The sequence below is a fragment of the Photinus pyralis genome, unplaced genomic scaffold (assembly GCF_008802855.1).
Source record: "Photinus pyralis isolate 1611_PpyrPB1 unplaced genomic scaffold, Ppyr1.3 Ppyr1.4_LG5, whole genome shotgun sequence".
Taxonomy (NCBI): Eukaryota; Metazoa; Arthropoda; class Insecta; order Coleoptera; family Lampyridae; genus Photinus; species Photinus pyralis.
The window spans coordinates 14,388,989-14,524,893 of NW_022170596.1; the positions used below are offsets into that span (position 1 = coordinate 14,388,989).

Consider the following 135,905-nt stretch of genomic DNA (forward strand, 5'->3'; position numbering starts at 1 on the left):
CATGGGGGCCGCCATGATGTGCACTCACAGGGCGCGAAATTCAAATCAACCAATAAACAAGCGTTAACCCAACATTAACCTCTAAATTACTGTGACACATGTCATTTTCCAAGACTGCAATAGTCTCAAAACTTGAGCACTAGGAAAATTCCCCTAGAAAATAACTAAAACGTGCACATCATGGCGGCGCCCATGCTAGGGCCATTTCTACCTCTATGCAACTATTTGATCAGCAATCCATCTTAATTTATAAGTTCGTGGTACCATCATACCATTGAAACCTGTTGTAAAAATACTTAAATAGACTGGAAGTCGTTCTGCAAACTCTCAATAAGAACTTCTCTTAGGATATAAAATAAATTATTTAAATCTTGTGAGATGCACAAGGAAACCAATATATGTCAATGCAAGAAAAATCTATCTCCCTCTCTCTTTCTGGTTACATTGCTAGTGCAAAACCTTCTTCATCGATTTCTTTGTACAAATGGCAAAACATCTTGACTCGATGGGTTAGAGGAAGATCTTAAAGGTGTTCGAGTTCTAGCCAGGGTTGCCAGATGCCGGGCATTCATCCGGAGTCTCAGGTTTTACATCGCGCTCTCCGGCCCCCGGCGGGCGCGACTATAATTCCGGCAGAACAATAAATTTCAATTTAGGTAATACTTTTCAAATAGGTCAAACGATTCCTTTTTAAGCACCTAATAACACCTTCATTTTTAAATATGACAAAATCACAAATAAGATATCTATGATTTTGTATTAAAAAACAAAAAACTACTAACACTTGCAAGGAAATCAGAAAAATTGTTTAACTTTCTTGTTTTGAGTATTTGTGTGTAACCAGCGATGTTGATGTTTTACAGGAAAAAACAAACAAATTAACGTTACTTCTCTATTTTTGTCTCAGGAACCAGCTAGAAGGACAAAATTTGCTTTATACATCTTTTTGGGTATGCCCTTTATGATTTTTTATAAACATTTGAATGGGTGGCGAAGCAAAAAAATTCCGATCTGGACGAAATTTTGTACTTGAGGAATTTTTAAACATTAAATAACGCCCCCATAATTAGTTTTCTAAATGCGTATCATAAATGTATTTTTAGAGCATTTATCTGTTTAAATGTACTGCACATTGAGTCTAAAAATAAACCAAAATAAGTAGTTAGAATAGCACATTTCAAAATGATTCCCCGAAAAAATAAATAAAAAGGAAATTCAATTTTGGGAACCATCGATTTATTGGAAAACAAAATTTTTTTACACAGCTTAAATGGAACACCCTGTATGAAGGTACCTTAAAGGGTACCGCTCACTAGAGCGAAGCGCAGCGGAACGGATTTATTTTAAAACATAGTTTTAAATGAGAGTGCGCACACTTGCCGGAAGAGCAGCGATCGGCAGCGTAACGAAGCGGCCTTTTTCTGTTTCTTCGCATAAAGCGGAAATTATAAAAACATCTTCCTCATCAGAGGGCACAATTTAGGCGTAGTCACGGATGCGCTCTTTTCACATCCGAGAATCAGGGAATGTTAATTTATTAAACCGAGTATTAAACTAAAATCATTTTTGCAGTATTTTCTTAAATTTATTTTAAAAAAATGATCCGCCGGTGCAGGCGAGATAACTCTTAAATTTAAAAACAGCATTTGATTGAGTGGCAAAAAATGTTTTGTGCGGCCAATAGGAATAGCAGGAACAACCGATTTCCGCATTGTGTGTTGCCTATCATCATAGGAACTTTCCTATGTATAATTCTCAATCTGAGGTATAAATTAGCTATCAATTAGATTTGAATTTAACCGAATGAACACACATCGTGGACCCCTTATGGGAACAAATACAAGCTACTAATCTAATGGGACAAACTTACATTTATACCATATACTATTCATATTCAATTGGTAATAAGAATACCTACAAGAGGACGAACAGAATAGGAGAAAAACAGAGCTAGCAGTATAGAAAGATGCATAATCTATCAAAAAACTAAATCCTATAATAAATATTCTCTGCTACACAGGATGATTAGACAAGTCAAGAGTAACTCGTCCTTCTTTATGCCATTCTCATTTCTCATTTTGTACATGTGGTCTGAAAGTACTTTTCAGAATAGTAAGCAAAGATATAAATAATACCATTACCGTTACTTGCTAAATGTAACTTCTAAGCTAGCCTATACATACACAAACCTGTCAGACTGGCCACAAACATTAAAATTTACCTCCGTTGGGACTCCTAACGCCCGAAGACCTTAACCTTCTGCCCAACTGTCGTCTGTATTTGGTTGGATCGACTGTCTGCTTTTTACGTTTCATTGAACGAGCAATACCTAAAAGTCCCAGACTAACTGCCACCGAGACCACAACAACCTGCAAAGCATAAAATGAGTGGAACGGCATCGACACAATTTACAACGATTCAACCTTCTGTGTTGTCGAAAAGCTGATTCTTTCAGCTAGTACTAGTTTAAGTTGTTTGATGTGATCTACAGCAGATCCTAGATGCACTAAAAGGGACATTTTAAAAGTTCTTCTTAAAAATAAGTTTTTTTTGAGGTTACAAATTGATATTTTCGTATTCTACTATTGACACACTTTATAAATTAACGATTAAACATCACAAGGTATCACAATAAGACCGGCACTGGGAATATTCAACTTACTTCATTAGAATTAGCTTACAATCAATTTTAAAGTTTTAGGAAAGGTTATAAATAAATCAAATATCGCGCGCGAAACACGATAACGCTGTTAAACCGACTGAGTAATCGCCGCTTACTGACTGATTGCCAAATTCCACCACGTCGTTCCAGTCGGTGTTTAAATTCATCCTCCGAAGGTTGGTATGCATGATTGTCAAAGAGTACATCGAACTGTCATATTATTGTGTACATCAAGTTTAAATTTCAAAATTCCAGTGTTTTCTAAAAATGAGTTTAGACGCGTGTAATAAAAATGTTTGTACCATAGAAGATTTACCTGAAGAAGTATTAGAATTCATTTTAAGTTTAATTCCTCCATATAAAGATCTTCACGATTGTCTACAAGTCTCAAAACGATGGCGAAGATGCGTTCTAAGTAAGAATTCCGCTTAATCAGATTCTATAATTAGTACAGGAGAGTTTTTTCTTTGTTTGAGAGGGTTTTTTCTTATTTCAGATGTCGCAAAAACCAGACAAAGAAACTTCGATAGAGCGATCTCTGAGTATGCCATAGCATGGCAGTCAGTAACCCCAGTTGCTATGGCCCCAACGATCACCAAAAGATATTCACACGCAGCAGTAATTCACGATAATTCCATGTACGTGTTCGGCGGTTGCACATGTTCGATGACAACCTTTAACGACCTATGGCGATTAGATTTGTCAAAGCGACAGTGGGTTAGGCCACTTACTATGGGTACATATCCGTCACCGAAAGCGTGTTGCAGTATGGTGTGCTATAAAGATTCGTTAGGTGAGCGGTTTCTCGTCTGATTTTCAACCATAATTATTATTGTTCGCAGTTTTATTCGGCGGATGGACGCACCCGGCATCATATCCGTTACATCAGACCTGGCATCTATTCAATGAACTGCACATATACGATATAACTGCTAATCAGTGGAATTATATCGTCACGGAGAATACGCCACCACCGACTGCAGGGCATTCTGTTTCGGTTCATGGTAAATGGATGGTCATATTTGGGGGATTACAAAGAGCAAGTAATGTTGTTCATTCAACAAAGTCTAATGATATTTGGAAGCTGAATCTTGAGACATGGACTTGGTATAAGCAAGAGACTACAGATGGTAACTATTATGTCGATATTATTTTCTATAAAATTATCAAAGTAAGGGAAAACAATGCAACATAGGGGATGTGGTTCTCAACAATGATAACTCGGATGACTTTTTGATTCATTTTGAAACATAAGGTGAATCAATGTTTACGCGGAGTTCTATTATGACTCCAAATATTGAAAATAATTGATCTGCGCTATTATAAGGCATGTTGTGAAAGCTACTTTTTCAAAAGTGTCGGAAAAACTTAATTACCTATACCTACTTCACAAATTATTTGATGTAGGAATGTGGTTTCTTAATATTAAATTTTCTCCACATGTTACATAGATTTAGAATAAATTAATAAAAACTAAGGCATGTCATAAACTGTGAGTCAATTTTCGACAGAATCGGAAGCTTAACTTTCAGACAATCTACGCAGTTCATCATTCAATAACCTCTACATTAATTTCCAGATAGATTTATAAATTCCCTGAGAGATATGACAACTCTTTCAAGTACCCAGATAAATATGTGTATTTACTGTTAAATCTGCAAATTAGGTAGTAAAATAATAACTTATATGGCCCTTCCACACTTCTGTAAAAAACAACTACCAAATTAGTGTTTCTTCAAAACATTCTTTATATTTCAATTTTTAAAATGGCACCAAAAAACTGCTACATACTTTCTTCAGATTATTTTGCTTGTGTCAGAAGCGTTGACTGACAATCCTAAAAAGACTTGCAATATCACAACTCAAAGCATACCACTTTTTAGCAGTTAGATGTCGCAATTCAAGTTCTAAGATTCCGAAACCTGTGTAAACAAAGAGCAGGTAATGCAGTCTCGCGCGTTGCGGCCGTATATTTGTTTAGAGGTTTCGTTTTTTTAGTTAGTGTTCTTTGTTTTTACCTAGTCCAATTAAAATGAACACGGCAAGCCATGTCGTAGAATCCTGCCGTTACCTTTAAGGTGATGTCTTTAAAATTAAAATGTGCATAACTTTTACATGCGACGACCAATTACTCTCAGATTCTACATGCATGCCTTTAGTGGGGCCAAGTAAAACTTTTGAACATATGGGGGAAAGGGGGTGAACAATTGTTCTAGTCTTCATGGATTCATGAAAGGTCTCATTGAACTGTGATTGGTATCTACAAATCATAATTTTCATGCAAGACTCATTTTGTGGACAGTGGGTTATTTGGGGGGGGGGGGGGTATGGATTGATTCTCTCTTTCTTACCCCTTATCAAAATAAGGGGTTTGGGGGGACGGTTTGATCCTTCATGGAATTAATTTTTACTAACCATAATCCACCTCCTCGACCCCTTATCATGATCAGTTATAATTCCTTTTATCTCAAGAGCGGTATGTCGGAGAAGGGTACTCACAAAGGGCGATTGGGACGCCTGGAAGAAATATATCTATTGCTAATGTCAAAAATTTAAGAGCTAAGATCTTGAAAACGGTTTGTGGTTGAATCGTCTAGAAGACGAGACACATCTACTGGAAAATGTTATTGTGGATATCTCGAAAATTTCGGAGCAAGGTATCTACAAAAGGGAAGTGCCATACTTCGGAGAATTGTTTCTTCTTGCATTATATAGCGTAGATTTTGAATGTATGCCAGGCGGCCTTTAAATGTTTATGTGTAAAGAACCCCCTTACCATTAATCGTCTACCAAGAAGGTAAACATCACTAAACATAGCATGCTGCTACCTTATAACCCAAGTATTCACTAAGCTATTTTGATGCAGAATTTATACATGTTTCCTCGCTTGTTTCAAGATTGCCTGGATAATGCAGTTACTAATAATGGAGAACAACATGGAATAATGATATGAGAATTTCTGCTACCAGAACTTGGTGGAGAAAACTTCTGGTTCCATCAGGATGGTTCTAACTGCCTCACTAATTTCTTCCAGACGTCCCAATCGCCCTTTGTGAGTACCATCTTCCAACAGTATATTCTTGAGATATAAGGAATTATTTAGCTATATCCGATCACGATAAGGAGTCTAGGAGGAGACTATAGTTGGTAAAAATTAATTCCTTTCGTTAAGACCTTTCATTAGAGGACAATGAAGGATAAAACCAGCCCCCTCCCCCACACAATCCCCTCTTTTGAGGAGGCAGAAAGTAGGGCGGTAGAAAACAGTTCCTTTTGTTGAGACCTTTAATTGGAATCAAGATTGGAATACCATGAAACATAAAATTAATTTCTACCCTCTCCCTCCTCCTCCCGTCCACCTACTGATCTCGGAAAGGAGTGGCGCTGGAAAGTTATAGTTTGTACAAACCAATACATTTCGGTGAGACCTTTCCTTAGAATAGCATGAAGGGTAAAACATGTGGTCACCCCTGGTCCGCCCCCCACTTTCAAAAATTTTATTTGGGACCACTAAAGGCACCACTGAGACCAGTTGGTTGTTGCATGTAAAAGTTATGCACGTTTTACATTCAACAACAGCATCTCAAGTAATAATTCATGGGGGGCCCCTCCTTCAGACAGCGAAATTTGATGACCGTCTGGCACACGTCCAAGCTATAGGCTACATATCACAAAAAATTCCAGGACTCTAGAATCATCCCCTAAAAGTAGTTTAAAACCTCAGATGTGGGTCTGGACAAACGGGCACACGGACGGACGGGCGGACAAAACGCAAACAATAGCACCTTTTTTTTCATTCTTAAAAAGTGCGCTAAAAACGAAAGTACTTACAAAAACACTTTGAATGATAACAGTCAAAGATTATTGTCAACAAATTTTAATAACAAAAAATTTGAGTAAACACGTGCACATTAAAATATTTTTAGTTGTAGCGAGGTAGACATAAATTATCAGTTGTTTAGTCCAGTGTTTCTCAACCTTTTTTTACTGGTGGCCTACTTGTAAATGTTATTTATCTTTGTGGCCCCCCTCCGCGTTAGACCCGGGGATATGGACCCCGCCCCCCCGTCATACTCCGAGAAAATTTTGAAATTTTAGTTGCTTTGTACTCATTTACCTCTTTCTCAGACTGCACAAAAATCTATAGAATGTAGACCATTAAATGTGGCAGTTCAATATTGTAACACTTGAAAATTTAGATAAAAAATAATTTGAGTTATTTTTTAGTTATCAAGAAACCATTTTCAAGGTCATTTTGTTTTGACGCTGATTTAAACAAAAATGCAACTTTGAAAGTAGTAGAAAAACTAATCTCTACAGAAAAATAATCCGGTAGGCGATAGAGGGGTGTTAGTCGTGTTAGAAAAAAATAACAAACATTTTCCGGTATTGTTTCTATCAATTGCATTGGGCGTTTGCCATTTATAAACAATTAAAGTTGTGATTAGGATTTATTGCTTTCTAGGAAAGGTACACTGAGATAGCACAAGCAAGGATAATAATAATAATAATAATACGATTTATTGCCCAACAGAATAAAATTCCAATGGGCTCATCCCGCCTTCATTTTTTATTTCTGATCCACAAAGTACCTACATTAAAAATAAAAAGACCCGTGTGTCCTCAATTTTTATTTGCGAGTAAAATAACCCCAAAATAAATTATTGAAAAGCTGTGTTTTTAGTCCGAATTTGAAACGCTTCAGACTAAATACGTCACAAACCTACAACCAATCACGTAGAAGTGAGCTGGCAACCTTACGCGAGGGTCTGACGTTTGTCACATTTGACGTTTTGAGAGGGATGTTTAACTGCATCTAGCACGAAAGTGACAAGTGCCTGTGACAGATGACGCAAGTTATAAATGCCATTCTCCTGCAATATTGCCAAGTCGTTATGTCATCTGAATGGTTCTAGGAGCTGATTGGTCGGGCTTATTACGTCACAGAGCCCGCCACAATCATATCGTTTTGAATAAACCTTTAAAACCGCACATGTTCATTATTTTTTTGCTAATCAGCCTCTATTTTTAAATAAACTTTTACTGTCCAAAAAAATGTTTTATGGTTTCAGGTACACGCTTATTAAATTAGAACTGCGGAATTCAACTACACTGTAAACCCCCATTCAGAGCTGTCACTTTTAATAAGATTTAAATCTTTTTTATGATTTAAATACTTTTTTCGATTTAAATCATTTGATCTTAAATCTTTTTACGGAAAATGATTTTTGATTTAAGATTTAAATCTTCATGAAAACTATCTTTGATTTTGAACTTAAAAAATGATTTAAATCTTTTAAAAAGATTTAAATACTTTCGAAAAGATTTAAATCGTTTCCGAGTGATTTAAATCTTTTAGAGACGATTTAATTAATACATACTAACAAATTCTCTTGATTTATTTCAACCTGACTAAGCTAATTAACCCGGGTTTTATTTCGGTAGACGTTTATATGTATTTATTACAAAATCGAGTATACCTACTGAGATTGACGATGTCTTGGTTTTTTAAAAGTTCTTTCGCAAAAAAATAGGTACATATTTTAATTTAATAAATAATAACAATAAAATACGGTAGAAATGGTAAGTATATTGATGAATGGGTTTCGAGCAAGATCATCAGACCAATCAGTTTTATTGAATTTAAATCCTTTACAAACCTTTTGTCACAAAACGATTAAATCATCGGAAAAGATTTAAATCATTACATCATTACATTATTTAAATCTTTATACGTGATTTAAATTAACAAAATTAGATTTAAACCTTTTTGAATGAATTAAATACATTGAAAGTATCTTAAATACTTTCTAAAAAGATTTAAATCACAAAAAATATTTAAATCTCAAAATGATTTATTATCTAAATACTTTCTTATTGACAAAAGTATCTTTGATTTAAATCATTTGTTAAAATGAAATGCATCTTTGATCTTTGATTTAAATCGTTTTTTAAACGATTTGTGACAGCTCTGCCCCCATTATAGGACAATTATTAATAATCTAAGAAAGCACAAGGTTATTGTGGTATAATTTTTGTACTGGCCATTTTTGGGAAATTATTTCATTTTAATATTTCAGTAAGATATTGTAGAAGTGAATTTTCGTGACCCACTGAAAAGTTTCCGTGGCCTACCAATATTCTGTCTTTCGTTTGTGGCCCCCGAGAAATACGTCATGGCCCCCGTTGAGAAACACTGGACTTTAGTCAACACAAGTCTACATCAGCGTCGTGTAAGGTGGACGTACATAATGTTGCAAGATCAATCGGCTGTTGACCTATCTTTACAGTTCTAAACACGACCAAGATAAATGTTGCAGGCGCTTAAATGCCGACTGTGCAGTAAGGGGAGTGTGCCAGGTACAGGACTTACATTTTAACACAGACATTGCAAGCCTTATTAGGATTATCAGTCAACAGTCAGGACCTCGGTCAGGACTATTGAAAAAATAAGCGCATATAAGGAAAATACGTTAATCAGAGCTAAATGCTTTTTGTGCATAATGAAGAAAATCAATACAAAAAGAAAACATGCAAAAATTCATTCTAAAAGATATGATTACTTTGTTTAGGTCCATATCTTTCGTATGTTTTGATTAAAATATACTTCCGAATGTCGAAACAAAAAATCTAAAAATACAAAAATATTTAGTTTAAAATGCATTTTTCAATTTCATCAAGAACATTTGCAGCGTTAGGCTAAAACATTACAAAAATACAAATGATAAAAAAACGGTTTAAAACGTCTTTGGATCATTTAGTTTTTTGATGAAAATCGGTCCAACGAGGTTCCACTAAGGATTTTTTTTGTAATTTATTTAAAAGGTGCTGATGAGGGTTTGTTCTTGTCTCTAATATCTTCATATACAAAAAAAAAACATAAAAAGTCGATCTAAAAGATAAAAAAAACTAAACTTAAATTGAAACTTTTTTGATGAAGGATGAGCGATTGCTTATTGGAAAATAATGAAATGATTCAAGACTCAAACAGTTTTCATTATTTCTAACGGCGATCGATTTCAACAATAAGTCATCCTCAGGCCGAACTGGAAACTTTACATTAAAAAAGTGTATAGGGAATTATAAATTGTTACCGTTAAATTATAAATTGTACATAAATGTTATAGAAGAGTTGCGGAGACAGAACATGTTAATATTTTTGTGTGTGTGTTTATAATGCTAAAATATTAACATGTTTGGTCTCCACAACTCTTCTATAACATTTATGTACAATTTATAATTTAATGGTAACTACATATTTATAATTCCCTATACACTTTTTTAATGTAAATTGAAATATTCTATCTAAATAAATTGCCTTACGTCATATTTTTAAAATTTTTTGTTTTTTGAAAGTTGTGAGCCTACAAAAAAGTAAAAAATTGGAGTCAAAAAGGGCACATCTGTCTAAGTAAAATAATACAAAAATTATTTGTTGTTGGGGAAAGAGTGTCTTAAATTCAAAAGAAACAAAAATCTGGGTTGAAAAAGTATTTCTTGTAAAAGTTTCTTGAAAAAAGAGAAGAAATTCAGCTTTATACTAAAAAATGCGTACGCCTTTTTAAAAATTTTTTTTTAACGCAGAACATAAAAAGCCAGTTCAGCGCTATGGACAATCGCAAACAATGTTAGATGATGAACATTTACTAATTATGGGCGGAACTGGCGGTACAGCTATATATTATTCGGATGTATGGGTGTTGAAAATGACAGGCGATTTATGGACTTGGTTGCCAGTTGAAGTACGAAATTCCGGTGATGCGCCCCCCAATTTATGGTGCATCCCAGTTTGTAAAGTATGGCATTTTCATAACTTTCAATGGCGTTTGACCGCCCCTTTGTTGTATTTAGGTAGGTGATAAGATCATAGTACTAAGTCGAAGTCGGCAAAATTACACACCACACATGGTTTATTATTCGAAAGTAGTCTGGATGCGAGGGGAGAACGAGCCAGAAAAAAGATTAGAGCGTAAAGCTAAACAAGTAGATAAGGATGAAAATGTAAATGGTAAACGAGGGACATTTCCGGTTCGGCGTGTTGTATCAGATGAAGAACCGCAACCGGGTCCGAGCCACGCTAGCAGCCAAAGTAATAAACCACCGTCGCCTAATGTAAGTTTTTGGTGTTTTTGTGCGGGTGTAACACTTTTTAACTTTGCAGGTAGTAAGTAATCCTCCTAGTCCTGGAATTAGTTTATCAGCATTTAATACCAACGAAAATAGTACATCAAAAGTAGACCATCGACGCGAAAGGCGACTGGAAAATTTACGTCGACTTGAAGAAAAACTTAAAAAGCAAATGATAGAGATTAATCAATCGTGGAGTACCCCATCGCCTAAGAAACAGAAACGTAACGTTTTAGGGATGTACGTGCTAGATATCTCACATGCGTTAGACGAAAAGCCATACGTAACCTGGTTGCCACTGAAGAACAATGGCGCTTTGTGTCAGGGACCGGAAGAGACAGTGCTGTATTCTTTAGTCGCTGGAAAATCGGAATTAATTATGTTTGGCGGTATTCAAAAAGATGTTAGTTCCTTAGCATGTTCCACTAATAATTTAAGTAATCAAGTAACGAATTCGGTGCACTTTATTACTGCGCCAAAGTATGTAATTTGAAAGAGTTTTGGTAGTAGACCGAGTTTCCTATTTGCAGTTGTGTTTGCAGAATGTTAAATCGAAATAAATAAGTGCAAATGTTTGCAATTTTATAGAACCTTTAACACTTTTTTTTTTGTTTGCTATCTTCATGTTAGAAGATCCAAAGTGCTAATTCAGTTTTGCCATTTATTGTTTCCCTTTTCTTTTGATGTAATTAATGTACCTCACTTTGAGTATAAATATAATGAACAGAAGTTTTCATATTTACTTCCAGAACAGGACAGTATGAGCTCATGTGGCAGGTACAGCTCAGTTTTTAAAAGTTTGGTGATTTGGTGCTGAATTTAGATGCACTTAAAAATGGAAGTAAGTATTGACAAAGGGTAAGGTGTTGAGCTACTACAGGATGATCTTTGTTTTTATACATGTGTTATTAAAAATAGACAAGAATCCTCAAAACCCCAAAATTCCTAACCTGTGTGTTTCTTTAATTTTTTTCCACAACTAGCACATAAGCAATTCCAGTTCCAATTATTTAGATGAGAACACAATCAATGGTCTTGATTATTTCCTAATTCCTATGTAAAATACACATTTAATTAATTGTTGTATTTTATGTAATCCTTACACTGTTCATTTAAGCAAGGTTGTGCAAATGAAATTGAAATAATCCTAATATTTCCATGGGTTTTTTTAAATCAAAAAGACAAGAGTATTTATTTTATAATTGTAATTATCAGGTTTTATAACTCATATCTTTCAAAGACAAGTAACTAGATCAAACACTATACACTGAAGACATAATTGAACTTTCTGCTTAAATATAAACAGTTGAAATCAAACTGCAACTGTACTTACATTACAGCATGGTTTCACTTGAGCGTCTTAAAAAATACACAATTTCTAAAACTTAGTGCTATAAATTTCGTTCGAACAATTCCAATGCTTGTTTGTACAATTCTGGATCATGCCTTCTTGGTGCCTCCACGAATGTATCGTTGATAGGTAAATCGCACAAATGTCTGCGAATAGCCAGATCTCGTCTAGCCGATAGGGCACGCCTAAACGGACCAGCACTAGCAAACAAACTTTTGCGCATTGCTTTCTTTTCCCTAATAGCTACTTGAATGGCAGCAACAGGATGCGGTACCAGTGGTTCTGGGCTTTGTGTTTCACACACCTCGCGTGCATCATCTGCCTTGTCTTCTTCTTTCATACCCTTTTCCTCAATTTCTTCCTTTAACTTTTCTTCTGCGTGTTTTTTAAAAATCTCCTTTACCAGCGCTTCTCCTGCCATTTCCACTGATATGCCGATGTTAACTAATATATTGTGACTTTCCCAACGGCGTTTTGCAGAACTAACGGGTTTGGGGCGTGGCCTAGATTCGGCCACTAAACTTGCCCAATCGACACCCAGGGCATCTCCCAATCCTTTAACTCTATTTTCTTCTTCCAGCTCATCTTCTGATATTTCCTCGAAGTCCAAATCCATATTTTCATCCTCAATAGACTCTTCCTTTGGTACTCTTGCCGGACTTTTACTTGGTGAGGGTGATTTCTGTGGTGCACTGGTCACGGATGGCTCAACTACCTCCTGTGCCTCTTTCTCGCTTGGTTTTGGAGCGCTATCGGTGGAGAGAGTTTCCTCAACTTGTGGTTCAGGTTGATCCTACAAAAAATAATCAATACTCTTCAACACTAGCTCATACATTACCTCTTCTCTATTCAAAATTTCATCAGCATCATCACTAATTTCACTAAGATTGTCTTCGAGAGGAGTTTCGGAGAGACATACTTTCTTTGGTTCGCTAGGACTGTCAACGCTCTGTTCCGGCGGTCTTTTACCCAAAATCGTATCACTTTTAGTCTCAGGTTCTGGTTGTGAAAATTCTGTCGATTCGGATTTTGGTAATTCTCGCTTATGAGCCTCACTTGCTGCATCTTCTACAACTGAATAAATCTGTTTACATTATCGAAACGCGAAACGCTACACCTACCACCTTCTTGATGAGACGTTGTGCTTTGCGGCCTTGATCGATCTCTCCATTCAGACCATCTTCGTCTATCATCAGCTGTCCAACTGTCCATGGAACGATTATAATGGCGCCATTCTTCTTCCAACTGCGACTGATCGTGATCTCGACTATCCCATCCGCCCCGACCATCCCATTCCACAGGTCTGCGCCCCCGATCCCACTCATGATCTGGATAATCCATTGCGTCCCACTCCCTTCCCTTAAGAGAGCGAGGTCTGGAATCCTCGCGCCCGTATGTTTGATCAAGCTCGCGCACGCGCTCCATTTCTCTTTCATCACGAGCATCCCACATTTCACGATGCACTCTTCTGTCATCCGGATAATCTCTAGTATCTAACGGCATGCGGTCATCACGCGCGCTTTCGTTAAAACGATCTTCCATTTCCAAATAACGTCGATCCTCAAGCCTTCTGTCATATGAACCATCATAATTTTTGTCGTCGTGTCTTCTGTCTTCACGTAATCGTGGTGGAATTGCTCCATATTCACGATCTCGATCACGATCATCATTCCTATCTCTATCGTAATTCCTATCCCCACGATCATAGTTATGATCATAGCTCCGGTCTAGTCTCCCACCATCCCTCTCCAAATGATCGTGCCTGTCAACAGATTTTCGAACACCACTTCTACTGCGGTCCGGAGTTCTATCCCTTCTTATATCTCTCGACCTATCCCGACTATTTAACCTCTTATTATCGGGCGAACGTCCCCGCCGGTTAGGGGGCAGTCTATCCGCTGGTAGCGGTAATAAACGTTCAACCCTATCACCGCTCGGCTTGTCCAAACCACGGTCGTCGCGATGACCACGGCCCCTACGATCCTCTTCCTTCTTCGCCAATTCTTTTAAGCGCTCCCGTTCCCTTTGCCTCTCTTGGCAGCGCGCTAGCGCCTCCTCTCTGTCTTTTTCTCTTGCAGCTTCTCGTTCTTCTCTAGCAATTCTTCTCTCTCGCTCCCTATCACGCTCGGCAGCGTCGCGTGATTCGCGTTTATCTTTTCTATGTTTATCGCTCGCTCTATCTCGCTCTCTAGACCTATCACGATCGTCTCTTTTATCAGAACGACGATCATCTTTTGGTGCTGTGGGAGAACTCTTTCTACTATTATCTCGCCGGCTACCTGCACTCCCACTACCTGAAATACATAAACAGTCATTTCTTAGATATAAACCAGCTTAACATTTTCAAGTCAATTAATAAGGTAGAACGTATTATCAGCACATATGTGAAATTTAACAGTTCCTCAAGATGGAGCTCCTTTCCTTAATATAGCATTTCACGGCAATACTGTAGCACAGTGTGTCCTAATTCAGTTGACACTGTGGTGTATCTCAGCTCTTCTTAAAAATAGATTTGCGACTTTCGCGACCCTTTGCCACTTTTTTGTGAGACTTTTAATACCACAAAGAAAATGAGATACAGAGTGAAAACGAAAACTTTGACTTTTTGGGATGTTATATCTTACTACCCATGTAAAATAGAAAAAGGGTAGACACTGCCTATTTTAGATATTTTTACGTGGAATCAAAGGCGTAGTAAAAAAAATTGGACCACCATTTCTGAGGTTTGACCCAAAGTTAGTATTTTTTAAATACAACACCCTGTATATTTTAAAGTCAATTGTTTGCATTTTTTTTTCCTGATTATGTTAATATGTATTGCAACCTATATTTTTAGCGCATTTTCCAACGAAGTTGGGTGCGCTATTGCAGCCACTTTCTCTGTCCGTCCGTCTGTACGAGGCCTTAACTACTCCTACAGTTTTCAAGATATTAAGTTCGTTCTTTTTGCATTCGGTAGCGTATAGCTCTAGCACCTGAACCAAGGAAAAACTTGACAATTAAACTGCGCAATGTGAACTTTCTTATTTATTAATATATTTTGCTGAAATTTTAACCACAGATATTTCTGGTGAAGGCACATATCCCATATAGTAAAAATCAAATGTGCGCATGCGCAGATTGCGCAATGGCAAGTTTCTTATTTATGGAGATATTTCGTTGAAATTTTCACCATGTATGCCTCTAATAAAGAAAATCACAGCGGAAAATGCGCTGAAGTTACTCGCCTTAGGGCGAAACCTTTTTTACTTGTTTTTTTATATAATTATTATTATTATATTAAATCATATTTTTAAAATGTTGAAATGACATGTTTCTACCGTCAGCCATTTTTATAGATTGGCGTCAGCCTTCTTAATTACCATGGATACAATAAACAAAACAAAATCTCCATGACTAAAACTTAATTTATAGGTTGTGATACATGAAGATACATAAATTTAATCAGGAAAACGAATGCAAACCAATTGACGTTTTCATGACTATTTAAAAAAAATATAGGTTGTGAATTTGTGATATATATCAATGTAATCAGGAAAAAGAATAAAAAATAATTGCCGTTAAGATATACAGGGTGTTGCATTTAAAAATACCAACATTGTTCAAATCTCTGCAGAGTTTCACAAAAAGTGGCACAGGGTCGCGAAACCCGCAACCTCGACAGCAATTCTCAAACTATAAAAGCAGTTGAGATACACCACAGTTTGAAACAAAATAGGACACACAGTACATCACATAAAGAAGTGGTTTACCCGAGGGGCGGATAACTGTTAAAAATACTGTACACCGATTTAAAATCATTCAAATTTAAGGTGATTTAAAATGATTGTAAGGGATTAAAAAGATTTATATGGATTTTTAAAGATTTATTGAGATTTAAAGTGATTTTTAAAGATTTATTGGGATTTAAAAAGATATATTTAGATTTAAAAAGGGATTTTTTGGGGTAGTTATTTGTGTGCAAAACTGTAAATGATCCTTAATGACCTTAATATGTATAAAATTGGAGAATATTGTAAAAACCTTAATTTCTTTATAATTTGATATTGATAAGACATTATTGATGTTCGAATTCCTAAATCAACCCAATAACCCCGACGATCCTTGATATTACGTTATATCGGTTTGTTAGTTACCTGATCTGTCAAAGTTTGTATTGACTTAGGTACCATAGTTATTTGAGACATGAGGTATAGAAAATCGGTGTTCACGAGTGGCATTTACTTCTTCTGTATCAGCATAGCTATCTAATTTTTTGGGCATAATCCTATACATAATATGTTACTCTTAATCTAAGTAAACTTTGATTTTTTTAGCACTTTACATAACTTGTCAATATTCAGTAGAGCTGTTCTCTTCAGTTCAAAAGGACTATTGTCACAAATTTCCACTGGTCCGTAAAAATATATTTTTTTGCTACTCTCTAGACGTCCTCCTGTTTCTTATCTGCTCCTTCTAAACCACTGAACCGATTTTGGCGATATAGGGCTCATTTGAAAGGGCTTGGTCCAAGGATTCCGTGCATATTATGCGCAGTGTCAAAAATTTGGTTTAACGCATGTGCAATGCTAACTTTTTTATTTATGAAGATATTTAAATGAAACTTTATATAATTATGTAAACACTAAATATAAGTAAAACTAACGACGTTTTCAAAATGTTGTTTTACGCGTGCTTTCTTATTAATGGAGAGATTTAAATGAAAAAATTTTATACATAGGCATTTGGAATAAAGACAAATCTAACACCAGTTTTAAAATTTGGTTTTGAGCATGCGCAATGGCAACTTTCTTATTTATGAAAGCAGTTAAAATTTCGAGGTGAGAATCAAAGGGGACAGAGATTGGGGAGTAATTATGGGGTCCAGGACACTTTGCCGAATGCCCACAACGCATTGAAGGCGCCTGGCAAGGTGTTAGCCCCGCTTCTCCTCAGCCATGTCTGCATTTCTGTGTTTGGTATTATTGGAGCAGTGGTGGACAAGTTTTCAGCGTGCCTCAAATACTTACCCAAAAATGTCTACCAGCTCTCCTACTATAAGTTAAGATGGGGATAGGGTTGCCATCCGTCCGGGTTTCCTCGGATTTGTCCTAGTTTAGGGGGCGCCCGGGGAGCGTCCGGGCGGGGTTTCATTGGTAATCCGGGTTTTAAGCTACTGAGGCATCTATATGAGTTTCTGTCAAAATGTAAGCCAATAAAACTTTTAAGCGCCAATCAGCTTTGGTTACAATTTTTTAAAACACCGAATCCTCATTTATACTTGGAGTTATTGAAAATTGCCTAGTGCTTTTTTTGCATTCCTGTTCATAATGACCCCGCTGGACCTAGCCCCCCCCAAGTAAATCTCAACTACTATAATTAATAATTCAGTAGATCTTCGGGCTGGTACCTAATCACCAAGGTTAGTATATTACAGGTTGCCTCGTAACTGCAATAATGGAGATCAAGTCGTCTGCTCGTGACGTCATTGGTAGCCACACAAATTTCGTTATCTTGTCATTACCGCTTATGTGACATACGCGTAAGGTTATAAATATTGAACCTCCTGTAATACCTGTGCATTCAGAACCTAGAAATATTATTAAAAGGGTCGTGGAATTCTTTGACAAACAGAAAGCTGCCAGTATGTGGGCATTTCCTTTGGAAAAGGTTAGAGCTAGCTGCTGCTGTGACGGCAAATCAATAAAACTCATAACTAAATTAGGTAATGTTAATTTCAATTTCAATTATTGATGGAACGTAGCAACATCGTTGATTGGCGGTCACGATATTTACGGAGAATGAAAGAAAATGATGCTTTAGGGAAAAATAAGACACCGGTCAAATTTTTTGACGGAACCTACATCTTATTTAGTGCTTGCGGGTCGGCAGAAGATGAACGTGTTTAAAACTGACCGAAGCAGGAGGATCATATGGTCTCGTTGATACCGCCTATCTCATCTACAAATCGAAGACTTAAGTGTAGAGACGATATAAACTGTGACTATGCAATTGATTGTTAGATGAAGCTGTTTATCTTTCACGGTAAACACTGGTACATCAGACGAAGATTGACTGTATTATATAACGATTTATAATTACTAAATTTTAAAATATAAAATGAATATTTGTGTTTCACTGGTTAAACGATTCAAACCTCATCAAAGAACTGTAAACAATAGCTACGCATCAAATTTTCCAGCTGTATGGCTGCATGCATTTATTATTTCGTTTAAATCGTGGGATACCAGTGACGTATTCGCGCCTCGATTGCTATTGGTCGATAGTTATGAGGCAACCTGTAATATACCAACCTTGCCTAATCACGGCATTTTATTTTTCTGCCGCGCTGTGTATAATTTTTTTTAAACGCATTATTTATTAAACTGTTCCAAGGAGGCTTATATTTTTAGAATACGTAGTGGCTTTTTAATTATATTTTTTTGTAGGCGATATCGGCGCTAGTTCCAAGTTTATGGTCATTTGAACAGTTTTTTTGTAAATAAAATTCTAGATTTTTTACCGTAATTCGATTTTTTGTCCGTAAGGATGCATTTTTTGTTTCAGAAAATGAATGGCTGTCTTTTGTTTATGCGAAAATGATACCACACTTGCCCTAGTAGTTATAATTTAGCAGTTATGACGACCAATAGCGCGCGCGGCGTAAGAAAAGTTTACCCCCTCCCCCTCCCTCACAGCAGCGTGTCTCCAGCTGCCTCCCGGGCGATTTCCATTCGGGTCCACCTAAGTAGAAAGTGTACCTGTGTACCAAATCTGGTGCTTTAATGACAAAAATATTGGTGTTGGCGTATAACGACCCCACTATGCATAAAAATTAATTTGAAATAAGTAAACGATAACAGAGGGGGGGGCTACGTCCAAGTGGAACTGGCCGCCCCATCGATTATATCTATTTGCTCTTTTAGGAGTGGCGCTCAAAAATCGAAATTACTTGTAAATTAAAGCTCTTAAATAGCTCGTAATTGCAGTACAAATTTAATTTGAAAAAAGTAATTCTGATCAGTGGGGGGGCTGAATCCAAGTAGACTCGGCCACCCCATAAGAAATGTTCGATTCCTAGTGATTAAAGTGAGGTCTAAAATTTTAAGCTTGCGATATGAAAAGCTCCTAAATAGCTCATAAATGGATACCATTCTTAAATTGATTCACAATGGTGGAGGGGCTAGGTCCAGCGGGGTCTCATAATGCCAACGTTGAAAGAAAATGTTCACTAGTGACATAACAGTGGACCAAAGAAAGGAATTTATTGAATATTGAAACATTCTAGTCAGTGATAAAAATAAAGTACAATTTCAAAGACTATTTCTTTAGACAATATTTTTTTATCAAATTCAGTTGATATGTCCGGGTTTATAATCCCTCAATCCGGGGTTTTCACGCTTCCTGTCCTAGTTGGCTGAGTTTTGAGATGGCAATCCTAGATGGGGAGCAACTATCTACAAAAAACCTTTTTCCCATGTTAATTCCCTATGTTCGGTTTGGGAATATTCAACCGGTATAGTGTTTCATTTAAAATATGCAAGTTGGCATTAGCATCTATAGGTAGTCAAATTTTCAAAATATTCGTAGGTCTCCTTTAAGATATAGTTAAATAGCATGCATTCGTCTTGGGACATCCTGTGTACTGTGTCACATATGTGAATACATAATTACCTAGGTATACAAATGATGAAAAAAATAGGCAATTGCTAGAGCCACTGTCAAACTTTTTCATAATAGATTACCCGAGGAATTACCCAAGAGATCTATCAAGCATAATTGATACACCTATACTACTAATCTGTTTGAGCATGACCAACATCCTATCAACTGTACTTAATTTAGCACCGAAAAAATGTTGCTCAGTACAGCTTACCTCGTGACCTACTGGGTGATAATTTTCTATCTCGAGAATGGCTGGAATCAGGAGACTCCCTCCGTTTGGTATCTTTGGACACCTTGGCGTCTCGCCGCGGCGATTTAACATCACGCTTCCTGACCTCCTTGGGGCGATCCTTCTCTCTCTCACGTTCCTTAACTTTTTCTCGTTCCTTTTCCCTTTCACGTTCCCTCTCCTTCTCACGTTCACGCTCCTTTTCCTTTTCACGCTCTTTCTCCTTTTCCTTCTCACGCTCCTTCTCCTTTTCTCTCTCCCGATCCTTTGTGACCTTGTCTTTCTCTTTTTCCTTCTCCTTTTCTTTAACCACTTTGGGTGACGGCGTGCGATGTTTCTCCTTATTATCACTTGTTCTGCTAGAAGGTCGTGGAGATTTAGATGTCGATGACTCTTTCGTTACTGGTACAAACGTTTTAATTTTCGGCGGAGGAGTCTGTGATTTTTTCACCGCACGTTCGGGTGAAGGTGAAGGTGCAACTACCTTAACGGCAACTTTAGCAGCTGCTTTTTTAGTTTTTTCCAAGCGAGATGATTTCAAACTGTGCTGTTTTGTTTTGGATTTTCGTTTACGTACATCCTCTCTGTCGGAAGAGGATGAGCTGTCCCTTTGTTTGCCCTTTGCCTTCTTTTTCTTCCGCCGTGTTGTTTCAACAGACGAAGAACTAGAAGAGCTCGATTCCTCACTACTTGAACTAGAGTCACTGGAACTACTCGAACTCTCCGTAGATGGGCTACTTTCCAGTTTCAGCTTTTTCTCCTTTTTGCGAGCTTTATTCTCCATTTTCATTTGTAACTCAAGCTCACGTTGCAATTCTTCTCTTCTTTTCTCTAAATCAGCAGCATCCGCATCTTCCAATTCTGTTGGATCCCACTGATTCCAGTGTTCTTCTGGACTTTGTGTAGATTTTCCAGCAGAATGTCGTTTATGTACCCCTTCCTTAGAATGCCTTTTCTTAGTCTCATTTTCTTTTTTAGCTAACCTTTGTTTCGAAGGACTTATCAGTGTGTGTGTCGAAGAGTATTTACAACCTTTTCCGTAAGGACATGTTCCATGTTGGGCCCAGTGATGACAAAATTCTTTATGGGCGGAACCTGCTTTCGTACCCAATCTTTCGAATACACTTGGCCGAGTTTTAGGCAACGTTTTAATTTTGGGATTTATATTTACAGTTATTTTGCGTTTCGCTTGCTTAGACATTTTAAGGTTATACCTTTAGCCGTACATGTTGGAGCGTTAGCAGTTCTCTTTTTTGCAACAGATACCGAAAATCACTTTATTTTAATATCTTTAAAGTAATTACCGCAAAGTACACAGAAATTCACACGATCTACAGTCCAAATTACTTCGGATCGGCACAAAATTTACTAAAACAAAACAAACACAGAACAATTTAGTGATTTTTAAATCTATCATTGATACCAATACCAAATCACCAACTTGTTGTATTGTTATCAACAGGAGACGTCAAAAGTACTGGTAAGATTTGGGAACGTCAGTGGCATCAATATATGTACAATGGTGGCATAGACAAGAATTTTATACGGTCCTCTTTTTTTATTTTATAAATTTTTTTCTTGCCAATTACTACTATTACGACTCGGCTTGCGCAAATTAACATGAAACTCGTAATATACTGTGTTCAATAAACACACGTGAAAATTCACCCCAGACCAAATTTAATGTTTATCAAACAACAAAGACGGACATACGCAAATGGTACTTATTGCTCCGAAGGCTTCTTTCACTGTACGCGTTTATAGTTTTCCCGTTTTCTGTTGGTGAAGGTATAAGAGGCAGTCCTAGTTCCGTAGTGCACTTTATGATGGGCGACCCAAACTGGTCATTAAATTTTCTACTAATTAATGGTCTACCTACGACGAAACTTGTCTGATAGCAAAAACGAATACAGATGAAACGCAAACACCTCTTTAAAAGTTTGTCCCGATGACATCAATTCTAAAACATAATTCTATTAAAAACGCGAATGAAAAAGGAAAAACTTAGTATGATTTCTCAATCTCCAAATATAAATTCCCTATTATCAAAGCTGAATGACCTATCCTTCTTCGATTCGCTTAGGCTTAGTACTAAATCACTTATCGATTATTAATTGTTCTCGTAACGAACAAAAATGTATCGCACTCCACAATGTTATACAATAATACGCTAATCTCAACCTCAATCTCAACAAGTAAGTAAGTTAAGTTAATAATTAAGATTTAACAAAGAATATAACACCTGCGGTATTAATTCAATTTAAATGTGTTATTTAAATTAAATAAAGTGTGATGTAGGTACTTACACAAGTTGACAGCTCCCGCGCTAACAAACACGGAAAAAGACGAACTCGGAACACCAGCGTAGTAATACAAACCTCACACTCGGATTTCTTACGTTGTAAAAGACCAAGTCAAGACTCACTCGTACCCAAACGTTTAGCCGGAAATGACAGTACAGACCGAGCGACAGATGGAGATTTTGTTTGATTCGGATTCCTGGTACTTCAAAACGTGTATTTCTGTCAAAAAGTGAGGGGGGGTGTGTGATTTTTTTACCCCAATGCGATACCTCCTTAATCCTTCCCTAATGTGCGGGTGGTAAAAACAGTTATGATCGAAGAATTTTTATTCTTCTGTACAATAATCGAACAAACATACTGACTCACCCTATAGGCGTCGTTGTTGCTTAAATTTTTAGGTTAGATATTTTTAACCGCACTTTTAGAAATAATATTTGTGTGTTTTGGAAAGGATTTTATTTATTATTAGTTATGGAACTGAGAATTAATTAATAGGAAATATCATGACGGCTCGGAAATTAATAGAATCCCTGGAAATTGTGTTTGTACGTGTTTATTTTTGAAAAACTACTACGAAAGCTATAAAACATTATTTTTTCAGACCGATGATGACCTTCCCTATGAAGAGGAAATTCTGCGTAATCCTTATTCAGTAAAACATTGGCTGCGCTATATCGACTACAAGAAGAATGCTCCGAAACATGGTGTTAACATCGTATATGAGCGTGCGCTTAAGGAACTGCCAGGCTCGTACAAACTGTGGTATAATTATCTGAAAACACGTAGACAGCAAGCAAGAGGTCGTTGTATTAATGATTCCCTTTATGAGGAGGTAAATAACGCTTTTGAACGGTCGTTAATTTTCATGCACAAGATGCCAAGAATTTGGATGGATTACTGTACATTTTTAACCAACCAATGTAAAATTACACGAACGAGAACTGTGTTTGATAGAGCTTTACGTGCACTTCCCATTACGCAACATCACCGAATATGGCCGCTTTATCTTACCTTCATTAAAAAGCATGACATATCCGAAACCGCAATGCGAGTATTTCGTCGGTATTTAAAACTTTGTCCAGAGAATGCGGAAGAATTTGTAGAGTATTTAATTGATGTGAAACGGTTAGATGATGCTGCGATGGTGCTGGCGAAAATTGTTAACGACGAAAACTTTGCCTCTTTGCATGGGAAATCGAATCATCAACTGTGGAATGAGCTGTGCGATCTTATTTCAAAAAATCCTGGTGAGGTGCATTCCTTGAATGTTGACGCAATTATTCGTGGTGGTTTACATCGATACACCGATCAGTTGGGTCATTTATGGAATTGTTTGGCCGATTATTATGTACGCAGTGGCTTGTTTGATCGAGCTAGAGATATTTATGAGGAAGCAATTCAGACTGTGACCACAGTTCGGGATTTTACCCAAGTTTTTGATTCCTACGCCCAGTTCGAGGAACTTAGTCTAAGTAAGCGCATGGAAGAGGTGTCTAAATTAGCAAATCCGTCTGAGGATGACGATATTGATTTAGAATTGCGTTTGGCTCGATTCGAAAATTTAATGGAGAGAAGGCTGTTGCTGTTGAATTCTGTTTTGCTGCGACAGAACCCTCACAATGTGAAAGAATGGCACAAGAGAGTCATGTTGTATGAGGGGAAACCGCATGAAATTATCAATACTTATACCGAAGCAGTTCAGACAGTTGACCCAAAGCTGGCGGTTGGCAAATTGAATACGTTATGGGTCGAATTTGCGAAGTTTTATGAGTCCAATGGTCAAGTGGAAGATGGAAGATTAATTTTTAAGAAAGCCACCGAAGTTCCCTATGTTAGAGTAGATGATTTGGCAACGGTCTGGTGTAATTGGGCCGAAATGGAGCTGCGCAATGAAAATTATGAAGCAGCCCTAAAGTTGATGCATACGGCTACTGTGTTGCCATCTAGAAAAGTTTCGTATCACGATGATAATGAGACTGTTCAAGCACGACTGTACAAGTCCCTAAAGCTGTGGTCGATGTATGCCGACCTGGAGGAGAGTTTTGGCACATTCAAATCGTGTAAAGCAGTCTATGATCGGATTATTGATTTAAAAATCGCCACACCACAAATTATAATTAATTACGGTCTATTCTTAGAAGAACACAATTACTATGAGGAAGCCTTTCGGGCGTACGAGAAAGGAATTTCACTTTTTAAATGGCCGAATGTCTACGATATTTGGAACACCTACTTAACTAAATTCTTGAACCGTTATGGCGGTACAAAGCTGGAACGAGCGCGAGATTTATTTGAGCAGTGTTTGGAAAACTGCCCGGCGAAGTATGCGAAACCCCTATATTTGTTATATTCGAAACTTGAAGAAGAGCACGGAATGGCACGGCACGCAATGGCCGTGTACGAGAGAGCAACCACTGCTGTACCACCTGAAGAGATGTTCGACATATTCAACATTTACATAAAGAAAGCTGCGGAGATTTACGGTATTCCGAAAACACGACAAATTTATGAAAATGCCATAGAAGTACTGCCAGAAGATCGCACTCGTGAGATGTGTCTGAGGTTTGCCGAAATGGAAACGAAGCTTGGGGAAATTGATCGCGCCAGAGCTATATACGCCCATTGCAGTCAAATTTGCGATCCGCGGGTGACGGTAGAATTTTGGCAGACTTGGAAAGAGTTCGAGGTTAGACATGGCAATGAAGATACGATGAGGGAAATGTTGCGAATTAAACGTAGCGTGCAAGCTATGTATAATACGCAGGTTAACATGATGTCGGCACAAATGTTGAGCTCGGCAGGCTCAATGTCGGGAACGATAGCGGATTTGGCACCTGGTGCTAAAGACGATATGAGAATGCTGGAGGCCAAAGCTGCAGAAATGGTGGGAACGTCAGGCTCTAAAGGAGGCAATATTATGTTCGTTCGTGGAGAGACACAGGGAGATAAGCAAACTGGCGATAAAGTGGTCAATCCTGATGAGATTAATATTGACGAAGATGAGGAGGAAGGTGAAGAGGTGGAAATGGAGATCCCCATTGAGAAACAGAATATACCGTCTGAAATCTTCGGAAGTCTGAAAAGAAAAGTAGGGGATGATGATGATTAATTGTATAGTTGATAGAAATAAAGTATTTTAACAATATTTACATGTCTTTTGGTGACTGGATTTGGAGTAGGGGGCAAATGAAAATTGAATTCAATACTCACCATTGAAAAATTGTTAGTGAATTCAAGTCACAATTAAAATATAATTGAAATAGTTTAATCTGTCTGTGACTAAAGAGATTTAATTCAACTTTTTTAGAGATTCAAATACAATTTACAGCGTGTGCAATAAATTCAAGTAAAAATTAAGCAAAAATCAGCGTAAATTTTGCAGCTCTTTTGTCTACCAGCTACTCACTACTGCGTGGTTGAGAAGGAGTGTTGCTCCCAGTGGTTACTGGATTCCAAAAAAGAGTAAACCCTACGTTTTACTGGTAGAGTAAACCATGTACTTGTGTATATTTCTATGGTCCAAGTCCACTATACTCTGTCGCCGTCAGCGACATATAGAAATGGACTACACGTGTTTACTATACAGGTGAGCGAGAGGGGAAAACTAAGGGACAAGCGCTCTCTCTATCGCGTTTCTTCTGTTGGTCACATACAATCTACATTTGCTGTGGCAGTGCGATCAACACAAGCGCGATAGCGAGAGCGCTTGCCTCTTAGTTTTCCCCTCTCACTCAGCTGCAGTATCCACGCTTAGCGTTTGAACGCCCCTTAGATTATGAAAGTTTTCCAAGGGTACGACCAGATCAGCATGGCTTGTAAAACGAACTTTTGAATCGGCATTAGTTTGCATGCGCAAAACAAATTTTTTGATTCGGCACTACTTTTACTTTTATTTGAGGTGCCTTGCCTACATACAAAATTTCATGCAAATCGGTACGCAACTAACGGAGATGTAAAAAAATCGGATTGCGCACGCGCAAAACAAATTTTTTGATCGGTATCAGTTTTCCTTTTATTCGAGGTGTCTACATACAAAATTTCATTTAAATATCTTAACAAATAAAAAAAAAAGCCTGCGCATGCGCAAAACAAATTTTTTGATTCGGCTCTAGTTTTACTTTTATTTGATTTTAATATCGTAACAAATAAAAAAAATTGGGATTGCGCAGATATAAAAGTTGTAATGCGCATGCGCAATATTTTTTTGCATCTGCATAGTTGCCTGAAGTTTAAGAAATATTTACTAACACAGAAAATCAGACATTCATATGTTCTTTGTAACAAGAGTGATAAGAGAAACCCTTTTTGGAGGTTTGGGCGTAGCCAAAAAACAATAGCGACCTTTCATATATCCCCAAGAACATGTGTATCAATTTGCAAAGCGATCGGACAAAGTACTACACAAAGTTATCGTGCACATGTATAGACAGACGGACGGACAGACAGTAATATAAAATTATAAACAAATTACAAACTCGGAAAAATGTACATAACAAAATATTAGCCCATTATAAACAATCCTAAAAGGAAAAATAGTCACCGAGATACAAATTCAAATGAAACAAACCAACTCTGTGCTTATTTCGTAAATAATTTCCTAGATGTACTTAAAAATTGAATTAATTAATTTCTTATTGTTTAGACCGAAATAGACACAATGCGGTTAACGTCACTTTCAAGAGAGGCTCACAACGCAATGGTTCAAAACAAAAAGATGGAAGAAAGAGATAGGGATTAGCGGCCCCAACTGGCGCACTTCTGAACCCCAGGGTACTACTGCTTTAAACATGAGGTTTGTTGCATTCTCAAAAACCGGGAAGGAATGGGGAAAAGGGTGTAGCAGTACCTACACTCTCAGACAGTTAAGCAGCACTTAATCTGATGCGAGTCCACCTGCAACCTAATGAGGGATTTCAGGGCATTCGGATAATATAGGCCTCTACACATATAAGCATGTAAAACAAACGGGGTAGTAGATGGGATCAAAATCAGCACTTTTTTTCAAATAAACAAGAATTTTGAAAAATTTTTTGCAAAATCGAAATGCGCCTACTCCAAAACCTATTCAAAGACGTGCCACCAGTCTTTGTGTAAGAAGAATTGCATTTTTGAGAGTGGCTCCCAAACGAATCACGTTGGTACCCTCTGTTTATTCACTGTTAATTATAACAAATGCGAATGATAAATATGAAAAATTTAATAGTTGTATAATTGATAGGAATAAAATATTGCATAACTTTAACAATATTTACATTATGTATGGGTTAATTCAACAAATAACTGATATCAGCTCCCACATCAATTTCCCGAGGATCTTCTCCCCTAAAATAAACTTCATATTATCTACATAAAATCGATGCGGTAACTTACGGTATAAAGAGGCGAGATTTGCTTATTCCTTTTAGCGTCATCGTTTCATTTTCAATTAATAGCATGCTACCCTCGCGAAGTCCTACAACAACACCAGCCTCTGGAAGTTCTTGATATTGCAAAATTCGTTCCTCTCGCGTTTCTCCTTTATGAACCGAGTTGGGATCGGCATCCAGGTAATGGGGGTTGATGTTAAAGGGGACCAATTTTAAAGCATCCAAGCTGGGTGGATAAACGATTGGCATATCGTTAGTTGTATGGATCCCTCTAGTGGCCACATTGGTACCTAAATAATAAGTAATGACACTTCTAATCGCAGCCTTTAATCTTACCTGCACTGCTTCCTAAGTATATTAACCCCTCATGCAAGACCCTTTTACGAATAAGCTCAATTAAGTCATAGTCGTAGAGAGTCTTTAATAATCGAAATGTATTGCCACCACCAACATAAATGGCCTCTGCTTCTCGAATTAACGCCTTCGGATCACCACTGTGGATCCCAGTTACTTTATAGCCCCATTTTGAAAGCACCCCGTCTACTTTGGCTAAATATGAGTCGTGGTCCTTTAAAGCATATGGAATAAACAATAGATTTGTAATGTTATTGCTGTAAGTAAATTTCTTTACTCTCATCTAATTAAAGTGGTTCAGCACTTACGCTCGAAGCAGTTTATTAATATCATCTTTGGCATATTCTAGGAATTCATAGCCATGTACTCGGGATGTTGATAACAATAAAATTCGTCTTGATAACATGGCACTCAATGGACATAATTATACTACAGCAACTTAGGTTTGAATATGTATACCTAGTATAGCTAAATTATCTTATCAGTTTTGCAAATGTGTAATAATTACCTATTTAGATTTACAAGTAGAACGTTTGTAGCCTGTAGGTTATGTTTATTATTTACAGCTCAGTGGCTACCACAGAGTTGTATTTGCTTATATCACAGCCGTCTATAATTACAAGCCATGCTGAGAAGTTTGGCAACGTTGTTCGAAAGTCAATCGGTGGGCCGATATGTTTTAATGGCGTCTTGTTGCTCTTGAAAAATGGCATTTTCCTCTCTCCTGTGTTTCGCCTTGGCGGTTTTAATATAGAAGAAAGATACTTAGGCAGCTTACAATTGTGCATATATATTATTTATTTACAAAATTGGATAATAACATTTTTATTTGACTTTAAAATTCGGAACGCTGTAAATTGGTAACTGCATCATAATGTGTTTTCCATCGAGATCTCCGAAATTGGCGAACTTCTGTCGCAAGAGGTCGAGGTGAAGCACACGCTTGAGCACTTAATTTCGGTAAAAGGACAGTAAATCGCTGTGCATCAGCGAGATTTTATCAACGACCAGGTGTGATTCGGAATGGCAGACTTTAAGCCAGCCGCTACTCCAGCGGATCTAGGTACGAAGCTTTTAAAGAGGGGAGCCCCGTAGACTTCAAATTCCCGTACCATGAACTCTTGGGAATAAGTTGAAAGGTTCCTTCAGAAAATCGATTTGACATGTCCGTGCTAGAATACCTGAAATACAAACTAATTGTATTTTTTCACGATAAACACTTACCGTACTTACGCACCACGTAGTGTGTAGGTCATATTTGAGCTTGTACAGGTTCTTTGAACAAATACACAAATACAAGTGCTTGAAAAGGGTCCAGCAAGGAGTAGCCTGCTTTAGAGGTTATGACAACAAATCGATGTATTTCGTTTAGCAACTTACCTGAATAATAATTTCTGTTCATTCCATACGGAGTAACACAAATTGTCGCAATCTCCACTCTGTTAAAACAGGTACATAGGAATATTACACCCAAAACACGTATAAAATACACCTGAAATCTGCCAAGTTGAATTAGGAAATCGGCCTACCATGCAGTGTTGCCATAATTCTCAGCAAGGCTTGTAATTATAGACGGTTGTGCTTATATACAACTATGTGGTGGCTACGGTCATATTTTCTCTAACATGAACCAGGGGCGTAGCGTGCATTTGTAACAAATAAATTTTTTTATCATATCCTTGTTTATTCATAGATAAATTAACAATGATTATGCTTATAAAATTTCGATATAAACTACACTGTTTATTTAAAGATATTAATAGCGGTATTCAAATAGCAACTTAAAATTTTTATTAAGTTATTGGAAAGACATTTTTCTATGTACAACCTGCAAAAATTGTGCCTGGTTTCATTAAAAAATAACTAGGAAAAAAATTCCAAAGTTAATAAATTAAAAAATCTACTCAACGAGTGGCTAGGACTTGTCGTAAAATCGCAAATTTACTGTCATATTTTTGTTACGAAACGATCTATTTTAGCGTATAGAATAGAGCAAGTGGTTGCCGAACGATAATCGCTGCGTAACGACATCGTTACGCGTTGTAGAATACGCACCTTGTAATTTAATAACGGGATAAAGTAGAGATTTTACAACCGAACTATAGGGGCAACCGGATTGCATCCTGCCATGTTGAAAAGAGTAAAAATTTTCTTTATGTACGCGCCTGATTGGTGTCAGTGTCAGTTCTCCGAAACGAATCAATAGAATTTAAAAAGCAAAACAGATTAGTAATCACGATTAAATTGGCTTTCAAATAAAGTGCCATTTACCATAGGATTCCATTTAAAATTTTAGGGGTTAAGCTCCCTACGTAGAGGGGTGTAGATTTGGGTTCGTGATTTGTATTCCAAAAGTGGTCCCCCTCGAATACAAAATTGACGTGTTCGAGGATTTTTCGAAATTTCTAAATTTAATACCCTAAAAGCCCTCTGTATACTTCTCGTTGGGCCACTCGGTATTATTATTAAGTTAAAAGTAGTAATCTATCCAAAACCGATTTTTGTCTAAAAGACACTCTCGTGACAATTGAATAATTAATTATATTATATTATATTTAAAATGTAATATAGAAATCCATAGTAATTCTTTATTAAAAAAATCTAAAAATATAATGTGACCCTTCATTCAAAACAAATTCCTTTTATTAGAAAATAATGTCATAGTCTAAACAGCCCATTTCTCAAGTAGGTATATTCGTCAGGCGCTAAAAATGACCTCCCTGTATACCCATGCAAACATAACGGCTAGAAAAATTTGCGGAACATTTTTAAGCGACCTTTAACCATGAGGTAATAGATTTACATACTCGTAATGACGTAATATCAATGAGACTTACAGCAACTGCGGGCGTAATAACCAATATTTCTTCATTTTGCGTGGAAGCAGCGGCTACAAAACGGTTTTCCGGTTTTTCCAATATTAATTTAATTATAATTTAATTTGAATAGCGATTTGCCGAATGCCGACTAATAAGTTTTGCCGACTATGGCACGCGTTAGGGGGGGGGGGCCCCCCCCCCCTCCCATACCCCCCATCAATCTGGCCCTGGTCATCGTTAACATATAGGTACAATACAAGTACTTATGTAACCTATCATCTTACATGCGGGAGTATAGCAAGCACAAGAGAGTCTTCACCCTGCTCTGGAGGAATCCTAATCGTCGGAAGTGGGTACCCACAAAGAGAATGTCGTCGGTCCCGACAAAATCTTAATGACTGTTGAGTCAAAACTTCAAACTCGAATTGCGGGTGATCGGGACATCGGAAGTAGGTGTTGACAAAGGGAATGTAGTTCCCCTCGACAAGATGTTACTAATGGTGGAGTCAAAATTTCAAACGCGTTTTATCCTTCATGGTACCCTAGTGTCTAGTTCATAAGAGGCTCTCAACGAAAGGAATTAATTTCTACCAACCATAGCCCTCCTTCTCGACCTCTTATCGTGATCGGGTATATTCCCTTATAGGTACCTCAAGAGTGAATTGTCGGAAGAAGGTACTCACAAAGGGCGATTGAGACGTCTGCAAGAAATATATCCATTGGTGATGTCAAAACAAATTAACAAAACCTATTTCGGTTTAAAAAAATGCGCTTTATCCGCACAAGAGTTGTGCATAATTTATTATTGTTAAGGGTAGATATAGGTTTGGCGGGAATGCGTTTCATAATTAATTGAGAACCAAAAGTAACCGCAAGTAGCCACAACCGCGATCATGGTTCAATGTTTTTAATTTGCGGTACGTATATACCTACGTAAATGTAAAACAATATGTATGAAGAATCCCACACGATTTTCAGAAGGTTTCGATAAAATCTTATCTATAAATGGAAATTGATGGTTGAAATTTTCATCGTTTATATCGAAATATAAAAACAACCGTCTTGAAAAGTTCATCAAAATTCATCAATAAACTAGGTATTTAGGTAGACTGGGTGTTCATGTATTCATGGCGGCCAGTATCTCTGTTGGTATACAGAGCGACGAGTGCATACCTCTTACCTATTGTTTGATTTCTATAACTACAAGTGAATGGTTCCGTAGATTTCAGAGAGCACCTCTGTACTTTTTTGTGACACAAAGTTTGCTCTTGTAAGAAGGTAAACAACATTTTTTTGTTCTGAAAGCAACAATATATTTCAATTCCTTTTTTGAAATCGACGTACACGACTAAGGCAAACATATAATGAGCATAATAACAGCGCAACATTGGATTAAATCTTCAGTCACTTATTCCCAATCCTTCATATTACTGTGTATCCAATCCAAATAATAACTAACATTGGTGTGTACGATCGGTCTCTGTCGATCAGTAACATTCGTAGGCAAAGAAACTATTCCTTCAGCATACCATATATTGTTATGAAAAGTGACGACTGGTGCTCCACAGTCGACGACTGTACTGGCGAATGCCGGCGGCGTATCATCCTTGTCAATGGAGCAAAAGTTGAGTTCGTTTAACGTTATTGTGTGACCATGACTTTTATACCATTCCCTGCACATATCCAGTGGTTTTAGAATTACAGTTGTAGTTCTCTTGAACTTTTCCCTTTCAGTTTTTGGGTCAAAGTTAAATGCGGAGGTGTACATTGAATTCATTGCGGGCCAATTGGATGTAGCCTCTGGTAGGCAAATGGGTTGAATGTAATCTGAAATAAAATTCTCTGTGAGACAATTTACAAAGAGAAGCTGGTCATTACGGCGCACCGCACGGGTCCTCTGGTACCAGGCTAGGTGCAAGGTGGAATTTTAATTGAAGTTTTTAGAAATGAATAAATTTGCAGTGCAGTTTTTGACTTAATTCCATAGCCAGCTCGCTTGTTTCATGTCAACAAAATGGACTCAAAATATTACCTATATTGTTCACCAAGGACGAGAAGTGAGTTTTCGATGATAAGTCGGAAGTTTTATAAGCAGAGAGGTAAACTTTCTCTGCCCCTTTTCCGCTTCTCTGCTGCTAGCCACGAAACAATACTTTTTGCATTTACATTTGATATGTTCACAGTTGACGTACGTATAAAAAAAAGATTACTTCTCTGCTTCTTTTTCGCTTTTCTGCTTCTTTTTGTACAGGGTGAGTTTTTTTAATTTTCTTATGGGAATGTTAATGTTACGCCAAAGCAACAATATTCAAACTAATTAATATGACAGCCAGATGTTTATTTGTTGTAAAAAGTTATTTTGGATGCATAAAATTAGGCGCCCTACAGAAGAGACTTTACCTTTTAAAAATAGACGTAGGGAAACACAATACACAGAAATCCCTATGTCTACTTCTTAATAAATACCACTGTATAGTGTATATACAACCACAAACAAACTAATATAACAACTTTAGTGTTCACCATGGACGAATGAGATGCACTGGCACGTAGAAATTTTCGCAAAACTTTCGGCTTGTCAGCAACTCACTTCTCGTCTTTGGTAAAGAATATACTATGTTTCTACCAATGCACAAACTCATTAGACACTAGAAATTATGAAACATTTGATTTTTATCAATAGCAGTTGTAAAACAGTTTAAAATGGTGCAAACAAAGCCTATATATTTCTCTCACCTGTGTACACGACACTCTCATTTAAGCGAATCAACCCCACATTGTTGAAGGTTCCGTTAAACAATGGATGAGGAATCGTTTCTTCGACTGACAAAAATTTCATCTGTATGCATTCTTTAGTCGCGTAATTTGTTTGATTACAAGAATTGCTCTTCAGGTTGAGATCCCCCAGTAGAATACTACGGATGGCGTATAGAAAATATGTCGGTCATATGAAGACTTACCTACCTAAATAGATCTAAGCTTCCGTTGTACGATATGCAACTTGCCGAAGTTAACACGTAACGTTCATTCAAAAGAGCACCGCTACAAAGCGGCCTCCCAAAAGCAAATAAACCGACCATCCATGGGAACTCGTAAGTAGGATCCTGAATTCCGCAGGTCTTCGTATTGTCATAAAAAGATTTGCTTTCCTTCTGAAGATTAGCGATGGCCATTTGATCACAGCAAATTCGCACGTCTTCGTCAATTTCGCAAATTAATTTTTCAACATTTCTAAGCGCCAAATTCGTTACCGGGTTTGTGACGTACCTTTGAAGAGCGGGGCATAACGACAAGGTTACGCAATTCGTTTTGTCTGGAGCAAAAGTCTCAAGCATTGTTGTATTATAATATAACTTACCGCAACCTAATGCGTTACCAATCAGTAAGATGAAACTAATCCAGGCGGAGTTCATTGTAGGAATGGTCTAGCTTATTTTAGAACTTGTTGTTTACGTACATCTAAACCGGTTACTTGGATGTGGTATTAGTTGAGAACTTAACACATGATTTATTTAAATGTTTATGTATAAAATGAATCATTAATACTTACAGGAACTAACGCTAATAGTTGGAAGTGCCGTGACCGTGGAAGTTACAGAAAGTAAAACCAATAAACCATAATATAGTATATTGAAAGATATAAGATATAACTTCAAGTGAGGATTTCATTATTTATCACTTCGATATCGATGTTAAGACTGAAACTAAAGCCAATTCAACTTTATATAGTAAACAAAAAGCTTCTACAAAATTTACATCATAGGCATAATTATGATACCTATTCTATAGGAAGAATGATTCACATCAGCTTTTATTCCTTATTGTCAGTGAGTAATTCTTTATGGACTTGATCGCGCCCTGATAACGTTGTAGAATCTAGAATGTTCCCCACACTGACTCCTCGATTCGCAACACAGACGATGGCTGTATCGAGATACAGTTCTGGGTGGCTCTTGGCGTTAAATGATGTAACACCATGAATCTGTAGGTAGTTGTTCTAAGTGCTGCAGCGCATTCCAAAATTTACTTAACTAGGCTTACTAAAGGGTCTTTCAATATGAGTGATAGTTTTTCAAATAGAGATTTCTCGGTTTCTAATCCATATTTTTTAAATTTCTAGGTGTTACTATATTTAGTATAGTGTGCAGTTTCATGATGCAGCGTCTGACTCCCCTCGATCGGTTGGAAGTAATAAAAAAATATTACCAAAGTGGTAGCTCAGTTGTGGCTACTCAAAATTTATTCACTCGAGAATTGGGTCGCTGTCATCGGTACCTACTCTGCGCAGGTTATACGCCGCACTGTGAAAATGTTTGAAAGTGAGTTAACTTTACAAGACAATAAGCCACCAAAAAAACAACGAAACGTGCGAAGTGATGAGAACATTGCAGCTGCAGCGGCCAGTGTTGTCGATGAGCCAATTCATTCGTAATGAAAGACCCTTTACAAGACCAGTCCCTAGACTAGTCCTTTGATACGAGATAATACAGAAATCCTGCGCGAAAAACGCTTTAATAACCTCGGGACAAAGGTAGATTTCTCTTCAAAAAACCAAACCGGAATCTGAACCCTACCCATAAATTCTGCGAAAGTGAATTGTCGTGGTTTTACACACACAAGTGACCCCAGAAGCAACTATGGCAGATCATAGAATAATTTAATTTAATTAATTAACGGCAAGAGAATCGCTCAAAAAGGTTATCACAACCCCAAGGTTTCTGATATTCCCCTTCATAAACATCTCCTTGGAGCATCCTCTTGGAGACGTCTCTCGAGCCCTGCCGATTTACAGGACGAACGAAATCTTCTCTCCAACTCCATTGTGAGGTTCATTTAAACTGGTATGTCCTCTGAGCCCTACTGACACCCTATAATCATCCTTTGGTGATGTAGGGACTAGGGTATTCGAAAAGCAAAAAACTTAGTTGGGCAAGCAGTTCAATAGGAAGAGCAAAGCTACAGTCAACTGGAAGGGGTAAATCTAAGGTTATATAAGGATGTCAGAGAGAGGCATGGAAAAGCTTTTGTCAATCCACCTACTCATCATTCCGCCTGAATAAAACTCTAACAAAGGATTCATATTACAATACAACTAGCCTCAGAAGAGAGGATGGGCCTATACGGACAACCTCTCGGAGACAGCTGAGGTACTGAGAGCCGCTCACATTCCCGGAGCCACCACTACGCCATACCCCAACCGACCGGGGGCAACGTCCTTCATTCCCAGGAAGAATGACTGGGCGGTTGCTTTGCCAGTCAAATGGTGAACATGGCAAGGGTAACCTGTGCGGTAAAATCGCTCTCGGCATACACATCACACACATAATAGTAGCTTTCCTGCAATGGAGACTGGGGGGTTATTGTGAGAATATAATACGGACTGTATCGCTTTCAGATTCAGATACATACATAAACAATGGAGGAAGATAAAAATTGTTTTCGTCCTCAAACCTGGCAAAGGTGATTACTCCACACCTAAGACATACGTCCAATCAGTCGGGGATTTTTTCTCCTTAAAACACTTGAAAGATTGTGCGATAGATGCAACTCTAGGACAGTTTCCGCTGCACCCTATCCAACACGCATACCCCCCACCAGCAAGATCGCTGGACTACCAGTACAAACAGTCTATACTGGGAGCATTCATAGACAAAGAAGGGGATTTTGACAAAACAACCTTCGAAACAATAGAAACGCCATCATGGTGTGGTGGAAGTCGTACGAGGCTGGACAGTGCAGCTGCTGAAACTGCAAATTTGAGGCTACTCTATGCAGTTGCAATCAACACTCAGAGTAACATAAGAATGGTGAAGGGAACAGTCCTTGTCCATCCACCCGACAAAAACTGAACTAGTTGTCTTCACAAAAAAAGAACTGTAGGGGTTCTTCGAGCTCCTATGCTATTTCAAAATCTACTCCAATTTTCAGTCAGTGAAATATCTCGGTATCACACTGACATGAATTGGAGCAAACATATTCAACTTAAAGCTGTGACTGTGATGTGATGACCATTCCCGAAGGCTGTTCTGGGGCTGTACACCGCCGTGATTTGACTCATGTTCAGTTATGAAGCATCAGTTGCCTGGTGGTTTAGAATCAGGCTCTCTACAACCATAGTACTTGTTAATCATGTGGAAAGACTAGCGTGCTTTGCTATCGACATCCGGTAGAACCGGAAGTGAAAAAATCATGATAATATTTTTTTTCGATAGACCATAAAAAAACTATGACAGCAATACAAAAACGATCTCGAGGATCGTTAATCCTGCCCCACATTAGAACATCTGAAGACGTTTTAGGGGGTAAGTGGTTATGGACCACTTGATTTATCACGGCAGTAACTGGAAGGAATTCCAGGGAAGTAGTGTGGCAACACTACTCTCCAAAGCCGCCTACTATTACCCCAGGGTCCCCCAGGTACTCATTTTTAACGAAGGTGAGTCGACCTCGAGAAGGAAAAACGCCAATTTGTTGACGTCCCCGGGACTCGAACTTCGTCACTTTCGTGTTCGTAAGGTAGTGTCTATACCACTAACACACCTCCTCATTTCCTGTTTCTGAACTGGGTAAATCTGATTTAAGTCATTGGAAAACTTAGAAAAGCTAACCTGACACTGAACGTAATAAAATGTCACTTGGTATAGAAGAAGAAAGTGACTGACCTTCCTTAGCCACGTGATGTCTAATGAAGGGGCGAGCACTGACCCTGAGAAACTGCAGGCAGTGATGAGTTCGCCAGTCCCTCGTAAGTAATTTATTTATTTATTGAAATAAACAGGCCTGAAGAGTTTCCAAGACTCTTCACATACTATCGCATATTTGTAAAAGGGCATGCCCACTTAGTTGCGAGGCCAGGAACGAGTTATTGGCTACTTCAGCAAAGTCCTTTCCAAATATAAGAAGAACTGCTGCGTTACATGGGGAGAAATACTGCCGATTCCTGATAAGGAGTGACCATGCTTCGCTGAAGTGGATTCTTCAGTTCACGAATCACGAAGGTCAAGTGGCTCGGTGGCTGGAGCAGCCCCAAGAGTATTATTTTCAGATCGAACATCGTAAAAAATGGCTACACAGCAACGCCGACGCGTTTTTAAGAGGACCTTGTCATTGAAAAAAAAGCCGAAACTAGGGAGCAGTCAACAACCATCGACTGCGGAAGAACTGTTTTAGAAAACAAGTGGCCGCTGGGATGCTGATGAATTGCGGAAAGATGAACTACCTGATGAGGAAATCGCAAGGGTTGTTCAGGATGGGGCAAGATTGCAGTCAGGAATCCGGTAACCAAAACCTACACAATTCCGTGACAAATTCTGTTATAATCATTTTGTGAGAAGGTAAGTAAACAACATTTTTTTGTTCTGAAAGCAATAATATATCAAGCATAAAGTTCAGCGTCATAGTTAGCAATGGACATTTAATTGTGAATATACCTACCACGTAACTCTTACAGACGTTTAATTTTTAATTTTATTCAGAATTTGAAATAAATTGACAGGTTCGTGTGACGAGTGTATTGAGGTTCGTTCCCGATAAACACTTCAAATTTGACGCTGAATTTATTTCAGTTCTTTTTTTGATTCAACGCGAAATTGGATTACATCTTCAGCCATCCTGTGCCACTTATTCCTAATCTTTCATATTACTATGTATCCAATCCAAATAATAGCTAACATTGGTGTGCACTATCGGCCGTTGTCGATCAGCAACATCCACAGCCAAAGAAACTATTCCTTCAGCATACCACTGATTGTTATGAAAAGTGACGACTGGTGCCCCATGGTCGACGAATGTATTGACGAATGCCAGCGGCGTCTCATCCTTGTCAATGGAGCAGAAGTTGAGTTCATTTAACGTTATTGTGTGCCCAAGACGTTTATACCATTCTTTGCACGTGTCGAGGGATTTTAGGATTATTGTTGTATTTCTCTTGAATTTCTCCCTTTCGGTTTTTGGGTCAAAGTGAATTATAAATCCGGAGGTGTACATTGAATTAACTGCGGTCCAATTGGATGTAGCGTTTGGTAGGCAAATGGGTTGGATGTACTCTGAAAGAAAATTCTCTGTGAGACCAATCTACAATAAAAGGCGTACGGTTTTACCGGATCAAAAAATATCAGACAATGCACAGCGGAATGTGCGTTAGTTAAAAAGGAGTACATACATTCGTGGGGCTTGAATTGAAGTTTTTAGAAATGAATAAAGTTATAGTGTGATTTGTGACTTCCATATCCAGCTTTGTTTCGTGTCAAGAAACTGGAGCCAAAAAATCTTTTTCTCTACCAATGTACAAACTCAGTAGAATGTATGAATCATTTGATCTTCATCAATAATTGTGGCAAAACAAAGCGACTAAATGAGTTAGGAAAAAGTTTAAAATTCGACCCCTATGTTTCTCACCTGTGAACACGACACTCTCATTTAAGCGAATCAACCCCACATTGTTGAAGGTTCCGTTAAACAGTGGATGAGGAATCGCCTCTTCGATTGATAATGATTTCACCTGTAAGCATTCTTCAGACGCGCTGTTTGTTTGATTACAAGAATTGTTCTTAAGGTTTAAATCCCCCAGCAGAATACTACGAATGGTGTATAGGAAATAAGTGGGTCATATGAAGACTTACGTAAATAGATTTAGGCTTTCCTTCTGCGATATGCAACTTGCCGAGGTTAACACATAACGTTCATTCAAAAGAGCACCGCTACACAGCGACCACCCATAAGCCACAAAACCGACCATCCACGGGAACTCGTAGATAGGATCCTGACTTCCGCAGGTCTTCGTATTCTTGTAAAAAGGTTTGCTTTCCTTCTCCAGATTAGCGATGGCCATTTGATCACAGCAGACTCGAACTTCTTCGTCAACTCCGCAAATTAATCTTTCAACACTGCTAAGGGTATAATTCGTTATCGGATTTGTGACGTATCTTTGAAGAGGAGGGCATAACGACAACGTTACGCAGTTCCTTTGGTCTGGATGAAAAGTCTCAAAAATTATTGTCAATGTATTATAATGTAACTTACCGCAAGCTAATGCGTTAGTAATCAGTAGGATGAAACTAATCCAGTCGGAGTTCATTGTAGGAATGGGCTGGCTCATTTTGAAACTTGTTCTTTACGCACTGTCTGAACCGGTTACTTGGATGAGGTTTTGTTGAGAACTTAATGCGTGATTTATTTAAATGTTTATTTACATTTACAGAAACTAATACTAGTTGGAACTTGGAAGTACTGGAAGTAGGTACTGTGGTTGTTGAAGTTACAAAAAGTAAAACCAATAAATACGCCAGTAAATGAATGTGGAATACGGCGATACTGTGTAATTTTCCTCGTCTCCACTGAACCGCATGAAAATTTGAATTTAGGTACTTACCCTCCACTTCAAAGTTGAACTTGAGCCAAGGGTTGCTTTTTATTTTTTAGGGGAAAAAACTACCCCTATTACAAAAATTGTATAATTGTAAATTAAAGCGGGTAATTGATTCAAATCATCTTTTAAAGGAGTGAATAAATATCAATTAACATTAAACAACATAACTTAAGATTTTATCACAGTTTAACCCCTAAATCTTACCTTTAAAATAGTTATAATTAAAACAATGTCATAGAATACTTTGACTCCACTGATTTGCATGGAAATTTGGATTTAGGTTATTCTTACCGTCCACTTCAAAATTGGACTTGTGCCGTTGGTTGCTGTTTATTTTTTAGGGATGGAAACTACCCCTATTAATCATATAATTGTAAATTCAAGCAATTTGGGATTATTTAATTATACAGTAACATTAAATTTAGTTTTCTTTGCTATTTTTATTTTTTACCACATAATTTCTACCCTTATAAAAATCAACCCTTGCGAAGAAATTCGAATAGTTGTAGTAATTTTTTTTTCATTGATACTATATATACAGTTTTTTTTTTAAATTAAAATGTCTGTGCCTTAATAGCACATGTGTATCTTACAATGCTCCAGTAACTATTGTACACGCGTTTGGATGTATTAAATACGTGATTGGTTTTTTACACATAAATCGGTTAATTTTTAAGCTACGAAGTGCTTTAAAAAACCATTTTGTAGGTTTTTTTAAAAGCTATAAGAATATTCAAATTCATTTTTTTAAACCCTTATATTTGAAAGGGTTGTAGTTGAAAGAGCTCGAATGAGTCACTAATGACGAGTGTATGCAAACTTTGAACAGCCATATCTTAACCAATTTTTGTTTTACAGAAAAACAAAAAAAAGAAAAATGCCCAGAAAAGCAAAAGCTACATTTTTTTATTCTTGTAAATTTTTCGTATCACTAATACTTTTGTAGTTATTTTGAAAAAAAAGCAATTTTTCAAAATTTCAATATTTTTTTCAAAACTACATTTCTTCAAAAATAAGCACTTTGCACCGGTCAAACTTACAGATCATATAAACAATACATAAAAAAGTAAACTGTAAAGCGGTAACGCTTAATTACAATTGGGGTGCTAATTATTAGGGGGTGATTTCCTCGATTTTTTTTAACCAAAGAAAAGGGACCAACTTTATTGTGAGCGTAACTCACTTAGTTTTGATGCTAGGAACTTTTCTTAAAAACGACAGAAAGGTTTTTTCAAACACTTTAAAAAAGTATTCATAAGTTTTCCCCGAAAAGTGCTTCATTTTTTGGTTATTTCACGTTGAAGTACTCGATTTGGAATTTGACGAATGAGAACCTACTTTTCATGAGCTACAACTTTGCTTCTACAGGGTCTATAGAGTTCATATTAGACCATTTTGTTTGTTTTTTATAAGGTATATTTTTGCTAAGAATACTGTTTTCGATATAATACTTACTTTTAGAGTTATTTGCGAAAACCGTTTGAAAACTTGGTTTTTTTGTTGAAAAATGAACATCTTCACTCGCAAATAACTCGAATACTAGACTTAGTGAAAAAACTTTATAGAACAAAACTTGCTTAGAATTACTCAATTTATTTTGAACGTATCTTTTTTTCCCCCCGAGAAGGGGTGGAAGTAAAAGCAACCCTGGGCTCAAGTTCACCTTTGAAGTAGAGGGTAAGAGGAACCTAAATCCAAATTTTCAAGCAAATCCGTCTAGGCGCGAAAAATTACACGCCAAAACGGTCATTTACTGGCCTAAAATCACAACATCATATTATAAAAACGAACGCGTCTCACCAGTAAAATTGAATTATCATCAGCGAATAGGTAACTGTTTTTTCTTTTGTAATATTAGTAACGATAAACTAAATTTAAATTGGATCGCAAATAGATTGATTTATAATAGTTCAATTTATTACTTACTTGCAGTCACATTTATAACACTTTAACCACGAGTGCGGATTTCATTATTTATCACATCTACATCGATTTTAAAACTGAAACTAAACACAAATTTTGACCTTGGAGTTTTCCCAAAGTTAACTAAGTTAAAGCCGTGCGGCACAATTTCATAGACGGTCAAATTGAGCGTTAAGCATTTTATTTTTAATAACTTGTGTTTTCTTTTGTGCAAGACAAGTTTGGTTCTTTATTCGCAATAAATAAACGATAATGCAATCAGCTTCTTTGTTTTATTAATGTGGTGTTTGAGCTCTTCGCATCTCCTCCTTGTGCGCTTACAATAATTGACACTAATTGTATTGAACGAGGTTCAGTGATATTGTCATTGTCGCGTTCGCCGTTGAATGTTGATGAAAGCGCGAAACCATGTCAAATAATTAGAAGTGTGGTTGATACAAATCAATTCATTTTTATTGAGACCTTTCATTACAATACCATGAACGACCCCCCCCCCCCCCCCCCCCGTTCACAAAATGTGATGACCGTCTGAAAAAACATTCCAGGACTCTAGGACGATCCTAACCTGGGTTAAGATGGGGAGTTCTATCTTCAAGGGTAATATTTTGATGAGGCCGAAAACCTATAGTTGTAAACCCATATTGTGCTGAAACTTAGAAAGTAATCAAAACAATTTAAAAGATAGAAGGAATTCAATTTATTAACATATGTAGACGTTTTTCACTATTTATGGAATATATAGTCCCGAGCATCGCCCCGAGCTACGTTTTAGAACTTGCAAGCATTTTCGAGTTTAACTTTACAGGCTGATAAAAACTTTCAGTCTCTTAAAGCAATTTTTGTAGTTTCATAGAATAGTTTCTAAGTGTTAGCAAAACATTTGAATTACGTTTTAGAACTTGGGGTTTTCCCAAGTCGAGGCCACGATCTTGAGAAAACCCGAGGCAACGATCTTGGAGAAACTCGAGGTCAAAGTCTAAAACAACGACGTTGAGGAAACTCCGAGGTCAAAATCCAAGGCTACGACCTTGAGCGTCACCGGAGAAGTAACTGCGATCGAACCTAATGTCATGGGTTAGTATTCGGTTACCTTACTGATCTTATGGAGAAACCCAGGGTTTCCTAAAGCCCTTAAAAATTACTAGACTCTTCAAAGTTTTTTAAGCCTCTAGGGTTTCTGAGACCAGTAAGGGTTCTAAAATCGCTAAAGTTTCGAAAGTGTTCTCTTTAATTGATAATCCTCCTGAAGTTGCTTTAGCTGTCTAAATTTGCTATTGGACTTAATTATACAGGGCCCTGCAACAGTGCATCGCTCTCTCTTGGCTCATACCTGGTAAAAAATATCAAAAAACCTTTTGTGCAAATGTCAACTATAGATCATAGATAGAGCTCATCTACAGAAATTATTTTGGAATGTACAGGGTGTCCAATTTTTACGGTGGCGATACACAGCGGATTTTTAAAAAATAGAACACCCTGTATCTTTTTAGCTGATTCGATGTCATTTTTTAACCTCTGCATAGAAACCTATTCACTATCTGGTTAATTGTCAATGTTTCCAAATTATTAATTTTTTTTCCGAATAATTCTCTATAAGCCACCTCCACTTTGACAAGTCGTAAATAGGTAAATAGTAAAATTTCCATACTTCAAACTGTCATAACTTCAAATGGAACTACCACTATTTTATTTCTTTATTCGATAGTCTTTGTTCAATTCTTATTAGGGGTGTCCTGTGCCAAAACCCCGTATTTTTTAGGTTATTCATATTTTTCACAAAAATAGTTACATATTAATTAATTATACATGTTTATAAACAGGAGTATAGGCTGTGATAATAAAAAAACCATCCATCTTAACGACTGTAATAGCCAATGAAACAACATTTTAACTGTTTCTGAGGTCTCGAGGAACATACATAGGTACATACACCAGCAGACAAACAGAACTATCGCTAAAAGCTAATTTCATTCACCTAATATACAGAGCGATTTCTAAAAACGGGTGGATTGTTCCATAGATTTTACACAGCCTCTATGCAGCTTTAAGTGACAAGTTCTGTTCTTTTTATTTATTTATTTATTTATTATCCCTCTTTTGTTCTGGGCCCTCAACAGGCTTTTTTTGTAAGAAAGCAAATAACATATTTTTGTTCTGAAAGCAACACTAGGTATATTTCAGTTCACGTTTGGATTCAACACATTTGATTAAGGCAAAAATAATATAGCATAATAATTGCAACATTGGATTAAATCTTCAGCCATCCTGCGTGTCACTTATTCCTAATCCTTCATATTACTATGTATCCAATCCACATAATAGGTGAGATTGGTGTGCACTATCGGCCTCTGTCGTTCCTCCTCAGCCAAAGAAACTATTCCTTCAGCATACCACTGATTGTTATGAAAAGTGACGACTGGTGCTCCACGGTCGAGGATTGTATTGGCGAATTCCGGCGGCGTGTCATCCTTGTCAATGGAGCAAAAGTTGAGTTCATTTAAGGTTATTGTGCGCCCATGACTTTTATACCATTCCTTGCACGTGTCCAGTGATTTTAGTATTATCGTTGTATTTCTCTTCCACTTCTCCCTTTCAGTTTTTGGGTCAAAGTGAACTGCAAATCCGGAGGTGTACATTGAATTGAGTGCGGGCCGAATGGATGTAGCGTTTGGTAGACAAATGGGTTGAATGTACTCTGAAAGAGAATTTTCTTTGAGATCTACAAAGAAATAATACCTTTTATTAGCTTAAAATACTAAACCATGCAAAGCAGAATTTGAGAACTACTTATTAAGAAATGAATAAAGCTACGCTTTTTGACTTAATTCCATAGCCAGGTTTGCTTCATGTCAAGAAACTGAAGCCAAAAGTATCTTTTTTTAGTAATGTACAAACTCGGTAGAAATGATCAAAAATTTAATTTTTAACAGTAGATAGTAGAAAACAAAGTAACTGAATGAGTTAGGAAAAAGTTAAAAATAGATTGCTATGTTTCTCACCTGTGTACAAGACACTTTCATTTAAGCGAATCAACCCCACATTGTTGAAGGTTCCGTTAAACAGTGGATGAGGAATCGCCTCCTCGATTGATAATGATTTCACCTGTAAGCATTCTTCAGGTGCGCCATATGTTTCATTACAAGAATTGTTCTTAAGGTTGATATCCCCCAGCAGAATACTACGGATGGCGTTTAGAAACATAGGTGGGGCATATGAAGACTTACTCAAATATATATTCCGTTGCGTTGTGTGATATGCAACTTGCCGAAGTTAGCACGTAACGTTCATTCAAAAGAGCACCGCTACAAATAGACGCTCCAAAACCCATAAAACTGACCAACCACGGGAACTCGTAGGTAGGATCCTGACTTCCGCAGGTTTTTGCATTCTTATAAAAAGGTTTGCTTTCCGTTTCAAAATTAGCGATAGCCATTTGATCACAGCAAACTCGAACGTCTTCGTCAACTTCGCAAATTAATCTCTCGACATTTCTAACCGTATAATTCGTTGTCGGGTTTGTTACGTACCTTTGAAGCGCAGGACATAACGACAACGTTACGCATTTCGTTTCGTCTGGATCAAAGTTTTAAAAACTGTCAATGTATTATAATGTAACTTACCGCAAGCTAATGCGTTACTAATCAGTAGGATGAAACTAATCCAGTCGGAGTTCATTGTAAGAATGGGCTAGGTACCTCATTTTGAAACTTGTTCTTTACGGTACTTTTAACATCTAAACCGGTTACTTGGATGAGGTTTTGTTGCGAATTTAGTTAAATAAATGTTTATGTACCTAAGTACATAAAATTAACTAACACAAAAAGTTAAAGTAAAAAGTTATCATTAGCGAATAACTATTTTACCTTTTCTAACACTAAATTTACGGTTTGCAAATAGATTGATGGTATAATAGTTCAATTGATTACTTACTTGCAGTTACATTTATAACACTTAAATTAAATCACGAGTGCGGATTTGATTATTTATCACTTCGACATCGATGTTAAAACCGAAACCAAACTTATATAGTAAATAAAAAGCTTCTCGAAAATTCTCCAACGCCGGTGTATCATTTTTTATAGGAAGAATGAGTTACATCAGCTTCAGTTTTAACCTCCGGTGATTTGATGGCCCTTTGATATCGCTCTCGCCCACACGGCCCTTCCTAATTTCAGGAATAGCCAGCGTGGCCTCTAGAATTTGGGGGTGAAACAACCAAACCGGATCTCCGAGTTGATAACTACCAGTTTGGGCCTTTACGTCATACTGCCCTTTCTTTCTATCGCTTGTTAACTGTATATTATCGCGAACTTTCTCGTAGATGGCTCCTAATTTTTTACGTAGGTTTTCCACGTACTTGTTCCCCACAGTTTTGCTTGGTATAAATTGGTATCAAATACATAGTTTTGGTCAGGATCCCAAATGAAGAGTTAAAAAAATGTGAAAATTAACTACAAATGCTGTGGCGGAAACAATTTTATTATGTCATTTTCTTAAAGTGGCGGCATTTGGGAATGGAAGCTTATGGAACATAAATTTAATTATAGCTTTATTTATTTACAATTAATTAATAATAGTAGTAAAAGCCTGATTATTCCCTCCCCATTTTTCCTAGCGCCACAGTGCTGCGGTGTGATTGGCTGCGCCATTTTATGGCGGCAAGTTTGAATTTTTGAATTTCCGGACATTGTCCATTTTGTACCGGTAAGTTTGAATTTGTGAAGGAGATTTAAATTTTTAAATCTGCAGAAGTCTGCCATTTTGTAGCGGTAAGCGGAGAGTTTGATTTTTTACGGTGATTGGCTGTGTCATTTTAAATATACAGGGTGTAATGATAGTTACACGCATGCTACCGACGCTTACTTTTTTGGTAGATGATTAATGGGGAGGAAGCTTTTTACACATAAACATTTAAAGATCGCCTCGCATACCTTCAAAATCCTCCGACACTCTATTCTGCGGATATTTGCACTGAAAGCGTTGACATCACCAATAGATATATCTCGTCCTGACGTTCCACTTGCCTTTTATGAGCACTTTTTTTCCGACACTTCATTGTCAAGGTATTTGCTTCGACTTCCCCAATAGATATGTGTCGTCCAGTCGATTCATTTTGCCTTTGAGAGTACTTTCCTCCGACAAACCGTTTTCGAAGTATTCGGTAAAGTTTTGACATCAGATGTCCCAATCGCCCTTTGTGAGTAACCTCTTCCGACAATCTGTTCTGGAGATAAGGGAATATCACGATAAGGAGTCGAGGAGGAGAACTGGTAGAAATTAATTCCTTTCGGTGAGACCTTTCAGTAGAGTACTATGAAGCATAAAATCAGTTCCACTCCCCCCTCCAGTCCCCTCTTTTGATAAGGGGTCAGAAAGAAGGGCGGTAGTAGGTAGAAAACGGTTACTCCCCTCCTTTTAATTCTTAAAAAAATGGTTAAAAATATATACTTTTCGAAATATTAATCGACTTGTTTATTTGCAAAACTATTTTAGGTTGAGGTATTTAGGGAGTAACGCATAGTGGTCTATCGTTTTCAATACGTAAAAGACAATAATATGAAAGAAAAAACTACAGTCATTAGTTTAATACTGTGCGTAGGTGTATTTTTACAATGTCCATTAACTTAGCAGAGCAAGGTCAGCAGAACACAATTAAACATATTGCAGAATTAGGTGCTAATTAAGTGCCCTATTCCCGAATTAAATGCTCCTTATTTTAAATTATTACATATGTTCTGCCACGGGTTCATATGAACTCAGCAGAGCACCACCTCAAAAAAACAAGAAAATGAAAAGTGAACTAACTATAATTAGGTGCTAATTAGGTGCTAAGTAAGTGGCCTATCCCCGAATTAAATAGTCCCTTTTTTTAAATTATTACATGTTCTGCCAGGTTCATATGGACCCAGCAGAGCACTACACTAAAAACCCAAGAAAATGAAAAGTGAACTAACTATAATTAGGTGCTAATTAAGTGCCTTATTCCCGAATTAAATGCTCTTTTTTTTAAATTATGACATGTTCTGCCAGGTTCATATGAACTCAGCAGAGCACTACCTTAAAAACCCAAGAAAATGAAAAGTGAACTAACTATAATTAGGTGCTAATTAAGTGTGCTATTCCCGAATTAAATGCTCCTTTTTTTTAATTATGAACCTGGCAAAACATGTAATAATTTAAAAAAAGGAGTATTTAATTCGGGGATAGGGTACTTAATTAGCACCTAATTATAGTTAGTTCACTCTTCATTTTCTTGGTTTTTTGAGGTAGTGCTCTGTTGAGTTCATATGCACCTGGCAAACCATGTAAAGATTTTAAAAAGAAAGGAGCACTTAATTCGGGAATAGGGCACTTAATTAGCACCTAATTATAGTTAGTTCACTTTTCATTTTCTTGGGTTTTTAAGGTAGTGCTCTGCTGAGTTCATATGAACCTGGCAGAACATGTCATAATTTAAAAAAAAGAGCACTTAATTCGGGAATAGGGCACTTAATTAGCACCTAATTATGCAATATGTTTGATTGTGTTCTGCTGACCTTGCTCTGCTAAGTTCATGGACATCAGAAATAAGTTCTTTAATTACAAATTGCTTGACCTACATTCAATGTCGACTGTGATAGTTAGTGATGGAACGATAAAGACACTATAAGATAACAGTTCAAATAAATGAAACGCGAAATAGTTATTGGTACGGCAATCGAACCTGAGATTTTGCTTAGGCAACAGGCATTATTTGGATCAGCGGGGTCGCAAATAGGGAGTAAAAGCTGGTTGCCAAAAAGTAATATGAAATGCTCCACAAACTTCGATTTTTGGAAATATTGCCTACACTAAGAAAAGCTGTGATCACTCAGCAAATGTTATATCTTTTTCAAAGTGATGCCACTTTCAAAATATAAAGCACAAAATATAAAGAACAAAGGTCCGTTTTTAAAAAGTAATGTAGTAATTCTAATTTGAGAAATTGTATTTAAAAATTAATATGGCTATTTCAATATTTTGTTGTTAACCTACGGTGACCACACGAGGGGAGGCGGCACAGCCGCCGATGACGGTGGTATATGTGTCAGCGTCGTGCCGAGTAGAGATGCACCACCTTCTGTAGTCTTTACAATCCCACGGATTTTTACAACCATACCGTTTATTGGCGAAAACTTCGATCAGACTTTGTTGTCTTTTGTCTTAGTTTTGAACATTTCGGCGATGTACGACACCAAAAGTTAAACAATTTAAAACTGCCAAACAATTAGTGCGAGATAGGAAAATACAGCGATCATAGTTTTATTGTACTGGTAGGTATTTTCGTGCAGACCGTTCACATTACCTATACATAGTTTCTACTTTCTGTGGCTAAATGTTGGGCGAATTATCCTATCCATATACCTTGCAATTTGGTATCCTAAATTTTATATATTTGGCGCTCGTTAGACGCTCGATCATTTTCAAGATAACTCGAAGTAGGTACGTAAGTTCCAGAAGTAAAGTGAAAACATGTAAATTAACCTGACGTTTTTATTGGTGTTTTTTCGGGCGCTAAATAAAACTATTAATGGGAAAAGTGGCAATTTGTCAAGACGACTGAAGTTACATATTAATTAAACGTAAGAAGTACCAATTAAGATCTGCTTATTGAGTGATTGCGTTATGAAATTGGCAGCCTATGATAAAATGCGACCTTAAGAAATTCGCGCCAAACCAAACGTTTTAATTAGATTAATCCCTAATTGCTTCGGTAGTCGAACGTTACGGTTTCAGTGATTTAGCAGACATGGACGAACTTAATTATTTAATAACCGAGCATCTGAAATGCAGCAAAATTTACGAAGAGAACGCGCCTTGGGTAATCAAAAATTCGAACATTGGCGGTCGAGGTTTATTTGCCAATCGCGATATTGAAATAGGTGAGGTAATATATCGGGATAATGCAATTATATTAGGCCCTCGATCGAGTATGCTGTGTCCCATGGTGTGCGTAAGTTGTTATTCCCAAGAGAATTTGTATCCGTGCTCGAGAAACTGTGGACTACCAATTTGTTCGGAAAAATGCGAAAACTCCGACGTGCACTTTCAAGAATGTCAGCTCTTGGTCGGTTGGAAGAGGGAGTGCCTTTACCAGGAAATAAATTCATCCTTGATGAAGTGTTTAACACCGATACGCTCCCTTCTATTAGCCGACAATAAAAAATTACTCTTAAACCTTCTTAAATCCCACCATGGCGCTCAACACGGTTACGAGGTAGATATCTTAAAAGGGAAGCTGGGATTAAACTTCAAGGAGGAGGAAGAAAATCTTATGAGATTAACTTGTACGGTATTAGACGCAAATTCGTTTGAAGTTACCGTCGGAAATGAAGAAGGTCGAAGTGGCTTAAGGGGTTTATATCCCCTAAGTAGTTTAATGAATCATTCGTGCTCGCCGAACACCATGCATAATTTTGATAAGCACCGAAATATGATCGTTAAGGCTGCCGTATTTATCGAAAAGGGTCAGGAATTATTCCATTCCTACACGCGGCTTATTTGGGGCACTCCGGTAAGACGCACTCACTTGGAGAGAACAAAACATTTTTTCTGTACGTGCTCGAGATGTAACGACCCGACAGAATTTGGAACGAATATAAGTGGAATTGTTTGCCAAAAGTGTGGCGACGTCGCATTGCCGTTGTATGATAGTGAAAGTCATGTCGAATGGAAATGTGCGACTTGTAAATTTGTATTATCAAACGATAAAGTTTGCCTTCTTTTTCGCGTGCTGGGAAGCAGAGTGAGCCAGTTTGACGAGTGCGATGACGTCGAAGAAATTTTGAAGTTTTTAAAGCGCCAGATTCGAAATTATCTCCCTCCCAGCAATCAAATTTCGATTGAACTAAAATACAGATTAGTATGGATATTGGGACATAATCCAAAATACCTATGGAACGGTAAGTAAACGTTAATAAAAATAACATTTTTAAATACTTGGCATGTTACTCATAAATTTCAACGATCTTTCGACGCTCACGCAGGTGTTAATATTAATAGGTTGCCCTATATCTATATATACCCAAGTGTAGGAACAATATTGATGAAATTGAGTATTTTGTCACATTTCACGACATAAATAGAATAATTTGTTGTACGTTCACCTATTCAGTTATTTAAAACTACCTTACTATTGTTTACAAGTTGAAATAAAAAATACTTTCTAAGTGTTGTAAAAAAAGGTAACAGTGATAGGTCTATTAAGTAAACTTATTTATGAATTTATGTGTGGGTAGTTTCGAACTCATTTGATAGGACTTCAACCAAGTGTCTCTATTTTCAGCAGTTTGCAAAAGATTGATAAAAGCCTCATATAAGTTGAAGACCATTATACCAAATTTGGCCGCAAATTATTAAACGTGTTTTGGCGACGACAATGGATTAACATCAAGAAAACTGTTAGAAAGTATAGCAACAGTGATAGCGAATTAACGCCCATTAAAAAAATACACGAACTTCAACCTTAAAAAGATGACGAAACTGGTCATCACATTTTGGACACCCTATATGCAATAAATCAGTTGCCAATTTGCATTTCGAAAGTATCCTTTTTGTAATTCTATTTAACCTAGAACCGCATTGTTGAAAATAAGGCTATATCTTTCAAAATTAAAAAGAAATATATGAATAATATGATGGTATAGGGGAAACCTGATGAATTTTTGAAAAAATGAATTATTGTATCTAAAAGAAAATATTATCCTGATCGTTTCAATTCCGGTTTTACTGGATGTTGACAGTAACATTCGTATTTTAAATAGAGCTCCCTGTATTGCATTTTCAAAATATGCATAAAAATTTACGTCGTTTGCATTTGCCAGCAGAAAAGGTTTTCAAGTTATTAAAAATTCGTATGTAAAAGTTATGCACGTTTGACTTTCAAAAACAGCATCTCAGGAAATAATTCGTGGGGGGGGGGGCCCTTTTAGATAGCGAAGTTTGATGGCCGTCTGTCACACCTTCAAGGTATAGGCTACCTACTGCAAAAAATTCCAGGACTCTAGGATCATTCCCCTAGAAGTAGTTCGAAACGGCAGAAGTGTGTCCGGACGGACGGTCGGAAAAACCGCAAAAAATAGCACATTTTTTTTATTTTTTAAAAAATCCACTAAAAAGATGTAGTAAGGCAGAACAAAACCCCGTTATAATTACAATTTCACCTACCTTGAAAATTAATCGGCGCGGTAGATAAAGATTTACTAAATATTAACATGCACACTTTAATTAATTTCACGGTTTCTGGTCATCATAAAAATCTAGGACTACTATTGAAATTTGTTTTTAATTAGCGCGCTTCTAATTTAATCGGACGAGGTTCGCTGTAACACATCTGAGTAGCTACCGACTGAGATTTCCAAATTGGGTAGTCCAGTAAAGCCCATTGTTAATTGGAATTTTTGGGTCCAGCTAGAAATTTGCTTATCTATCGTAAACTGCACGGCATGTACCGGCTGTTTATTAAAGCTGGTTGAAATCATATACGAAAACGGTTGCTTGGTTACAAGGCTGATAAAGGGCTATAAGTGTCTGTAGGTACCTATGCGAATCTGGATCTTTTTTACAGATTTATTTATAGTCTTCTAGGCAACAAGGGTTCTCAGACCTATTCCCGAGTCTAGAATGCACTCAAAAGCGCATAGAAATGTAGGACCTACAATTACCAGATCAAACGCCTAGGAAAGAGTTTTCGGTAGGAGCATAGAAACCTCTAAAAAGGGCTTCAAGTGCTCTGGAAAGAATTACCATATCTCTGGTAATGTTTTAAAACATTTGTCATTCTCTTCAATCCACTTCGCAAATTCATTAGATTTTTCCTTTAGGTTTGTAATGTCTTCTAAGCACTCTATCAAAGTTAGCAGGAACCTATAAGATGGTCTGAAAATAGGTTCAAATACTTCTGGTAGTGCTATAAAGCTCTGGAAAGCTACTTGGCAAGTCCTGAAGAGCGTTTCGATTGCTGTATGCGGACTTTTCAGGTTAACATTAGAGCTTTAGAGGGCAAATAATTTTTAAAACATGAATCGAAAGGTGCCAAAAGCAAAAATCATTAAAACAAAGATATCAGAACAAATCCTAATATAACACACTTTCTTGATCTAGTAAGTGCCGTTTTAGTAGTACTCTTTTGAAACTTTTATAACTAATTGTTTCAAAGGTAGTGTACGTCTTACCTTTGAATTGAATTGTTTAACGGATGTTACAATTTTACTTCTTCTCCATCTTTCTGTTTGTGGTTACTCTTGCTAGGTATATTTCAATTAAATTGGGTGTGGTTCCTCTCATAAAATTTTATATCAATATGCTTCGAATGCTCGTCGGCCTCTTTTAGCCTCTCAAGATGTATTATTTGCGACATGTGCAACTAACTACATGCGAAAGTAGATGACACACCTAAAATTTCGTGGAATTCTCTCCATGTTCGTTATCCGCCCAAGAATTGCAGTGGAATTTTTTGTTCGAATTTTCAAAAACTAATTTCAGATTCGTGATTTTCATATTCAAAAACCATCCAGTACCAAATTTCGTCGAAATCAGACTTTTCCCGCATCCCCATTTAGATGTGCGCCCTCTCGTGGTGAATTTTGCAAAAAGCATTTTCAAAATTGGAAGGGGCATACCCCAAAACCTTCAAAGACGTGCCACCCGTCAATGTAACTCGTATGGTTGCTGAGAAAAAAATTAAAGAAGAAATGAACATTTCACCACTTCTTTGAGGGTGAAACGAAACACGTTGGTCCCTCGGTTTATTTGGAAAAAAGTGCTTGTTTTGATCCCCTCCCCTCTACCATCAAATTTGTTTTTACATACTTGTATGTAACACCCTGTATAAAATTTATATCGTTGGCGTAAAATGGTTACGACCGAGGCCTACGATACTTAAGTAATATTAAATACAAAAAAAGATTCCTTGATAAGCTGTACAAAAAAGTTTCATCCGTTTGTTGTCGGATTCAAACTTGGATTCAAAATAAAGGCGCCAGACCAGAGGTAAATATAGTCGTAAATTCGGCAGTTTTATTAAAATTTGACATATTTGACCACCCCTACCAACCTAAAGCCACGGGATCTGGTTGGCAGACATGACTTTTTCTCTTAGACCATATAGTACATGGACTGCTATTAGCCCTATGCTTTCAATACAAAATGGGTGGTCACGGATAGAGGGCACTGTAGTCGTGGGTATGTGAATCTCAGGGTAAACTAAAGTCGTATGAACACCACTCGGATCGCATAGAGTAGCTTTTATGGTAACCGCGTAGTACGGGAAGCTTTAAATACTCTTGATTATCTTCTATACGTCCACAAATAAGAGTAGGTTTGCTTTTCTTGCCATATCTAGGCCATAAATTAATTGACGTTTGTTAATTTATAGGTTGACAGCCTCAAATCGTGTCTCATCGGACAATTTCGGACAGACTCGTTTACCCTGATACGCACATACCCAGGCAATGTCCTTGACCATATTTTAGTTACAATTAGCAGTCCATGTATTATATGGTCTAAGCTTTTTCTACTTCACTATTTATCAGCCTACTTTACACAAAAAATCAGTCATGTAGCGATAGGTCACTTTTTTCCGTAGCCAGCTTTCCGTCTAAGGTGTGCTTCATTTACATCGGTAATTTTTGAGCTATGAAACGTGCAATTTAGATCAATAAGTATTCCTCATGTTACCGCTTCAATGTTAGAAACAAAGGACTATTCTTTTTTTAATTGGATATCCGATTGCAAAGGGTGTGTCCATATGTCAGACAAGAACGACCAGAAGAATATGACCCCAAGTAGTGGTAGTTTAAAAATAATTCATCGTCAACTACTTTGGAATAAAGTCTCGGCATGCGCTGGGGTCCAGCAGAACGAGCGACGTTCGAGGTCCCGAAGATAGTGAGGGCTTACACTTGCGGATGGTACGGAAAAATAATAATCGTCGGGTATCGACTTGACGAATAAAGAGTATTTAATCACTGCTTTCATTCTTTAAGGCCCGCCAAAAACATTTAAAACAAGCTGAAAATAGTTGACTCATTGAATACAATAACAACATGAAAACAGTGCAGCGTTTATTTGGGTACAAAAATAAATGTTAAGGAAAGTGCGTTGACGCTTTGTTTTTGCTTTAATGCTTTAAACTAAATATTTATTTTGAAGAACGCATCTTGACATTAATAGATTTACCTAAGAAGTTTTAAATATAGGTATAGGCAGTTACGTACCGACCAGTCTAATCTACGAATCTAAAAAATTTGTAATGACCTTCAGTACGCCTGCTTGAATGTTGTCATTGAAATCTGTATAAAAAGCGCCATCAGTTTGGGACAGATGTTAATTACAGTGAATCAATCATGAATATACTGGAGACAGATGTGCGAAGTGATTCTTCGTCGTGGACAATTAAGTATTCAGAAACCCGAGGCCGTGGACTTTTTGCAAACCGTGATATTAAAGGGGGTGAAATTATTTTCGTAGACTCTCCATTACTTATCGGTCCACGAACGGGAACTGATCGCGTGTTCTGTGTTAATTGCTTTAGCACCAAAAATGTAAGTGCATGCTCCAAAAAGTGCGGTCTTCCGGTTTGCTCTCGAAAGTGCGAAAAAGCCCATCGGAAGGAGTGTGAGTTCATAGCGAGTCGAAGTAAAAAACAATTAACTCAAATAAACTTTGATATTTTCCGTTGTTTAACTCCTCTTCGCGGTCTTTTGCTAAACAATGAACGCTTGTTGGAGTTATTTAAATCGCATGAAGGGTTGCACCACGGATTTGAAGTTGAAATATTGAAGAGGTATTTGCGCTTCAATGAAGGTGAAGAATTGTTGTTGCGCTCGCTCTGCTCGGTCCTGGACACGAACACCTTTGAGGTCATCGCCGGGGTGAAAAGCGACGAGCTAAGCGTGAGAGGATTGTATCCTTTAAGCAGTATGTTAAATCATAGTTGTACGCCTAATATATCCCATTACTTTGATTCCCACCAAAAAATGACCGTTAAAGCATCCATGCCTATTAAAAAAGGGGATGAAATTTGTCATTCTTACACGAAAACATTTTGGGGAACGTGCGTGAGGCAACCCTATTTGCGACAAACCAAGCACTTTTCATGCGTTTGCTTTCGTTGCCAAGATCCTACGGAATGTGGGAGTAATTTATGTGCAATTAACTGTACGAGGTGCACTGGGGTAGTTTTACCGTCATACGATACAAATGCCAACGTGATATGGAGATGTCTCAAGTGCAACTTTGCTATGCCACCCAAGCTGGCTGGTGTCCTTTTGGCGATTTTAGGAAGTCGTTTGACCAGTCTACTGTCGGCAAATCCGATTGAGATCTTTAATTTTTTGAAGCATCAACTTCCAAAATACGCCCCGATGTCAAATCAAGTTGCTGTTCAACTAAAATTGAGATTAGTGTGGTTATTGGGATACCAAACAAATTATTTGTGGAACGGTGAGTATTTTGTTTTCCTCAATCCGAAGAATCTTAAAAAAAATATTTGAAGTGCTTGGAATAGGATACCGTGTTTACGTTATGAGATCCAACGACTATTATTTGTTCAATGCGCCTGTTAACAATAGCTCTTGTGGGTAGTTGTTTTTCTGCACATATGCGTATTTATCTGCATTTTCACATGCAAAGCGGAAAATAACCGAAATTTTAGTTGGGCTTCTGATGCCAAGTAATGGAAAATTACTTGTTTGCAACAGAAAAAGATCATCATATTTTTAAAGCAACATTACGGAGATATGCCCGCTGAAATAGAAATAGGTACACTTTAGTAAAGGCACCTGAAATGGATAACATGAAAAACATTTCATTGGCTCTCAAATCAAATTCAGTAAACTAACTGAACATATTTTATTCCGTTGCCATCAAACAGCAAAGTAATCTAAATATAGACGACTAAACAATCTTGAGATGTGAACGAGACGCGTTTTTGGATAAATAGTAACTATGTATTCGCAAAATTCTCTCCAGTGAAAGATTGAAGACTCGAATTACCTGGTCTTCAATTTAATTGTACCTACCCTTGCTGTTTTCGGAATATCCGGATCTGCAAATAATGTACCTGGAGGGATTACGACTAACCTCGCGAGAGATCAAAACGGGTTGTGTGCCTTCTGCACTATTAATGTACCCCACTCTCAGGAAACCTTAGCAGATGGCGAAAAATTAATTTGCAAAACTGTTTTATGAAATCATGTGTCGACAGCAAGCATATTTGATTGTGAACATAGGAAAAATTTAATTAACAAATTCGAAGGAAGAAAAAACTCCAATAATCGGGAGTGTCTTAACCACCAAATTAACATACGTCGAAGAGTGGTAAAAATGTAAAGATTTTGAACAATTTTGGAATCGGAATATTACGAAGAACATAAATAATTGTTCAAATTTGCAGAAACTTAAGAACGTGATCAGTTTGTAACAAATAGCTTCAGAAATTTCATACGTGTACCGCTTCATAAGGAAAGAGAACAGAACTTATATTCGAGAAGATACATCGCGTTAAGATAAAAAAACAAGTGTTCAAGTAGATAAGGGTCCAAACGTCACAGTGTTGCCACAATCTCACAAACCTCAAAAGTTGCGTTCCGTTTTGTGCGCACGTGATGCCGAATTTGTATTGGTTAAGAGGACACGCTTTACGCAAAAGCTGCGGTCAGAAAAGGGGGTCGTTTCGTTTTGGGACTCGACAAGACATTTAAGTAAAAATCTGGTGGGAGAGCAAGATTTCTACTAGATTCAATGCCGGTCGAGTGCTACATTTTTCTGTTGCGTATTGTGTTCTTAGCCGAATCTTAGGTGCAATTGTACGAATCGTGAGCGCGGAGATTTGTAGATCGCGTAAAACGAAATTCGACGCCAAGTTGTAAAGGCGCGAGTATTGTGAATTGTGCGCCATTTTATAGATCGTGTCAGATTTCATTGTTAATTAAAAGTTCCAACCGAAAGAGTATAAACGCAGTGTGTGGGAGAATCGTTGGCCTTGCAACCGAAGACCGTGCCGCCATTTTGACCAGTTTATTGACGTGGGTACCTTTTAAATTTGTTACGAGTTGCCATTGTAAATAACTTAATAATACGTAGCTTCTTATGCGGAAAGAGAACGTCAGGGCGTGACGGAGGCGATCGGCTGGCAGATTTATCTTTTAACTGTAAATATATTGTGTGAAGAGTTACCGCATTAATACGCGAGCAAACATTTTCCGTTTCTGTGCATTTCTGGACTGTACTGCTCCTATTCAAATAAATTGTTGCCATGAAAGCGTTGGAGTCCAAGATGCAAAAAATTGCGTTGCGTTATTTTTCAAGTGGCTGTTTTATTTTTTTTTTATTTTTTATTTTTGCCTTTATTTTTGAGTGGGCGGGGTTTCAGCCAAGGCTGCTCTACCAACCCAACCCACTATACATTTACAAATATCCATGCCCGAACCCGGATTCGAACCAGGGACCCTAGCACCACAGTCCAGCTTCAACTGAACTGCGCCACACGGGCCGGCAATTGACAGAGCAATTTAATTAATCAAAGTTTGTGCATCTAATTTGTTTATAATAGGTGCTAATAACATTGTAAATAAACCGGTACAACCAAACCAAAGCATCAAGTTTTAATACTAATTCATTTCATTCATTTAATAATTCATTACTGAGCTAGCGGTGGTATTTTTTTATTTCATTACAAAAAATTTTACTGTGACTAGCATAGACCCCACTTGTATTTTCATCAAAAAATGGGAGGGGGCGGGTCATTTTTTACCCTAGTACGGAACCTTTCTTACTAAAGCGCGCGGTTAAAACTAATTATTACAGTAAAACTTTTACCAGTGCCGTAGAGATTAAAATTTATTTTCTATAGTTACAATCTGAAGAGTTTGAATAATATGAAAAAACCGAAGGGTTTGAAGAATCTTTTATCTTTTATATTATGACCTTGAATTATTCTTCATTTTAATGTCATTTCCTTGTCCGTCGCTAAGGGTGAATGAATATAGGAACATGTATAGAAGCTACCTGTTTAGGTTTTGGTTTGGGGGGTTTAATTCACGTTCACGTTCTGGTTCGCGTTCACGTTTGGATTCACGTTCACGTTTGGGCTCGCGTTCACGTTTGTGTTTGCGTTGACGTTTGGGTTGGCGCTCACTATCGAGTTCGCGTTCGCGTTTGGGTCCTGAAATGTGCCCTGTACTGGGTTCAGTAAATAACCTCTTAATAATTAATTCATTAAGCTCGTTTAACCTTGAAAATGAAACATGACACCACAAAGGTCACTGAACTTTAATGACCTTGTAAATATAATACATGACGTGATTAACCTTTGGTAACATTCAAAGTGAAATACGATAACACAACAAGTGGCCATTGTTCCTCCATGACCTTGAAAGCGAATGCCCTTGAGCTCCACCTATATCTACTTTTCAAGGTCACAGTCACGCGGTAGGCGGCGAGCAACTTTGAACTGGTCCAGGTTCGATATTGTATATCTGCTAACGTTTTGATAAATCAATATGAATTTGGTGTAGTAGTTTGCGCAGAACTAAGTTTTTGCCTTTCGGAAGTTCTAAGTTTTCGAGACAATTAGAATCCGTGGTTAGGACTAATAACAAGTTACGTAGGGAAACGCAATTCTTCCTGCCAGTAGATAATAAGAACCACAGCGAAAAGATTTAATCACGCCCCCATCTACAACGAAATCCTGACGAACGGCACTGCACTACAGTCCTACTTAGATCCCCACTTCATTAAACTAGGGAAATATAGGAAGTATGTATTATCTTCTCGGGGGGGGGGGGGGGGGGGTATGATCCGAAAATCACCAACTCCAGGAAACATTATTTAAGAGGTACTGTCGAATTTTTTGTTGTGGTTAAAAATAAAAAATTGTTTTTGTTTGACAAAATTGAGTAATAAGAAAAAAAATTTAAAATGTAATAATGACTTTAGGCCTTTAGGCTTTAGCCTTAGGGTATTTTGTGAAAATCTAAAGCCAGTTTCAAAATTTGTTTTTGCGCACGCGCAGTTCCAACTTTTTTATTTATGGAAGCATTTAAACGAAATTTGATACATAGCCACTTGGAACAAAGGAAAATCTAAGGTTAGTATCACAATTTAGGTTTGCGCATGCGCATTGCCAACTTTCTTATTTATGAAAGCATTGAAATGAAATGTAGGTGAAGTGGATTTTGAATTTAAATTTGTTTTTTACTTCGGCGTCGAAATTAAGACAGTCGTGTATCGCAATATGATTTGCTTCTATAATAAAGCCGCGTGCTCCCGAGTGGTTGCAAACATTCTAGAACAAAATATGTCATATTTCTCGGAAAGATTACGTCATTCTTTATCGCCGATGACTCATATTGTATGGCGCCTGGATGTCTATCGAGATTTCTGGAATATTCCGTCTCGAATGACGATTGTAGCGGAGACACAGTCCCAGGCAACTAGGTATTGTTCTATAACGCGAACTTTCCTGCAATGCAGAACGTTTCTTGATCCTAATCACGCTGATGGTCGGAGACAACTTTTAACGGATACTTCTCCATTGTCCTATTCATGCGTTCTACCCTAGGTTCTACCATTCCGTCTGTGGGTGTAAAGCCGTGCTTCTGGTTTTTGCGAATGACCAATAGTTGACACAGGTTTTGGAATAGCGCCCACTCAAAGTTTCTTCCCTGTTCAGAGTATAGTTCCAGGGGTACTTCAAATGTACTAAAAAGTTATTTTACCAGAACAAATTTCGCAACAGGAAGTTCAGATCATTTAAGATAGGTAAAGGGCTTGCATTCTAGTAGACTTTCCCCAATATAGGCTGCCTCAGTTGAAGGAGTGTGGGAAGTTTCCAAGCGCGTTTTTCAACCACTCCAGGGAATGGTTATTTTCGCACGAAATCCTCAAGATTTCAGTACCTCCATTCCTTTGATATGGGTGCCGAGGTGTCGCCAACAGGTGCTGCTCAAGGACTTTAGCCAGTGGATCTTTGGTATTAATGATCGCTATTTTACGTTGCCTTTTGGCACCATTCTTATAGCTATGTTAGGCGCGTGACCGCCCTCCGTTTTTTGAGGATGGTCAGTCGTCGAGTTTTACGACCTAGGCATCTTCTTATCTACAGTTAGGTGCTTGCCTGCCTGCCCTGGTTTTCCTTTAGATGGCGGTAGCCGCACAAGATGTGGTAGGGTCAAAGGGTCAAGTGTAATTTTGATCTAGTTGGGCTATCCTGGCTATGCTTCTCGGCATCTGAAACGCGCTTATCCTTCGCTGTTGGTTTAGAAACCCGCAATTGATTTGCAGGTGTAGGTGTAACGAGTCTTCTGTGTGTTTTTTTTAATTTTGTCGCTACCGGTGTTAGGAAAAAGTAAACATAGTAAATCTCAATAATTATAATAATATAACTAGGGTGAGGGTGAAAGCGGCAGGCGTGATTTGGTATCGAACGGCCTACTTTAATAATTAAAAAAAGTTAAAAAATGAATATTATCTGCATGTTAGATTTGTGATATGCTCCAAATGGGCTCACTAGTTTAATAACATAGTCCCGGACAGTAGTAAAGAAGTTGAAACATCACCTACTTTGCTTCATTTGAGATGAATTTGAATTTTTTGGGTTTTTGGCATAAAAACGAATCTTTGACGTTGATACGGGTAACTCACCAAAACCGCTAATAAATGTAAATATTTTAAAATAAAATATACTTTTAATCGTTACACTAAATGTCACCAAAAAATTTACGGCTTGCAATTTCGCGCTATTTTCGAATTGCGAAACCTAAAAACGTCCTCGGTTCGGACCGATGATTAATGAGTGCTTCATTTTTCAGACCTCTCCGACGATTTGCTGAAGGAAAAAGAAGAGATATGCCGCGAACTACTGAAGTTACTTGAAATGTTGAGAGCGGGGCAAAGCAAAATGCGTGGGCTAATTTTATACGAATTGTACCGCTGCATGCAGGAATGGAAAAGGCGTTACCGTCTCGCGGTAAGGATTTTTGCTCATTTAAATTCGAGGCGAGTTCATTTAATTAACTCTCCTTCACTTGTCAAATTTATATTAGAACTCTCGAGAGATATCAATCAAATGTTTCCCGTCTAGCGAGTTGCGGAATATTGAATTGAAAACGTGTCTATTCGTAACAGTATTATATAATGCTGGAAATGCCGTTCTCCCGTTTTCCGTTTTCCGCTAACATATCTCTGTATTTTCACTCAACATTCTCATGTCCTTGGTATTGGCGTTGAATAACTAATAATTTTCACTTTCAGGATGACCACAGAGCACTGTTGGAAGAAGCAAAGGAAATTTTGAAAGATGACGTTAACGCTCCCAAGGAAATACAAAATGGTATGGAGATTAATAGTAATATGGAAAATGGGTTTTAATCCTCAGTTTACCGTTACTTGATCTAATTTTCAATCGTATACCGAATTTAATATCAAATTAAATCGAAGTACATAATTGATATTAAAATTCTATGGTGCCTATTGTAATTAGAAAGTTTAATTTTTAGTTACTGCATGGATACATAGACACGTTCATGACGAATATACCAAACAATTTATAAATAATATAGTATGATTTTCAAAGGTGACAGAGAAATTAATGTTATAATTAATTTTTGAATTTGGAAGAGAGAAGGTGTTTACCGGAGGTGTTCTACATTTAATTTTTTAAGGTACGTTTGGTTTGATGCAAAAATCTCGATGAAAGCAATTCAGTTTTTCATACATTTTTTTAATATGGCTTTAGTGTGTATTTTAAATAAATTGTAGATACATACATAGTACCTAAGTTAAAATTACATACATTTTTCTTATATAAGGCATCAGTAGCCTAAACTAATAAATCATTGGCCCACTTTCTAGGTATTTTTTAAAATCTCTCGAGTTTAATGTAAAAAGACCTATAATATTATTTTGTTATGGCTTTAGTTATGACCAGTGTGTAGGCCATATGCTCCATGTCTGACATGTTTTCTTCAAACTTATGATTGAGTGACTGGTGTAACCGAATTGGTAGATCTTGCTATGGTTACAATACCCCTATTAATGTAACAGTTGTTTTTAAGGTTTCAAGGTTAATTTCTACCTTAGATTAGTAGTACAGTGCTATTTGTATTGTATTGTTTTTTTCTATGTCTACTTTTAATGACAAAGTCTCTTCTGAAGGATGCCTAATTTTATGCAACCAAAATAACTTCTTAAAACAAATAAAGATCTGGCTGTCACATTAATTAATTAACTTGAATATTGTTGCTTTGGCTTCCGTATTTTTATTTTCGTTGGTGTGCCATGTATTCCTATTCAACTGAAGAAAAAGTTGATATTGTCAAGAGCCGGTAACAGTTTAAGGAGCGTAAGAGATTTGACATCCCCAGCATATCAGTGGCCTGTTATTTCCGTAGAACATAAAAGGGTTTTCAGCAGTAGATAATACAAGTAGTTTTTACGAGTGTTTAAATCTGTGTTCAAATGCTGTGTTTAATTTGTGGTGAACGTAGTAGTACAGCAACTGCAATTCCATTCCATGGGTAAGTTACAAAATATGTACCTACTTCGTAATTTAATATGAAGTGACACCTTTTTTGCCCTACCTATGGTTTTCAACCGTTTACATTCCGCTGCTATTGCGCATGTGCGGTGTTCTACCTACGGTGTAAATAAACTATCTGTCTGTGTGACTGGTATCGAGCAGACGTTCCTTATTGTAACTAAATGGGTGGAATATATATGATCTAAGATTTCTACCAATTCGCCGCTTTTGGTTAAAACATGGCAATCTAGAAATCTTCTTTTAAATCTAAATAAATCATTCAATTATCTCAAATTTGATTCTTTTGTTTTAATTTAAAATAACAATATGACGGTACAACACCATCTCAGTTGAAACTTGCGGAAAATGATGCCCTCAAGGTAAGTAGGTAAAAGTTTCAGAGGTCCTACCAAAGAGGATATCTAAACTCCTTTGAAATAGCAATTTATCGATTACGATTGATTATTCGATTTCCTAATCTTCCGTAGTTTTAGCGTTGAATTTGCCCACCAAGGCCATGTAATTTTCAAGGTCACTTTTAACAAAGGGATTTTATAGCACCAATGATGAGTCACCTGTTCTACAGCTACATTGTTACATGTTTGCATCCCAACCAGTTGTTTACTTGGAACTTGTTTTTGCCTGTTTTTTTATCATGTTTTGTGTAGGTATGTGATTTTTCTAGGTTTCTTGTTTGTTGTATAAGCAAATTGAAGTGTGTTTAGTCTTGGTCTTAACATCGATGAAATGATACATCATGAAATTCGCCATCCTGTTATAAACTTATAACTGTATCTGCAAGTAAATGATAAATATTGAAATGCTATAAAGCAATCTCTTCAAGAAAATTTATAAATTTAGTTTATTATTAATAGTCTTAGTTACTGTGAATATTAATAATTAATTTTATACATATAAACCACTATTAAATTTACGTTACAATGAGTAACTGTTCCACACGTTCTTAAAATTGTTATGTTTTTGACACCTACATTGCAGGATTAGCACCATGGATATTAATCATGAACTTTGATGGATACTTGTACACCTAATCGGTGAGACGTTTGAATGTCCGCATACAAAAGAGAAACAAGTATAAATTGTGCACAACTCTTGTGCAGATAAAGCGCATTTTTTTAACCGAAGTAGCTTTTGTTTTGACATCACCAATGGATATATTTATTGCAGACGTCTCAATCGCCCTTTGTGAGTACCCTCTTCCGACAATCCGTTCTTGAGGTATAAGGGAATATACCCGATCACGATAAGAGGTCGAGGAGGAAGGCTATGGTTGGTAGAAATTCATTCCTTTCGTTGAGATCTTTCATTAGAGTACCATGAAGGAAAAAACTAGTTCCACCCCCTCACCCTCCACCCCGTACTTTGATAAAAGGACGGAAAGAAGGGCAGTAGTTGGTAGAAAACGATTCCTTTCGTTGAGACCTTTAATTAGAATACAATGACAGATAAAATTAATTTTTAACCCCCTCTTTTAGGCCCCGTCACTCACTGATCTCGAAAAAGAGTTATAGTTTGTACAAACCAATTTATTTCAATACCTTTCATTAGAATACCATGAAGGGTAGAACATGTGCCCCCCCCCCCCCCCCCCCCCCCCCCCCCCCACAGTTTCCTAAAGCTTACCTTAGCACCACCACGGACGGACGGACGGACAAAATGCAAACAATAGCACATTTTTTTCATTCTTAAAAAATACGCTAAAAACCAATGTTATACCGTATATTTGCTTTTCCTCAGATCGCAAATCGGATTGACTGGGACTAATAATACATGTGTCAGAGAGGATTACATGGTATTAATAATGTACAACATTATTAGTAACAAATTTAATGAAAATATTTGCATTTAAAGATTTTGTACAATTTTGGCTAGAAAACTAGAGCGCTCAATCATAGAGTACCAAATATTTTCCCATCAGGATTAAAAGGCCGTATAAAAACCTACGCACACATATCACTTTTGCATTGTAAATAAAGCTACCTTATAAATGAAGACAATTTCACTAAAATAAGACACAGCTCCTTGGTCAAGTGGTTTTCTGCACTGCAGAAATTAAGAGTTTTTGTAATATATCAAAAGATATATCGATATATCATATATACAAATGTCTAAATTGAAAACTAGCTACACATTTCCATTTCTGGCCTCGACTATGTTAGTTCTTCTCGCCTGCCATCTTTGTAGTGGGGGAATGGCAAACAAAATAAGTCCACTGATGGCAATTGTAACGCCCGATACGTAAAAACCGGGGTCGTACGATGCAAGGGAGTCGTATAGTTCACCTGTAATTATAAAATTAGTTAATTAAATTGATAGTTATAGAAAACATGGCACGTGTAAGTAAATACGGAAAGTTTCCACCGGGTTACCTAAATATTGTTGTAGGGAAGAACTCACATAAGCGCTTATAATGAAACCTTTTCGCGCATAAAACTTTATCTTCAATTTAAATAGTGTTCAGCAATTGACAAAGTCAATTTGCATCACAACTGAGAAGTACTAATGGGATAAAAAATTAGGTCCCATCTTCAGTAAGCCTTGTGTTTCAACAACGTATTAAGACTGACCTGCTATTGGAGGACCAATCAAAGATGCAATCCCTTGGAACAGCAGTAACAGCCCGAATGCATTCGTCAGCTTTTCTAAGCCTAGAAGATCAACCAATATTACTGAAGTAAGGCCTACGTATGCGCCGATAGTGAAACCAAAAATGGTACCATAAAAGGCCAGTGAGTAAAAGTCAACGCAGAAGGCACTTAACGCGGTAGCTGAAATGAAAGCGATTATTCCAGGTTACCCGAGAGAGCCAATGGTTAATCGTACCTACACCGCAGATGGTAAGGCACATGTTGTATACGAAGAGTCTATTAATTTTCGGATTGTCGGAGACGTAACCTAAGACTATTCTCCCTATCGTGTTTGCGATTCCAATAATTGACAATAGTATGCTGGCATTATCCGAGGATATGCCGAGGGATTTCGCTTTTGAAACAATGTACACGTAAGGAATGTTGAATCCGATACTAGTGCAGAAGTTACTAACTGTAAAGAGTATAAAAATAGGATCCTTGAGCAGTGAGAGATTTAACATTTCATAAAGCGTCTCTTTGGTCTCCTCGGAGCATGGAATAAATCCGCAAACGGTCGTCTTTGTTTCTTCCGTCTCAGAATGCTTGTGTCTACTGTGAATTGATGGTTTTCTGATCATCTTTTCAACTTCCGATGCCTCTTTTACATCGAGTTTCGATTTAAAGATGGCAAGGTTTTGAATGCTGTACTGATAAAAGGCGTCCTGCCTGAAAACAGGACGGGAGCGTTTTAGATTTTGACTTCCATAGCGATGGCGTAACGGTTCATAATGCGACGAGTTTAATGCCGGTTGACTTCTGCTAAAGTTGTAACTCATCTTTCCATTTTTCTGAGGGTCTAATAATAACGTCATACTTTTGGGACGTTTCATATCGCTTTTACTGCTATTGCCTCCGTTAGCATACACGTCTATACGATCATGTGAAACACTCAAATCTGTTTTGGGAGAGGTATGCGTGTTACCAACTTCACCCTTGGGAGGTTTAACATCATATTCCAATGGTCGAAATAAAGCACCGAATATTATACATTCTAGCACGAGTGCCGAAACAATTAACATGGCACCGCGCCAGCCGTACTCTCTCAAAAGTAGATTGATCAGTGGGGCAAAGATGAACGTTCCCAATCCCGAGCCGCATACTGCAATGCCTGTCGCGAGCGATCTTTTTTTTTCAAAGTAGGTCGTGACACTCACAATGGCCGGGAGGTAAATTAAACCGAAACCCAATCCGGTTCCTATACCAATAGTGAAGTACAGCGTTGTCACGTTCTGGGCAAACGAACTTATTATCATGCAAACGCTGCCTAGAATCGCACCTGCAATTGTTACCGCCCGACAACCCCATCGGTTAACGAAGGCACTTGATATCGGACCTGAAACAAGAAAATTGTATAATCAAAAGACGGAAATGTAACCCCAACTTGGTGAAATATGGTAGAATTAAACAACACAGTAGGTACCTATATTTGACATACTACACAACTGCGTTCTGCGTAACCTTTAGGTAATTTTGTTTCGATGTAAACACACATTTTAAACTTTGTACCACGAAAACGACATAAATATTTGTAAATCCTCACTTCCTCTTTGATTTGTCCTTTCATAATTAGAACACACCAATTCTAATCAAAATTCCAAGGTTATTGTCTTCGTTACTCAGTTTCTGGTCGCTCGAAATATAGAGATTCAAATAGCCTAATTCTTTGTTCCTTAGCTACAGCTACCATTCGAGAGTGAATGTGTAAGTAAATATGGAAAACTTCCAAATGGTCACCTAAATATTGCTGTGGGGAAGACCGGTACGTTCTTATCCTAATGTAAAGCCAATATTAACATCCAGTGCGTATTTGCGATATGATACTCGTCACTTTCCAACGGAGTTCGAATTCGATGCTATTCCCTCATAACAAATTATAATGTAGGGTCATCACTAAGTCTAACGTTCTAACAATTGTACTCGATGTGCATTTATCACGACGATTAGTAGTACATTTAACAGTATGCGCCAAATTACGCGAATTCGCCCAATTATATATACATACCATACCAATTAAGCCCAAATTTACAAGAAAATTTCATGTTTTATATATGTAATTCGAAAGTGAAATAAACATTATTAATATAAGCGGGCCTTTTCAGTCCTGGTTTGTATAATGAAAGTGTTCCTCCATATTACTCAGCCTTAGAAAACGTCAAACGCGAATGAAATGGACATCAAGTAGGAAAGTAGGAAATAAGGGGTTGTTGAATAGCAGAGGCATTGAGGGGGGCCACTCCCGAATTCTGGGCGAGGCGATCAAGCGTCTGCCTATCCTAGAGGGGAGATCGGACTCACTCACTCCTCAATTCATATTAGGGAAAAACTATCACATCTTCTTTGATGAGAATATGGCATCCCAACCAGATATATTCATCTTCACGGATGGATCTATGACAATGGAAGGTACAGGCACTGGTATTTACTCCAAAGAACTGAACTTCCATATCACCCAACCACTAGGTAAACTTCCTACTGTATTCCAGTCAGAGTTGGTAGGATTAACGCTTAGTGCAAGAACAGTTCTTATGCATAACATAAAGAACAAAACTATCAGAATCTCAAGTGACAGCAGGGCTGCCTTGCAGTCACTTGGTCACTGTAAAATTACCTCTAGGATGGTTTCCGAATGTCACCACGTACTAGAGCAAGTAGCAAGCAGCAACACCCTTGAGCTCGTATGGGTCAAAGGGCATGCTGGAACGGAAGGTAATGAGAAAGCCGATAAATTAGCCCGACTGGCCTCAAAACAGGCGTTTTATGGTCCAGAGCCGGCTCTTCCACTTACAGTTAAAACTGTAAACAACCTAATAACTCAAGACGCCCAAACCCAGCACAGGGCTAGGTGGAACTTGATGTTAGATTGTCGCCATGCGAGAGAAGCCTTCAGAGGACCATCTCGTAGCTTGGCGCGTTTTTGTACAGGGCTATCAAGGAAGAACCTGAGGTTACTCGTGGGCATACTTTCTGGGCACTGTAAACTAAAGAAGCACATGCACTGCATGGGTTTGGTGGAATCACCATCTTGTAGAGGATGTTACACAGACGACGAGACGGCATACCACATACTCTGTGAATGTCCCGCTCTAGTCCAACTGAGACCAGAGAGATCCATGTTGGGGGAATCCTGGCCGGACATGGCTACGATTAGAGCCGCCTCCCCTTCCAGCGTCCTAAGGTTCATCTCACGTGTGGGATGGCTTGAGGGATGCTGAGGGGTCGGGCGACCCTAGTCAGGGAGGTAGTACAAAGGGCCCGAATTTGAGGCCTAAGTACGCGTGGACACTGTTCACCCTCCTATCGTAATCCAGAATCCAGAATCCAGGAAAACAATTTACAGGATTGTCATGGCAATGATGTAGGAAAAACATTTTGACGTTAATTGAATTCTCAAATGTTGGATTGCTTTATGGCTTCCGCTATAAAATAAAATTTTGTATTATACACGACGACAAAGGTCAATAAACCATATCGTTTCGTAGTTTCTTTTATTTCATTTATTCTTCTTGTACCTAATAAATAACTATTACAGAATAACTGATTGCAAGTCGATTGATCAAAGTCATAATAACGTGTTTAAGTAGCTTGAATGGTTTTAAGCAAAAGAGGGACTTTGTGGATGCCGTGATTCATAAAACGTTTATGTATCAAATAACAGCCAAATATTAAGTTTGGGATCATCATCGACAATCGAAGAAAATCAAAGTCGATAAAAGGTTTGAGAGATGAGTAAGTGCTCAAAAATCCTTGCGCGAATTTTAATTCCAACTTAGTACACCATCCCCCACTTCGAAACCCTCTGATATAAATGAAATATTTGCCTTAAATGTAACTTAGTAGGCAAAAGGACTAGTCCTTTTTATATGTGCCCAGCTAGAGGAACGATTCTTTCTCTTTGTTTTAGTAAGACCTATGTTTTTTTCTCTTTTAATCATTGCGGCGATTGCGAAACTTCTCCCTTCAGGGTACCGATATTCGGTGACGAATTTTTCCAAACGTGAACTCCTAAGTCTTTCTCCGCAATTTAGTTAAGTTATTCACTCACTCAAAATGTAAAACTTCTCGCCCAAAGTCTTGGGACGCCCATTAAAGCTTCATACCACAGAACTTCACGTGCGACCTTTTCTTTGGGGTAGCGTATTGAACTTGGCGTCTTTTACTTCGCGCTCGACGGTTTACTCCGGAACGCCGGGAAACAAAACTACTATGTTTAACCATGCGGTTGATGTTCTGATGGCCCCAAACCGAATGCCCTACTTCGAACCTAACTCACTTGCCTTGCTCCCCTTTTGAATTCTTCAGCACGCCCCACAATGGAGCCAATTAGTTAAGGCGACCATCTTTAATTATGAACGAATCGAATTTGTTCATTTACTTTAATCAAATGCGTATAAAGACCGCTCATCAAAACCCACGGCCGTTTAGTATTGCCAATTCGGCGTTTCCCACGAAACCCGCTTGATGTCACCGTGGGCAATTCTGACTGAGCTCTTGCGGGCACGTAAAACCCATTAGGATAGTATTATCGCTCGTTAGACTGTCACTTTTACAAGTGATTAATTCGGAAGCCGGTGACTCACAAACTCATCCAATTCCTCTGCGGACATGGAGAACTTGGCTGGTATCTACAACAGATTGGAAAGAGAGGGGACGGAATGTGTTTTGATTGTGGCAACTTTGACGGAAAGGAGTACCCGGTCGGATTAGAGTGGCGACTCAATGTGGTGTCGAGGAGCCTGGATAATAAAAAAAACCGGTTTTTAAATTTTCTCGGTTTCTTTATTTTGAATTACAATGGCTTGTCCCTCGTAACAATAGGACATTAATTACTATGCCATGTTATTTTTGCTTACTATATATGGCACATGTCCAAGCGGATGAATTGCATTTATTGCCTACCCACGCGTGTAATGTGTCGAATGGGTTCAAGGAAAAGCTATTATTAAAAAATGTATGGGACACTAACTTTTGCACCAAAGTTGATTTCCTCGTCATGCGGAGGTGTTATGCGTGGTACATTTATTTTTTAAATGAAAGCTTTTGTATGTTTACATTTATGCCAAGCGTTCCCAAACCTAAGGAAGTATTTATAATCTCATTTTTAGATTTGGCACTTGCAAATGAAAGTGAAGTGATTTTACGTTTTTCCATGATAAATAAATACGTTCATACATATTAATATTTCGGATTGCACTCTACATTTTCCTTACACTGAAAACTGATTGTCATTAGTTGCAATTTGAAGGTTTTATTGTCAAAAGGTAGGTAAATGTAGTCTTTTAAGGCAGGTATGATAATTATTAATTTAAATCGTATTTTAAAAAGCGAATATCTCAGTGCTCAAAATATACAGGGTGATACATATAGTATCCTAATTAATTTATTAAACGACATCGTGTCATCGCCCTCTGTTGAATGTTTGTTTGCGTTAAAAAATGGGATTGAATTTATTATTGAATTAGGAAAAACCGCCACGGTGTTTTATGAAATGGTTGATGAGTGCTTCAGGCGTGGAAAGTGTTCGAGTGGTACAAGATATTTAGGGTGGTCACGAAGTTGCTACCGTCGATGCGCGGGGTGGAAGTTCTCGCACATTGGGTACATATGAAACTGTTGCAAAAAATCAGGAGGTTGTTCGCGGTGATTGTCGTATAAGAAGTCTTGGTGAAATGATAAAGTTTTAATTGAAAATTTGGAAATGAAAAAAGTGTACGCGAAAACGGTCCCAACGCTTGTTGGTTGTTAGTGTTAAGCAAAAGGAAACGATTTGCTGTAGACGATTTTGAAAACCATCTGAGGGGAACCAGATATCCTACAAAAAAGATAACTTGCGAGAGATGCATTTTTCAATAGGCGGAGGCGGTAGATGACGAAATGGAGAAGGTGGATTCGGTAGGGTTAGAAGAAAAGAAATGGTCGTTCCTTCAAGCCAAAAAAGCATTCCCAAACCTGTAAAAGCCGGGTTTGGATTCCGGGATCATAGAAAAACTGGACCAGATAGTTAAACGCCTGGACAAGTAACGATACCACCGGGAAGTAGAGAGTAGTGGATCGGAAAGGCAACGACTAGTTGTTCTGATGTATCAGACTTCATAGTACAAGCTGCATTGGGAAACCGAACGCAGATAAAGATAACAAGGATGCCGCCAAGGGCGAGGAAATGGAAGTCGAGTAAACAAAGTATTCACAACCTGGATGAAGACGCAGTTCGTCATTTTATAAATTTGTGCAGAAGCAAGTTAACCAGAGTTGTGTGAGAAGTTGTAAAGGTTCTCTCCTTATTAAAAGTTTCTACCGTCTGAACAGCCACCGAAAATTTTTCGTCTTATTCAACCAGATTTGTTTGTCATCTAATTTTGTGTTATAAAGCAAAGTGAAGTTCAGAGACAGTCAGCTTTTGTGTATGAGTTAAATCCGCCTGGTAGCGCAAACTGCAAGTAATTTAAATTTTTTTACTTTAATTGTCGACCGCCTGCGTGCGGGTTAATATGTGCAAACATGCTTTGTAAGCTTTTATTTCTTTCATTTGTTTCGGAATAAATTTTTGTCATTGTCATCAGCATCTAAACCCCTAGTGGTAGTACGAAAAGGAGGAGGTTGGAGCAATAAAACCAGTGGGTGGGATACATATCGTAGTTCACTCACAGCGTACAATAAAGCCATAATAGGAGCAAAGAGAGAGTAGTGGAGAAAATTCTGCGAGAGCACCGAAATGGCGCCCGAATCAGCAAAACTCCAAATGGTTCTTTTAAACGAACACGAAAGGAAATATGAATTTTTCGGAAAAGTGAAGTTGCACTGAAATCGAGAAAGACACATTCCGGGTCCATAACCTTACAACCTAACAGAAACGGGGGCAGTTATAACCTGCACATTCCAGTAGGATAGCAAGCAGCGAAAACTATAAGAACTAGCAAACACGATCATAAATCGTCAAAAATTATATAGACATATAAAAAGTTTCAAACATTTAAATCTCGGGGATTAGACATAATTTTCCCAGCACTTCCGCAGAAAGTAGTGAAACTATTGTCTTCCAAAGCATGGACACTCTTCAGGGTCAGTATTGCCCTGTCGTTTGTGCTCCTAGCAAATTACAAGTGGTACAATCAATCAAGTCTGTTGAGACTGTTGAGTTAAAACCAATCTGCCTACTAATTGGGAAAATCATGTGCGCCTGGTGCAAAAGCGTGTCGTCTTCTTTGTTTCCTGAGTTAAGTAACGAACCTGATCTAGGCAAACAGGAATTTTTCTCCAACTTAAATTAATTTAAAAATTAAACGCTACTAAAATAATTACTAAATTGCAAGAAAAATAGAACAAACAAGAAAATTGCGAATGTCTTACAGCAATGGGGTTTTCCGCGTTTTTTCAAAAACCTTGAAAATGACCTCCAAGCACATTAAAAATATTAGTGGTACTCATTTTTTTGTCAAGAGAAATCGTTGTGATTAGCAAACACGATTTTAAAATGAACGGCGTTTGAAAAGTTTCGAATGACCGCCACATTGCAGTGACGTCACTACGCGCGTTGGCGCTCAGCCGTAGCATTGCTTACAATCGATTCAGAGAAAGAAAACGTCGTTTTGACGGAAAAAAGCGTCGAATAATTATTGCATTTGTACCTGAGTGTGATAGCAGAAGTCATCGCGAACCTAATAAATTGTATATAAACGTCCCAACAGGAAATATACGAAAAAAGTTCGACGTGATACCGCGAATTTGACATCCCATTTGTATTGTTGTGAAGACGATTCTAATTAATTAAAGTGCATAATGTCGATTTACTTTCAGTCAGTTATCGACGAAAATCCATAGATATATAATATTGTAATTGTAATTCAGAATATGATTTACTTCGAACTCTGTTCTGGCATTGAATATAGTGTTTTTATTCAATGGTTCTGGGCATATCTGTGCCCTTACAGCGCACACATTTTTCTCTATTTTCACTTCCACATATCCAACACCCTAATTTTCTCGTTGAAATCCGTAAGGTGCATACTGTATTAGGTACCTACACTATACCTTGCACTATACACACATAACTTGATGTTATACTTCCTATGAACCATAACAGATTTGCTTGTGGGCTTTGACTCCACTCAACCGAGTGGCATGGAAAAACTCACTTTTCGAGAAAAAGGCGGCGACCATTAACACTTCAACCTTTGGCAGACTATCTAACTTTACGAACCAGTCAGAACTCGGTTTATGGCAGATTGCCATAATAAGTCGAATCGAACTCCTATCAGTGTCATGCACTAATATAACTCCCGATCGGCAACCCGCGTAGTGACGTATGCGACGCTCGGCCAATATCGGCATGTCGTCGGTTGCATGACAAAATTTGAAAGTTTTACGATATTATATGTTGTTTATTGACATGCTGCAATTAGGAAAAAAAGTTTTGTATATGAGATGTTTAATTACAGGTTATAAACTTTACAGTAAGACACAAAAAAGTTACAATATTTTTTTTCAGGAAGACCCTGCACTTTCACGTGCAATTTTAACAATACACGGAGCAACTTTTCGTGCAATTTCGTGCGGCAATGAATTGCTGCAATAATTGCAATAAAAATTGCATCCTCTAATACAAAGAATACATAAAGTTTTAAAAACAATATTCCTTACCTGAACATAATGTTATTCCAACAAGTATTGAAAGAATCCAAGCGGTTGGCCCTTTTCCTTCATTGAAATAACCCAAGAATTCATCGTAAAATACACCAAACGAGTAGGTTACACCATCCGCTGAAAGAAAAAGAAATCATATTAGCTAAAATTGCCACATTATTCACAGATTTTAAATCTAGCCACTCGAGATAAGATCCGAGCTATTGGATGCGGACAGTTGAAATTTTCACGCTCCTATGCGCATTTAATATAGTAAAAAGTGGAAAAGCTCAATCTACTTCTAAAGCGCTTACAGCAGAAATATAGTGCACTCAAAGCGGAAATCGCTCCAATAATGACTGTATTTCAGAAAACGAGTCTTAATGAAAGTTATTATGACCACCCGTGGAAAGATCGCATTTTCAGCCTGTCTAAAAAGTATCACGTAGCACCTTTCGGAACAACTTATATCACGTAATGCCTTGTTCAACAGCATTAAAATGCAACGCAGCACCGGCAGTGGCTAATAAGTTCATATTTAATTGACGCGAGCTTGAATCCTAGGAAACATTAATTATTACACAGTACACTATTTACATTTTGAACAATTAAACGGTTAGACAGGTACCAGACATTGGAAATGGATTAACCAATAAAGCACAACAAAAGGATCATTCGACCTGAGGATAATCCGCTTTTGATTATATTTTGATATGAGAAAGTTTTCAGTGTTCTATATAGCACCGCACCGAACGACCGTTTCAGTTGCAAGTCTCATTAAAGTTGCAAAGTAAATAAACCAAATCGTTTATTGGTTGAAAAAGTTTTAATTGAATATTCTCGTATGAACATGTGCAGTACATTTAGTTGCAAAATGTTTGCATGCATGCTGAGCTGAGTGATGCATTCGGTTTGAGTATACAAAGTGATACAATAAATCTGTGGTGATACTAATGCAGTAGGGCTTTGGGAAGCTTTTGATTGAAAAAAAAAGGGAAAAATATCTTTTTCTGCAACCACCTGGTCGAGTATTTGTCACAATAGTAGGTAACCGTACGAAAAAGCTGTTAGTAGGAAAAAGTAATGACCTTGGCAATAAAAAAAAATTACTTTTCAGACTCGCTCTTCTTCGTCCCAACAACGGGAATTTTTGTACTTATGAATAATTATCTAGGCCTAGAAAAAATTCGATACGTCATTTGATTGGGCGTAGTCTATAAAACTACAAAAGTTCATAACATGAATTGTTTAGAAGATGGGGTCGATGTTTCAATTTTTCGAAAAACACTATTTTTGAGTGTTACCTGCTCAGTATTGTTCTGCAGCTCGAGTAATGATGGGCCACCCGGTATACACAATTTCAATTTTAGCATTGGAAATGCTTATGTTTTGTATGGGTATGAAGTTACCAGGTTTGCCGAGTAGAAAAGAAACAAGTGGTGTCGCGTCTAGTGTTGATTGTACCGTACTCGACTGCAATCGGTAGATTCAGGAAAAGTCACGGATACTGTCGATACGGTACTTACTTAACAGTGCGCAGGGGTTTTATCAATTCGAACTTAAAATTCTGACTCATCTCCCGTGATAGTATGACAAGCATGTTACGCCGCTTATTATTCAGGAAGTTTACGTTTACGACACGAGCGAGAGCAGCAAGATTATCCCGTGTGAATAAGGGTTATTTACGTCTTTATAGGTTATACGGTTATCATTTCCAATGTCTCCGATGGTTGCACGTATTGCGAAATCTATGAATTTTTTTTATTAACGTCAGATGCGGTCATGGGTTGGTACTGAGCGCAATGCAGGTTATGCCGTTTGATTTCGGGGTCGATTTAGTTTTGTATCATAATCATTAGTTGTTAATTTTGTTTAAATAATTGCTTTGTTTATGTTGTGTATTTTTATGTTATTTTGGTGATAGTAGGATAAGGAACATCTGGAACATTTGCGTAGTAATTGTAAAAGTTTATCTCCGATCTACGATAAGAACTGTTATCGCTGCGTACGCTAATTAAATTGCAAGATCAGGACGTGTTATCGCCGTTAAGAAACATAAGCCCAGTTTGATTTTTTGAAGATGCGCATTATTTTGTAAAGAAAGGGGGATGGAATGGAAAGCAAGGAATTTGACGTTACACGACACCTAAGATAGTTATAAAGTTTTATACATTTGAGAAAGTTAGATGTGTGTTATAATCATTACGACGATAAACGTTAAGTCAAGTAAATGGAAACGCGTTTTACGTCTACGAAGGAGTTTCCCACTACCCGTCAAAGAGAGTTTTGTTTGTGCGTTTGTTTGTTTGAAAATGGCAGTTACGACCGGAGATTTTGGATTATTGGCAGTAAGGTAAGATTTGCTTTAATGTCTATCGATCGCTTGTAGCGTGGAATATGTTTATCTGGCCCTGAGTGCCTGTTTTTCCTTTTCAAATAAATTTGTGTCTGTAAATGATTTTTGTAGTTAATAGAGCTCACATTACAACCCAGGTAAGTGTTCTCATGATAATTTTTTTATTTCGCACCCAGAATTACGACAGGTGTGAATTAAAAATTTATTTATTAATTTTTTGGAATTTTTTTAATTAACCAGGCAGAAAGATGTAGTCCGATGTAGAAGTGACAGTTTCCACTAACTAAAGTTATTAGGAAACAAATAAAATAGCACGATAAAGACACTTGTCTTTATTCTTTAAATGGCCTGAAACAATCTTTCGATTGAAATATTAAGAGAAGGGTTTCGTGTGATAATTCAACCATCAGCCGTCTACTTTTTCTTTACGAGTTTGCATTTTGCAATCAAATTCTTTTTTAACTCAGTTGCTCTTGTTTTTGTTCTTGTCATTCGTATCCTTGCGTTTGTAGTATTTTTTAATTCCCTTGTCGTTGCGCTTATTGTTACTCTCCTGGTAATCACTCTTTGTTGCGATGTGTGCTACTGTTGAGTTGCTGGCTGTTATCGTCTCACATATTGTCGCTCAATTTTGGATCATGTTGATCTCGTCGATTTCTTGTTGCTCTAGTTGTTCATCTAATTTTTGCTCTTGTTTCCTTTGTTGTTGATGCGCCATTTAATGAATCAATTTTTTTCCTTCTGATGCTGTGACTGTTGCTCTTTTTGTAGAAACTTTTGTTGTTTGGTAATAAATTTCTGTAACTCGTCATCATCTACTTTTGTTGTTGTTACGATTGCTAATTTCGTCACTCATTTTTTTCAACATTGTTGTTCCTCCTATTTCGTTAACGCACAATTTGTTTATTTTGCTTTTGTGTTAGTCTTTTTTGTTGTTGCTCTGTTAAGTGAAAGATAAGATGCTTTCATTTCTGGAAATACTTTGCTGCTGTTGTTTTGGTGCCCTGTTGTTATCCAAAGAAATCAGAAGAGACTGTATATGTATCTAAAGAATTTAAAAAGTTTGAAGGATCGAAAGAATTGAAATTTGAAACTATGGCCAATCTGAAGAAACTGAAGAATTTGGGACCTCCGAAAAATAAAAAAAATAAAAGAGTATAAAAGAAAGAGAAAAAAGAGAAAAACGCAAAGAAGCGGAAAAATTAAAAAAAAAAGTAGATCAACCTCAAGGGTAAGAAGAATCCGAGTAACTTTAAGAATCCTCCTCATATCGGTATCATTTGTAACAGGTGTTCGCTTTAGGCGTTATAGATTTTTTAAATTAAATTTGTAAATTTGCCTGTATATGACATTTTATACGTGTACAGCTTCATAAGGAAAGGTGGAAGAACTTATATTCGAGGAAATAAAGTACGTGGAGAAGAAATGAGTGTTTAAGCAGATAAAAGTCGAAATGCTACAGTGTTGCCGGTTCTAAAAACCGCCTCGATAGAGTATGGAAGGGTATTCTCCGCTATATCTACCCATCTAGAAGCAACGCAACCGAAACCCGGTTCTTTGGGGGGTCGTTTCAGTTTTTCAGATCGGCGAATAAATTGTGAAAAATTTGGTGGGAGAGCGGCATTCTTGGTAAAACCTTTGAAAAGAATCTATCCAGGTTGGGCTGTGTAGTTTTAGCTGCAAAACCGCGGAAATATGTAGATCGCATAAAACAAAATTCTTCGCCGGGCTATCAAGGCGAATCATATGAGTGGTTTTTGAGATCGAGTAAAATTTGTGTCAAAATTCTTTTAGGAATGTTTTTAAAGAGAATTTTTCAAAAATTAATCAGAAATTCTCAATGGGGTGCTCGAATGTTTTATGATCCTTATCCTTACGTTATTTAGCGACTGGTATTTTAAAACTTTCAAGCAACCAATTAAAGATCCTGAAAATGCTTGTTTCTAAGAATCTTCGACAATTCTTCAAATATTTCAAAAAACCTAAACCGGTTTGTCTTTGAAGATATTAAAGGACTTTCTCAAAATCATTTGAGACCCGTAGTTTTCAATTTTTGTTACAATGTCATGGTTTAATCTAAATATAATCATGTCTGGGAAGTAATAAGTCAATGTTTGTTGTACGGCAACTCATACGTGATACTCCACATGGAGGATAATTATGTAATCCTATGAATAGCGTTATGTACAGTTTATTCAGTAATTAAGCATGAGTGATTAATTGAAAAGGTTAAGGAAACGAGGAAATACGTTTTAGACAGTCTGCGGTTTTAGTAGGCAGTAAATTTCCACAAATCCGGTATATCGCAAGATTTAATTATCCAAACCTAAAAGGGCACTAATAATCCGCCAATCGATAAACTTGCAAGAAATACGTTGTTGGTGAAAATCCTGAAAATTTATAGAGGGAAGCTCTTCGCACATTTTTGTTTTGTTATCTGAAATGTATGTCAAGTAAAAGCGGTGATGTAAAAACATATTTTTAATTTAATGTTTTATTTTGAAATCTATTTTTATGAACAGCGGGATTTTTACGGACGAGCAATAAACAAAAACAACAAACAAAAGTAATGAGGTGAGCCGTGGTAAGGAATTGGTTAATTTACCTTCTCCTAGACCGAAATTCTGGATTTACTACTAATCCAATAGCAGTAAGCTAGCAAGCTGCAGAAAAAACTCCGCAACTACTGTAAACCAGTGAACTGCAACTATCTGAAATACTTCCCTTTACTTTTCTAGAATGATAAAAATACAAAAGGAGCAAGCGAGAAGGAGTAATTAATTCCTTAGTCGAAACTAAAATAATCAACGGTAGATTTTACAATTGCGCAATGCTTTTTTGCAATTAAAAATAATTTTACATTATCAATTCAGATTTATCCATTGCAAACTCAAAAGTATTACCTTGTAGCGTGTTTTGGTTTCCTTTAGCAAACAAAGTCGCCAACAATGGAATTTCTGTCATTAAAACGTAAAACTGTTTTCTTGTTTGTTTCTGGAATGATAAGATTTTCACTTCTATTTTTTTACCGATTATAATTTTCTCGATTTTGGACACATAGGGCGAGGTGTCTCATTATTTGGTAGGATTTCTTAATCTTAAATTATTTTGGTTGTGTGACTTTCTAAATGCGTTTGAAAAACTTAGGCGCCGGTGAGTCGTGGGGTACGGCGTGGTTATCTCAGGTTACAGCAAATTTTTGTGTTTTGCAGTCCTTATTTGGGTAGTTGCGTCGTGTAAGATTTGCAGGATAAATGAAAATTATTCCAGGTTCATTTGATTTATAACCATGAATAAATCTGATTGGATGTGTGAAGTTGGAAAGTGGAAAAGATTTGCGTCAATGGGTACGTGTCAATCTAAATAAGTAAAGTAATGGGAAATTGGTTGTTCTGGTTTTTTATGTGATATCTACATTTGCCGTCGGTTCAACTAATTGTGAGTGACCGTAATTTGCCAATCAAAGCTGCCATTCGTTATACGAGACCTAGGAATTTCTATCAACTTTCCTTTTCAAGAGTTGGGTCAATAATTTGGATCAATCTTCTTTTATTGCACTTAAATCTCGATTTCGACGACACTAAGTTCGTTGTAATTACAGATTAGGCTATTTGATGGTGAAAAAACTCCTCTCGCTCCCATCAAAATTACTGCTTCCTCGAATACCTAACATCTGTGTTTAGGTCGACGGAAAACATCTGCGTATCTAACTTAATTAGGTTTACGCAGCGATAAAAAACTCTTATCGGAATGATCGGAGATAAACCGAGATAAATTTCTACAAATCATTATTTCCAAACTTTATAGTAAAAATAAACAAAATAAACAAAGCGAATTACATAAAAAACAACACGAGAAACAACACGAGCCTGTCTCTCCTTCTCTTTATCGTTTAGCAGTTACAGGCGTCTTTTGAAAAACCATGAATGGGGCCCCGATTGGTGCCATATCAATTTTTACCGTTCTAATAATGTAAAATATTGCAACTAATCGCATTTGATTACATAACTGATGTTTATTATAGGGCATCTTTTCACCCTCATCTTACGTATAAGAAACTTGATTATGACTAATTGATTATGTATGTTTTAATTGGGTGGAGGAAATGTTTCAGTTGTTAACCTACGTGGTAGATGTAAAGGTAGAAACGTATTTCAAAGGAGGCGAAAAACTATTAAAAGCAAAACACAATTAACCATTACGATATACTGAAATCGATTCACTTCCCTTTACAAATACCTCAAAGCATTGCCCGGAGGTTAGATGAACGACCAATGCTTTATGTGCTTTCAAATGTTGATTAGCACTGTGGAGACATGCCGTTATCGTTTATTGCCGGCACAATAAACACATGTTTTGGTATCAAAATTTAACATCCAGAACAGTAGTAGGTATATTATTAATAGCTACCGATATTTTGATAAGCATACGTGACAAAATACAACAATTACCTATATTACTGTGATTTTCACATTTGTTACAAAATAATAAAACTATGGGTTGGTATTGTAAAGTACATTTAATTACGTGATTTATTTATTTACATAAATGTATAAGTCTTGAAATGGATTCATTTATAACAGTAATTATTATTTATCACTCACAATGTATAACATAGCACGAGCGGGTGCTTAATGCTTCACTTCACATCGATATTAGAATCCCCTGAAGCACAATTTTATTTGCCAATCTTTCTCGAACGCTTCCGAATGCTCCCGAATATTCTAGAACGACACATGTCAGATTTTCAGGAAAGAATGTGTCACATTCGCATTTGGTTCTTATCTCCTATTACTAATCTTTTATGGGACATCCATGTCTGTCTGAATTTCTCGAACATTCGCTACACTATAAAAGTAAATAAATGCACATGAGAATAATGTGACCTCCATATAGCGTGATATGAGTATAATTAAATGATTCCTAATTGATGACACGAGTAAGTTGACGTGAGTCAAATCAATGTGGTGGTACAGCAACAGGCGTCTCAAGCAGCTTCTCTTTTTTATTTAGTAGAGCCACCCCACTCTAAAAAAGGAGTCGCGCAGAAAAGTTTTCATTGATAGAAAACAATTCATTTCGACGAGACCTTTTATTAGAATACCATGAAGGACAGAACGTGTGGCCCCCTCCCTTCCCAATTTTCAAAGTTTTACTTGGTACCACTAAAAGCATGTGTATGCAAAATATGAGGCCAATTGGTTATCGCATGTAAAAGTTATTCACGTTACACTTTCAAAAACAGCATCTCAAGAAATAATTCATGGGGGAGCCCCCCCCCCCCTCCCTTTAAGACAGCGGAATATGATGGCCGCCTGGCACACCTTCAAGGACTTTATGAATTTTCCCCTAAAAGTAGTTGAACATGGTAGAAGTGGGTCCGGACGGACAACACGCAAACAATAGCACATTGTTTTTCATTTTTAAAAAATGCGCTAAAAATTGCAGTGTCTGACACAGATACCACCCTCACACCTGCGCATTCTGTCCAAAAGCTTTTCAGTTCTTTCTTTTGGGTCTAAGAATACCTATATCCACCAAATTTGGTTCTAATCAGCCGTTTAGCGGGAAATGAGAGCACAGACAGACAGACCGACACAATCGACATTTTGTTTGCTTCGGATTCCTGGTGATTCGAAATGTGTATTTCCGTCAAAAAAAGGGGGTCATTTTTCATTGCAACATATTAACGCTTTCTGTCCCGACCCGTTTGTGCACCCCTGATGGCGTAATTGTATTTACTAGACGTCGTCTAGTATAAAAACAGTCACGTCAATCACGTAAGTGGCCGCACACTGCAAAACTTGTCTTTTTCTTCGCATGGGCTAGGTAGAGATGAAAATATAATAGCAAATTTGTGTACACCTCACAGACGACCAGTTTTGCTACCTACAACTGTTTTTATACTAGACGACGTCTAAAATGTACCAATACGGAGGAGTCATCTGGACGTGAGACACTGCCTGATGAGAATATTCAGTATGTTGCGACGAGATCAAACAACCATATTTCGCCCTTTCCCATTCGAAGCAATTATATTAGCTAGGGTTCTGTGACGATCACAATTGAAAGGAAAAAAATATTTACTGTCTAATTCAGAATCATTATAAGTGACAAAATAAATTCAGTACCTATAGATGTGAAGGTCCGTCGCCACCATGACTAGAATGGTACAGAGCAAAAGGTGCAGGTTCTTGAAAAACGCCACCTTAGCATCACACTGGCTTTTACTTTTCATTTTATTCCAGCAGGTCGACCCTAAGCTAGTCACTGGTTATTACTACCATACAGCGTATTGGTATTCAGAGAAAAGGGACGCCTCGATCTTGGGGGCTAACAACTTTTGTGGATGTAGATGACTATATCAAATGAGATTGCGACATTACAACACATCAGCAATTAAAGCGTCGATCTAAATTTCCTTCTATTTCGTGATATCCATTTTATGATACTATAATTTTATCATTTACTTCGCGAACGGAAAAGGTCATTTTAACATTTAAGTTAACGACTCGATTAAGTAAGGTTTTCCTTATACGACTAGAAATTGTGCGGTAATAAAATAGCCAATTCGTACGAAATAACTGACATTGCCACATAAAGTGAGTCAAAGTAAAAGTGGATTTCCTGTCTAAATGGTAATATTGTAGTATTCTTTTGGTACTTACCTATACATATACAGGGTGTCCCAGGAGGAATGGGCAATATTTTGGCAAATTAAAGTAGAGGTTAAAGGCTAAAATTATAGCCAACAATTGTGATTCAGAAGTGCTTCCAAGATTTCTCAAACCAGAACAGAAAGAAGACGATTTAGCATCCCGTGATTACTATTTATCACTTAGTCACAAGCCAAAGATTTTTTTTGATGATCAGCTGAAAATTGCTGATGGTGACTGTTTTGAAAAGCTAACAAAAGAATATTTTGAAGGTTATCTTTATTGCAGAAATGGTGGAATATGTGTGGAGTTGGTACATATGAGGAAAAATTTTCGTACATAGGTACTAGTATCTGTGGTACTAGTCAGATTACATATAAAAATGTCTCCTCGTAATGTTAATTACCTCAGATACTGCTATACTACCCTTTTAGACTACCCACACAGATTGATTAAACTAATGGTTTGATATGCCAAAAAAACCAAATTTCCCGTGTCATATTAGCTTTGTCTTGGGGAAGTTCCCTTCTTTATAAAACGTTATGTGGTTTTCATCGTACCGCACAAACCTTATCAATCATGCGTTGTGACAGAAAAAAGACGCCTCTTATGGGAAATGTACAAATTCTTGAACAACGCCAGTTATTGTCAAAAAAACTTCCAAACTTCTAACATTTCATTATCGGTTTCAACATTCGTTTCGTAACAAACATGGTGAAAGATATTTGACAAAGCAATCGTGGTCAGAAAATGCATCAGTAATTTTTTGCTCAGTGTCGACAAAGACCATGGGACATTCTCTTATTAATTCAAGGCAGCAAATTGTGATCGTGTTTGTTTTTATAAATAATTAGATTGTAACTAAACTTGGTTTATAAAATTGAATTTGCTTTATCTAACACTATGACTGTATTTCCAAGCAATTCGCAGAATTTCCACAGTTTTGTCCAGATGATTACTAATGTGCAAGGAAATGTTTCCTTGACTCATGGCTTCTTTATCACTTTTTATAGAATAAAATTTAAGTGATAAAAACGAGGTTGGTTGTGGTTTATTATCGTAGTTAAATAAACGAAATGTTACTTGTACGTAATAGATCACATTGATAGAGAGATAGTTATTCGATCGTTGTTGGAACTCAACTTTTTGATTATTAAATAATCCGTCCTCTTATCTCCAGTTTTTTTCTGAGTACGTAGATATGTAATCACTGTTTAACCTACATTTACAATTGCCTTGTTTTTACTACACATGCTGAGTTTAAAACATTTAACGTCAGTTTTTCATCTTTCAGTTACACACATCTGGCAGTTGCTCCAACATGACAGACCAGCCCTTAATTGGCAAACAATTCTTCATCAATTTGGAAAATTAAGTCCTTGCAGGAGAGGAGAACTTTCAGTGTGGAAAGAGACGGCTTATATCAAGAATCTTAAACCGCTTTGCTGAAAAAAATGTATATAAAAAAATTTAAAAATAATTCGTGGTGTTTCAAAAATTGGCGCAGCTATTACTTTAGGTGGCCTCGTTGATGAAGGGGATGGTCTTTTATGCAGTTTATCGCTCTTATCTCGGAAACCATTGAGAATATCCTTGCAATTACTTCTACACAAACAAACTACTTTAAATTTGCTATCAATTATTAAGTAGCGCGAACAGCAAAAGAGTGGAAAAAACCTAACTCCGTCCGTCCGGCTGTTGGCACGATAACTCAAAAACGCTGGTCATAGATATAGATAGACCATGATTTTGGGCCAACCCGCTGAGAAAGACTCAACAACATATATAGGTACGAGCAACAGATACCATGCGTTAATATTTTAGAAAGCTCTTATTGCCGTATGATGCTGATGTGTTATTGCATTCATACCCATGATATTTTTGCGGGCAGACGCGCGAGTTTTTCTGGGGTGTTACTGAAGATTTTCTGCTAGCGGTTAAGGATGGCTGCAACGGGAGCTCGCTTTGCAGTTGAAATTGAATTTCATGTAAATGTAAAACTGCATATGTACCGCTTCATAAGAAAAGTGGTCGCGAGTAGGTTCGGTGAGAATGAATGGCAGAGCCGTGGGTTAAGAGATAATGTCTCGAATTTTGCGTTATACCATCTTTTTACTTGGAAGTTGCGAAGTTTAATTTTCCTTGCTTTAGAGCTCGGACATGTTGGTGAGATTTTCCATGACGGAAGAAGAAAAGAGAATAAGGTTCGAAAAACGCAAAAAGTTAGTGGAATGGTTGCCAATAGTTAATAGTAAAAAAGTAAAAAAAAATAAGCGTGAGTGCACAGTGCAGCGTCAAGGAAGTTACAGGGGTTTATTGCGGGGTTAAAAGGCTAAAAAATTCAAGCGGCACGCTCTCAATCTTACGTGGGTTAAATTAAGGACGAAGTAAAAAAAAATGATCTAAAAAAAAGAAACGAAATAAATTTAGGTCAACGAACCCCATGTAATTAGGTTACAGGTAAAATCAGCTGTTTGATACAATTTAAGTAGACTTTTCCAACCGGTAATGTAGAAAGTCATCTATAGCGTCGTTCCTCACTGTTACGAACATGGCGGCTCCAAATAAAACTACTAAATCTTCCACGTACTCGCCGGGAATGTGTAAATATCGAAGTAGGTCAAATGTAAAAGATAGTCCAAAAGAAATAGCGAAGAACTTACAGGAAACTTGTGAGAAAAAGGTGAGGAATGTTCAAACCCTAAAACATATGTAATGAGAAAAGAATACTGCGCCATAATATACATAATATGGTTAAATGTAAATCACAGATCCGTAAAAACGTTTCGATGGAGTCACCAAGACATCAAAGAGAAAGAGAGAACTACTCCAAAGATAAATATGGTAAAGCCAAAACAATAAATCCCTATTAACAGGTATGACATGGAGCCAATAACATTAAGGGTTACCAAGAGAACTTCAAAGTAATCAACTCGAAGGCAGAAACTTTACTGAAGAGGAAAAAACATACGCATTACTGAATTAAAGAAAGGATCAAATTAAGTGTAGAAAGTCAAAAGCAAAAGAAAGAACTAGGGGAAAGAACTTTACAAGAAGAATAATTTACACTACAAAAATTAACTTACATCTAAACTAGTGGATTACAAAGAAGATACGTAATGGCGTAAGGATTTAAATAAAATATAACAATCGAATATTACTTAAGAAGAATCCAATCGATAATATCGGTCAACAAGGAAATAGCGTTACGAAGTTTCAAAATCAAAAGTTTTACATTCACTTCTTAATAAAACATCCACGGGTCTAGATCTTGCTGAATCAAGATGGCTATAATGGCGATGCATTAAAATGAATTTCATTGGTCTCTATCTCATTCCGTAAAAATGCAATATGGTGTCCATAAGTAATAAGAAAGTAGTAACCTGTTGCTTTTACATCTAGTGTGCTATGGAAATTGTAATACCGGTTTCAGATACTCCGAAAAAAAGTGCTCATAAAAGGTGCTAACGGGAGCCGTCCATATCTGAGTGTTTAAGCTAGAGGAAATGAAAGAGAAATTTGACATTTTCAGTTTTTCAAAGATTTTTCAAAAATTTCAAAAGCGTCACGCCACGAATTTGAACCACCCGGTACATTAAAAAGCGGCGCTGCCACATCGCTAGAGTAACATACGTATGATATCTGTCGGGATGTACATGTACAAACGTATATTCACCTAAGATGTAATACGAGTGCAATACGTATGTCAAACCGGGCGTAAGCTGGGGAATATTGAACGAGTAATTACGATACCATCAACCAAACGTATCTTGACATTAGAAGGGCTGAAGCAGTTTTCAATTTGATACGGACATCTCTTTCAATCTGGGCGAAATATTGCGTGTGCGCCTACAATTTTAAAGCAGCAATTTTTTTAGTACAAGGTTCAAAATGAACAAAAAAAATTGTGTGGCTGATTGTGAACATGGAAAATATTTTTGGCGATTAATAAACTAAAAAATGTTCAAAATTGCCATAAGGCGCATGTAGAGGGTAGAGGAAGTATGTGAATAAATAAACCGGAGAAAACCCTTAAGGCACTGTAGAGTCAGGATCTTCTAAGTTTTATGATAACTGCTATATTCACTTTTTACTGGACATCTTCTGTTTGAAAAAATGACGAATTTCGGCTAAACGATTCATTTTAGATATCATGTGTGTACAAAGTCACACTAAAATTTACCAAGTAATTGAAATATGCAATAATATACAGGAGGTTTTATTTAAAAAATGCAATGTTGATATAAATCACCGTGTATAAGAATTGGAATTTCGTTGAAAATATTTTTAGGTTGTAGCCTTAAGAGTCCTTCAACATGCCCTGACAATGAATTTTAAATATGTGCGTTAATAAACTCACCATCCCCCATCCACACATTAATAGGTCACCTTGTATATATTTTCTCCTGTCAGTAACTTAGCTTGTGTTTCAAGGGTTTAGAAATTGAACTGCATAAAAGTGGTTATCGGGCCTATTGGAAAGAAAGGTTCTGAATACGGCAAAGAATTAATTCTTCAATTCAGGCCAAGGCCGAAACTCTGCCTTGGTTATTGTGTTATTTATTGGGTAATATTGCACTTTAATCTCATGATGCTGGCTCATTGTTTGTTGTTGATTTTGTCTTATTTTTTCCAGCTTCCGTGCTACGTTACATTCTTTTTCCTGCGCTAAAGGTGGGTTTCGCCCCTTGTGCTATTGCCTTCACTTCATGTTAATGGAAATTTCTTTTTATGTCTTTTTGCGTATAGCGGTTAGGACCATCAAGTTAGTGGTAATGTATAATAAATAAATACACTGAAAATAGCTTCGCTATGTATATTTTAAAATGCAAATAGCTTGACCTATACTTCAGTTCAATGTTGTTTTTCAATTAATCCCTCAGAACGATTTTCAAGGTATCTGAGCTATTAGCTCCTTTGTATTCAATTAAACAATGAAAATAGCTACGCGTGTGAATCACGTTTTATTTCTTGGATTCTGTGTAAGAATACGAAAACGGAATGTAATAAGCGTTTAGAAGAAATTGAATTGGGAAGCATTATGTCAACGTAAATAAAGTTATTAACCTGTTACTAATGTGGTTTTTTCAAAGCAACCTACTCATATTTCCGAAGATTAGCGTCCATTATAGCATATTATGCTGTAAATGCAATACATATAGGTACACATGCGGCCATATTTTCCAAACTAAAGAAGATATTGAAAATCGCGCAAAATCGTTTCGGGGGTATCAAGGGGGAACCAGAATGACGTTATGAGTGACAAACCCCCATTCCCCTTAAAAAATCCATACTTGTGACACATCGTTGGAAAGCTACTGAAAAATGCTTAAAGTCAATATTCATTAATACAATTTAACAAAAATTTAATAATTAACAAAAAAAAATAAAAATTAAGCCATGCCTATGTTCGAGATTTGGACGCTAAATTCGAAGAAACGGGATCTGTTATCAATAAAAAAAGAAAGCAACCAAGATTGCTTAATGGAGCAGCTCAGGTTGAAGTTCTTGGCCAATTTGCCATAAATCCCTCAATGTCAGCATTAAATTTTTTTTTGTTAATTAATAAATTTTTGTTAAATAGTCTTAATGAATATTGACTTTATTGGTACCACTGAAAAGCATTTTTCAGTAGCATTCCAACGATGTGTCACAAGTATGGGGTTACCATTTAGGATTTTTGAAGAGGGGGGGGGGTGTTAAGGGGGAGTGGGGAGTTGTCACTCATAACGTCATTCTGGTTCCCCCTCGATACCCCTCGAAACGGTTTTCCGCGATTTTCAAAAGTTTGGATCATATGACCGACTGCAAGTTTTAAAATTGACACCCCGTATGTACACTGCATGATACTACAACTTGTAGTATCATGTGTACACTGTATAGACAGTCACTGATGGAATTAATAACACCTCAACAACTCAAGTGTAGTAAGGAAACTAGCATACACGTCCAGCTGCTACCTTCAGATCTGCGCGAATATATTAAATTAATAGTTTAGGTCCCATATCTCGTACCCGTTCGCGATACTCCAAAAGTTCCACACTTCGATATACCGAATAGCGCAGACCGCAGTTTAGTGTTACTACAATACAATGTTTAACTATGTTGAATATCTTCAATTATCAAATCCAGTGGCAATTCCTTTCAATAAAATTGATTATCATGATACCTTCCATCATTAATCATACACACCGTATAATCACAGTTTCTATGTTAGAATTTGCCACAACATCGCGGACGGGCTCAATTGTCGCCACTGTCTTGTATAAAGTTACTGATGTACATTTAGGTATCCTTAAAAGCGCTCTCTGGTTAAGCAGCAGAGTAAAACTTTTTTGATAGGTATGCCAAGTGCCGACACCTTGAAAGTGTGCCGGATGCCTCTACCTTAATAGGTGGCCCCCTCGAATTCCCTAATACGCCGTTTTGCAAGAAAAACGTAGACAACACACAGAAAAAAATAAGAAGTTTGTTCCACAAACAAGAAAGTTAATTCGTATATGACATTCTTTTTTTTCTCATAGGTACGCGACTTTGTTGACAGGACTTGACATCTGTTAAATAAAAAACTCCCCCTGTCTTCTACGAGGTTCCAGTGCAAAGACCTCAAACCCTCAGACGAAGAGACGGGCGGAATTCACGCAATGAAAATACACTACAAAAATGTGATTCTTTCTGCACACAGTATGTGCACAATTTATATTTATTTCGATATACAGGGTGTTTCATAAGTATCCGTCAGAGATTCTAGGGCGTGTTCTAGAGCCCAAAATAAGAAAAAAATGGGGTGGCCTCACACAACATTTTTGCTAACCAATAATTGATTCAAATGTGTGTACCATTACTGGTGCCGAACTACCGTTTGCTATAATTTTCCTCTTGATTGCCAACCAGTGACGGTACATACGGGAACGACCGATTTCATAAAAGTTGTTTACATTGCCGTTCCTCGTTTCATAATTCAAATAAAATAAGCGCTTTTGGCGCAAAGGAAATTTAAACTAATTTTTATGTTTACTAAGTATAAAACGTTCCGGCTTTAACTAATATTTGACAATGACCGTGACATATATTGTATCAATGAAATAGGTCATCGGCGTAAGTAAACGTACACAAACAGCATACCACTTGCTTTCAATGTTTTGTTTTCGACCGAGTGCAGGTGCTTCATTTCTCTTCTTTACCAGTAGCAAGGTTTGCGCCAGTTTTGATGCATTGGTAATTAGGTACCCTTTTTTTCCGTTTGGTAGTAGATCAACGAGTTTTCCGTTAAAAGTGCAAACATTTCTTAAACCAAACTTGTCTTCATCTGTTAGCGTTTAAGGATTCAGTGGTGAAGATGGTTGTTCCCTTGAATTCTCTTTTTGTGGCCTTAACAAGTTCTCCCCAAGAGATAAATTTTATGATTATCGGGCGCCGTATTTTCGTACGAAGTTTCTCGATGCGATGGCGATGGCGATTTACACTTGATAGTATGAATTCGGCGATTTTTGGATTGATTTGCTAGTAATTCGTCTTTATTTTCGGAGATACCGTGCATTAAACAACAGTTGCGCCGGGAATAATTCCTTAGGTGGCCCCTCGGGTGGCTCATTCTCGCTTCCATTGCGCATATATTTTTTTAATTAACATGACACGATATTAAACACTTTACAGTTCTCACCCAATTGATTAATGCTGCTCATATCGATAACACTCAAATTATCTTTACGCCCAACAGATTGTAATTGCAGTTCAAATTCCCTCATTTTTGAGGTAAACGTGTCTGATAACGAATGCATATAGTTTACATCCATTATTGCATAATATATTTGAGAATATCAGTTAATTAATGTCTATTCAATAGCTTTATATATAGCGGTCGACGGGACTGATCCGTGCACTCACTCCATCATCATACGTAGCGAATCATCTAGAGCGACATCAAGGCGCCGTCAAGTCGATAAACGATTAGTGACAACGATAAGGAAATCTTCTTTCCAGAAAATATGATACGCTGACTGTAGAATTCTATAGAAGCTTTTCGTTTGCTATATAAAGTACTCGCTACTTTTCATCAGGCATTTTAGAATAATAATAATAAACAATGACAATAATACTTTATTAATTTAGTAAGCAACGTCCAATCATCCCCGCTATCTGCATATCAATCTTCTTCTAATTTGGTATGTGTATACAGTAAAGAACACAAAATGAACTGACTGTGTTAATTTATTATTACTTTGTAACGCGAGCATTAAAATGGGATAAATCCTTTTTGAACATTTTAAAGGGGTTGAGAGTTGAATTTCGTTAGGGTGGCTGGGTGTTAGGTCGGATACTTCTATTGCATTGTGATGTTTTAATCGGTATTCTAAATTTTCTTTTGAATCGATAATTTCCAAATGAATTAAGCGCACGTTATTTTTATAAGACCAAAGCAGGATGAGTCATGTGATTCTTTATTGGCGCTAGATTAGCTCAGGTTCATGAGAGATAAGTACAGTACAGCTGAAGCACATTCTGTTATTGATAAAGAGTAACACATCTTGGAAGAGTACTGACAATATTTTAAGGGATTGGGAATTATAAAGTTCGAATGCGCCTTGAGCCTTGAGTGAGAAAGTGGAAGTAGAGGCGGTCAGGTCTAGTGATGTAAACATTACGATTGGTTGAAAATATAACCAGGCAATACGGGGTCTTTCCGAGGGTCTCTATAAAGTTTTCTTTTTTAACATTTGTTCTATCCCTTCTCGGGAAACAAATCTAGCTAGACGAAGAACAGACGGACAGACGAACAAAACCATCACAAACGGGGAAATTTTTTTTCTTTCCAAAAATTCCCCTAACAACCTTGCACTTAATGTATCGGTTTCGGGAAAGTTAAATTCTAATCAGAAGAAACTAAATTCATCCACAATAATATTTAAACGTTGCTTGAACTCGTGCCATGCGATCTTATAAAATTGTATGGAAAAGCGGGCGTGGATGCGCGCCATAATGAATTTCATCCCCTCGAGACTCAGTAGTTGCTCCCCTGAACGTGTTACCGCAGGAACTTTGTATAACACGCTGCGCATTCCGTAGAAGATTGTAACCAATGCCGATAAGAGATCAGTTTTTTTTAAATTTTCGGGTAAAAAGCAAATAAGTTTATTTAAATGAGGGAATTCGAATGATTTATTTTTAAATAACGCTAGTCGTGGATCAAATTTTGGGGAAAAATTTAACTTTACCGTAAAAAATCAACATCCCCTGAAATATAACCTCGGTTACAATTTTCGGTAAAAGCAACTACTTTTTTTAATTTTTAGCTTTTTAAGAAATAAAAAAATGTGCTATCGTTTGCGTTTTGTCCGTCCGTCCGTCACTCTGTTCGGACCCACTTCCGCCGTGATGAACTACTTTTAGGGGAATTCCCCTGCAGTTGTGCTTTGTGGAATTTGTTGCAATACGTACACTATACCTTGAAGGTGTCCGGACGGCTATCAAATTTCGTTGTCTTAAGGGGGGACCTCTACTCCCGATGAATTATTGCTAGATACTGTTTTTGAAAGTAAAACCTGTTTTACATGCGACAACCTAATGGTTTCAGATTTTGCATACGCATGCATTTAGTAGTGCCAAGTAAAATTTTTGGAATGAGGGGGGGGGGCGGAACATACGTTCTACCCTTCATGGTATCCTAATAAAAGGTCTCAACAAAAGGGACTGCTATCTACCAACTCCCGCCCTTCTTTCTGACTTTACGTACCATACCCCTGATCGTAATCGCATATAATCTCTCATATCTCAAGAGCGGATTGTAGGAGGAGGATTGGCGATTGGAAGAAACGAAACGATATGTCGGAAGATGGTACCTACTTATAAAAGACAAGTGGAACGCCAGGACGAGACATAAACCTTTCGCCAGGAAAGATTGCCGGTCACAGAAGACCTGATCCCGGTCTACAATCTGTGTTTTTCTAAAGATGCGAGCGACCTCCGGGATAGGAACGTGCCAAGGTGTGCTGCGACCGGCAATCTTTCCTGGCGAGAGTTATATCTATTGGTGATGTCAAAACTTTCAGTGTAAATACCCGTGCCGGAGCAAGGTACCCTCAAAGGGCGGAAAGATTATCTAGACGTGGTGATGTAAAAACTTAATTGGGAATATCTCGCAAATGTTGGAGAAAGGTGCCTATCTTCAAAGGGAAAATGCAATATTTCCGAGAATTTCTCTCATTATTTAGCGGAGATTTTGAATGTGTGCCAGCCGGCCTTTAAAATTGCAAAGAGCCCCCTCCCCATTAATCATCAACCAATAATCGATAAATATAACATGATACTACCTTATAACCCAACCATTTATAAAGTTATTTCGGTTTACAAAAATGCGCTTTATCTGCACAGGGTTGTGCACAATTTATATTTGTTTAACAAAAACACGAATTGTTGCTCGCATAGGTAATGCAAGAGATGCTCACAATTCTTCCACAAGTGGAAAAATTTCGAGGCTTTCAAGTTCGATTAGGTCGTTTTACAAAATTGCACTGAAATATATACTTTGCATTGGTGTTTTTAGCGCATTTTTTAAATAATTAAATTTCTAGGGGAATGATTCTACAGTCCGGGAATTTTTTGCAAATTAAATTTATTTTTCGTGGTATTATAATTAAAGGTTTCAACGAAAGGTAACATTTTCTACCAACTGCCGCCCTTTTTTCTGACCCTTTATCAAAAGAGTGGGTGGGGGGGGGGGGGGAGCTGGTTCATGGTACTCCAATGAAAGATCTCAACGAAAAGAAGTAATTTCTATCAACTATAATCCTCCTCCTCGACCCCTTATCGTGATCGGATGTATTCCCTTATATCTCTAGAACGGCTTATCGAGAGGGTACTCATAAAGGGCGATTGGGACGCCTGGAAGAAATATATCCATTGGTGATGTCAAAACCTTAAGAGCGAATATCTCGAAAATGGTTTGTCAGAAGAAAGGCAAAATGAATCGAATGGACGAGCCATATCTATAGGTGAAGTCGAAGTAATACCTTGACAACGAAATTTCGGAAGATGGTACTCATAAAAGGCAAGTGGAACGTCAGGGCAAGACAGATCTATTGGTGATGTCAAAGCTTTCAGTGCAAATATTTGCAGAATAAAGTGCCGGGGGATTTTGAATGTATGCCAGTTGGCTTTTAAATGTTTATGTGTAAAAAGCTTCCTCCCCATTAATCTTTTACCAAGAAAGTCAACATCGATAGCATGCTCTTATAACCCAACCATTTACTAAGCTATTTCGGTTTAAAAATTCACAGATTTCCAATCCAGGCAACCATCGGATACATTGGAAATGATAACCATATAACGCCATATGTAAAACACAACTAACCCTTATTCACTCGGGGTTACCTGCTCCACTCGCTCTCTCGTGTCGCAAACGTAAACTTTCTGAATAATAAGCATCGTATCATGCTCGTAATACTATGAAAGAAGATGTGCGAGAATTTTAGATTGGAATTAACAAAACAATTGCGCACTATTAAGTAAGTATCGTATCGACAGTATCCGCGACTTTTCTTTAATCTACTGATTGCGGCCGAGTTACGGTACAATCAACACTTGACGCGACACCACTGTCTTCTTTTCTGATTGACGAAACCGGTAACTTCATATCCAAAAAATACAAAACATAAGCATTTCCAATGGTAAAAATGCCCTTTCTCTGCACAGGAGTTGTGCACACTTTATACTTGTTTGTTGTGGTTTTAGTGTATTGAAAAATAAAACTAGTATAGATGTGGTCTCTCGTGACCGACGAAACCGCATTTTCCCCGCACAGAATCAGTAATAACTCGAGAAGGAAGTGACTAATCCCAAAAATCTTTTGTCGTTTTGGTCTGGGCGCTGTGATACACCGTACAAGAAAGAAACCACAACGAAAAAGTTTAAACTGGAGACGTGTAGTAGTGGTACAGACGGACGTTTGGAAAAATGTGCTAAAAATATTAAACTGAAAGTCATCAAAAATGACATTTTAGACCACAGAGTATTTGCTCTGTACAGTGTTAGTACACGTACCTAGGGCCCCTATGCTATAGCCTATTATCTTATAGACAATCGGCCACATAATCTTGAGGTCCCTACTAAATGATGAACTAAATTTTGTGTTTTTCCGGCCTTCGTCACATTTTGTCTGACTGTGTGTTTGAAATGATGCAACAGTATAATCCATGTTTTAAATAAGTGACCAAGCGGTAGCCTCTTATATTAACGATCGGGCCTATTTGAAAAAAAAGTCTCTGAATACGGGAAAGAATTAATGCTTCTTCAATACAGCCCAAGGTCGACACGTTGCGTTTTCAGGTCATATCGATGCAGGCTCATTGTTTATTTATTGTTGATTTTGGTTTGCACCGTGCGTTTTTTCCAGCTTCCTTTAATGGACATGGACTATTTTCGATTTTGTGTTTTATATTTTTGATATTGTGAACTGGCGCCTCGGCGCCTTAACCTAATGAATTTTTTTGAGTAAATAGTGAAGAGGAGGCTTGCCAACTATTGACATGAAAAAAATGGGAAAGCTATTTACGTTGCGGTAAGTAAACGAATTCACAAATGTTTAGAACACCGGCCAATGTCTTATGGTTAGTAAACATTGGAGCAATGCACTTTTTACACCGTGACAAAGCAAAAATTTTCATGTGATCTTTGTGGGTGAAAAACTAATGAAATGCACAGTTTAGATTTTGTAGTTTAGTGGAAAAATGTGTGTTGTGGGCTGTGGCACAAATCAGTACGGAAGCTTGATAGATGTGCAAGTGGTCAGGACCAATTTGCCAAGTGTTCGTGTTTCACGAAGCGTTTGAAGCAATGGGCATTATTTTGACTATGCTACAGATAAAGTAGAACACGTTAAGGTGCGTGTGTGAACAAACGAATTAAAATTGATCCCTGGATTTTTAACTTGCAGCGTACAAAACAATCTTGCGTGTTACACAAAATATTCTACCTTGAAGTTGCAAAGCCTATTTTTATTCAACAAAATACAAAGAAACTTCCCCATCACGCAACTGTTGCAGCTCTTTCGATTTAATTTCCTGTTTGCCTTTTATAGGACAGTATCCGCATTTCCACTTTAAAGAAGATACGCAGCTAATCGCACGCATCTATTACAGCTCAAAATTGTGCGGTCAAGTTCACGCGTATCACAAAATTGGAATGTAAACTAAACTTACTTATAATGTGGATCATGAAGGAACCAAACACAACGGCCCATCCCCATCCACCATCGGGAGGTGGGGGCAGCTCACTATCCTGATCTTCTTCATCCTCTGAGTTTTTCGCTGGAAGTGGAAGCGTCATTCTATCACTCTACTCGTATTGTGCAGCGCGAAACTCACTCGTGGCCTTTAAACGCCCGAACGTGGCTCAAGTGAAAATGAAACTGCGAATACATTTCTCTATCTGCCGTATGGGAGTCGGTGGCTGATATCATTTCCACTACGATCTACAATAAACCAATCATTTTTGAATTCCGACACACTCATTTTTAACTAAAACTAAATTTACGTTGATTTTACTACGCGTCTCATAAAGCGAATTTTCGTTATCGGAAAGTAGGTTAGGAAATTCATTCATACCCGTGTATTTTAATCTAGATCTAACAATAGCTAGACGTTGCTCAAAACGTTTGATATTTATAGCGGAAACCAAATTTAACCCGTAAATGCTCGCGGTTTCTTTAAAGGCGCAAAATTGGGTTTTATATTACCGATTCGCGTTCATTCGCGTTGCATAAAATATCAAATCCTACCCCAAACCGTTTGAAGTAAAGAAATCTCATACACGCGCAATTAATATTTTAGCATCTCTCAAATGCTAAATGCACGCACACTAATTGGAAGACCCATTCTCTTAAATAATTTAGTCAGTTTTAAGCGCGACATAAATGCCAATGGACAAAGAGATCTGAAATAGAATTTCTTGCTTTCGAAAGGTTTCCCTCGTTTAGTAGTTTTCCTCTCGTGAATTTTTAATTAAATTCGTCATTAGCGCGTATGATTTCAATTCAATGACTAATTTGCCGGTGAACTTGGAATGGAGGTCTCGTGACAAGGTTTTAGATCCACGTGAGGCAAACAATTTGTATTTGTTAAGTACAGCGTTCAATGCGGAAAATTGACGCCAGTAAATCAGTTAAATTCGATTAGTACAGTTCGGTTCAATGTATGTTTTATGTCATTAAATGGTTAATAACTTTGCAACTCGATATCGCACATTTTTTTATGGTAAAAAAAAACACTACATGCTGTATACGATATGCGTTACTCAAATTGTTCGCAGGTATTTGTGTTTCTTCTAATTCTCACTGCCTACCCTCCCTACCGTAGTGTAGATTTTGAGGAAAACCAAATCAGGTTGGCATACCTCCGCTTCCGGTAAATAATAAATGATGAAGCCATGAAGGGTAGCATAATGACAAACATACTCAAATGAGCGACATTGATTGATTACCATCACGTGTCAGTACATGCATTTACGTTGAAGAATTATCACATTATGATTATCTATACAGGGTGATTCCTATAGTACCTGCCACCGTTTGGGAGCGTGTAGGTGGTGCGTAGGGGAGTATTTTGATATAGGACACTTGGGCTCGGAAATCTAAAATAAGGGTGCCAGAGCCAAATTTACCTTCTGGAATTTCGCGCCTGTAGGTAGGCAACCCAACCGGCCGGCGGTGCACACGGAGTAAATATTGAAAACTGGGAAAACTTCATTTTTGGGCCGAATTTCGTCGCACTGTAGTGGCGTCAGTTTTTATCCGATTTTCATCAACAAGAGCTCATCTCAAAGGAAATTTTATGTACTTTAATTTATTACTGAATTTTTTTCGCCAAAAAACCGATACCAAATAAGTTATTTGGGGTTTTGTGGAAAACAGCCGATTTTCCGCCATTTTTCCAAGATGGCGGCTCCCGCGACATGCGGATATTTGTACAAATATCAAATTCGGATTCAGCGACCCAAAAAACATACACCCTGCATCATGGTTCTTTGTCTCAGAAATGTGCAAGGTCAAACCCACTCGGGCCTGGACTACACTGTATTGGTCAATTCAAGTCGTGCTATTATTGGACCATTCTTCAAACTAGTGAAATATTCATGTTGGTTTTACTTTTTAGCGCATTTCCACAAAAAAAGCGCTATTGTGACCACTTCCGTCCGTCCGTCCGTCCGTGCATCCGTTGGGACGCTACTAGTTCTTTATATTAAGAGCTATTTGAGTTTGAGATATTTGGTTCGTTATGGTGTCGAAGCTTGCACCAAGGAAGGAATTTTTTCTGCGTTTATTGCTAAAAAAGTTATATTGTAAAAAAAACTATTTTACATGTTCCATAATTTTACACTTTTGCCGTTTATTAACGATCCTAGAAATCGTTTATAATTTTGTATTGCTGTCTATCGTCTGTCTGTTGGTCTGTCCGTCAGTTCCATTGTCTGTCTGTCCATCTATCTGTCCGTGTGAACGGTAACTTTGTTTAGAAATGTCCGATCGCTTTGACATCTCCGTTAGTTATGAACTGAATTGCATGAAATTCAATATGGGCATAGCTTTAGCGGTATAATACGCAATGCCCAAAGTTTAGTCGAATCGATTCAAAATTCACAGTGCCCTTTTCGCATCTCGTCCATTTATAAACCGAATTGCAAACTTTTTTATTTATAAAAGTATTTAAATGAAATTTTATACATAGGCACTTGGAATAAAGGAAAATCTAACGCCAGTTTCAAAATTTGGTTTTGCGATGGGACAATACGGTAACACGAGCGCCACCAGAAGATTCGGACACTCTGCTTCTGTCTGGTAAAGGTCGGCGGTTTTGGAATGATATCTGTAGAAGTAATCAGACGGAGGAAACGGCGATTCGAGGGACGGAAGGTGGGGCACTGGGAAATAATCAAAAAGGGAATTACGGTACACGGAAAGGGCCGAAATTTCCCAAAGCGGCTTTCATTAATTTCTCGGCTTCTAGTTATCACAAAAATCCGGGACCAGTCTCAAACCTCATGCCAATTAAGCGCGCTTCGTTTGACACTAGACACAATCCAATCATCAGACGAAGTTTGCTACAACACATCCGATTAGCTACCGGTCAAAAATGACCGGACTGAAATTTCCAAATTCGGTAGTCCAGTGAAGCCCACCGGTAATTGTAATTTTTGGATCAAGCGACAAGTTACTTTATCAGATTTATTTACGTGTAAGCGAGTGAGTCCTTGTAAATTGCCATCGATCAATCATTACTTAACGTATCAGACAATATTAATTTTCCCCACTTTTCCATCCGAAAAGAGCTTTCAGATGCTGCGAAGATAATTAAAATATTAAGATGAGAGCGATTTCTGAGATATAATTAAAATATCTCTTCGGGACCGGCTAGACAAACGGCAAATTAGTTACAGTATATTGATTTCCTTATTGACGTTTTCTTTTACATTACGAACACTATTTTGATGGTAGTCGTATGAATAAATTAAAGGTCGCTTTAATTGTTGACGTTGGATCGAGTTTCTCTCACCTTGGAGGATATAAAGGTGGATTTGTCGAATACGTAAGTAGGCGCCATTTGCATAACCACCTGTTACTTTGTGCGATCCTTGAGGATATTCGGTTTATTTGGATTTGGAACCAATTTAAACCAGGTTAGTTTTTGGATTATATATTAGTTTAAGCACCCTGGGTCAAATGACGAACCACATGCAATGACAATATCACCGGTATCTGTCAGTGTTATGCACCAGATTGACATGTACTTTCATAGATAGGTCGAGTCGTGGGGAGGGGAAGACAATCAACACCGCACAAGCACGACGCCATTACGAATTAATTATTTGTCTACATTTTATATAATTATATAACAGCCATAATAGCTTGGTCACCTCAACCAAGGGAAAATATAATTATCAATAATTATTTACTTATTTATTATCCCTCTCTTGTTCTGGGCCCTCAACAGGCTTGCGCCCAATTACAGAGTGACCTGCATAATGCTTTTAGAGGTGCCTCTGCAGAAGGTCTTAATTCCCATCTGTGCCACAGATGAAAAATTCACCTCAACCCAGGTTCGAACACCCGACCTCCGGATTTATAGTCCAACGCTCTACTAGCTGTAAATGTACTTGTAATTGTTTAAAGTTACCCGTATTTCGATCCTTGATCGGGTTTGTTTTGATTTTAGATTATGTGTGGATATTTCTGTCTCCTTCAGAGAAAAATTTGTCACGTTCCGATTGTGGAATCCACAAACAAATTTGGCTCTTCATGCATGGATAATTATTAGTTTACAAGTTTCATCAATAACATTAAAAGTTAAGATTTTGCTTTGTTTACGCGTCATTTTCTGATGATTTCAATCTACTTATAATCAGCGAATTACTGAGAGTGCAATTCATAACGGTCGAGGCGTCTGGCAATAGTTTTGCTACTGTGTTGGATTGTTGAGAAGGAACAAAGTTGATTGCTGAACGAGTAAAGATTGTCGCTGTAACCAATTAACACCATTTTGAAGGCGTATTCTGAAACATTTCAGAAAGGGAGCAGCGGTCAGCGGGAAGTCACGTTATGGGCTTTTGAAATTATTATGAGGGTGAAATAGTACGATTTAAGAAGTTTCCAAGAGGACTGGTAATTAACCACGGGAGGGTGCGTGTGAAAAAGATAACGATACGCCTGCGATTACATAACATGTGTCTCGAAGCGGTAGAGTGGTTTTAGTTCACAATACGTGGACTTGAATTGAGTCAGTAAGTAAAATCAACCACTAGAAGAAAATTTTGCGTGTGTAGCTCGTAGTCTTTTTCAGTTAAAGAGCAATCTTTCGGTTCACAATTAAAGAGAAACCTTCATTGGTAATAATAATAAAAGTATAAATTGTCTAACAGAAAGTAAATTCATCGGTTATTAAGGATCCTCAGATCCTTTATAGTTTTGAATTGTCGTCCGTCCGTCCGTCCGTCCGTCCGTGTGCGCTCTAACTCTTTTTAAAAGTGGCCGATTGAGTTGAAATTTGGTGTACGGGTTCTTTGGACATTAAGGACGGACGCTATTGATTTTCAGGAAGCTGGTTCAATAGGAACAAAAGTTATAGGACTTCGAGTGAATCGGGAACAGGAAAAACTACGGGCTCAATATAATAGAAATCAACATATTTCATTCCCTAGGTCATGTATCGGATTGGGACTTCCGCTAGATTATTCCCTATGACTCTTAGATGTGTAATACTTTAATATAACTCTTCTCTGTGGTATAGCTCGAAAGTTTTAGAGCAAAATGTAGCAAAAATTACACTTTATACATGAATTTAGAGTTTTAAAAGGTTTCAAACGCATTATCTTGATGCAGCAAGAGTACATCACGTGCACATTTGATAACCGCATGTGTGTGATTCAAAAATGTTAAATTATGGCCATATGGGTTTTGATCAAAATAATCAAAATCGTTATTTATGCACCAAGATCGTCGAGAAAAAGACTAGGGGCATTATCTCAATGCTCAAGACATAAATTTGATGCATTTCTGGCGACCATATGGATTTTGATCAAAACATGTCAAAATCGTTATTTATGCACCAACATCGTTGGGAAAAAGACTAAGAGCATCATCTCAATGACCAAAACATGAATTTGATCTATTTTTTGCGACCACATGAATTTTGATCAAAACATGTCAAAATCGTTATTTATGCACCAAGAACGTTGGGAAAAAGACCAAGAGCATTATCTCAATGATCAAAACATGAATTTGATCTATTTTTGGCGACCACATGGATTTTGATCAAAACAAGATTAAGAGCATTATCTCAATGGCCAAGACATGAATTTGATGTATTTTGTAACATTAAAATAAATTATTGTTAAAAGTTATTGTAATACTGAGGATCCTTCGATATTTCGTTGTATCGGTTTATTAAGTCAAATTTCGTCCGTACGATTTGCGGAAATCCGACGCGAGAAGTTAAAACCGAGTCAACGTTCGACAGTAAAATTGATTTTTGACGTCAGCGATACTTACCTGACGTAAACCGCTTTGCAGACAATTAGTACTTTTTACTAAAATGAACTGCGATATTTGGATTACTTAACATCGAGTACTACTTGGAAATAAATATTTTCCCGGTATGAGCCAGCAGTCACCATCAGTTCAATTTCACTAGAGTAAAATAGAGGGCGATCCAGTATTCCAAAATTGAACAATTCAAGGGATAGATTTAGACGTTGTATAATTAAGATAATTTTTCATTTAATTTCATTACAGACCGATTCTTTTAAGCATTTTGAGGCATTAGAATTTTGACGTTTAAACAGTAAATAGAAACATTTTTTAAAGTTGTTTTCAACTTTTAAAATGAATTTTCCACTGTAACCAATAGTCTTGTCTGTACTCAGAAAGTACACAGTTTTCGATTTAAATTCAATATTAAGTCACATAAGTCTTCTGAGTCAAAGATATAAGATTTAAATTTATTTCCAGCCGATTCGGAGTCATTTACAATTGAAGATTGAATGTTTAAAAAACATCATAATCATCATGTAATATTCATTAATTAATAAGTTGGGTAAACATAAACAAAATATTATACATAGGTATTTGTAAAAATAAACACGCTATAGCGGTCATTTTCAATAGGCTTGTTACATGCGACCTATAGGCATAGTTTCAACAGAATCGGATCAAGCGTTTGCCAGTTATTGAGTTATCGTGTTCACAGACAGCCAAAGAGACACCATCAAAAGTAGATACAAGCATCAAGTACCTTTGAAGAAGAACGGCCTGGTTAAAAAGTGTGGCGGTGGAGAGGAAAAATAACTCTTCATAACAGTAGTAGATCGAGTAAAATGGGCCATGATGATCGGAAAAAGCTGGATTTTATTTTTAGTCTTCTTTTTATTGTCTTTGCCACCTTATTTACGCATTTCCCGTCTTTTAACCAGGTTATACTTATATATCAAACGCGATGAATTTCCTCCATTTAATTAAAGGGCAATTTACACTAATTAATGAGAGTGAAAAATACGCGCTTTTCAAGCAAATTCTAAGCAGATGTATTTATTCCAGCTGCTTCCTTTTTCGCAACACCAAAACGAATTACACCTTTTCCCTTAAACACGCGACGATATGATCTACCTACTACAGCACTAATTCTGTGGTAGATTTTAATTTATCCGCTTTTACCGGTAGCCATAGCATACCAGAATTTATGAGGTTTATATAAATCTTCATTATTTGCTCACCAGCAAACGCTATACATGCACGAATATTCTAAAGGAAATCCGGAGAGTACTTTCAAAAACAGTAATTGCCAATTAAAGCGAGGAGCCCATATTCAAAGATACGTAAAAGTTTAATAAGGAATCCAACTTTATTAGCCATTCCTGATTAACGCATTGCGACCGCGGCTAACGCTTCTTTCTACCCTTGCGAAATTGTGATGGATGTTGAATAGCGTATGAGACAGCGACACTTCACGAGGCTTGTACCTACACCAAAAGCAGTTATAAATAAGAAATGATTCAATCATCTAAGCGTAACCGTGATCAAATAACAAGACGTCGTACAATACCTAAGTATCTTGAAATGTGGACGCAATAGGCATATATAAATAATGAGATCCTACAATAAAGATAGTGCACTACTCACCCCGTCCCCTTTCAAACTCAGAACATCAATTCATCATTTGCCGATAAACTCATAAATATGAAGTAGTATCAGTTAACTTTCAACTTTTATATCGCCTACTAAGCACAAAGGGGATGAATTACGAATGATGTCGCACCTAGAAAGTATTGAACATGACCCATATACATATCTTTAAAATGCTTCCGAAAATGAAATTTGTAAACGTCCAGTTGACATGAAACGTCGGAGATAAATTTGCACACCTTTTATAACAGCATTACTCTAGGTGTTACCGCCGAGGTTATCGCACTTTAAACAGTCCAAAAGTGAAGAGATCAATATAAAAGTGTAATTTCATTTAGATGCATCATCTTTTTTAAAGTATTAAGGCATCTATTCACTTCTAGTGATTAAAAGATAAGGGATGGTGAGATCAAAAATCAATTTAGGCTACTTAACTGGCGCCTACTCTTATATCAAACCAATTCGATTATGATAACAGCATTGATTACGTATTTAAGCAAAGATAACGTTATTTTTTCTAGAAATTTATTCTATTTCAATATTAAATAAACTAAACAAATATAGAAAACGAGCTCCTGGGTATGGCTATAGCATGTGCAAAACCAAATTTTAAACCTGATGTTAGTTTTGCTTTTATTGAAAGTGTATATGGTATGAAATTTTATTTAATTGCTTCCATAAACAAGAAAGTTGGCACTACACATTCTACACACAACCAAATTTGGAAAATGACGCTACGTACATTTGCTTTTATTCCAAGTATCAAATTAATTTGAATGCCTCCATAAATAAGAAAGTTGGCACTGCGCGTGCGCAAAACTAAATTTTGAATTTGCCATTAAATTTGCTTTTATTCCAAGTGGCTATGTATCAAATTTCATTTCAATACCTTCATAAATAAAATACTTTGCAATTCTGTTTATAAATGGTAGAGATGCGAATGTGAATGTTGATTGATTAGGCTTAATTTTTGGAATTGCGTTTTATATCGCCAAAACTATACGCATATTGAATTTGATACAATTCGGTTCATAACTCACGGAGATGTCAAAAGGACCTTCCTTATTTTTTGGACTACATTGCCAACTCACGAACTCCGATCTACAAATTGGATAAAAAATCCATCTACTAAATTTTATCGTAGTCGGTCCATTCGTTATCGAGATATCGTGCTAACGGACGGACAGACGGACAGACACCGCAAAATTATCAACTCCCTCTCCTTAATAATCGATCAAAAACCTTTGTGTCGGATGAACTTGATTGAACTATGAAACCATTACCCGCGTTTGGTATGATTGGGAGGCAATTCTCTGCGGTTATGCAACCTGTGTTGTATAATTTTCACAGGAAGTCAAGAAAGCAGTGGTAACGGCAAAGAGAATATTTGTTATTGTTTGCAATCAAATCATTTAGTATTTAGAATTAGAGATAACCTGACCGCGTGTTTTTTAGTAAAACTTTTACAGAAATAGAACTGGGATAGAACAGGAAAAGTATGTGTTTACATACGCCTATGGTTAGGCAACACACCTCACAACTGAAAGAATCGCCATACCGGAAAAAATACGAAACGCTCTGTGTATACAACAACCATGAATGCTTCGCTTTCTGCGCAGATGTGGAAGGATTTCTGACAACTCGAGAGAAAGGTAGCGTCCTGCGTCAGTTACTCAGTTCGGTAATGGTACGCGGATCCGAGCGGAGTTTAAGTAATGTTGCGTCCTCCAGCACTTACTTTGTTGTGCTTGTTTGGAAAGTGTACTAATTTTATTCTTTCTTGTACTACCTATTTAACAATGAATTTCATGTCACAATTTGTTATTTACATTTTGCATAAAATACTGATATTGAAGCGTGGCATACTCCATGTTTTCAGTACTGTTACCTGAATCTTGTTTATTTGTTATACTGTACAAGTGTTTATGTCTTTATATTGCTTATTAAGTATTTATTTATGTATTCACGAGGAAGTTTATTATCAGTGTACTGTTGCATTGTATGCTTCGATTTGACCATTCCGTGGATTAAATACCTCATACAGACAGTCCGATTCTTCGGTGTATCTGTTGCTTGCATTTGACTCGATATCTGATTTTTATTGTACCATTTGTTGAGATGTTATTTTGCATTTTGTTGTCGTAATTCATTTATTTCGTGTATTTATGTGGGTTATGCCAGATTTTTTGTCCCGAAGAAAGTTTTTGTGGTATGCTCTTGCCTTTTCTTACGTACAAAATTTTGCAGATTACTCAATTCTCTTTCGGATTATGTCTCACGTTCCAGCATATAAAAGAATCGGTCAAGTAGGTTTTACCCAACGTGCTATCGAGTCCGGTTTGATTGCTGCCGAGATGCTAAAGTGAAACCGAATGTCCGTCGTTTCGACTCGAAAGTTAGATGGCTTTATTCGGAGTTTTTTTCTAGAGTTGCCTACTGTAAGTAGTCACAATTGCAGTGCCGGATTGAGAGACCCCTAAGATCAGTACCGTGTTTACGATTTATTTCTCCCTTTTGTAACTTTTGTTGTTTTGAAACATCTAAAACTTGAAATCTAGCTTGATCTATTTACTTCAAATCCAATCGTATAGTTCATATACGTGTAATTAGTACAATTAGTAAATGCGACTCGAGCACGTTATCTATCTCCAGAAAGTCCACTAACCAATGCGTAGAAATTCCTGTACTTTTTAAAGGAAGATAGCGTAGCTTTTTCTTGGAAATTTTACGTGATTGCAAAATTAACGCAATCCGTTGCAAGACGAATTTGACATTGAAAATGAGCTATCTTCGAACATATAGTGAAATTCGGTTCCGGCTTACGTTATGCTGTTTATTTATTGTCAACTTTCCTTAGTACAGACTTAAAAGAGTTCATATTCGCGATAACTTTCAAACTTTCGCTCTCTGTATTCAACTGATTTTCTCCTTGGCAACTTTTTTTAATATCTAAAAACCCAAAAGTTGAATTTACTTGTACCGTCCGAATTAGCGTAGTGGCACCTTTGTATGTTTTATTTTTGTCTCTGCGATAAGGAGTTTATTGTTAGGCAAAACGTGTTGTTTCGCTGATATAGAATGCGAGAAGTGGGGATGTTTGGCGCGTTCCGCCGTCGATGGCGTTTATCTAATCAAATTTTGATTTGAGTTTTATTTACGGATTTTTAAAGCCAGAGTTTGTTGGTAGAGCAAGTGATGTTTCAATAAACACTGGAGAAAACGAGAAGACTCCTCTTTTTTGCGACGGTTTGATGGCATGTACATTTTTTGACGCTAAATTTGTGGGCAGTCAGCCTGTGTATGTGAAAACGTATTTAATCGGTATTAAAAATGCGCAAAAAAGTTATGGAATCTTAATGAAAGGTTTGTTATTACATTGTTAAGCGAAGTAAAAATTTGTTGTCCGTCTGTCAACATCTTTAGATAACAATTTTCCAGGACCCTAGCGGAGAATTGGCAATTCCCATGTGCGCAGCGCCCTGATAACAAAATAGATTAGATTCGGCGGGACCGTCACGTACTTCCCATTATAACGTTGTTTCATGGCGCGACAAGCTCACGCTACCTACTGTTCACACGCAAATACATGGTCAGGCTCCTATACAGGAACATTAACCCACAAATTTACATAACATTTCGAAAAAGCTTCTCCAATAAGACCTCTCTGTATATTGTGTAACAGTCAATCATAAAAAATACATGCATACAAATTCAATATAATTATAAAAGAAAACACTCCTAAAGCCGTTTCAGCTACTACAATCAATTTAAAATCTCGTTCACACCCCTGTGCTATTTTACTATCGCGGACCGTACCTGATTTGAAGGAGGAAAAATGACATACGGTGTCTTGGAAAGAACCCAACTCGGACACTGTAAACCAAAAGCTGTATCTAGAGAAGCGCTATTCCTAAAACAAAACTGGAGCAAAAACCACGCTAATGTTCCCTGTTTACCGAGAAGCGGCACGGTTTGAAGAACTTACAGGAGGGAACCTAAAACTCTATCCTGCCCCGTGTGAATCTTTAAACCACTACTACTAAGGCTAACTAAAGAAATTAGGTAGGGATTATTCCGGGGATTTTTCTTAAAGGCATTACGGTTCAAACTGCGAGAGAGACAGTTAGCTAAGAGCTCAAGATAGATTTGTTTTCTGAGTTCGAGTTTAAGTTACGGTAGCGTAAATCGTACTGTTCAAAATATTTTTTCAAGTTTTGAATGAAGAAGAGTAACAATTTCGGGTGTCGCGAAGTGCCTATGCATTAAATTTTATTTAATGATTTCAATAAGAAAATTGGCATTGTGCATGCGCAAAACAATATTTTGAAAACGTCGTTAATTTTACTTATATTCTTCATTCAGTTTGCATGGCACATGCGTTAAACTACATTTTTGACACTGCCCATACGCAAAACCAAAAAATATCGGTATGCACGGAATTCTTGGACCAAGCCCTTTCAAATGAGCCCCATATCGCCCAAATCGGTTCTGCCGTGTAGAAGGAGTGCGTCTGACGGACGGACGGCCGGCCGGCGACAAAGTGCAGCCAATAGCGATTTTTCAGTTTGAGGAAAATACGCTAATTAAGACATTAAATCGTTACAATTTCGTTGTGGTAAAAGTATTCTTAAAGTTAGCATTCGAAAAAACATTAATAAAAAAGGTGTAAGATTATGGTTTAGTGAAAAAACTTAGGTACTCCTTTTTTTCGAACGAAAGGTTCAGCCCCAATTAAAAATCCGTCAACAGACATAACATTCTGCGCTTGCTCGTTAGAAAAAATTACGTCCACAGAACATCGATGCACATCAGAATTCATTGAAGTAAAGTTTGCCGACGGATAGCTTCACTTCGAATCATTGTCGTTGTAAGGAGGTTCGTTCCAAGCATATTTTGTATCTACGGCATTATCTATTGAAGGGTATTCTTTCTATGAGGTACAGTAATATTTATTTCTGTAACATTAAGGGTTGTTTATCTTTAAGAAAAATCGTAGTAAATAATTTTTGACTGAATTAAAAAATTGTCAAGGAAAACTTGGATTTGATATGTATGTTCGTAAGGCAAATTGAAGCGGTTGGTATTGTATGTATTTTATCTCTGGTGAACTCATTGACATTGGAACTGTTAGAAAAGACCGTATCTGAACACTTAATCATGCGATACATATTCATGGGACATTTAAGCACGGACAGTTGAACACTTCGACATTTAATCTCAAATAATGTAACAGTATTTCTGTACAGGATATTTAAAGTTTTATTTTTACGTAATTAAAATGACTAAATGTAATGATTACTCCCAAGTACGAATGATGTGACTGAATGAAAATTCATTTAAAGGAAAATTGTTTATTTCAGTTATTGTATTCGAATGTATGTTTTAAATATAGCCGCTATGAAGCAGAAAGGAAATTAAACATAAATAATAATCACGGCGTAAATACAATTTCGTTCTCCGTATGTAAATAATGTAAATTAGGGTAAAAAACTGCATAGAAATAACGAGTATTAACGTTAAGGTCAAAGTTCGAGTCATTGTAAATAATTCATTTAGAGCTAGTAGAACGACTTAAATCCGTTTGTTCCCTACCGCTGCCAAAGTATCAAAAGCTTAATTCACGGACGTTCAAGCTATGTATACATATGCGAGTTTGCGCGATAAAACGAATTGAGGTCAATGGATACAAACCACGAAAATACGGGGATTTCAAGCACAAGAAGGGAGTTGCTCGCCGCCTTTGAACGGAGCAACATCTATGTCAGTCGCGCCCGCAAATTATAAGCGCGGAGTTTCATAATAGAGCGTTAACGCGACATTTGTAAGAAAACCAAGCAAAAGAACCGAGTAAAATTATCTCCAATGAACCACCGTAGAAGGCGAAGACGTTTCTTCACGACGCCCCGGAGAAAATTGGATTGCGAGATTATCGAAGACGAGTATTCATTCTCGATTTTTCTATACGCGGTCCGTGCATAGTCCACCTAGAGAGTTCCGAACGAAGACTAAGAAAAACCAGCCTGCCTGTGATTGGCCTAGCTGAAAATCGAATAGCAGCCTGCAGCGGGCGCTCCCAATTCATTCATTCGACTTCCACATCGATCGTGAGGCAAAGTTATCCTCCAAGTCCTGGTGCACCGATAATGAACTAAAGGTATTTATAAATACTATACAAACAATATCGCGTTGTAGTTTATCGTGCGTCGTTATTAGTCCCGTGGTAGATTTACATGTCGCATTGTCGTTTATTTATAGAACATTAATCAAAAGCGGTGTCATTGTAAAGGCGATTTAATTACCTACTAGTGATGCATTCAAATCAGTGCTTATCAGTACTGTTTGTATTCATTTTAACGACTTGAGCCTGGAGGCGTCACAGTTTTGTTTTGATTTTCGATTAGATTGTATGATAAGTTATGAGATACGAATTAAGTTTCTTTCTGTACTCAGCGGTTTTGGAGTAAATACTTTGATTTGAATTCACGTAGTAAATACAGATTTTCCTTTCTATGCAGTGACTTTTTGTGACTGAATGAGTTAACTTTACTTTTACAGGAGTGTACCGCCTCACCTCCATTTCTCTTAATATGTGTTATTTACAGTTAAAAGGCGATTTTCTAAGAGAAAAGGAACATAACAGGTTTTAATAAAGATTATTGATTTTTATTCATTTATCCTGCCCCCTTTCCTTGAGGCCAGAAGAATCATCGACTGAAGCTAGCCGGCGCCCAACAACCATTATTTTATGTCAAGAAGAACCACCCCTAAATAAATTATTTTGAGGAAAGACGGTAAGGAGAGTTGAAAAGTAACCAGCCGGTTACAATAATCATATGGGCACATAAACCCCTTGCGTTTGTAGTCACTTCGAAACACTAATAGCGCGTTCAGTAACGTACCAAAACATTCCTGAATGTTACCCAGTTGTTTTAATTTTGATAAATACAATTTCCACGTGGATTCATTATGAATAGTTTTTAGCTATGTTTTGTATAAACATTTTACTATTTTCACTCACTGAAAAACTGCCCTTTTCTCTACTTGTAGAACAATCTACTATTGTTAAAAAGATTTGTTCTAGTTCATTTTGTAAAAGCTAGAAGGGTGGGTCCACCCCCTTGAAATGCAAACCCGTTGCATAATGACGCATAACCGTGGGACTTAAAAAAAGAAACAAGTCAACGTGTTTCATTCCTCCGACACCCTGATGGTTACCGGAGGCGGGCTGCTCAGGGTTTCCTGACCCTCTTCAACCAGAGAACGTGAATGTAAGGACGGGTAAAGTTAAGGATGGGAACGGAAGGAATAGAGTTAGAGAGCTGAGAAGGAACAGTACTGCTCCACCATTCGCCTCGTAGATTTAACATAGTGGCTTCGGTGGGACTTAAAAGGAAGGTGCCGAAATTTAAGGCAGAATATTTGGGAGAAAAGACAGCGACACGTTGACCCAGAGGCGTACATTTGCTGTCTGACAATGCAACAGTGTAGACTGCTGCCATAATTCACGATTTCGGTTTTAAACAAACGAATCCACCCCGTATTGTCTAGGGATGGCCCAAGTGACGATTATGTGTTTGCGAAATCCAAAGAGAACCTAAGGGCACTCTATTGACGTTATTAATGAATGGTTGTTGAAGCGTAATGGTATTAAATTTGGGGGGGAACCGTAATGAAAAATCTAATTTTTAGTGTACGCTGTTACTTTCGGTCGTGAATGGCACTGCCCTCGTAGATCAGACAAACTTTGAGTGCGACACCGTATTCTGGATATTTAAACACTGCTATCTCGGATGGATGTAATTTAGATAATGCGAGAGAATCGATAATTCCCGCAGCTTTTTTTCTGCGAAAGCGAGCTTGAGTTTATCTGCGGTCGTAATAAATTAAAAATATTGAAAACGAATCCGGAAGGATTAGGGTTCGGCTGAAGACGCAGAATGCTGTATTGTGATTTTCTCGTTTATCAATGAGCTAGAGGCGCCATCTAGGTAGAATACAAGAGTTTCGGGACGTAGATCAACGCGAGCTTAGAGCTTTCAGTTTGTTTCAGTTTTACGTGTTTAGTTGAGCACGCGACGTTGGCGGTTAGTCATGGATTCGCGTTACATGTTTTTCGTGGCCGTCGTAGCCACGACGCTAATATGCGCCTCTTCAAGGGCGGTAAGTTAATGATTTTGTATTAAACAATTACCTTGGCTTTCAACTTTTGAAAGTTTAACCAAGCCGAAAAACCTTTTCCAATGTTCACTCTTTCTAAATAATTCAGAAGTAATCCCAACCCTTGCGTTACCGCACTGCAGTTGCATTGTTTGACGACTTTCAATAATTAATGCGCCCTCGGGCGATTTTTTTTGCTTTATGAAGGGATTTTTCATACAGCAACCGTTCCAACTTTGAGAGTTTTAGTCGTTTATCTTCCAAGTTTTTTGATAAGGGAATTCACCGAAATCTGAGGTCTTGGAATGCAAATAGCATATTTATCAAAGGCAAAGGCTCGGCTTAATAAAAAATTGCAAATTACACCACCCCAAAAATTCGAATTTTATTTTTATTATACACGACTTTATAAGTCCTCTTAAACCTGAAAGGATTACAACCGTCCTCGGACTAGATTTCTCGTTACACCACAAAATATAAAGCGCTTTTTTCGGCGTTTCTGGAATATGCCGAATAAACATTTCTGCCACAAACTGCCCGTTAGTGCTTTCGTGTACGCTGCAATTTGTGTTTCGAGTCGAGAAACCACCCTTAGATTGTTATTGTACGGTGCACTAATTAGTCATTGTTCGATTAATTTCGGATTAAAGTATTAGCGCTTATGAGTAGTACAAAACTTGGCTCAGCGCAATTAAATTTCTATCTACACCAAATTGGACACAATGTTCCTCTTCCAACAATCAAAACTCGGAAAAGCCCATACGCACAGATTACGTAAAATTTTCCGGTTGCAATCAATAAAAACCGTCCGGGAAAAATTTAATTGATGGAGCTATCGTAAATTCCGCTTTATTCTTTTCGTCAACCTAATTCCGTACGTACCGTGCGTTTGTGTCAAGCGTGAATTCATTGTGGAATATGCGGGAGTTGAGTGAAACATGGCTAATTGCCCACCTTCGCTCAACGGCATGCAATTCAATCTCAACCTAACTGATTAAATTTCACAAAGCAAATTCTGTTCTGCCATTTAAGTGATAAAAGATAAAAGCAAGAAGATGCATTAGCTTTGCGAACGGAACATGTACCTATAAAAATAGCTGTCAGTTAATTTTCCAACTTTCAACTTTAGTCTTTATGCATTAATTCATAATTGAATTACACCTACTGCGCTACCAAAGCTAGGCATTTGGCAGAATGAATAATAAATTCCGATCACCACTTCCGCATATAAATATAATAAATATTTATAAAAGTAGCATCTTCGGCCTATAAGAGCTTGTTGAAGTCTGAAAGAATGTTAAATCATTCTTTTTGGATTGTACAATTTTCTCAGGTAAAAATCAGAAAACAGGTCAGTAAAATTGTTGGTGACAAAACTGTCCACAGTTCACACACTAAACTCCAAATGTTTGCAAGCGGATCACCACATCTTTTGACAACGACAATATTCAAATCGCTTCCAACTTCGCTTTTAATGCCCACCCTGAATCTTTTCCCGTAAATTCCAGTTTTACTAATTCTGATTCTGGCAATTTTTTTTTATTAGCACGATGTTTTCAATAATTAATTGGTGGATTTTTTTTCAAGCCTTGCAATGATTGGGCTGATTAAATGGATGGTAGACTGCCCGTGCGATCCTATTCAGGGTGTCCCAGATCGAGTGGGATTGTACGGGTATCTTTGTTATTATTGGGCATAGCGATTACAAGATATTAGGTGACTTCATAATTATAAAAGCTGTAGAAAAAACACGGACCGACCACAGACTTCTGAGGCGTGGCTTCTGGTAACGGTGCTCTGCCGTTGACATTTTCAACTTTATAGTTTTCTGGCTTGAAATTTGAAAATGCTGTGAAAATCTTCGTCCGTAACGCGAAAATGACTGGATGTAGACGATGGCTCGCTCTTGGCGTAATTCCTTTCTTCGGGATCCGCCTAATGGACCGATTGGCTTAAAATTGCACTGCACGCTTTGCGAAAAAAAGTAGAGTACGTCTGACACCGCGTACAATCGCCTAACGAATGATGCTATTCCACAATTTACACTTCTATTTATAGATATCCACATAGTAAAATCTGATACAATCAGCGTTTTTAAACGAAGAATGGTTTCAGTACTTAACTTTCATAGGTTTTTTGCCTTTCAACATTCGGTTTAACTCGCTTCTCCTTGCTGTTACGTTAATTATATACTATGACCCGCTTCATTTACCTCATTCAAAATATACACACATACAGCACTCTGAAATAAAATTGCATTCCTAACCGCCGTTGTTACTTTATATTGCTAATACCCTTTTAACTTCCCTACGGTGAAACAACTTGGGTTATAATAATTTAAACAACTAATTCCCTTGCAATGCGTAAAACACATTCACACACAAATTTTAAATTTCAGATTATGCATTTTTCTACGCTATCAAGCCTATTAAGGATTACTTATTGGTGACCTTTAAAAGCCCTTAAGTGCACTCTTAATCCCCTTCAAGGCTCGTTCAGACATTGGACACCCTTTAAAGATTATTAAAAGTTCTTAAAGACTGAGAATCAACGGACGGTGTGGTCTTTGGGAACTAGAGTACAAACTGAGACGATCCAGGTTTAATTCCAGTTCCCGCTTTCTCGGCCGTGGAGTCTACTCAGCCCCTGAAATTGAGCACCTGGACTTTTATCTAATAGGAAGCTATGGAGTGCTAGCTTCCCGTTTTTCATTTTTATACTATAAGACTCATAAGACACAAAAATAGTGTTATGATCAAGTGAGATGACAGCGTGGACTTTAGTGTTAGCGAAACCATTACATTGGTGTCAGGTGTCGCGTTTATTTAAAATCAAGAATAATGGCAAAATTAATGGAATTGAAGGTTGCCGAACTTCGTTTTCAACTTGAGGAAAGATCCCTTGACACGGCAGGTAAGAAGAGTGTTCTTCAAAAGAGACTTGGAGCTGGGCTTATTGAGGAAGGGAAGGGAGTATTCTTTTGAAAGTCTCGAACAAAAGAGCATTATAAAAGGTGCTATATAAACGAAGGACAACGTTAAAAGCAAATTATTGGCGGTACTCACTGCTGACGTTCAAGCTGTCCAGAATATGGTGTCAAAGAAACAGCTCCATTTTTGGAATTGCGAAGAAATTGGGCATTTCGAGAATCAATGTCGAAAGGTTCGTGGGAGACCTGGCGAATAGTCAACAACAAAAGGCCCCGGAAGCCACTGTCTCTGCACTCAATACTAATAGTTCGATTTTTGTAGACGGTTTAGGGGATGGAAAACCAGTGTCCATACTTGTAGATACAGGCGCGACAAGAACGAGTATGGCGCCCCGTATTTGGTTAAAACAAGAGGTTGCTGCATCGAAGAAACTGTTTTCGTAGCCGACATTAAAAACGACTTTATTTTGGGTATGGACTTCATGAGGAAATACGGGTTTAAGATGTATTTAAATGAAGGAGTTATTCATCTCACCCAGAGGAAATGGCAATTCATCCACTCGTTGCGAGTGATTTTAAGCGAGAACAGCAGACCTAACTGAAACTATTGCCATGGTACGATTGGACGGCAAATACAGTGAAGGCAGTATTTCGGTTTTGGATTGCGGTAGTGATGATTTAAAATTGAGTCGAGGAATTTATTTGGTGAAGAAATATTCGGGTGCAAAGAGTCAGTCCCGGTTCGTTTGATGAGTGTGAATTTTTGTCCGGTGACTTTACGGAAAGTGACCGTTCTCGGACAATGTTCAACTGTGTCGTGCGTTATCCCCGAAGTTAGCGCGGTGAATACGAAGAGTTCTGTTACTTGTAAAGAATTGAAAGACCAACTCTCAATAGACTCTGCTTTACTCAAAAGACAACAAAGGATGAAGCTATACTGTGTCATTACAGGGATCGAATGGAAGAATTAACCTGGTTCAGCACAAGATAAACATCTAGAATGCCCATTTGACAATCACCTAGACGCCCTCCGCTAGCAATACGGGAAAAAAGCGGAACACATTATAAGAGACATGGAATCTGAAGGTGTTATCGAGCCATCTAATAGTTATTGGGCTTCGCCTGTGGTATTGGCTAAAAAAGGTTGCCGTTTGGATTGTGTAACGAACCCGCGACGTTTGAACGTCTCATGGAAAATGTGCTAAAAGCGCGAAAGACTTGTTTATTCTACATGGATGACGTCATCGTGGTGGAAGACCACATGAAGAACCTGCAAAGGCTTCGGTCGGCCAATCTGAAACTTTCCCTCAAAAAGTGCCATATTTTCCAGAGTAAGGTTCAATATTTGGGAAATGTGAGGGTCGTAATGTTGCTTTTGATACTGAGAATGCCAGAGCCGTAAGAAAATGGCCAATTCCATATGATAAATCGCGGATCAGAAGTATTTACGTCCTGTGCACCTATTACCGACGATTTGTGATGAGTTTTGCCAGAATTGCTAAACCTCTGACTCGCCTTACTGAAGATATCAACGTTTCTGATAGGACAGAAGAGTATTTCGCTGCTTTTGAGGAGTAGAAAAGGTGTTTAACGATGACCCAAATGCTGTGTTATCCTAGATCGGACGGAACATCCTAAGGATGCCGATGCTAGTATTGTCGCAATTGGAAGCGATTTGTTCGAAAAACAAGATGGAGAGGAGAACGTTGTTGGATACTTCAGTAAGGTGCTTTTTAAGTCGGAATAAAATTATTGAGTTAGCTGACGAGAGTTATTGGCCGCCGTAAAATCCATCGAGCCCTTCTACAAATACCTGCACGGAACAAATAGTACGGCAGATCATGCAGTTTTAAGATGATTGCTAAATTTCAAAAATTCAGAAGGCCAGATTGCAAGATGGATCGGAGGAATATAGGACTTCACCATCGAAGATGGAGCAGGGACAAGCCATCGAAATGCTCGTGCATTGTCAAGAAGTCCTTGTCCGCCGGATTGTTCGTATTGTAGTAGGGCAGAAGTAGAGATGGCACCGGTTTGTAGAACAACGTTGGTTGACGATCAATGGCAACCAGCAGTGTTGGCATCTGAACAAGAAACTGACCCGGGTTTGAAACCGATTATTGTTTGGCAGACAACTACAAAGGGACTGGGACCAACACCTACATCTGTTTCTCCTAGAATATCGATCTGCTGTACATGAATCGATGAAATAAACGCTCGCAAGTGTGGAACCACAGAAGACGGGTCAGAATTCATAATTTGGTGAGACCAGGTCTTCAGAGTGCCAGTGACAGGATGAAACAAAAATTATGATGTGCGAGATCGGTAAGGAGGACACAATGCCGATCATCTGATATGGTTGTACTGTACAATCCCCAGGGGCGAAAGGGTTTATCAGCAACACTTCAAAAGAACTGGGATTGTCCATACAAGGTTGTGAAAAGAATCAACTACATAGTCTATCGAGTTAAGAGGATGCTTAATGGTAAGCCGAAAGTGGTGCATTTTAACATACTGGCCCTGCTTGCTGGAGACAACTAGCGCGAGTTCGAATAGTGAGTAAAGAAAAACCTATAATCCAAGGGGTTCGATTTATCCAAGATCAGTGGATCAGTTCTCCAAGAATAGATATTGTTGTAATGCTGAACCGTGTCGTTTCCTTCATGATCCTCGGTCGGATATGTAGGAGTTTCGGGACGAAACAGGTTCTAAGGAAGGGGGAATGTAACGATCAAGTGAGTTAATAGTGTGGACAAGCTAGGAGAATTTTTAATCTGTCCAGTTTTATAACGATTCGAGTGCAAAACCATTACAATATTATCTACACAGTGCTTAGAAATATAATTAATCTTTATCATTCGTGTTACGGAATTAGCACCCTCTTATATGAAACCCTAATTTAAAATCATCAAAATGCAAATGTGCTCGTAATCCTTTTAAAATATCCTTTGGTGTCTAGCAAATTGCAATGCTCAATTTCGCAACGTAAGAGGCGCATGCATTTCAGCTTAGTCATTCCTGAAAGATTAGGACGACGCGAAACGTCCCATTTCGTATTGAAATTCGCTTCGAGGTACAAATGACGAACGTATGTTCATCCTTCAGAGCTTGGGAAGCTTTCAGTTAAGCTAATTTACATATAGAGCCTTCTAGTGTACGTGTGGATGCGGTATTATCCCAAGGTTATTACTTTTGAAGTGAGCAGCTTAGAGGCAACCGAGCGAAAGTGGCGGACTAATTTTGATGAAAATGATTAAAGAATAACATTTGTCTTTAATTTTGGATATTAATCGTTTTTTATTACACTGTGCTCAGTTTTAATTATTACGCGATTACACGGTGTAAAAAAGCGGATATAGGATTTGATTAAGCATTCGTAAATTTTCCTTTGGATGTACCGAGGCATTAAAAAAGGGTTTATTTTATAATTTGCTTTCATACAAGCTCTTTGTATTTTAAATTTTGACGAGATATTTCGTATGATCTAATTACTTATAACAAAATCATAAAGTAAGCTATTTCAAGCGTCAATTCAATGAGGTTGGGGTTGGGATACCCTTATTTTCTAGCTTATGACACTATATTTTACTTTACCAGTTTAATTTAAACTTGAATTAGCGCGCTACATTTTTACGTGGTGGTGGACCTGCCGTTCGACTTCCGATTTTTTTAAGTAATTGTAACTCTGCGTCTTTTTTTTAATTCAACAGTCATCTAACTCCCAGGTGCCTTCTAGAGCTCAAAAAGTGGCAATGAGATAGTGTTCTTTGTATCTTCAAATAACATCAGAAAAAGATTAAAACAAAATCGGAAAATGTCGGGGTTTTTATGGCATATCTTTGCAAGTAATCCAAATTTTATGGTTTTCTTTAAATCATCACAATAACTCTTTAATTGCGCAGCTTTTCTCTAATCTGACCATCGTCTTATCTTCTATGGTTTCGAATATCCCCTTGATAGCCATTCTTACTTTGGACAGAATGTTTAAACATGCAGTTTTTATTCAAATAGAAACATTCGAACAATTTTTGAGGTTTTATCTTTCCATATATGGCTGGGCTAAACGAAGTGGTCCTTATGCATTTATCCCGTCAAATTTCGCCAGATGTTCTAACGTGGTGCTATTACTATTTCGTTGTTCGGTGCGGTTTGAAATAAATGTGTGCGATCATGCTTTGTGTAAGAAAACTCCATAAGATAAGACTGAGCTGAAATTTTTCGAGTTTTTATTTTGCTTCACTCATTGAAATGACGTATCCCAACTAAGTAGGCGAAAGACAACAATTGTTAAATACCTTAGTATAAGTCCGGAATCCGAATGTCAATCGCATCCACGGAATAATAAAAGACAGCTGAAGATCCTCACCTGGAGGACCGCTTTCAAAAGTGTAAATTTAGTGCATGCAAACATTTTTCAAACGCGACGAATTCTTTCGTGAAAGTGAAGAATACGAAGCATTTGAAGGGGCTGAAGATACTTAAGAATTTTAACTATTGTAGAAGGATTTGAAGAATCCGGAGAATCTGAAGAATCCGGAAAATATAGATGCAAACAACGTTACATGCGGACGTTTTTGTTGGTATTGGCACCTATAGTAATGATGTTTTCCCTGTATAATTTAAATTTTTAAAGTTAAATGTGGTTGTTAATTTGGATTGACCACAAATTTGATTATATTATTTAAACCTGAATTCATTGTCGATTAGAATTATTAGATGTTTGGTTTTTTTTTGTTTAAATAATCGCCTTGTATTTTGAATGATTCATTGTTCAGTTAGTGTACGATAAGAAAGATCAGAGACATTAGGAGATAATTGCGCTAAGCGTTTCTTTTTTTAAAATAATCCGGTCTGACAATAAGCGTTTTTTGATCGCTTCGTGAATAATAAAATTTGAAGTTGGGTTAGAAGCAACGAAGTTAAAGTCGTTTTGTAAATTCGTGAGAATTCGGCGAAGAAGTATAATAGAACTGTTTATATCGGGGAAGTTGTACTCTGCCTTTGGAGATTTTGGAGAAATTTGAGTTGAGTTGAGTGCAAAGAATTTACTATACACAACTACGGATTAAACGTGTAAAATAACGTTGTCAATTATTCGCCATTCTCACTCCTAGACCGCGCGTATATTCATGAACTTTGATCGTCGTCTCAATTGCGAGCTTATCTGTTGACATTCTTGACCTGGGGACAGCTGAAACCGCATACTGCGCGAGTTAGGATCAAATTAATCTGGAGACATAAAGCCTGAGAACTCTATGAAGGTCGAGGCAGGCTCGGATTAATATGGAAAAGTAGAAGGTACTGTATTCTGTTTTTGTAATTTGGAACTGTACCATACATTCTTTAGGGGTGGCATAGGAATTTTGTTAGATTGCAATACGATTGGAATATTCTCCAAATACTGAAGACATCGAGGCGCCATAAAAGATTAGTCAAGAACGAAAGCGGATGTGACGTAATCTTTCCTAAAAATATGACGTGCTTGTTCGAGAACATCCTGACGCGGCATTGAGCACTAGAAAACATTCTAGGGACATTCTAGAAAGAATGTTGTTTGCTATATAAGCAAATCGACGGGCTTGAGTTATGTTATAAATTGTAAGTGATAACTACTGTTATAAATTAATTCATTTTAAAACTGTTGCAAGTTTCTATGTACAACAAAATTCATCGCCGAACAACGGATCTCGCTTATTTGACTGTAACGATTAATTTCAGAACAAGTTTATGGTGGTGTTTGTATAGTCGGTGTATGTAGGTGTGCGGTGGTAAATCTATAGCGGTGGCATCAGCTGGGTCTTTTATCAGCACCCACAGTGCTGTTATCTTGTTTTAATTAATTTTTAATATCATTTCTAAAGAAAGAACGTTAATCATTTTTGGTTTCTTATGAATGTATATGTACCTACATTTTTGAGGTACACCAATTAGTTTTGCCAAACGAACTGCATTGTGGAATTTGAAACAAGGAAATTGAGCAATTTAATTTTATGTGACAGAAATTTATAGCACCAACACACTTTTACCCTTTTCAGAGCCGGTCTTACGTAAATAGACCACAAGACAGATATTAGAGCTGACATGTAATTTCCATGCACGATTGTGATCACTTTGTCCTTTGTCAGCCCGATTTACTGATCGTGTCATCATCAGCTGATATGTATGCCGACCTTCTTTGTTTATCTCATTTGTCCCCTTTCACACAACAAACCGCGCTAAATGACTTTTAGGTAATGCATAAAAAAATACTGAGGCGTGTCATTGCTCCGCCGTATGAGTTAATAAATATCTACATACTCAGTTGTAAAATACATCAGGAATCATTGTATTTTAGTAACACCTATATGAGATTGCCATCATTAGCTCTTGGAAATTCTACCATTAAGAACGGTTCCATCAAGGTGTATAATAGGGATTATGGAGTTTCGATCGAGAATTTCTAATTAGTATTTAAGTTGGTAAGTCAGGTAATTGACAGTTAAATACGGTTAACTTAGTAATGGATTCGGCTGAATTAATAAGGATTTATGTAATCTGTAAATCACGCCTACTATTTTGATACGATCAAAATGCCAATGCCTCCTAAAAACTTCGTGAGACTACCATTAAATTTCGGCTCCTACTCGCGTACAGTGACGAAAGTAATTATTCTTGTATTTAGCTAATTTAAATTTAATGGAATTTTTAGTTCTGCAACTTGAACAAAGCCTCATTTAAAGTACGAGCGAAACGAGAGTACAAGAGAATATACATTTATGCTTCATGATGTACATACTAAAAAACTTTTAATTAACTTGAGGAGATAATAAATGGAAACAAAAACGCTGCTCGATTTTATATTGCCAGCCTTTACAAATAAGGGGAAAAGGTAATTTTGATAATAATTGAGTAAAAGTTGTCAACAAAATTGAGGAAATTTGGGTTATTTCTGGTACTTTGTATGCAAAGGGTTTCGCCTCATTTACTGGTGGTAGTATGAAGTAATAAATTTACGCTTTTTCCGTGCAGACACATATTTCAGGAAATTATGTTCCTTTCAGAAAACTACTCATAGTGAAGGCTCTATCACGTATAACTTGAATGGGTAGCGTCAAGGCGTGTTTTCACAAAAGGGGGAATTTATCGAAGATAATTTTGTGTAAATCGTTTGATTGATGTTTCTATAATGTATCCGAAATTGCATGAAATACGTTACCGCAATAAACCCTTAAAGAAGATTAGCGAAAATTCTAGCAATCCCGTATATATCTGACAATGGTAACCTTAAGGAATGCAAGGGTATAAATTGTGCCCAGTCTTCTAACTACTCTCCATTTATTATCCGCGGCTTCTAGAATTTCTCCGCCTCGAAAAGCTTGACTAATGTAAAATATGATTATGATCTAATCTCCTCCGAGGCGCACTTCTTTCAAAGTTCTGATTAAGAAAAGAAAGAAAATTAAAAATGTATGAGCGTAATTTAGATCATCTCGCGTAATTATTTCGGTGGTATCGCGCTCATTTCGAACCTAAATGAATCATTTCTTTAGAAATTTTACTGCGGACACTGAAAAATTAAGAGTTGGAGGGAATACTAAAAGTTCTTTATGCGTTAGCAACCGCTTGGAAACAAGAGCTTAATTATTGATTCTTACCGTTATACCTTCTTTGTTGCGTCAACCGATAATTTATTTCCTCCTCATTTATTTTCACCGCGAAGATTTCGAATACTCATCGGAGCGTTATTCCACAGTTGTTAATTTAAAAATCAATCTTACCCAAAATCCCATTAACCGATAAATCCACAAATCGAGACTAGTTGTACTTAGGGCGTAAGTGTCACGAAAAACTACATGCTCGTCATGAAGGTGTTCAATTTGAACAATAGTGTGAATGGCATACATTTGTGTTGTGAGGACTGTATAAGAAGTTTAAAAAAATATTCGTTCACAAACATCTTTGAGTTCCAGAAAAGTTGCCACGGAATATTCACCTCTAAGAAAACTCTTCCGTAGGTATATTCGCCACCGGAAGATTTGTCCTCGAAATATTCGCTCTGGAAAATTCGGTACCGTGGGATTCGTCCCAGGAGGATTTGCCTAGATAATCAGCAAGGTGCTCCCATTCTTCCATTGAGCGGGTTCTTTGTCATGCGAGAAGTGCCTGACTGTTCCTTCAAGACATGCTTGACCTAAAGGAATGGATGACGCCAGACGATTGTCGCAATGTTCATGAGGGGAATTATGAGATTTTGATAGTTGTGAGTTTTAGGGTGTGGTTAGCCGCAAATTAATGGTCTGGAATTTTGAGTCCAGGGCTGAGAAACGCGAACTCACCAATTTTGAAATCTGGCGATGATCTTTATTAATGATTGGTTAAGGGAACGAAGTCTATTGGATAACGAATTAAAATTCCCCCTTTAGCCTACGAGATTTATTTTGTAAGCGTGTAGAAAATTAAAAAAAAAGGACAGAAAAGCGTCTAGGGGAATTTTAGAGCGGGAATAGTCTTGTCAGAGTTTAAGTAAAAGAAACCATAAATTAAGATTAGCGCCAAACCGTCCGTAAATCCAAAAATAGAAGGGATGGAAATAATTGAATTTAATTTTTTTTTTAATTTTATTTTTTATTTTATTGCCTTTATTTTATAGTGGGCGGAGTGTTACCAATTTGCTACTCTTCCCACTCAACCCACTATACAATCACAAACAGCCATGCCTTACCTGGGATTCGAACCCAGGACCCTTGTAGCCAAAGTTAGAGCTTCTAACGTAAGCTCTTCTGAGCTACGCAGGTCTGTGAAAGAAATTAAAAAAAAAACGGTAAAATTATTAAAACTATTAAAAATTATTAATTAAAAGAATCCATAAAATAAGATTAGCGCCAAACCGTCCATCAATCCAAAAATAGAAGGACTGGAAATAATCCTATTAAAAAAACGCGAAAATTATCAGTACAGAAGCGTCGCGGATTAAATTAAAACCTATTAGGTGACGCATTGTAAAATACATCTACGAGGAAAACCGCTTTAGTGATAACGTGTGCGGAAGATCATTTTCGGTCACGGAATAAATATTACGAAAAGAATATTTAGAGCAGCTAGTAATATCGCGAACACAGAAGTTTTGTGGGCATGTGAATTAACCGGATGTTCTGGGTACTCATTCAGAAGGGATTATCGTAAAAACTCAATATCATAAACTGTCTTCGTAAAACAAGGGTACGTTCGAATTATTACGTAGAACTAAAAAAAATTCTTAAAGTACGAGCGGACTTTTTCGGAAAATAAATTAGAAATTTATAATGAAAGTTCAGTCAATTAAGAAACTCCCAATTCGGAAGCGGAAGCTTCAAAAGACAAATTAAGCTAGAAAAGAAACGTGGCCACGGTATAGGGTTTACGTTTTTAGTACCTACTAGTTGTAAACGTAAAAAACTTAAATAAGGAAGACGTAAGAGAAAGTGGAGCTGGATCTATTTTTTTATTTTCGTCAATTATATACTAGATATGCTCAAAAATTTAAATTTGTATTTATTTGCTGCAGTCAATTCAGATTAAAGAGGATTCTCAAGTTTTGATTTTCAGGATTAAAAGAACGGGTCAATATCCATAAGGCCTTTGCTTCTTGAGCTAGCCGTCGGTCATCTGTTGGAAAAAAAATAATTAATATCGTAGGTCAATTTTAGCACGACCAAGGATTTCCAACCTCTGTATTGTAACAAAACGGTGCAAGTACACTAATTGTAAGAAAACGGAGTCAAAGACAACGACGATGAAGATGACCAACCGCAAATAAGCGTTACGGTCGCCCCTCCGGATACTAACCCTGACTACAATGAAACCTAGTCGTTCTGAAAGTGCGAAGTACTGAGAAGTTTTAGTAGTGTGTAAAGTTACAATGTGGACGGTATTTTATTTATAGAGTTGCCTTAAAATTAACTACATTAGCAATCGCTAGATGTCACTATCTAACAATATCAAAGCATTGTGCGTAACAACATTTACACTTCCCCTTCTTATCAGTAGTCATTTTTGTAGAAAATGATGATCGCTCTGCTTCACAGCACACATTCCGGTCACTTGTTGACCTGAGAATCTGCTTTCTAGACTGCTGTTCAAAACCTGAAAACTTAAAACCGTTCATCACCTTTCCTGTTATTCATTTCATACCGCTTTCATCAGTTTATCCCTTTTATCCCGTATCGTCCAACTACCTTTTCCTGCATCGTATAAAATCACCCTCAGTAGTATAGTCACACTGATCCAGGATCACTTTGACCCTGAGATCTGTACATGCGCTAAGTCCAAGGTCATTCGATTCGGTTGTTTGAAAGAGACCTATTTCTACTGAACAGAGCTGTTTCTATGGAACAGGTGTGGATTTAATTAACAGACCTGTTTCTGTTTAACTGATTTGGATTTAATATATTTTATTCAATGACGCTAAAGCCTACATAGTCTAATAACGACCCGAAGATGGATTTACTTTATATCCGAAATCTATCGCCTAAAAGAAAATCAAATTAAATATATTCAGCTCGTGTATATAATGTAATTTATTACATACCTACTTACCCTATATTGATATACTTAGTTATGAGGTAAAACTAATTCCAAGCGAATTTGGAACCTAGGGATTAACTGCTGTCGTGCTTTGATGTTCGTTCAACCGTTTGGATTCTTTTGTAGTATCAAAAAACTCGCAAGTATTAAAGAATACCTAAAAAATGTCAGAGAACACCATAAATTAGTAGCCTTGAAATTAACTGATTTATAACAGTTAAAATATTATTTATCACTTACATATACACAATTTATAACAAGGCGAACAATTTATTATTTCGATTTTGAAATTGGAACTGCCCTGAAACGCAATTCGATTTGCTTATATAGTAAACTTGAGCGTTCTCGAGTGCTTCCGAACGCTTCCGAGTATTCTAGAATGTTCTCGAACAAACAAGTCAAGTTTCCCGGAAAAATTGTCTCACATCCGCCTTCGTTCTTTATCGACGATGACTAATCTTTTATTGCGCCTCAATGTCTATCGGCATTTATGGAATTAATTAATGATAATCATCTTTAAGTAGACAACTATCTCCCCTAAAACTCTTGGCCTTTTACTGCTGACCTCTGGTAGTCGTTTAAATTAACCCAGGCATTTTTACCGTTACCCTCTGTTTATTTGAATAAATAAAACTTTAACCTAGAAACGGTTTTTAATCACCTACCTTGACTGATGCGTGAAAAATTGCCAGAGCCCGTGAGTGTTTTAGAAAATTGATCAGAATTAATTACCAATTACTCTAATTACCTACCACTACTAATAATCGTAGTTCGCACACGGCAGTATATTCTGATATTCGAAACTTACGTACCGAAATAATATTTCCGATTAAATTACGCGAGGTATCCCATATCGATTACTTCCAATTTAAATAATTAGGTCTTTCGGCTACGTATTTTCGGTCTCTGGCGGAATAACTACGTGAGAGCTTTTAAGGAAATGAGGGAAACGAAAGTTTTCTCGACAAGAAATTAAATTTTTTGCTCTTTCCAGATTCATTTCCCTTGATATGGTCCCGTTTTAATTCCAAATGTGTTGAGCATTTGCCGCCTAGTACAGCAATAATGAATAAAAAATAGCTTGGAGCGTTCAGCGAGCGAGCGATGGGCAAGTTCTCGGAGCTATCACAGCTTTGTAAATTCGTAGTCCTTTTTGGTCTGTTATTTATTTAGTACCCGTCTTGTTTGTCACCTTCAATAAGGGCGAACTTTAATGTAGAACTCCATCAGTGCTCATAAATTAGAGTGGAAATTTATGGGGTCGGTTTTCAGCGGTATTTCAAAGAGAAGTTGGTTCTGAAAATTGCATCAGTTACGTCAATGCATTTTCGATAGTTTGGTTAGTTATTCATTGGTGTTAATACAGTTGCTTGCTTCACATTGCCTCTTTCTTTTTATGGAAGTAGTCTAATGGCATTGTTCAGTTAATTGTTTGTTGGTATTTTTAAAATGTGATAAAACCTTCGATGATTTCATTTTTTTTTATTCTAAAGTTGTTATTTTTTGTAAGTTTAATGATATTCAACCTAGCCCTGTGCTGAGTTTGGATGTCATTAAGGGCTCTAGATCATAAAACAACATACTTTTGATCTTTATGTTATGCGTAAGACCTTTTTTTTACACGAAGCGTTACCAACTCTAATTGGAATACAGTTTGCTTAGTGGTTTGGTGATATGGATGTTCAGTTCTTTGGGGTAAGTACCAGTGCGTGTTTCTTCCTTTGTTTTAGACCCATACGTGAAGATGAATATGTTTGGTTAGGATGCTACATCCTCATCAAGAAAGATGTGATAGTTTTTCCCTAATAGGAATAAAATTGAGGGGAGACTGAGTCCGATCGAACTTCTAGATCAGGTAATCTCTTAATAGCCTCGCTACTCGAAAGTGGCCCACTTCAAAACCTCTGCTATTCAACAGCTCCTTATTCTTTAGACGAAAGGATGTCAGAGTGGCCTGCTCTCTCACATGGAGATCTAGCGGAGACAGACCCAGACGAACCTCCATGAAGGCTGTGGGAGTTGTTCGCATCACGCCCCTGCAAGCGAGGCATGCAAGTCTGTGCACATGGTTAAGAGGTGCTGGAACTCCTTCCTTTTTTCTCTTCTGGCAGGTGCATTGGGGGCAGCGCATTTAACGCAGCGTGGTTGGCGAGGAACATCCCCTGACAGCATTTCCGATCCGTTGGCATATGTGGCATTGGTCATTTCCTGACTTTCTATGTGGAGATTCGACATTTACTCGCAGGTAACCCAGATATTTTAAGTCAAAAAGTTCCTTGGCACGATAAGTCTTTTTCATTTGGACTATAAACATTGACGTGTTCCTTTTTTCTTTCCCGGAGGGCATGCGTATAATCTTCAAGGGTTCAAAGCTGAGAGCCCTGATGCACGTATTGAACTCGATACCAGTTGGTAACCGTAGGGATAGTCCCGAACGCAAGGTTTTCGCGGATCGGGGATCCACACCTACTGTAGCCAGTGCCGATAGGGCGTGTTGCTAGTGCAACTGATTGTGGAGAGTCATGGGAGGTACTTTTCCTTTAGACTCCATCTGTTTGGGCGGTTCCGAGGTTTCATCTTCCGTTTCGATTCCTTTTGATTTGCCTTGATAGGTTGGGAAGGAGTTTCACCAGCTGAGGAAGGGTGTGGAATGTGTGCACTAGGGAATCTGTTTTATGACCTCATCAATCATCTTCCTTGCTGCTCAAGCTAGATGGCTTGGCTGTTGAGAGGCTGCGTCTGAATGATAAGTTGCTGCTTAAGCTCGGCTTTTTCCTTTATAATCAAGCTGATGTCCGTAAACCTGCTACGATTGCATTGACGACTTGGAAGTTTTCGGCTGGTGGCACATGATTAAGGAGTGCTACGGTTGGGGTGGGTCTGGTTCTAGACCACCGGACAATTGATCCATAGCAGAGCATATATGTTTTATCACGGGAGTCTACAATAGGGATGTTACGGAAGTGGTTATATTCGAAATACTGAATTCGGAAGCGGAGTTTTTTAATTTGGTTTATCGGAACCGAAATCGGAGTCGGAACGGAAGTCGGAACCCGAATTGGAGTCAAAAGAGAGTTGTAGTAATGATAAAATCAAATGAAGTGACTCCAAAAGAAGCAAATAAAATTTAATGAACAAAACAACATGTGAAAGAGAAATGTACATAATTATACGGCGAGCGGGAGGTACCCCGCGCGACAAAAACAACGCCGCTGGTGTGCACCAACCTCCGATGTAACTTTCGAAAAAAATTTGTCGGAAACGAAATCGGAATCGAAAGTGCAAAGTGAATCGGAAGTTCCGAACTTGCGGAATCGGAATCGAACCTCCGTAACATCTCTAGTCTACATCCAGAATACCTCCAGGGATGGTACACCTTATTAGGGTCTTCCTGAAAAAAAATATTGTAACTTTTTTGTGTCTTACTGTAAAGTTTATAACCTGTAATTAAACATCTCATATACAAAACTTTTTTTTCTAATTGCAACATGTCAGGAAACAACATATAATACCGTAAAACTTTTAAATTTTGTCATGCAACCGACGACATGCCGATATTGACCGAGCGTCGCTTACGTCACTATGCAAGTTGCCGATCGGGAGTTATATTAGTGCATGACACTGATAGGAGTTCGATTCGACTTATTATGGCAATCTGCCATAAACTGAGTTCTGAGTGGTTCGTAAAGGGGCAGTTAGATAGTCTGCCAAAGGTTGAAGTGTTAATGGTCGCCGCCTTTTCTCGAAAAGTGAGTTTTTCCATGCCAGTCGTTTGAGTGGAGTCAAAGTCCAGAAGCAAATCTGTTATGGTTCATAGGAAGTATAATATCAAGTTTTGTGTGTATAGTGCAAGGTATAGTGTAGGTACCTAATAAAGTATGCACCTTACGGATTTCAACGAGAAAATTAGGGTGTTGGATATGTGGAAGTGAAAATAGAGAAAAATGTGTGCGCTCAGCGCTGTAAGGGCACAGGTATGCCCAGAACAGAGTTCGAAGTAAATCATATTCTGAATTACAATTACAATATTACATATCGATGGATTTTCGTCGATAACTGACTGAAAGTAAATCGACATTATGTACTTTAATTAATTAGAATCGTCTTCACAACAATACAAATGGGATGTCAAACTCGCGGTATCACGTCGAACTTTTTTCGTATATTTCCTGTTGGGACGTTTATATACAATTTATTAGGTTCGCGATGACTTCTGCTATCACACCCAGGCACAAATGCAATAATTATTCGACGCTTTTTTCCATCAAAACGACGTTTTCTTTCTCTGAATCGATTGTAAGCAATGCTACGGCTGAGCGCCAACGTGCGTAGTGACGTCACAGCAACGTGGCGGTCATTCGAAACTTTTCAAACGCCGTTCATTTTGAGCGGAAAAAAACGCTCATGAGCGGAAAAACCGCTCGCCGGCAGAAAAAAGCGCTCGAGCGCCGGGCACTTTAAGTGCACGCTCGAGTATCGAGCACTAAGCGGTCGCTCCGAAAAGTGCTCGCGAGCAGGTTGCTCGCAAGCGCTTTTTCCGTTTGAAGCGCTTTTTCGAGCGGAACGCTCGCGAGCAGTACCCAGCTCTGAATTAGCACCCCACCCAGGAGGCATCCTCTTGCTACTATGCACCCTAGTGTTTCTTTGGCAGCGCTCATGTGCCCTGCTCTGAGATTCAGCAGCTGCACAATCTCGCCTCGTACAACTTTCGTTATGCCGTGGTGGCGTAAAACCATTTCTATTGTTTTGATGGTTGTTTTGTGGAATGCCCTTTCTGTATCTAAATACTTCCAATGTGAACTCTTTATAGTCCAGCGATCTCTCAATCAGCGCTACGATCCAGCAGGGCTGACTCTGTACAACTTTTTGGAGAGTATGCGTATTAGTTAGTGCACAGCGGAAACCGTGTTAAGTGCCGTTTCCCTTAGATATCTATCGCACAGTCTTTTGAGTTTGGCGTAGCGTTTTAAGACTCGGACTCTAACCTCACAGGTTGTGGGTTTGAATCTCACAACTTGCCAGTTTTTAGTGGTACGTACAGACCATCTCCTGACTACCATGCATCGGAGGGCATGTAAAGCTGGCTGTCCTGGCGGTCATACCACGACCGTTGTTAAGTTATACAGACGGCTGTTGACCTGAAATCGTCTGTACCTGTACCTAAGGAGTGCCACCCATACGATATGATACGATACAAGAAAAGACATCAAACTGATTGGGCAATGTACTTTGGTGTACTTATTAATATGAACCATTTGCTAGACTTTTATTTAGGCCGGATGCAGAACTTCTGGTGTTGCTGTGGTGGTTGTACTGACGTACCCCCACATCAGGTTCGATAGGGTTACTAACCTTCACCTTTAGAGAGGAAAACCCATAACCGAATCTTTCACCCCTGGCGATTATGTTAGCCTGGTTGGTCCTTTTCCTCAATGACGAAAACTCAGCCCCCCCCCCCTTGATATTGATCATTCACTGGGGGTCGATTTTTGAAACCAGTCGCATCTATTCGTATACGCTTAGATGCGAAGACTTAAAAACGTATACGTTTTCCAAATGCAATTTTTGACTACTGTTCGACGCTAGATGCGCAAGAGCATACCGTTGTAAGTGTATCGTGGTTTGAGCTTATGTAGGTGGTGAGGTGAAGATATTGCTCAGTCATTTCAAATTAAAGAATAATAATATTTTAGGCACTGATTAGCATGAATACTCAAAACACGATGGACACGCCAAAGCGAGGGTGCAATACCACGCAAAACCAAAAAAGGTGGTATGTGGAGTTTGCTAAAAAACACTCCGATATAATAGCAGGGAAACAAACTGCGACTTTGACGTGCAAGAAAATGCAAGACTAATGGAAAGAAGTAGCTGATACCCTTAATAGCATGCCAGTTTCTTCAAAAAACAGGAAGCAATAGCGCAAGGTAAACAAATATTTACCTAAATTTTAGATGCATTTGTACATTTTATAGACGTGGCATGATTTACGGGCACGCACTAAGAATAAAGTTGCCAAACAACGAAATTACCAAAGGGGAACATAAATAAATAAATAAATAATGATAAATTGTGTTTCATTTAAGACTTCTATGGGGTTGCAAGGATTACGGTTCCTATTTGGGCGATAATTGCGCTCGGCATTCTCTAAATTGCCTATTACAAACACATTCACAGCTTCATCCATTGTTGTAAGTAGATACCTCTCAAGTCTCAAGAGTCAAAACTTCAACACTAACCACAAACGTCAGTTGGGAGCGTTTGCGAACGCCACTTACCCGCTCGCAGAAAAACGAACACAATTGAACGTATACGCAATATAAACGTATGGCCAAAAATTGCAAATATACGTTTCTTTACGAATACGTATACGTTTTAAGGAAACGTACGGTCAAAAATCGACTCCCTGCTGTGTGGAAGAGACACCAGCAGCAGCCTACCTTTGCCCAGGAATTCTGCACCTCCAAGAGCCGTTTGACCTCCGCCAGGTCGTCAGGTTCCCCCGGGGACCCTGCACTGTATTATCTTTAGGTGCCCTTTAATAGCCCATAGGAATGGTTGTCCTCGTTCAACATTCTTAGGAACTCGCCCGAGCACCTTCAACCCCCGAACGTGGATACTAGTGTGGCGACCTTTAGGGCGCACAGATGCGGGTCAAGAACCTTGACCAGGCTATTTTGTACCATATCCGCCTTGTTAGCCGTTAGCCTACCCAGAGGGTCATTGGTACCTATGATCAGGTAAAGTAAGTAAAGAAAAGTTAGAGAACAGGTAGAGAGCGGACAGAGAGCAGGTAGAGAACAGGTAAAGAGATGGTAGAAAGAATTATGCCGCAACCCGTTCAGTTCCGTATTGACGAAGATTTTTTATACCCCCCTGCAGATGTGTTTCTATCTTCCTGATGAAATCCTATACAGGGTCATTCTTGACGAGCGTCAGTTAGAAAGATATGGAAAACCTTTGAAAATGAAGATAAACTGATAAGTTCTTTAAGGGTTTTGGCACATGATTAATTGAACTAAAATATTTTCAAAATGGCGCCACTTCCGGAAATACCGGAAGTAGCCATCAACTTTGTTATTTTAAATAGGGGCCCCCTATTTTTTCTACGTTTTCGGATTCTACGTCGAATTTGGAGTACAACGATACCCCATAGTTGACTCTTTGCTCCAAGGGCTTCGCCGATATTCAAGTTTTTGTGTGAAAAATTGAATTTGCAGGGGTAACTTTAAAAATTTATTATTCGAAAACGGTGAGAGATATTGCAAAACGATTTTAAATGCTTTATTAAGGAAAGATCGAATTTTCTTATGGTATGCGTAACCGTCTAAAAAAGTGAGACTACGTCACTTTTTCAAAGCTCTCAACTTTTAAACTTTTAAACATCCGTAACTCCATTTTTTCAAATGGCACCCCCCATTTTGTTGTTCACCCTTGTTTTCCTTTTTCCCAGACCTTTAATTTGATGCAAAATTTCAAAAGCTGCTTCAAACGGTTTCCGAGATATTCCATGTTTTAGTTACTTCTTGTGGAAAGTTGATAAAAAAATTAAATCGCTTGATGTTATTCTTTTGTTTTTATTATGATAATGTTTAAACGTCAAATTTTCGCTGCTTTTTCCTGGCAGCTATTCGATTACATTCCCCGTGTATTAATATTAAATTCAAAAAATCTTCATTAGTGTAACCCAAACGAGCCATTATTGACGAGAAGTATAAGTTCAACCAGCAAAAATTTGACGTTTAAACATTATCATAATAAAAACAAAAGAATAACATCAAGCGATTTAATTTTTTTATCAACTTTCCACAAGAAGTAACTAAAACATGAAATATCTCGGAAACCGTTTGAAGCAGCTTTTGACATTTTGCATCAAATTAAAGGTCTGGGAAAAAGGAAAACAAGGGTAAAGAACAAAATGGGGGGTGCCATTTGAAAAAATGGAGTTACGGATATTTAAAAGTTTAAAAGTTGAGAGCTTTGAAAAAGTGACGTAGTCTCACTTTTTTAGACTCTTACGCATACCATACGGAAATTCGATCTTTCCTTAATAAAGCATTGAAAACTATTTTGCAATATCTCTCACCGTTTTCGAATAATAAATTTTTAAAGTTATCCCTGCAAATTCAATTTTTGACACAAAAACTTGAATATCGGCGAAGCCCTTGGAGCAAAGGGTCAACTATGGGATATCGTTGTACTCCAAATTCAACGTAGAATCCGAAAATGTAGAAAAAATAGGGGGTCCCTATTTAAAATAACAAAGTTGATGGCTACTTCCGGTATTTCCGGAAGTGGCGCCATTTTGAAAATATTTTAGTTCAATTCATCATGTGCCAAAACCTTTAAAGGACTTATCATTTCAGCTTAATTTTCAAAGGTTTTCCATATCTTTCTAACTGACGCTCGTCAAGAATGACCCTGTATAGACAGCGAATCGTCTCAAATTTGGGTTGCTATAATACCAGGTTCTTTAGTAGATCATCGTTCCGTATTAGGAATTGACTGCACTCCTTACAGCAATTGTTTGTAGATAGCCACCGAGTACATGAGTGAACTCGCCGACGTATTTGGTGTCCAGGTTGGCCGCAAGGGAAGAATTTTTTACGTGCCACTTACGGAAAGAGTTATACCAAAAAATGTGTTCTTTTCACTCCTCTCGGTTTTATACTTGGCTTATAAATCGTATGTTTTCACGCACAAAAGTTAAATGGAGTTCTTCCTAACAAATCATGTACCTACCTTTGAGGGCATTGAGGTTAAATCAAAGGTTTTCATTAAAATTCAAGTCATTAAATTATCTTGTAACTTATTCACTCAATCCCTCTCCAAACAAAAACTAAACCTATACCAAGAATTTTACAGATACCTATTACAAGAATTTCACTACAAAATAATTACAATTTATTCGGTGTTTCTGAGACTAATAACAGCAGTCAAACAAGGATACTCTGTAAAACATAAGGGAAAATCTATGCCTCCTTTACTAAGGTCCACAAGTCTCTGTGTATCGTATGTAAAAACCTTGGACGTAAACCTACAATGGTCATGTCTAAAAAAGACGGTTGCCTCAATTTTATCCGGTAAAACGCAGCGCAAGGTCCAATTACACTTATGTGGTTCGATAGCGCATTTAAAAACGACAGCTTCATTTCCTACACCCGTAAAATAGGACTTTTCAACGTAATCGGATGGAGACGAGTTTCTATCGAAGAGTTGAATGGTAATCGACTCGGGGTTCGGACAATATGTCGAATGCAACTTTAAGTGCTTAATGAAAGCTTCAAATTGGTTGTGTTTAAAAGACATTTTCTCGCAGGAGGTGTAAAATGGGCATATGTACTTCTTAAACGTGCACGTCTTAATATGATCAAAGACACTGTTTATGTCTCCCAAAAAGGTGCAGCCTCTCCAACGGCACGGATAATTATCGTTCCCATTCACCTCGTATGACTGTATCATGTCATCCTCTCGGCAAGATTCACAATACTGTAGGGAGATATCCTCGGAGGGATGGTACATTGGTGTCGATGTAATTGATTTGCACGCGTGGCAAAGGAAGTTCTCCAAATTGACAAACGCTTCACTTGGCTCCGATTGTTCTTCTTTTTCGTTACTGGAATGTCTAAGAGCCTTTAATTGAAGAG

The 135,905-nt window shown here is 37.5% G+C and overlaps 10 protein-coding genes across 19 annotated transcripts in view; 3 read left to right on the plus strand and 7 right to left on the minus strand.

The window, feature by feature from the left end:
* Nucleotides 1-2,767, minus strand: part of LOC116172077 (mitoguardin) — a 98,960-nt gene extending 96,193 nt beyond the window's left edge. Inside the window, exons 1-2 of the mRNA XM_031489193.1 lie at nt 2,424-2,767; nt 2,222-2,369 (exon numbers count right to left, since the gene is read on the minus strand). Of these exons, the coding sequence (XP_031345053.1) occupies nt 2,222-2,369; nt 2,424-2,519 (244 nt within the window). The 5' untranslated portion in view covers nt 2,520-2,767. The remainder of the gene's footprint in view (nt 1-2,221; nt 2,370-2,423) is intronic.
* A 69-nt stretch (nt 2,768-2,836) lies between these two features.
* On the plus strand, nt 2,837-11,379 carry LOC116172076 (F-box only protein 42-like). The gene is made up of 6 exons (XM_031489192.1): nt 2,837-3,077; nt 3,159-3,455; nt 3,505-3,792; nt 10,247-10,458; nt 10,514-10,774; nt 10,824-11,379. The coding sequence occupies exons 1-6, from the start codon at nt 2,930-2,932 to the stop codon at nt 11,280-11,282; spliced, it is 1,665 nt and encodes a 554-aa protein (XP_031345052.1). The 5' UTR covers nt 2,837-2,929; the 3' UTR covers nt 11,283-11,379.
* A 595-nt stretch (nt 11,380-11,974) lies between these two features.
* Nucleotides 11,975-22,016, minus strand: LOC116170969 (fl(2)d-associated complex component-like). 4 transcript variants are annotated; one of them, XM_031487566.1, is made up of 4 exons: nt 19,996-22,016; nt 13,265-14,434; nt 12,979-13,208; nt 11,975-12,933 (listed from the first exon to the last, which is right to left on the minus strand). In XM_031487566.1, the coding sequence occupies exons 1-4, from the start codon at nt 21,212-21,214 to the stop codon at nt 12,181-12,183; spliced, it is 3,372 nt and encodes a 1,123-aa protein (XP_031343426.1). In that variant the 5' UTR covers nt 21,215-22,016; the 3' UTR covers nt 11,975-12,180. The 4 variants fall into 4 exon arrangements, with proteins under 4 accessions (XP_031343426.1, XP_031343424.1, XP_031343422.1 ...); XM_031487564.1 differs by having other exon boundaries at nt 13,262-14,434; XM_031487562.1 differs by having other exon boundaries at nt 12,979-13,214; nt 13,262-14,434; nt 19,996-22,015.
* A 685-nt stretch (nt 22,017-22,701) lies between these two features.
* LOC116171490 (pre-mRNA-splicing factor syf1 homolog) lies at nt 22,702-25,461 on the plus strand. The gene is made up of 2 exons (XM_031488357.1): nt 22,702-22,861; nt 22,918-25,461. The coding sequence occupies exons 1-2, from the start codon at nt 22,820-22,822 to the stop codon at nt 25,423-25,425; spliced, it is 2,550 nt and encodes an 849-aa protein (XP_031344217.1). The 5' UTR covers nt 22,702-22,819; the 3' UTR covers nt 25,426-25,461.
* A 2,037-nt stretch (nt 25,462-27,498) lies between these two features.
* On the minus strand, nt 27,499-28,638 carry LOC116171261 (alpha-aspartyl dipeptidase). Of its 2 annotated transcripts, XM_031487992.1 has the most exons (5): nt 28,545-28,638; nt 28,345-28,495; nt 28,019-28,293; nt 27,687-27,972; nt 27,499-27,638 (listed from the first exon to the last, which is right to left on the minus strand). In XM_031487992.1, the coding sequence occupies exons 2-5, from the start codon at nt 28,440-28,442 to the stop codon at nt 27,581-27,583; spliced, it is 717 nt and encodes a 238-aa protein (XP_031343852.1). In that variant the 5' UTR covers nt 28,443-28,495; nt 28,545-28,638; the 3' UTR covers nt 27,499-27,580. The 2 variants fall into 2 exon arrangements, with proteins under 2 accessions (XP_031343852.1, XP_031343853.1); XM_031487993.1 differs by lacking the exon at nt 28,545-28,638 and having other exon boundaries at nt 28,345-28,538.
* A 3,513-nt stretch (nt 28,639-32,151) lies between these two features.
* On the minus strand, nt 32,152-34,523 carry LOC116172726 (melanization protease 1-like). The gene is made up of 5 exons (XM_031489993.1): nt 34,406-34,523; nt 34,214-34,350; nt 33,820-34,168; nt 33,592-33,770; nt 32,152-32,682 (listed from the first exon to the last, which is right to left on the minus strand). Exons 2-5 carry the CDS (start codon nt 34,266-34,268, stop codon nt 32,264-32,266), a joined length of 1,002 nt encoding a protein of 333 aa, XP_031345853.1. The 5' UTR covers nt 34,269-34,350; nt 34,406-34,523; the 3' UTR covers nt 32,152-32,263.
* A 3,696-nt stretch (nt 34,524-38,219) lies between these two features.
* Nucleotides 38,220-40,014, minus strand: LOC116172163 (phenoloxidase-activating enzyme-like). The gene is made up of 4 exons (XM_031489312.1): nt 39,877-40,014; nt 39,477-39,825; nt 39,253-39,431; nt 38,220-38,900 (listed from the first exon to the last, which is right to left on the minus strand). Exons 1-4 carry the CDS (start codon nt 39,950-39,952, stop codon nt 38,482-38,484), a joined length of 1,023 nt encoding a protein of 340 aa, XP_031345172.1. The 5' UTR covers nt 39,953-40,014; the 3' UTR covers nt 38,220-38,481.
* Nucleotides 40,015-43,956: 3,942 nt separating this feature from the next.
* Nucleotides 43,957-45,919, minus strand: LOC116171502 (brain-specific serine protease 4-like). 2 transcript variants are annotated; one of them, XM_031488372.1, is made up of 4 exons: nt 45,766-45,919; nt 45,370-45,718; nt 45,145-45,323; nt 43,957-44,864 (listed from the first exon to the last, which is right to left on the minus strand). In XM_031488372.1, exons 1-4 carry the CDS (start codon nt 45,818-45,820, stop codon nt 44,428-44,430), a joined length of 1,020 nt encoding a protein of 339 aa, XP_031344232.1. In that variant the 5' UTR covers nt 45,821-45,919; the 3' UTR covers nt 43,957-44,427. The 2 variants fall into 2 exon arrangements, with proteins under 2 accessions (XP_031344232.1, XP_031344233.1); XM_031488373.1 differs by having other exon boundaries at nt 43,976-44,840.
* Nucleotides 45,920-49,590: 3,671 nt separating this feature from the next.
* Nucleotides 49,591-106,427, plus strand: LOC116170946 (SET domain-containing protein SmydA-8-like). 5 transcript variants are annotated; one of them, XM_031487525.1, is made up of 5 exons: nt 49,591-51,066; nt 61,978-62,135; nt 62,420-62,498; nt 85,245-85,421; nt 106,100-106,339. In XM_031487525.1, the coding sequence occupies exons 1-4, from the start codon at nt 49,914-49,916 to the stop codon at nt 85,412-85,414; spliced, it is 1,560 nt and encodes a 519-aa protein (XP_031343385.1). In that variant the 5' UTR covers nt 49,591-49,913; the 3' UTR covers nt 85,415-85,421; nt 106,100-106,339. The 5 variants fall into 5 exon arrangements, 4 of the variants coding, with proteins under 4 accessions (XP_031343385.1, XP_031343386.1, XP_031343388.1 ...); XM_031487526.1 differs by having other exon boundaries at nt 49,592-51,066; nt 85,260-85,421; nt 106,100-106,338; XM_031487527.1 differs by lacking the exon at nt 49,591-51,066 and adding an exon at nt 55,260-56,608 and having other exon boundaries at nt 106,100-106,427.
* On the minus strand, nt 65,532-97,454 carry LOC116170945 (monocarboxylate transporter 5). The gene is made up of 5 exons (XM_031487524.1): nt 97,162-97,454; nt 74,972-75,091; nt 66,531-67,670; nt 66,275-66,475; nt 65,532-65,989 (listed from the first exon to the last, which is right to left on the minus strand). Exons 1-5 carry the CDS (start codon nt 97,286-97,288, stop codon nt 65,832-65,834), a joined length of 1,746 nt encoding a protein of 581 aa, XP_031343384.1. The 5' UTR covers nt 97,289-97,454; the 3' UTR covers nt 65,532-65,831.
* Nucleotides 106,428-135,905: the final 29,478 nt, after the last annotated feature.

What these genes read in the sequence shown, in the direction of transcription:
- LOC116172076 (XM_031489192.1), top strand. Translation starts at nt 2,930, where the DNA reads ATGAGTTTAGACGCGTGTAATAAAAATGTTTGTACCATAGAAGATTTA. An exon ending in ATGGCGAAGATGCGTTCTAA is followed by an intron (nt 3,078 to 3,158) that starts GTAAGAATTCCG and finishes TTCTTATTTCAG; the next exon opens with ATGTCGCAAAAACCAGACAA. An exon ending in GGTGCATCCCAGTTTGTAAA is followed by an intron (nt 10,459 to 10,513) that starts GTATGGCATTTT and finishes TGTTGTATTTAG; the next exon opens with GTAGGTGATAAGATCATAGT.
- LOC116170969 (XM_031487562.1), bottom strand. Translation starts at nt 21,214, where the DNA reads ATGTCTAAGCAAGCGAAACGCAAAATAACTGTAAATATAAATCCCAAA. An exon ending in ATCACCCAGTAGGTCACGAG is followed by an intron (nt 14,435 to 19,995) that starts GTAAGCTGTACT and finishes TATGTATTTCAG; the next exon opens with GTAGTGGGAGTGCAGGTAGC. An exon ending in AACGTCTCATCAAGAAGGTG is followed by an intron (nt 13,215 to 13,261) that starts GTAGGTGTAGCG and finishes AGATTTATTCAG; the next exon opens with TTGTAGAAGATGCAGCAAGT.
- LOC116171490 (XM_031488357.1), top strand. Translation starts at nt 22,820, where the DNA reads ATGACGGCTCGGAAATTAATAGAATCCCTGGAAATTGTGTTT. An exon ending in AATCCCTGGAAATTGTGTTT is followed by an intron (nt 22,862 to 22,917) that starts GTACGTGTTTAT and finishes TTATTTTTTCAG; the next exon opens with ACCGATGATGACCTTCCCTA.
- LOC116171261 (XM_031487992.1), bottom strand. Translation starts at nt 28,442, where the DNA reads ATGTTATCAAGACGAATTTTATTGTTATCAACATCCCGAGTACATGGC. An exon ending in ATTAATAAACTGCTTCGAGC is followed by an intron (nt 28,294 to 28,344) that starts GTAAGTGCTGAA and finishes ATTTACTTACAG; the next exon opens with CAATAACATTACAAATCTAT. An exon ending in AAATCTCGCCTCTTTATACC is followed by an intron (nt 27,639 to 27,686) that starts GTAAGTTACCGC and finishes AGTTTATTTTAG; the next exon opens with GGGAGAAGATCCTCGGGAAA.
- LOC116172726 (XM_031489993.1), bottom strand. Translation starts at nt 34,268, where the DNA reads ATGAACTCCGCCTGGATTAGTTTCATCTTACTGATTGGTAACGCATTA. An exon ending in TGGTAACGCATTAGGTTGCG is followed by an intron (nt 34,169 to 34,213) that starts GTAAGTTATATT and finishes CTTTTGCTCCAG; the next exon opens with ACAAAACGAATTGCGTAACC. An exon ending in GGAAGCTTAGATCTATTTAG is followed by an intron (nt 33,771 to 33,819) that starts GTAGGTAAGTCT and finishes CGCCATCCGTAG; the next exon opens with TATTCTACTGGGGGATCTCA.
- LOC116172163 (XM_031489312.1), bottom strand. Translation starts at nt 39,952, where the DNA reads ATGAGCCAGCCCATTCCTACAATGAACTCCGACTGGATTAGTTTCATC. An exon ending in TACTAACGCATTAGCTTGCG is followed by an intron (nt 39,826 to 39,876) that starts GTAAGTTACATT and finishes CTTTTCATCCAG; the next exon opens with ACCAAAGGAACTGCGTAACG. An exon ending in GAAAGCCTAAATCTATTTAC is followed by an intron (nt 39,432 to 39,476) that starts GTAAGTCTTCAT and finishes CACCATTCGTAG; the next exon opens with TATTCTGCTGGGGGATTTAA.
- LOC116171502 (XM_031488372.1), bottom strand. Translation starts at nt 45,820, where the DNA reads ATGAACTCCGACTGGATTAGTTTCATCCTACTGATTAGTAACGCATTA. An exon ending in GCAACGGAATATATATTTGA is followed by an intron (nt 45,324 to 45,369) that starts GTAAGTCTTCAT and finishes CGCCATCCGTAG; the next exon opens with TATTCTGCTGGGGGATATCA. An exon ending in TGAAAGTGTCTTGTACACAG is followed by an intron (nt 44,865 to 45,144) that starts GTGAGAAACATA and finishes ATTTCTTTGTAG; the next exon opens with ATCTCAAAGAAAATTCTCTT.
- LOC116170946 (XM_031487525.1), top strand. Translation starts at nt 49,914, where the DNA reads ATGGACGAACTTAATTATTTAATAACCGAGCATCTGAAATGCAGCAAA. An exon ending in TCCAAAATACCTATGGAACG is followed by an intron (nt 51,067 to 61,977) that starts GTAAGTAAACGT and finishes TTCATTTTTCAG; the next exon opens with ACCTCTCCGACGATTTGCTG. An exon ending in AAAGGCGTTACCGTCTCGCG is followed by an intron (nt 62,136 to 62,419) that starts GTAAGGATTTTT and finishes TTTCACTTTCAG; the next exon opens with GATGACCACAGAGCACTGTT.
- LOC116170945 (XM_031487524.1), bottom strand. Translation starts at nt 97,288, where the DNA reads ATGACGCTTCCACTTCCAGCGAAAAACTCAGAGGATGAAGAAGATCAG. An exon ending in CTTCATGATCCACATTATAA is followed by an intron (nt 75,092 to 97,161) that starts GTAAGTTTAGTT and finishes TTTTTCTTTCAG; the next exon opens with CGGATGGTGTAACCTACTCG. An exon ending in CCTTACCATCTGCGGTGTAG is followed by an intron (nt 66,476 to 66,530) that starts GTACGATTAACC and finishes CTTTCATTTCAG; the next exon opens with CTACCGCGTTAAGTGCCTTC.